Source organism: Cydia pomonella, chromosome 3 (genome assembly GCF_033807575.1).
Source record: "Cydia pomonella isolate Wapato2018A chromosome 3, ilCydPomo1, whole genome shotgun sequence".
Classification (NCBI taxonomy): domain Eukaryota; kingdom Metazoa; phylum Arthropoda; class Insecta; order Lepidoptera; family Tortricidae; genus Cydia; species Cydia pomonella.
The window spans coordinates 19,309,251-19,426,114 of record NC_084705.1 but is presented as its reverse complement, the minus strand read 5'-3'; the positions used below and the strand labels follow the sequence as shown (position 1 = coordinate 19,426,114).

Genomic DNA, 116,864 nt, shown 5'->3' with positions numbered 1-116,864 from the left:
TGTAAAGTGGCCTCTCTTACCTTTTCTATAGTGACAGCTTTTATGGAAGTTTCAGCTAATGCCAGTACCAGCTTATCTTCTTCATCTTCTGTACTTGGTAGTGGAAACTTGCTGTTGGTGTTAATCAGTCTTGAAGGTGCATCTGCAATATTGCTCTTCCCAGGCTTATATATGACTTTGAATGTAAATGGTTGAAGTCTTAACACCCAACGCTGTATACGGGCACTTGGCTTTGAATTTGCAGAATAAATTATCTCCAAAGGCTTATGATCTGATAAAATTTTGAAGTCTTTACCTATCAGATACATGTATAAGCTTTCACAAGCCCATACGATGGCGAGGGCTTCCTTTTCGGTTTGTGAATATCTTTGTTCAGTTGGAGATAGAGCTTTGCTTATATATTTTATTATAATTGGTTGTTTCTCAGTTTCTATTCTCTGATTTTGAATTAGTACTGCAGCAATGCCTATTGGACTAGCATCGGTCACCAAAATTGTTTCTGCATCTTTGTCATAAAAACCCAGCACAGGAGCCGATGATATAAGTGTTTTCATGTTCTATGTTCCAAGTAAAGTCGGAGTCCTTTTTGGTAAGTTCTCGTAATGGTCCAGTAATTGTGCTAAAGTTGGGAATAAATCTAGCAGAGAAGTTGACAAGCCCCAAAAAGCTCCTTACTTCTGCTTTATTTTGCGGTTCTCTGAAATCCTGTACAACTTGTTGATTGGTCACAGTAGGTCTTACTCCTTCAGCAGAAATGTGATGTCCTAAGAAGTTGATTTCGGTGACACCAAATGAGCATTTTTTTTTATTCAAAGTTAAACCACTGTCACTAAGCCGTCTAAGTACATGATGGAGTCGGGCATCATGTTCTTCTCTTGTTCGCCCACCTACACGAATATCATCTTGGCTATTGGCAACACCCTCTATATCCTGTAAGAGATGTGCAATTACTCTTTGAAACATTTCGGATGCACATCTAATTCCAAAAAATAGACGCTTGTATCTAAACAGGCCAAGACTGCAGCTAAAGACTGTTATCTTTTTAGAGTCCTCATCAAGCTCCAGCTGATGGTATCCTGATTTGAGGTCAAGTGTTGAAAAGTACTTACATCCATTTAAATCTGCTAATAGTTCTTCAAATGTTGGTAATGGAACACGTTCCCTCATTACTGCTTCATTAGCCTTTCTCATATCAATAACAAGTCTATATTGACCTGCTTCTTTTTTCTTTACTATGTGTGAAGGGGAAACGTAGGGGGTAGGTCCAGTTACTGGTTCTATAATGTCATTTTCTACTAACTCTCTAATCAAGTCTTTCTCTATGTCCCTTATGTGAAAAGGTTGTCTTCTAATAGTTTGAGCTACTAATTTAACATTATGATCAATAGGAATTGACAATTTGAAATCTTTAAGCTTCCCTATGCCCCTGAAAATATTAGGATATTGATTCAAAACACCATCCCCTTTTAGAATATTATTAATGCAATTTACTTCGGGTCCTACTCTCAACAATCCTAGTTGGGTTGAGGTTGTTTTACTCAACAGAGAAGGCCCACATCCATGAAAAACAAGAATTTCTGCATCTACTTTAATTTTACTGTCAGGAGAGTACAATACTGTTTTAAAAAATCCTAGTCTTCGGACCTCTTGGCCGCCATATGCATAATATTTTTCAGCTGTTTTATTAAAAAGTTGGCAATCCAACCCTGATCTCAGGAACTTCTTGAACATATGTTTATCTATAATATTTATTGGCGCACCTGAGTCTACAATAAAAGGGGAACTTACATGACCGCCAACTACAATCTCGAACTTATTGTCCTTAGAACTTATCACTGTAAACACTGAATTTACACTTTTTGTTACAGTTTTATTATCACTTTCATCGTCTGATTCGTCTGAATCCTCTGAACATGATTCTATTACATATTTAACCATCTTCTTCTTTTTCTTTATATCTTTCTTTATTTTTGTTTTGCAGCACTTGGCAAAATGGCCTTTTAATCCGCATTTGTTGCATATCTCATTTGCTGCATTGCACTCCGCACTTTTAGCAAAATGCCCTCTCCGGCCACACCGGTAGCACTCCACATTGCTGATCCTGTTAACACTATCTTGTTCTTTATCTTTTTCTTCTTTCTTTAAATTTTGGTTACTAACCATCTTTTCCATTTCATAGAGTCTTGATATTTCCATGATTTTATTGAGCGTCAGCTCCTTTCCTTTCTTTAAAAACTTGAGCTTTAGGTTTATATCACTACATTTCTCAATAACTTGATCTTTTATTGCGTCCTCTTTTTCCGGAAAATCGCAAAATGTGGCTTGTTTTCTTAATTTCACTATAAATTGCTCCATTGTTTCTTCTTCTTCCTTTTGAATATTACGAAACTTCTGTCGTTCATAATTAATATTTACGTCTGGTTCAAAATATGAGTCTAGTCTTTTTATACATTTTTCGTAGTCTGTACTGCCGTCGACCTGCTCATCTTTTATGCTTTCATATATTTCTTGGACCTCTGTCCCTGCTTGATGCAGTAACCTCGCTACTTTCTGTTTGTCGTTTAATCCGACCTGGCTCTCAATGTAATACTGAAAATTCCTCTTCCACAAACGCCATCTTTCTGGAAGTGTGCTGGCTTCTTCATACGGGTCAAATTTCGGTCCCGAGGACCCTGCAGCATAATCTTGAAACATATTTTTTTTTATCGCGTGTCTTCGAAATGCGTGCGATGATTTCGTATCCACTTTAATCACCGACACGTTGCAACATCCTTGTCGCCAAAATAGCTGTACGGATTCTCAATCAAAACACTTATTGTTTAAAACTACAATTGTCTTTATTAATCCCCTTTTTGCATACATTCAGATTTAACTAGCTGTTTAACATTGTTTCCATTTTCGATGCATATCAATATCTATCTGTCAAAAGTGACAGCTCTCAATCAGTGACGTTCCATCACTGATGGACTCTACAATATCCACTTGGCTAAACCAGAATCTTTTAACCCTTAACGCTTACAAATCAAAATTTATCGGATTTCATAAAACAGCAGCATCATGTCCATTTCTTGTCTTAAAATCCACAGTCACACACAGTGTTATGCAAACACCGCCTACCTCTCAAACCTCTTCGTGCACCTGTGACGGTATAAATAGAACCAGTTCACTCAGATACTTAGGTGTTATAGTCGACGAGAACCTTAACTTTATAAAACATATTTCAGCGACGTCTGGTAGGGTTTGCAAACTTATATACACTATGAAACTTTTACGGGAGGTTGCGGATACTCACCTGCTTAGAGTTGTATATTTGGCTCTGTGTCAATCTATTTTGAGTTATTGTATACTCGCTTGGGGTGGTTCTGCTAAATCAACTTTAATTACTTTAGAGCGAGCACAAAGAGCAATTCTGAAGGTCTGCCTGGGACTCCCCCGACGGTATTCTACTTCTGAACTTTTCATTAAAGCACACGTCTTAAGTGTTCGTAGATTGTTTTTACTGCATGCTTCCCTTCACGTACACAATATGGTTTGTCGTCAGCCTACTCTACAAGACATGATACTAAAAAGAGTCTACAAAATTCCTAAGCCCCTTGTTAAAACTGCTTTTGCTATGAGATTCTCGGTTTATCTCTTTCCGCATTTATACAATAAATTAGTAAAAATCTGCAACATAAGGCACTGTAACTTAACTGAAGCAAAAAGGCTTATCAAACCCCTACTACTTTCTTGGAACTATGATGAGTCAGAGGATATTTTGAAATGACTGTAGTAGACGACAATATTCAATTGCGTCTGCTCCCGAAAGATGAATAACTTGTACAGCTACATTTCATTTCTTTTGTTTTCTCTCACATTCCGTAGTTATTCACACGCACATATTCATAAATTCATACTCACATACATACACACAGAAACACTTTCACTTACAGACAACTTACTGAGACCTTTTTAACTGTCTTTGTGCTTAGTTTGATAGTTAGTCATATAATAAAAAAATCTTATATTAATTTAGCTTTAACAATAATGTATTCTGTTATAATAAGAACCGCACCATTTCGATACTTCTCTGAGATTCCCACGTTACAGGCTGAGACTAGTGTGGGGATCAATGTACTGCTGCTCTTGTAATGCCAAATTCTTGAAATAAATATATCATTCTATTCTATTCTACATCGATAAAATGGGGAGGGTTGAAACTCCTGTGTATGAATAAATTTTGTACTTGAAATCAGGTTAGGATCGAGTCCACATTTAAGTTGTATGTTATATAGTGGATGTGGAACCTATGAGTGGACTAATATGTGGTCGGGCTTAATGTGAACCCGAATTTTTTTACAAAACCTTGTTGGAAAGGGGCGTTTTCTTCCCCACTAGGAAGGATCAAAGTAGCAATTTTCTTCCCTACTAGGAGGGAACAAAGTGACACTTGTCTGTTCTAGAACATGATTTTTTTTCTCTTTTTGCATACTTTTTAGGTTAAATTAAATTTGTACCATAATAATTTCCTCATAGGTGATGTGAAAAGCAGTATGTAAATTTATCACGTGGTAGCAAAAATATTTCCACCTTAGGGTGGTATTCCACCTATTCAATTTCTTTGTCTAATGTCATTGCGTCTCACTCTCTCATTAAGAAAAATGTGAGACGCAATACACATTTTGGACAAAGAAATTGGATAGGTGGAATACCACCCTTAGGCGTTAACACTTGAATCCCTTACTACGCTAGGATTCTATTTAAGAATATCTCGTTACACTTAGAATGTAATTATAAAATTCTTCACTATTTTTTTTTCTTAATTTTTTATTTTATTAAAATTATTCATAATGATCTGCACATACATGTTTCAATAAATGTTACTTTTCTATGGGAAGATGTATCAGGTCTTCGTTCCCAACAAATTTGACCCACTGCCAGCATCTGAAAACATACAGCCTTGGACAAACATGACTTTATCTACAGTTTAAATTCCAAGTGTTTGCTAATGAGATGATCAACTGATTATTTAGCGCTAATATGCATCTATAAATCATGTTTTTTTTGTTATAATAAAAACACGTTACTTCACTTGTATGTTTATTTTTATATAGACATATTTGTTTATAAAAACAAACATGGTTACTATCCATAATAATGTAAATAGTATAGTCAACGTATTGTGAATCCTACCTATTTCCAACATTTTTGGCATCAAATTATCAACAACCCTTTATCAATGCTCTAAGTTTTTATGTATTTATATGTATGTTAATTATGAGAACCAGCCTGGCCTAGGGAGCAGTAACCCTGCCTATGAAGCGGATGGTCCCAGGTTCAAATCCTGGTACGTGCCCATATTTATTTGTATGATGAGCATGAATATTTGTTTTTGAGTCATGGGTGTTTTCTATGTATTTATATGTTGTATTAGTTTAGTACCCACAACACATGCCTTATTGAGCTTATTATGAGATGTATAAGTCAATTTGTGTAATAATGTCGTATAATATTTTTTATTTATCATAAAAAGAGAGATTTATATACTTACATTTCAGGTTAATATATTGAATAATTACTAGATTTAAAAAAGTTAAATAATGACCATTAATGCATAGATGAAAGATAATTTTCCACTGAAAATCTTCGACGAATTAATTTTGTGTCATATTGCATGCAAGTTCTCAGGAAATTTCACAAATTTTCTTTAATTATTTACACTGATATACAAAAAAACATACAGTTATCGATAGTTTAGTACATCCCTAGTTCACAACTAAAAAGAATATAAAGTATCAAATTTTTTAAGTGTTTAAAGCCTGCTGCACCAAAATAAGGTCAAAAGTATCTAAAGCAATACCTACCGGTCTTTATCCAATAAATAAATTTCGACATAAAATCCCTTTTTTCGTGATTTTCTCGAATGGCTCGCTTGCCACATATTTCACACTTAGTAAACCGTTTTCTCAGTGGCATTGTAACAAACTCGCTCTTTACTCTGATTACGGTTCACTGTTTTCGATTTTTTTTCTAAATAAAAAAGAAATTGCACGAAATACCCGAACAAAACATTGACGCCTTCATAACAAACAAAACAATTAGGCTGTCAGTTGACTTGATGTAAACTTGACAGAATAAATAGCACTGACGTTTTCTTTTTCTTTGTTGGCGAAGATTTGCGAAACAAACTCCATATAAAACTTTTTTTGTTCCTATAGTTGCGTCAGCCTGGCGTCTGTCTACAAATTCATAACAAATCGAATGCTAATTCTTCACGTATGATTTAATAACTATTATGTGAAATATAAAGCGTCTATACAAATATTAAGTAACTTTTATGGGTTACATGAAATGTTTATTTAAGTGCACACAAAGTGATATTTTCCGAACATAACCTATAACGAGTCTACAGCAAAAATGTTTTCTATTTGCCGACAAACGCATCCTGCCACGGGCATAGAACATGCCGTCAGCTGTTGTTTCTTCAACAATGACGAGACCTGTTTGGTTACGGCGGGCGCTAACATTATCAAAGTGTTCAGGTTGCTACCAGAAGGACCTAGCAGGGAGGTTAACGCCGGTAAGAGTTTTTACTTTTCGTGGAAAACAAAAATTGCTACTATTGTATTTTGTGCTTGATACAAAATAAGGTATCATCATTACTTAGGTCTGCTAGCGTTAATTTCAAGCAAAAGGCTGTTTTTTTGCTAGAGATCGGCAATTTATTAGAAAAGCATACTCTATACAGTTATACCATCTAAGGATTTTTTTTTATTAAAAAAAATGATTGTTTTCGTACCTACATTGACTAGAATACACAATGGTACATAGAAATTGGTTTAATAAATTGGATACTTCTTTAATTGCAAACTTGTACAGAAGTTATTGTTACATCCAGAACATCTTCATTTTAAAACCATAATTTAATTAAACAACAGTTGACTTTCAGTTGGAGTTGTTACACTTATCTCAGATTATATGTAGATGTGTATGACATAGGTTTGAATTGTCCCATTCCAGTCTTCGGAACATTTTTTGTACCAGGCACAGGATATTTCATTAATGGTTCTTTAACTCTTCAAGTGGTATACATAGTTTTTGAGTTATTGGAATTTTATTTCAATTAATCTTTGAAATTTAAATGAAATAATCGGTCGAGAGTCACTCCAAGGGCTAAGACCTGATACCGCAATGAAGATGTTAATATTATTATAACTAGGGAACTATTAAAAGAAAGTCCAGCCTACATAAGACAACATTTTATACCATTTTTACAGCTGGCCAGCCAATACCCCCAAAAATGAAGCTAGAATGTCTTGCAACATATACACTGTGGGGAAATGTGATGTCATTGGCTTCAGTGAAAAGCCCCAGCTCTGGACGGGACTTACTGCTTGTATCTTTCAGGGAGGCTAAGCTCTCAGTTTTGCAGTATGATCCTCAGACTAATAACTTGATTACCCTGAGCATGCACTATTTTGAGGAAGAAGATATGAAGGTAGGTCATGTTTGCTGACATACCTATGTAAAGATTGACACATTTCTTTTAGAATAAATAAGTATATTAAATCCCTAAGGGTCTTACAAATTAATATTTAGACTGTATTGTAAAAATGCAGAATGGTTGGACAACTCACCCTCACATCCCCTGGATCCGGGTAGATCCAGAGGGCCGATGCGCTGTCATGCTGCTTTATGGCAAAAAGCTAGCTGTACTGCCATTTCGGAAGGATGTCACTTCAGAGGAAGGAGACCCTTTGGAAGCCAAGCCACTTGCTGACTTGAAGAAGAATGTAAGTCTGTCTACCAATCTGTACTATAGGTAGGGCAGCTTAATACTTTTCTGCTTTTATTCTATTTTATCAACTGCCCACAAACACAAAAAAATGGAAAATACTTAATAAGCTTTTTCTGTTTTATCTTTTCATGGCTAAACTCGAATGACTAAATTTGAAGTTTACACTTCTATGAAAATAGGATATAGGCTAATTAATTATTTTAACACCATACTCTGAGGGGAGGAACTGAAAGTGAACAAATCAAATGCCATGCAGAAAACGTTGTCATGTCGTGTCAAACCAAATGTTTTCATGTCACAGGCACCAACAACTCCAGTAGTCCGGGCACCAACACTGGCGTCTTACGTAATAGTCCTCAAAGACTTGGACGAGAAGATAGACAACATACTGGACATACAGTTCCTACATGGTTACTATGAACCTACACTACTGTTGTTGTATGAACCTGTGAGGACTTTTGCTGGGTAAGTATAGTTTTTTATGAGATTTCGTAGATCGTGCAGAACAGTAATTATGGTTTTCATATGATGTTCAAAAAGTAATTGTAGGTATAATAAAGCTAACGAAAGCAAATATGCTTGCAATGTACGCTCTTTATTAGGCATATTTCGTCCAGTATTAACTGTAGTTCATTACTAAAGCTCGATATATAAATATGTGAACTCCCGAACTTTCATGGCGACCCTGCCAAGGGGTTACTTTCAAACAAAGAGTGCCGTGATTAATATGATTTGTCTTAATCGTCAAGCGTCTACTGTTAATATGTATAAAATGTGACGTTTTCTCATGACTTCCTGGTAAGATTATGTAAATGGACAAAGTAGCTTTAAACAATACTTATTTCAATGTTATTTTTGAATGTTAAAAAGTTGTAGTTAACACCCTGTATGAACATCCACAGTCGTACAGCAGTGCGTAATGACACCTGCGCCATGGCGGGGGTGAGTTTGAACATGAGCGCGCGCGTGCACCCCGTGATTTGGGCGACGTCCGGGCTGCCCTTTGACTGTCTGCGCGCCGTGCCCATCCAGCGCCCACTGGGTAAGTCTATTCAAACCCTGGTTATAACGGCCTTTGTGTAAAGCTTTTCAGTACGCACGACTCTTCACACATCTCTTGATAGACTCGGTTTTCGGGTACGGGTATCGCTTGTATGGAAATCCGGCAACATTTTTGTAGAAGGCGATTTAGTACGCAAGGGTTTTGGTGTCATGGTGACTTTTTTCCTATCGATTGAGTCCCTAAATATAAGATGATGATGATTACGAAAAAACAATTTTCTATATTAATTGTATGAAGTGCGAGAACGCAGAAATAGGTTCATGTCGAGTCGTGTATAGTCATTATAACGTCTGTCAGTGCCCTTTTATACCTCTCTGTAAGTCTTATTTCCATCCGTATTTTACTTATTATGTGTTATTATAATCATCATTAATTCCCTTGACCTCATTACTTTTTGTGGAATAATTAATTTCGAATTTCAGGTGGTTGTCTGATAATGGCTGTGAACTCTCTGATCTATCTTAATCAATCAGTGCCGCCGTACGGCGTGTCTCTCAACAGTGTCGCCACGCACACAACCAACTTTCCTCTCAGTAAGTAACAAAGAAGAAAAAATAGTACGAAAAATATACGGAATCAGTGCAGTTCGCAAATAGATTTCGTACAGTAATACCCCGCTTTACGCGACCCCGGATAACGCGGATTCGCTATAACGCGGTTTTTAGATTTTCGCGCTAAATTGCCCCGCTTTACGCGAGTGCACTATTGGTCACTGAATTGATAGTATCTGATTGGTTATTTACTTGGCCGTGCCACATCGCGCCACCTCGGATGGTAATCTACCTTCTAACTATAAATATTATTACGTTATTGGTAGATGCACGAATAAGAGCACTCTACCAGTATTTTGGCGATCAAATCGAAAGGCGTGGGTGACCAGAGAAGTTTTCACAGACTGGTTGAATCATCAGTCATGTTTCTGACTAGAAGTCAAAGATTACTGCGTCTGAAATGGACTTCCACGGAAAGTGCTGTTGCTCCTGGATAACGCTCCACGCTGGTGGATGTCAAACCAACTTTGGATTATCCGCGAGATTTAGAAGTTCAATTGATGTACCTGCCACCAAATACTACATCACTCTTGCAGCCCATGGATCAACGTCGAACATCCAGATCTGTCATAAAGTGTTATCCAGGAAGCGTTGTCAAAAATATATTCCGGTTTGAACATGTTAGAAAGTATCACATGTTATAATTAATTTCCTGAGTGACATATAAACAATTTTCTAATAAAAGCGGTTTGATTCTAAATTTGGTACTTTATTAAAAGACCCCGGTATACGCGAAATTCGCTTTACGCGATTTTCCCTGGAACGCATCTCTCGCGTAAAGCGGGGTATTACTCTACTTAGCGTATAGATAACTACTCTAGGTGGCTAAAAGCTCAGTGGTTGTTTCCACAAAAACGTGAGTTTACCACAAACTTTGACAGATTTTCTAGTAAGCTTAGAATAAATTTAAAAGTGGAAAAATTACTGTCTTGGGTGAGACTCCAATCCAATCTGTCACCTAAATATATCACCTAAGCGTTTTTACCTGGGGGAATACTACTGGGACGTAAATGATGAAGAATCTTTTAATCTAAATAACAATTTATTTAATTTACTCTAATAAAATACAGTATTTCATTTAAGTTTAAAGTAAAGTTCAATGTAGGGTACGTAAGAAAGTTATAAGAATTAAGCTTAGATTCCGTCGACGTCTAAGAAGTGTAACGTTCTTACGGTAGATCTCGCTAGGGTCCCGTGCACCCATATGGCGGAAAAATTTGCTGCCTATTGATGAGGTCTTGGTGGCTCAGATGGCGCTGGAGTATCGATCCAGAGGCCGTGAGTTCAAGTCTCACCCAACACAGTAATTTTTCCTCTTTTAAATTTATTCTAAGCTTAATAGCATCGTTCGCAGACGTTTCTGCTTGTTAAAAAAAAATAGATTTTCTAGTGGTAGATATTTTCAGATGATATGATCAGAATCTACGTACATTATTTAGCAACTAAACAATTTTTTTTCCTTTATTTTATTGCATTGCAGGTTTTTTATGTGATGTTACGATAAAATTTATTCTAGGAATTTCTAGATTTTTGGACAATAATGTGTCATTGTAATACCTTAGATGTTGGGCACTGTTTTGTACTTCGACTATATGAATGTATATGTTTTATAGGAATTCAAGAAGGCGTGTGTATCACGCTAGACGGGGCCTGCGTGGCCCCGCTGGGAGAGGGCCGGTTGGCGCTGTCGTTGAAGGGTGGCCAACTGTACGTGCTCACATTACTAGCGGACTCCGTGCGCAGCGTGCGTAGCGCGCATCTCGACCGTGCCGCGGCGTCCGTGCTTACTACCACTGTGCGTATATGAGTTTCTACATAAAAAAGAAACCGACTGTTGTTTGTTACTTAATTTCGTATTTGACCTTTTTGAAGTTACTATTGGATAGCCGGGTCCACACAGAGCGAGCACACGCGCGAGCCAGGCGGCTAACTCGGGTAAGGAAAACGCGCGAGCCGCCTCAGCCGAGGCACGTCTACACTGGCCGTATTGTGCGTGACGAAATTGCCTCGCGCGTATGCTCGCTCTGTGTGGACCCGACTGATAGAGTAGGACCAAGCTAACTCTGCACATATTTTGTAGTTAAAAAATGTGTTATAAATCACATAAACGTCAAATTACTATGAGAACATGACGTTTATAATGGTATATTTATTTCTTTTTCTTTATCACGTTAAGAGCCCTTAATCCTTGGAGCGTTCTCCGATTTCACGAAATAACGCTCGATAGATGGCGTTGGCGCTCGGTACGCGAGCGCCGGCAACGCGACGCGCGTTTCAATGCAGACTAGAATAATCTTGATAGTTTTCAATATAATTTCAAGCAACATTAATTTTAGTGTCATATGATATCATATGGGCACTCTTTATTTTATTGTATATGCACAGTAGTTTTTTTTTTTTATGTACACTACTACTAAGTGTACAGACTACAGAGTGTACTATAACCCTTGCTCTTTATTCTGTCTCTTTCACACCAATGGAAAATGAAGAAGTTACTAAATGACTGCAGGTATAAATAAAGTATATTAGTGCGATAGAGAGACAGATAGTGTTTCGTTGTCGTATCGTAAACGATTGGCATGTTGGCCACACACTTGCTTAGTGCCTAGCCAAAATACCAATCGTTTGCGTATATTAGTGCGATAGAGAGAGAGTAGTGTTTCGTTGTCGTATCGTAAACGATTGGCATGTTGGCTACGCACCCATGATACCTAGCCAAGAAGCCAATCAATCGCGCATATTAGTGCGATAGAGAGACAGATAGTGTTTCCTTGTCGTAGCGTAAACGTTTGGCATGTTGGCTATGCACCCATGCTGCCCAGCCAAGATGCCAATCGTTTGTGCATATTAGTACGAGAGAGAGACAGATAGTGTTTCGTTGTCGTATCGATTGGCATGGTGGCTACGCACCCATGCTGCGTAGTCAAGATGCCAATCGTTTGCGCACATTAGTGCTATAGAGTTTCAGTGTTATTTGAAATCACGTTAGGGTTTGTATTATTATTTTTGACCCGAATGAAGTCCATCCAGGTTCTTATGATGGAGTCAGGAGTTGGTCACCAGAACTCCTAATCTACTCATTATAATTCCATCGTGCTTGGGCTCAAAAGATTTGCCCTGACGAACACCATCGATCTAGATGAGGTCCAGGGTCTCATGACGGAGTCAGGAGTTGGTCACCAGAACTCCCCAGAACTCCTAATCTACTCATCATAACTCCATCGAGTTTGGGCTCAATAGATTTACCCTGATGAGCACCATCAATCTAGATGAAGTCCAGGGTCTCATGATGGAGTCAGGAGTTGGTCACCATAATTCCTAATCTACTCATCATAACTCCATCGTGTTTGGGCTCAATAGATTTGCCCTCACGAGCACCATCAATCTAGATGATGTTCAGGGTCTCATGATGGAGTCAGGAGTTGGTCACTAGAACTCCTACTCTACTCATCATAACTCCATCGTGTTTGGGCTCAATAGATTTGCCCTGATGAGCACCATCGATCTAGATGAGGCCCAGGGTCTCATGATGGAGTCAGGAGTTGGTCACCAGAACTCCTAATCTACTCATCATAACCTCATCGTGTTCGGGCTCAATAGATTTGCCCTGACGAGCATCATCAATCTAGATAAAGTCCAGGGTCTCATGATGGAGTCAGGAGTTGGTCACTAGAACTCCTAATCTACTCATTATAATTCCAACGTGTTTGGGCTCAAAAGATTTGCCCTGACGAGCACCATCGATCTAGATGAGGTCCAGGGTCTCATGATGGAGTCAGGAGTTGGTCACCAGAACTCCTAATCTACTCATTATAATTCCATCGTGTTTGGGCTCAAAAGATTTGCCCTGACGAGTACCATCGATCTAGATGAAGTCCAGGGTCTCATGATGGAGTCAGGAGTTGGTCACCAGAACTCCTAATCTACTCATTATAATTCCATCGTGTTTGGGCTCAAAAGATTTGCCCTGACGAGTACCATCGATCTAGATGAAGTCCAGGGTCTCATGATGGAGTCAGGAGTTGGTCACCATAATTCCTAATCTACTCATCATAACTCCATCGTGTTTGGGCTCAATAGATTTGCCCTCACGAGCACCATCAATCTAGATGATGTTCAGGGTCTCATGATGGAGTCAGGACCTGGTCACTAGAACTCATAATCTACTCATTATAATTCCATCGTGTTTGGGCTCAAAAGATTTGCCCTGACGAGTACCATCGATCTAGATGAAGTCCAGGGTCTCATGATGGAGTCAGGAGTTGGTCACCAGAACTCGTAATCTATTTATCATAACTCCATCGTGTTTGGGCTCAATAGATTTACTCCGACAAGCACCATCAAATTACCATTATGATGAATAGATTAGGAGTTCTGGTGACCAACTACTGAGTTCATCATGAGACCCTCGACTTAATCTAGATCGATGGTACTCGTCAGGGCAAATCTTTTGAGCCCAAACACGATGGAGTTATGATGAATAGACTAGGAGTTCTGGTGATCAACTCCTGACTCCATCATGAGACCCTGGACCTCATCTAGATCGATGGTGCTCGTCAGGGCAAATCTTTTGAGCCCAAACACGTTGGAATTATAATGAGTAGATTAGGAGTTCTAGTGACCAACTCCTGACTCTATCATGAGACCCTGGACTTTATCTAGATTGATGATGCTCGTCAGGGCAAATCTATTGAGCCCGAACACGATGAGGTTATGATGAGTAGATTAGGAGTTCTGGTGACCAACTCCTGACTCCATCATGAGACCCTGGGCCTCATCTAGATCGATGGTGTTCATCAGGGCAAATCTATTGAGCCCAAACACGATGGAGTTATGATGAGTAGATTAGGAGTTCTGGTAACCAGCTCCTGACTCCATCATGAGACCCTGGACCTCATCTAGATTGATGGTGCTCGTCAGGGCAACTCTATTGAACCCAAAGACGATGGAGTTATGATGAGTAGATTAGGAGTTCTGGTGACCAGCTCCTGACTCCATCATGGGACCCTGGACCTCATCTAGATTGAAGGTGCTCGTCAGGGCAACTCTATTGAGCCCAAACACGATGGAGTTATGATGAGTAGAGTAGGAGTTCTGGTGACCAACTCCTGACTCCATCATGAGACCCTGGACCTCATCTAGATCGATGGTGCTCATCAGGGCAAATCTTTTGAGCCCAAACACGTTGGAATTATAATGAGTAGATTAGGAGTTCTAGTGACCAACTCCTGACTCCATCATGAGACCCTGGACTTTATCTAGATTGATGATGCTCGTCAGGGCAAATCTATTGAGCCCGAACACGATGAGGTTATGATGAGTAGTTTAGGAGTTCTGGTGACCAACTCCTGACTCCATCATGAGACCCTGGGCCTCATCTAGGTCGATGGTGTTCATCAGGGCAAATCTATTGAGCCCAAACACGATGGAGTTATGATGAGTAGATTAGGAGTTCTGGTGACCAGCTCCTGACTCCATCATGAGACCCTGGACCTCATCTAGATTGATGGTGCTCGTCAGGGCAACTCGATTGAACCCAAACACGATGGAGTTATGATGAGTAGATTAGGAGTTCTGGTGACCAGCTCCTGACTCCATCATGAGACCCTGGACCTCATCTAGATTGAAGGTGCTCATCAGGGCAACTCTGTTGAGCCCAAACACGATGGAATTATAATGAGTAGATTAGGAGTTCTAGTGACCAACTCCTGACTCCATCATGAGACCCTGGACCTCATCTAGATCGATGGTGTTCGTCAGGGCAAATCTTTTGAGCCCAAACACGATGGGATTATAATTAGTAGATTAGGAGTTCTGGTGACCAACTCCTGACTCCATCATGAGAACTTGGACTTCATCCGGGTCAAAAATAATAATGCAAACCCTAACGTAATTTCAAGTGAAAATGCGTTTTTCAGAAAATCGCAGCCAAATAACACTAGACCTTACTCATAGTGTTGTGTTCCTGCCGGTGAGTAAGGTTGCCAGAGCTCAACGAGGGGCGGGAGGGGGTTAGGGTCGGCAACGCGCATGTAACTCCTCTGGAGTTGCAGGCGTACATATGCGGGCCGTATGCTTGTTTGCCACCGACTTAGTATTAAAAAAAAAGTAACACTGAAAATCCATCAATAAGCGAGTCTGTTAGGCATACTGTAAAAAATGAACTTTTATTAAGATTTTCTAATCGCAGTATATAGCACTTCTCGGAACTCCGTAGCTGATTACGATCGCAACGAATGCCTGACAATCGAGCACAGGTCCGTCCTCTAAGCGCGCTCCGCGCGGACTGAGAGCGGGGCGTCGCTGCTGCGTGATTTATACTTGTTTTAAAAAAATATAAATTTACGGTAATGTAGGTCCCATAGTTACGATTTTTTTTTTATAGGTTAACATAAAGTTACAGTTTGCTATAATATTATTTTTAAAGCAAAATATGCGTACAATTTGCGGAAATAAAATATAATAAAACCCTGTTTTCGCCAAAAAAATGAAGAAAACTCGGAAGGTATTTTATCAGTTTTTTCAAATGAATCTTCGATTGTTAATCATTCCAGCCCCTCGTACGAGATATGTTAAATCAAATTGTAGTCATTCATGTACCAAATGATTCTTGTTTATAGCAAAATTGAGAACCGAAACGCCACATCTCACTGCAAAATTTGGAAAAGACTCCCAAAAAACCTCATTAAAAAAGAGGTTTAAAAGAGAAAATGAAAATTTGAACTGTTGGAGCCGCTAGTTTAGGAAACGATTATTTAAGTACGTTACCAGTTTTTGAATAAATACTTATAGTTACGTCGTAATCTTGAATGAAAAAGGAAGCATTTTACAAAATACGCTCGTCTGTAGGAATAAGGACTCTTAAAGTGTTTTTCTAGGCATAACTGTTCACCGATTTGCAAGACCGAAATAAGTGCTTCACTTATGGGATCACTTTGGTCTTGCAAATCGGTTGAATACGTTTTGTTCGGAGATCGTTTGACGTAGAGAGATTTGGAGCAATTATAGCAAAACTGCAACCACTAACACTAAAACGGAATATTTCGTATTTTAGGTGGGAATTACTACCCACTACTACCCATATAGTACCCACAGTACAAGCTTTGCTTAGTTTGGGGCTAAGTTGTCATGTGTAAAATTGTCCTGAGATATGTATTTAATTTATTTAGGGGGTTGATAGTATCAGCATATCGCCCCTATATGCTGAAAACAGTAACGTGTAATGTATTGATTTCAGATGTGTGTGATAGAGGAAGACTTCCTGTTTCTTGGCTCACGTCTCGGAAATTCACTGTTATTGAGAGTGACGGAAAGAGAGAATCGAATGTTGTTCTCTGTGGACAAGCCTTTGGAGGCCACGGTCGATTTGACTGTTGAGAATGGTATGTGAATCATCTGTATTGCAAACGCAATGTTACTTCTGTAGGAAATTACAACCCAGATAATTGCCTTCGAAATTATCAGGTTTCGCATTTTATTTATTCAGATGTCGAAATTGTATGTAAGGTATATGTAAATGTATTTTTTTATTATATTACAGAGCAAGAATACGCAAATCAAACCCAACAAAAAGACAAGGATAAAGACTCTGACCCCGCAGCGAAAAAACGTCGCCTGGATTCTCTGTCTGACTGTATTGCCACGAATGTTATCGAGATTAGCGACAAAGATGAGTTGGAAGTGTACGGAAGCGATATTAGGACGTCTACTCAGCTGACCAGCTATGTGTTTGAGGTACGTGGACGTGGATGACTATAGGGCTCATAGAAGAAAGGTACGTAACATCGTATTTTCACGGGAACTTACGATCGTGTCTTGCTATTTCATTCGGTCTCGGTACAAAAATAACTGACATTGAAATACGAACGTTTCCGAGAAAATACAAAGGAAAACAATTATGCACTATATCTCTACGTTGTTTTTTTTTTAAATGTGACTAGACAGTTTGGTCGACATAGTGATAGAGAAATGAGGAAAGGAGAAAGTAAGAATAGAGAAAAGAAGTTAATGTGGAGCAAAACAATGACGCTATTTACAGATTGTATTTTTGAGTAGCTACTAATAAATAGTAGTCAACACCTGCAGGGTCTATTCCTTTCTCAGTGGGGGCGGCGGGAGATCTGTACGTTGGTATGTACGTTGAGTAGCTTTAATCTTTTGAACGCCAAGAAAACCTAAAGTCTTGACTAAGTCTTGACTAGTCGTGCCCACAGCGCCAAGGACAACTATAGGTGTTATGGCGGACGCTGTCAAAGTATTCTTCACACTTTTGAGTAAGGTTTACATTAGCTCCCTTGCGCTTGGGATTTTGGCGTTTGAATGATGTATGTGTTTATGCCATAAAGTGTTTATGACATAAAGTGTTTAAAAGGGTTAAGGTGAAAACATTATAGCACGTTCCCGTACTACATTCCGGGTTTTGATTATTCGCCGAGCGATTTTGCGATACATTAAAAGCCGAATTGAAATCTACTTACATGTACGAAATATTGTAATTTAATTTTTATAGATTTTTGATGAATGGAAAATTCTAAGATAATCGGAGGTGCTTTCTTAAAAACTTGTGTCAATTAATGAGATTAAGTTTCCGAGCAAATCTAAAGCTTCCTTAGAGAATGGTTTGCTACGACTTCCTTATTTTTTCTAGTAGTTTTATTACCTATTGGCGCCCCTAGCTTTATGATTGTAAGGATAAATGTATAATTTCCAGGTATGCGACTCCCTGCTCAACATCTGCCCAATCGGCGACGTGTCCATGGGCGAGCCGCAGCTGCTGTCCGAGGAGTACGGGCGGGCGGCGGAGATGCCGGCCGTGGAGCTGGTGGCCTGCAGCGGCCGCGGCAAGAACGGCGCGCTCACCGTCTTGCAGCGCAGCGTGCGGCCGCAGCTCATCACTGCCTTTAACTTACCGGGTAATCTATTTACAAACGGTTAAACTTAAACTAATTTTAACTTACAATGCAGCAGTTATGTTCCATATTTGATTAACTGAGCGCCAAATTGCGCGCCCGTGACTGCTCGTGACCATTGGCGCTTTATAGAATGTAACTACTATATAAGGTAAATACTTTATCCACAACCAATAATAACATATACTAATCTATGTCCACAACACAACTACTCATTTTCACTGACGTTGACGCCTTAGAATTTTGTTCGAAAAAATTCCATGATGGCTTTTTCTTAAGAGTCCTTATTCCTACAGACGAGCGTATTTTGTAAAATGCTTCCTTTTTCATTCAAGATTACGACGTAACTATAAGTATTTATTCAAAAACTGGTAACGTACTTAAATAATCGTTTCCTAAACTAGCGGCTCCAACAGTTCAAATTTTCATTTTCTCTTTTAAACCTCTTTTTTAATGAGGTTTTTTGGGAGTCTTTTCCAAATTTTGCAGTGAGATGTGGCGTTTCGGTTCTCAATTTTGCTATAAACAAGAATCATTTGGTACATGAATGACTACAATTTGATTTAACATATCTCGTACGAGGGGCTGGAATGATTAACAATCGAAGATTCATTTGAAAAAACTGATAAAATACCTTCCGAGTTTTCTTCATTTTTTTGGCGAAAACAGGGTTTTATTATATTTTATTTCCGCAAATTGTACGCATATTTTGCTTTAAAAATAATATTATAGCAAACTGTAACTTTATGTTAACCTATAAAAAAAAAATCGTAACTATGGGACCTACATTACCGTAAATTTATATTTTTTTAAAACAAGTATAAATCACGCAGCAGCGACGCCCCGCTCTCAGTCCGCGCGGAGCGCGCTTAGAGGACGGACCTGTGCTCGATTGTCAGGCATTCGTTGCGATCGTAATCAGCTACGGAGTTCCGAGAAGTGCTATATACTGCGATTAGAAAATCTTAATAAAAGTTCATTTTTTACAGTATGCCTAACAGACTCGCTTATTGATGGATTTTCAGTGTTACTTTTTTTTTAATACTAAGTCGGTGGCAAACAAGCATACGGCCCGCATATGTACGCCTGCAACTCCAGAGGAGTTACATGCGCGTTGCCGACCCTAACCCCCTCCCGCCCCTCGTTGAGCTCTGGCAACCTTACTCACCGGCAGGAACACAACACTATGAGTAAGGTCTAGTGTTATTTGGCTGCGATTTTCTGAAAAACGCATTTTCACTTGAAATTACGTTAGGGTTTGCATTATTATTTTTGACCCGGATGAAGTCCAAGTTCTCATGATGGAGTCAGGAGTTGGTCACCAGAACTCCTAATCTACTAATTATAATCCCATCGTGTTTGGGCTCAAAAGATTTGCCCTGACGAACACCATCGATCTAGATGAGGTCCAGGGTCTCATGATGGAGTCAGGAGTTGGTCACTAGAACTCCTAATCTACTCATTATAATTCCATCGTGTTTGGGCTCAACAGAGTTGCCCTGATGAGCACCTTCAATCTAGATGAGGTCCAGGGTCTCATGATGGAGTCAGGAGCTGGTCACCAGAACTCCTAATCTACTCATCATAACTCCATCGTGTTTGGGTTCAATCGAGTTGCCCTGACGAGCACCATCAATCTAGATGAGGTCCAGGGTCTCATGATGGAGTCAGGAGCTGGTCACCAGAACTCCTAATCTACTCATCATAACTCCATCGTGTTTGGGCTCAATAGATTTGCCCTGATGAACACCATCGACCTAGATGAGGCCCAGGGTCTCATGATGGAGTCAGGAGTTGGTCACCAGAACTCCTAAACTACTCATCATAACCTCATCGTGTTCGGGCTCAATAGATTTGCCCTGACGAGCATCATCAATCTAGATAAAGTCCAGGGTCTCATGATGGAGTCAGGAGTTGGTCACTAGAACTCCTAATCTACTCATTATAATTCCAACGTGTTTGGGCTCAAAAGATTTGCCCTGATGAGCACCATCGATCTAGATGAGGTCCAGGGTCTCATGATGGAGTCAGGAGTTGGTCACCAGAACTCCTACTCTACTCATCATAACTCCATCGTGTTTGGGCTCAATAGAGTTGCCCTGACGAGCACCTTCAATCTAGATGAGGTCCAGGGTCCCATGATGGAGTCAGGAGCTGGTCACCAGAACTCCTAATCTACTCATCATAACTCCATCGTCTTTGGGTTCAATAGAGTTGCCCTGACGAGCACCATCAATCTAGATGAGGTCCAGGGTCTCATGATGGAGTCAGGAGCTGGTTACCAGAACTCCTAATCTACTCATCATAACTCCATCGTGTTTGGGCTCAATAGATTTGCCCTGATGAACACCATCGATCTAGATGAGGCCCAGGGTCTCATGATGGAGTCAGGAGTTGGTCACCAGAACTCCTAATCTACTCATCATAACCTCATCGTGTTCGGGCTCAATAGATTTGCCCTGACGAGCATCATCAATCTAGATAAAGTCCAGGGTCTCATGATAGAGTCAGGAGTTGGTCACTAGAACTCCTAATCTACTCATTATAATTCCAACGTGTTTGGGCTCAAAAGATTTGCCCTGACGAGCACCATCGATCTAGATGAGGTCCAGGGTCTCATGATGGAGTCAGGAGTTGATCACCAGAACTCCTAGTCTATTCATCATAACTCCATCGTGTTTGGGCTCAAAAGATTTGCCCTGACGAGTACCATCGATCTAGATTAAGTCGAGGGTCTCATGATGAACTCAGTAGTTGGTCACCAGAACTCCTAATCTATTCATCATAATGGTAATTTGATGGTGCTTGTCGGAGTAAATCTATTGAGCCCAAACACGATGGAGTTATGATAAATAGATTACGAGTTCTGGTGACCAACTCCTGACTCCATCATGAGACCCTGGACTTCATCTAGATCGATGGTACTCGTCAGGGCAAATCTTTTGAGCCCAAACACGATGGAATTATAATGAGTAGATTATGAGTTCTAGTGACCAGGTCCTGACTCCATCATGAGACCCTGAACATCATCTAGATTGATGGTGCTCGTGAGGGCAAATCTATTGAGCCCAAACACGATGGAGTTATGATGAGTAGATTAGGAATTATGGTGACCAACTCCTGACTCCATCATGAGACCCTGGACTTCATCTAGATCGATGGTACTCGTCAGGGCAAATCTTTTGAGCCCAAACACGATGGAATTATAATGAGTAGATTAGGAGTTCTGGTGACCAACTCCTGACTCCATCATGAGACCCTGGACTTCATCTAGATCGATGGTACTCGTCAGGGCAAATCTTTTGAGCCCAAACACGATGGAATTATAATGAGTAGATTAGGAGTTCTGGTGACCAACTCCTGACTCCATCATGAGACCCTGGACCTCATCTAGATCGATGGTGCTCGTCAGGGCAAATCTTTTGAGCCCAAACACGTTGGAATTATAATGAGTAGATTAGGAGTTCTAGTGACCAACTCCTGACTCCATCATGAGACCCTGGACTTTATCTAGATTGATGATGCTCGTCAGGGCAAATCTATTGAGCCCGAACACGATGAGGTTATGATGAGTAGATTAGGAGTTCTGGTGACCAACTCCTGACTCCATCATGAGACCCTGGGCCTCATCTAGATCGATGGTGCTCATCAGGGCAAATCTATTGAGCCCAAACACGATGGAGTTATGATGAGTAGAGTAGGAGTTCTAGTGACCAACTCCTGACTCCATCATGAGACCCTGAACATCATCTAGATTGATGGTGCTCGTGAGGGCAAATCTATTGAGCCCAAACACGATGGAGTTATGATGAGTAGATTAGGAATTATGGTGACCAACTCCTGACTCCATCATGAGACCCTGGACTTCATCTAGATTGATGGTGCTCATCAGGGTAAATCTATTGAGCCCAAACTCGATGGAGTTATGATGAGTAGATTAGGAGTTCTGGGGAGTTCTGGTGACCAACTCCTGACTCCGTCATGAGACCCTGGACCTCATCTAGATCGATGGTGTTCGTCAGGGCAAATCTTTTGAGCCCAAGCACGATGGAATTATAATGAGTAGATTAGGAGTTCTGGTGACCAACTCCTGACTCCATCATAAGAACCTGGATGGACTTCATTCGGGTCAAAAATAATAATACAAACCCTAACGTGATTTCAAATAACACTGAAACTCTATAGCACTAATGTGCGCAAACGATTGGCATCTTGACTACGCAGCATGGGTGCGTAGCCACCATGCCAATCGATACGACAACGAAACACTATCTGTCTCTCTCTCGTACTAATATGCACAAACGATTGGCATCTTGGCTGGGCAGCATGGGTGCATAGCCAACATGCCAAACGTTTACGCTACGACAAGGAAACACTATCTGTCTCTCTATCGCACTAATATGCGCGATTGATTGGCTTCTTGGCTAGGTATCATGGGTGCGTAGCCAACATGCCAATCGTTTACGATACGACAACGAAACACTACTCTCTCTCTATCGCACTAATATACGCAAACGATTGGTATTTTGGCTAGGCACTAAGCAAGTGTGTGGCCAACATGCCAATCGTTTACGATACGACAACGAAACACTATCTGTCTCTCTATCGCACTAATATACTTTATTTATACCTGCAGTCATTTAGTAACTTCTTCATTTTCCATTGGTGTGAAAGAGACAGAATAAAGAGCAAGGGTTATAGTACACTCTGTAGTCTGTACACTTAGTAGTAGTGTACATAAAAAAAAAAAACTACTGTGCATATACAATAAAATAAAGAGTGCCCATATGATATCATATGACACTAAAATTAATGTTGCTTGAAATTATATTGAAAACTATCAAGATTATTCTAGTCTGCATTGAAACGCGCGTCGCGTTGCCGGCGCTCGCGTACCGAGCGCCAACGCCATCTATCGAGCGTTATTTCGTGAAATCGGAGAACGCTCCAAGGATTAAGGGCTCTTAATAAGTTTACATAACTTTTTTTAATGTTTTTAAAAGGGTTATAATTTCGGCATCGGCTTGAACGGCGCTACGTACATTGCTTTGGATTGTATTATAAATGAAGTTTTTATAAAGTTACCATGCTATTTTGCGGCTGGGTGTACGTGCTTGGGATCAGGTAAACCGCACGCTTATAATTAATAATCCACCATTATAGCTTCAGACTTATTCTAAACCAAACGGTTCCAGGCTGCATAGACATGTGGACGGTGATGGGAGAGCCGGCCGAGGCGAGCCGCGACGCTCATCGGGATATGGAGGGCTCGCACGCTTACATGATACTCACACAAGAGGACTCTAGCATGGTGAGATACCATAAAATGGAACATTTTTCATTTTGGATACTTTTATGAGCAAAATTTTGCCAATATTATTTACATTTCACGTTACTTTTTGACCAAGCGAAGTCTTCGTTTGAGCTGGAAAAAATGCGGTCGCATTTTTCAACCAATTCTCGTGAAATTTTGTGAGCAAACTTGAAAAGTATACACATTTTTTGATGTGGATCCACTTTTTGGAAATTTACAAAATGGCGGGGCCTTGGGGGTTCGAAACGTCTACAGTGCACAGAGCTAGTGACTCTGTTTCTAATGACCTGAAACGATGTGTTCGCGTTTTATCCCAGAACTTTTACAGCGATTTTCTAGCTCCACAGTGACATCATTTTTGCATTGTGATTTTCATCTTTAAGCAATCACTGAGAATTTTGTCGAAAATTACAAATTTGATTATAGATAGAAATACAAATAATTCATAGTTAAACGGGCTTTAGGCAGGAAGAGACGAGGGAATGTACATTTTGAATATACAGACCACTTTGATTTGTATGCACACACAGTCACTTTTATGGATATCACCAGCGTGGATTCAATCGTTCTTTCTTATTTTAGCAAATGAAAATGCTAATTTAGCATGAGTTTATAACCACGACACACATTCTCACAAATGAATATCACATAGATTGGAATTGACCTTTTTTCCAGGCTGTACCAATACTATAAGGTTTTCCCCAACAAAGCAAATATAATCCAAGTAATCTAGCAGACAATGATTCGTTTGAAGACTAGTCTCATTTCCCGAAAGTCAAATCTAATTTGAACCTTAAATCGGATTGCTAAGGTTGAAATTCTATTGGCGAGTATGTGGTCAATAAATCGTACTATGCCTGGAAAAGGGTTAACAAATTAAAACATGAAAATAATATGAATACGCTTCTTCAGATCCTGCAAACCGGCCAGGAGATCAACGAGGTGGACAACAGCGGGTTCATGACGGGCGCGCCGACCGTGTTCGCCGGCAACCTCGGCAACAATAAGTTCATGGTGCAGGTCACCACCACGGCCATCCGGCTCATCAAGAGTGAGTACATGGTACCTTCAGCCCCAGCCCACGTACACTTATCACCAGGCTTATTACATGTTTATCACATGGGCATTTTCAGCTGGGCTCAAAGTAAGCTTTACTACCTAATATACGTATTTGTTATTTTTTATATATAATATTTGACTAAATACGACTGTGGCTGTTTGTCGAATAGGTATTTGTTTTTTTTTTTTTAAATGTTGAATTGGTTTATTGGTGGTGTGTATCGTTAACAATTTAGATCATATCTCTCATATAACAGTTTCTCGCGTGACAATAGTGCGAACTGAGATCTGCAAGTTTTCGTTATTTGTCACATGTCAGTTGCGTCGCTTTCGTTCAAGGCAAGAGCTACGCAGATACAGAGGCGTAGCGAGGGGGGGGCTAGGGGGGCCATAGCCCCGGGCGGCACATGAGAGGGGGCGGCAAAATACGGTATATAAAAAACATAAAATTAAGAAATACATATTTTCAAATCGTGCCACGAAACGAACCAATGCACCGCGGGAGCGCACGGCGGTCAATCGCTGCCGGAGTGCTTACACCGCCGAGCATACACGATTGTTCGCTGGGCTACAACCGCGAAAATCGAAGTTCGTCAATTGCGGGCATTTTTCTCTGTACTCTAATTACGTCTTAGTGAGAGTAAAAGAGAATGATACCCGCAATTTGCGAATTTCGGTTTTTGCGGTAGGCCCCCTGTATAACCGATAACCCTATATGACATCACACCAAATTGAACACGGTGCCCTCTGCGCGCAATCTGGGCGCCTTCGGCGCCATCATTCGCAAAAATAGTCGGGCGTAGCCCAATGAACGTGGTGCGATGCGCGCGATTAAATGCCGGTGGCTTCGGTGCCCTCATATTAAAAGAGTCGGGCTTAGCCTGACGTATGTTGTCACGCTGCGGGCGATGGAATAACGGGCGCCTTTTGCGCTCTCATGTAAAAGCATTGGGCGCTTCGCGTGCGCTGCTGTGCTGAAGGGACCATGGCACAAAAATAATGTAAAATGATTTTAAATAATCGATTATGAAATTATAACCCCAGAATTAATTAAATAAAAAACTTTCAAATATAAAAGCAGACTACTGAAAATTGCGCTCTAAAACGTATGAAACAAGAAAACATTCTCATCTGAAATAATAATTTACCTTAAAAATTATCAGTAAATAATAAAAAAAAACTTTTCACCACACCAACGGGTAAAGGCTCTCTTGATTGTTCAAAAACGAAGGAGAAAGTTGAATTTTATCCACATGCATGTGAGGCAAAGTAATCAGATGCAAATTGTAAGTTGTTACCTAGTGTTGTTTACTTTTAAATTATCATTTCCAATGATAAATGTATTATTACGTTCATTTGAATTTGATTTGGTTTGATTTTATTGGTATTTAATTTCATAGTTAGTATTTTCCTCGCTTTGGTGTGGTGAAAAATGTTGTGTTTACTCGGAGGCAAAGTCTGTTTAACCCTGAAACCCTCGCAACGGTCACGATTCCACCGCTCGAACTTCAATTTTTGAATCTTTCGCTTGCTCGGGTATCAATATTAGTACGAGTGGTTAACAACAACGTTGCCCCCTTGTAAAGCAAATAACAATTACATTCGCTGTAATGTTTTTTTTTTACCAAGATGTAAAAATAAATAACGTGTCGTGTGCAAATACACACACATTTTTGTCGAATTTGATCAAAACGTATGACGTCAGCAATACGTGGTTAAAGTCTGTCGGGTTACTCGTTCCCACAGTGTATTCAAAAATTAGTAAATTATGTTAAATTGTATTTCTTTATTTAAAAGATGTAAATATGCAATATTTTCTCCGTGATTACTTCAGATGAGATTTTTTTCTTTTTTCATGCTTTTATGAGCCAGATTTTCAGTAGTCGAGTTTTGGTTTTTGAACATATTTTTGTATTTTACCACTTTTACCCAACTTTGTCTAGTCAGGTCATATGTTATGTCACAAAGGTTTTGACTGATAATATGTAATACAAAGTTTTTGATAATAAAAGTTAGCCATGATTTGAAAGCTTGTTTTATATGATCAAAACGTATTATAATTGTTTTAAAATTTAGATCGCGACTTTATTTACTACTTGTTTACTTTGGGATTGTCGTTAGACGCGAATACGCGGCTGGATTGTGAAAAAATATACTTCACAAAAGGGACTAAAAATCAGTGTCACATAAATAAAATAGGTACAATTGTTTATTTATATGAACCTACTTTATTATAACGCTATTTTATCACCAGCATTTAGTTCTTCGACAAGTTTATACTTCAGCTAATACCTTCATACTTAGGGTACTTTTCAGTAACATGCTTATTTTTGACTGCCATTCAACGAGTAGGTTTGGTAAAACATGTATAGTTGCAATTTTGCCAGTCCAATACACATGATTTAAGTATCTAAGGAAAGATTAAAGACCCAACATTTGTTTTATGTACGATTCAACCATGTAAAACAGAAAAATTTATAAATAGGGATCAAAATCGCTACGCGGGAGCGGTGGCAGGCGAACGCACGCGCTTATCTATAACCTGTTATTTATTTATCGCGTTTCGAATTTTTCTCAAGCATCTAAATTTCACGACTAATATGACTACCACTTGTGCAACGTGTGATGAAGTGATAACAGACGGTGTTAAGTGTCCAAATTGCCAAGGATTATTCCATTTTGGATGCGTCGGGGTTCGTGAGGCCGTACACAGGAAATGGGATGCCGAAAAGAAAAAGTCATGGCGGTGTTCTAACTGTATTGCCTCTTCGTCTCCCTCAGTTATCCAGGAGGTATCTCTCGGCACAATACTTCACGAGCTACGAGAAACTCGGAGTGACCTCAAGAACGAAATATCGGCGGTGAAAAACGATGTGCGAGACGTCCATAATACGTTGGCTACTTTCGACCAGCGTTTACTAAACCTAGAATCGCTAAAAGTAGAACATGAGGGTCTCAGTAAACAGGTAAAAGAGATGATGTCTACGATCTCAGAGCTTCGTTGTCAAATTTCACAGAAGGAACAGCATGATCGAATTAACAATATCGAAATTTCCGGAATTCCGTTAAAAAAAAATGAAAATCTAAATAATTTATTACACGCCATATGTACAAAAGTAGGTTTCTCATTATTGTCCGGAGATGTTGATACCATTCATCGAGTACGTCGGTTCAAGGACTCCAACCCTGGACCCAGCCAGAGCCAAATTACAAAAAGTGACGGTGGCGCGGATACCTCACAACATGTACCTCACACAAATATACCAAACATCATCGTGCGATTTACACAGCGCAGGCGAAAAAACGAGCTGATGTCGGCTGTACGGGCCCGGCGGGGCCTCACTACAGCTGATCTGGACTTCGATGGGCCTGCCAGGACTGTGTACATAAGCGAGCATCTGTCGCCAGAGAATAAACTTTTACTCCGTAAAGTAAGAGCCATCAGCAAGGAACGCGGCTACAAACATGTTTTCGTGAGGGAATGTAAAATCCTAGTTATCAAAAAAGATGACCAAAAGCCGGTTCTAATCTCCAAAGAAAGTGACCTTTCGAAAATATCTAGATGACTTATACCTCTACTAATAACTTTTTTAGTTTTGGGTACTCATGTTTCGATTTTTATTGTTACTAAGACGAATTTGTTTCACTATAATTTTAACCTTATGTTACTTATCCACAAATACGATAATCTATTTGAGACAAAAGTTGTTTATCACGGGCGGTCGGAAGGAGCGATATTACTTGTTGCTATGTTATGTAGGTACTTATACGTGCCAGTGCATCTGCTTAAATTAACTAAGATATTTTCCTGTTATAGGCGCAGCTGACTTGAATATATCGATTTACTACCAAAATGTGAGGGGATTGAGAACAAAATCAAATGAGTTTTTTAGTAACGTACTTAGTAGTTCCTATGACATTATATGTTTAACTGAAACCTGGCTTAATGAATCTTTTTACAGCTCAGAATATTTCGACCCCAGTTTTATAGTTTTTCGGAAGGACCGTGACCCATTAGTGAGTGGCCTGTCCCGTGGAGGAGGGGTAGCGGTGGCGGTCCGGGGCGTGATGCGACCCGAGCTGCGGCCTGAGCTAGCGGCGCCGCCGCCGGCCGACGAGCTGTGGGTGAGCATACCTACCGGACCGGCGCACGCGCCCGCCTCCGCGTCTCGTCCTACTCATTCATCTCGCGGTACTTATTTTCACATTATTTGCACTTATATTCCGCATGGACATAACCATGTCAATTTATTAACTAGCTTATTAAATAGAATATATGAAGAATGTGACAAGCATCCAAATGATACTTTTCTAATTGTTGGCGATTTTAATGTTACAAATGCTTCGTGGTTTCGAGACCCAAATTCCATAGGTATAGGTATTATTACGAATGACGATTATCCTGCGACGATGGTTGCTGATTTTATGAGCTTATCACAACTTTATCAATTTAATTTTGTGCAAAATAGAAATAATCGAATTCTCGACTTGATTTTTTGTAACAAATTATGTGAGGTTTCTTCATGCGCTCGACCGCTTACTCCGGAGGATGGTCACCACCCCGCTCTCAACGTAAATACAATCATATCGTATATTGAGCCCTTACCTCCTAATACGAACGCTTTTAAAAAGTTGTTCCATTTGTCTAATTTCGAAGCAATGAAATCTGAGTTGGAGGACGTAAATTGGTGTGAGGAATTTTCGAAACTCAGTGGTTTAGAGGCACAAGTAGATTACTTCTATGAAATTATTAACAGACTTATTGCTCTTTACGTTCCATCTAAAAAACTATGTTCGCCCAATCGTTATCCACCCTGGTTTTCTCGTCCATTAATTAAACTATTGTCCGAAAAAAGAAGATATCATAAAAAATGGAAGCAATATGGCCAGCAGTCTGATTATGATTATTTTTCCTCTCTCAGAAGCCGCTCTAAACATTTAGAGAAAGTATGTTATGAAACTTACATTCAAGACGTGGAAAATAAAATAAAATTGAACCCCAAATATTTTTGGACTTACGTAAAGTCAAAACAGGGCTCTTCAGATTATCCACATAAGTTTGTCTACGGAGACCGAGATGTTACCGATAGTTTAGAAATTTGTAACCTATTTAATAAATACTTTAACTCCGTCTTTGTAAACACTAGTAATTCCGATACCATACTTACTAATGATAATCCTAACTCACCCTTAAATATTAATTCAGTAAAAATCAATTCTGATATTGTGTTTCAGCAGCTTAAATCAATTGATGTAAATAAAGGGGCGGGGGCGGATGGAATACATCCTCTTTTTATTAATAAATGCGCAAAGGAACTGACAATACCAGTGACGTATATTTTTACAAAATCATTAACATCTGGTATTTTTCCTGACCGCTGGAAACAAGCTCTGATAACCCCTATACCCAAAAATAATAAAAAAGATGATGTATCCCAATACCGACCAATCTCAAAGCTATGTATATTTGGCAAAATATTAGAAAAAATTGTAGTTAATGATCTATCTTTTGCCGTTCGCAACTTTTTGTCTCCAAATCAACACGGTTTTTTCAAAGGTCGTTGTGTTGAGTCCAATTTAGTCTCCTTTACTGATTATTTACTAACCGCACTAAATAACAAATGCCAAGTCGATGTCGTGTATACGGACTTCTCCAAGGCTTTTGATAAAATTAGTCACAGAACCTTATTGGAGAAGCTCTGGAGTGCCGGAATACATGGCGACTTGTTCCGATGGATTAAGTCATACATCACAAACCGCTCACAAGCTGTTTCGATCAAAGGTTTCATGTCAGATTTTCTTTACATTCCTTCAGGTGTCCCTCAAGGGTCACATCTTGGTCCATTGCTATTCACACTTTATATAAATGATATTGGTGATGTAGTTAGCCGCAGTCATCACCTGTTATATGCCGATGATGCTAAAATTTTTAAGATTATTGACACAGTCAATGATTGTTGCGAGCTTCAAGCCGATATTAATTCTCTATCTGAATATTGTGAGATTAATCAACTATTTCTTAATCCTGATAAGTGCAATATTATCACATTTACACGTAACAAAAATCCAATAACACATAATTATAAATTATATAATCACCATATAAACAGGGTTGACAAGGTCCGTGACCTCGGGGTTATAATAGATAATAAACTTACTTTTAATAATCACATAGATATCATTGTTCAAAGGGCTTACAAACAACTTGGTTTTATATTAAGGGTTTGTAAGCCTTTCCAACATGAAATTACATACATGATATTATACTACAGTTTAGTCAGATCAATCTTAGATTTCTCGTGTATCATTTGGAACCCTTTCTTTAGGTGTCATATCAATAGAATAGAACGTGTACAAAGGAAATTTCTCAAATCTATCGACTTCCGTATGGGACGGAGTCGAAATTCATATAAAAATAGTCTTTCTCACTATGGATTGCTGACACTTGAAGATCGCCGAGCACAGTTTGATATAATGTTTCTTTACAAAATCATTAACAACTTTATTGACTCCCCCTCACTTCTTGGTAGGTTATTATTTAAAATACCTCAACGCACTGCACGCCACAAGAAATTATTTGCTATCCCTTTCGCTCGTACAAAATATTGCTCAAATTCTTACTTCAACCGTTGTCTCAATTATTACAATATAAATGTATCCCACATTGATCTTTTTTCGTATAAAACCTGTGAAAGTTTTAAAAAACAAATTATTACTCACTTAAGATCGAAATTATAAACATTAACAAACTGTTTCTTTAAGTAGGTAACATTAATAAAAGTAGTTATACTTACACCTTTGTAATAACCTCTGCATATTAGTACTTATAACATTGTAACATTGTAGGTATTAACTTATGTATATAATATTCTTGTGTACCCCGTGTGGATGTATGTACGAGTATCAACGAACCTGCCCGTGCATACATATACATGGATGAATGAATACAGATTCACTCAAGTTACTGCTAACTTTATTGTTACTAACTGATAACTTTGTTTTCCGCTTACTGCTCCTAGACTAGCTACTTATTATTATTAAGGTAGGGCACTCAAGGTCTATTAACACATTACTTATGTTTACATTATTTTTTGTACAAGACTGTTTGTTGCCTAAATAAATTAAAAAAAAAAAAAAAAAAAAAAAAAAAAAAAATCACCTTAAAGAGGCCGCGTATTTTTTTCATGATTTTTTATACATTTGCGCTTACTTGTAAAGCATGCTGTGTACACTTGTTATGAATCTCGTGCTAATTTTTAAGCCATCATATGCAATTGTATGTTTTTCATGATATTGTACGATATCTGTTTAGTGTACCTAATAAAGTAAAATAATAAATTTAAACCATTTCCTTCGAAAATTAAATAGAATAAACTGTAAAAACTGTACCTATAACTTTTTTATCAGTAAAAATCTTTGTGACTGAACTTACGACTTGTCTAAGTGATGTTGGTCGTAAATTGGGGCGGAAAATTTCTGATCGGCCCCGGGCGGCAAACATATACTCTACGCCGCTGCGCAGATATGCGGTCATGTGTGCTGGCATTAAGTGTTCTCGCCGAATACTTCCAGACGGCGTCCAACTGCAGTCGTTCCAGTTGGAGTGGACGGCGCAGTACGCGGCCACGGCCGACCCCTACGTGTGCGTGGTGTCCACCTGCGGCCGCGCGCTCGTGCTCGCGCTCCGCGAGTTCCGCGCCAACCAGGCCATGGTAAAGTGCTATTGAGAATTGACAAAGACATTCTAACAACAATGATTTAAATAACAGGATCCAAAACTGCGTTATATGCGGTCTATAGCGCTTTGATGTCAGAGAAATAATTATACAATGCGAGGCCCGTGGGCGGTCCGGCGCCAGCGGCGCTAAGGTACATTTCGTAAGGCCTTTGAGAGGAAACCCACATACTGGTGGTACAAGTGACCTACAAAATCGTGATAGTGGTTAGTGGTGTTTGTGAGTGCTCAACGTGTGAGGGCCGTAACAATTTAACTTCCGAAAGTGAGCCCTTGGGTCAAGTCCACACAAGTACTTTACTGTGTGTGAGCTGATTTGCCCCAGGCCCAAGAAAGAGCGACATAGACGTAGCACTGTATCAAGAGCCTGTGCTCGCTTTATGCTTAAAGCTGTAAGTATGCAAAGACAGGATATATTTCACGTATTCACTCGATCCAAACCGAATGTTGAAAAATTAGTTTAAATCTTACCTCGGTTCACATTAAAGATCTGCTTCAATCAATGTTGTCTATTCTGTGCGTTCATGAAATCTTTACTCTTTACAGTCCGCCCGCCTGGCGCCGACCAGACAGCCGGTGCCACACAGGCCAGCGCTCGTCAAGGCGGTGCCGTACAGGGACCTCAGCGGGCTGTTCACGTCCGCGGACTTAGATAGCGTTCAGGTGAGATTGGATCAAATATCTCTACTAACATACTTTAAAAAACATATCCGTCATGTATGCATACCCCAGGGTTTTGGATACGGAATATAAAATAGTTAGTTACTACCTATTTTTAACTCGTAGTTTTTGATAACTATTTTATAATAAACAAAGTTATAAATAGCACGAAGTCAAGTTTTTAACGTGTTGTTTTACCATTTCGAGCGGCTAATGAACAATTGAAAATGAATTTTATGCATTTTGATAAAAGTAAAATTTAAATGCGTTGTCTATTATTTAATATAAATACGATAAATGCTTATAAAATTATATAAATAATATACGAAATTGTATACTTAGTAGCGCCTTTGTTATGAAGCGGATTTATACAGCAACTCGCCGCTTGCTAGCTCTACACTAGTTTACAGGTGTACCAAAAGATGGCACCGCAAGCAAAGCGTGCGATGTGTTTCTCAGTTTTTCTCAATTATCTTCAATAATATTGCAAATTGTGGCCAAAAATAATATTACGATTAATTAATTATGTTTATTCGTAAACTTAATTGCTTTCAGTTACTATAATTAAGTTTTATTATTATTATTTTATACAAAATTACACTTTAGTTCTACAACGCGCTTTAGAAGTTTTTTCGATGCCCGAGTATATATACAGTGGCGGTGCATTATCTGTCGGAGGTGTGTTCTTTAGTGTGATGCCACTACTGTCCGTATAGATCGCTACTAGTTAGAGGATCTACAACAGCTCGTGACGTCACGCGCTCGTTGCCTGGCTTCGCTCCTTGTAACGTGCGCTGCGGACGGTCGCCCGCGCGGCTGCGACGTCTTAGCGGCGCATGTTCCTCGGGCGGCCTTAAGACTTACGCGGTATTAGTTACACGTTAGCTTAGCTCCGGTTAAATTTCGAGCACTTCCATAACCATGGCGGCGAGGATACTCGATTGCCAGCTTTTTGCCAAATTTAATCAGTATATCACGTTTATGTATTTTTGTATGAGCATGTATACAGGATGATTCAGGAGACGTGAGCAGGATCAAGCCTGCATATTCGGTAAATTATCAGCAACTGTTTCGTACCAGTATTTGTGAGATTAACGTTAATTTAATTTTTACTGTTAAAAAAAAGAGTTTTATTTTATTTACGATATTTATGGTCACCCTCTTTGTTTTATCCATAATAAGTGACAAATTGAATGTCATCGGAGTCTGGTTACTTTTATAAAATCGTATCTCACTCAAGTGTGACATTTTATTTTCTTCATAATCAAAGTGCTGTCATAATGGTTAAAGAGGTTTTATCTTTGTTAATTAAGTGTTGTAGGGTGTCCATGATTGTAGATAATTAAATTTGTCCTTAAGAAAAAGTTAAATAACAGATAAAAAGCGTGATTGTTTCATTTAAATATGATGGTGAACGATTCATTAACATTTACTGATTGTGTAGGCTTAGTCCAGCTCACGTCTCATGAATCACCCTGTAGAGTAAACAATATTGGTTAGTTTGTAGATTGCATATTTTACTAGTTCATACAAATATATGATGTTGATGAATACTGGAATGAAATACTGTCAATTACAAAAGGAGACTCGGCATATTACTAAACAAGCTGTTATTAACTGTAACACATTTTATTATTTTAAATAGTAAAAGTCCCATAATCTTTTTTAATAAAGTTGCTCAAAAAGTGCTACTTTGCGTAGCTGTTTAGCGGTTGCAAACTCGTTTTTTTGCGAACAAGTCCTTTTTACTTTTCTAACTTTTTTAAAATTATTTTTGACCGTAATCCATACGTCCACACCAAAGAGTTTGGATTTCCAATCTTTATTTATTTCGCCATTACACGTTTATTACGTTCAAAAACTATTATTACCTAATTATATAAATAAAATGTTATATAATACGATATTTCACTAAAACACTTTTTTTATTATTGGCTGAATGAAACTATCATTGCCAGGTCGGCTGTCGTTAACAGAAAAAATTAAAAATGAAAAAGTAAAACTGGCGCTCGCTATTTTCACTTATAATTTATTTGCATCTAAATAATTTAACTTAAATTGCAACTGTGAGAGTGTTTTTGTATGAAATGAGTTGTTATGATTGAATATAAATCATTGCTGAACAATGTGTAGTGCTGAATTAACAATATCATTCAAGTTCAAGGGAAAATTCGTAACTGTAAGGTCTGTATTAAGTGTAACGTAAGCGTAACCAATCAATATTTGTGTTATTGTGAATTTTTCGCAAATGTATTAAAAAACGTCGTTCAATATACATGTGCAACTGTCATTATTTACTTGTCCCGTGTCTTTTATTCCCACACTAATGACACACTTGCATTGTAGTGTAGTATTATAATTCAATATCTGTGCTCACTTGGAATTTGGATTGTTACGTGGACGCTGACCGCGCCGAGGAGACAAGGGGAAATATACATAGTGCCTGCATTGTATTCAAAATTATCTCTATATCAGACTAATAGTTAAGCTACCGTTTTTGAGTTAAAAACTATTTACAAAAAGTTGACCTTTCATTGTTCGAAATTTAACGACTTCATTGCAAAAATATATATTTTGGATGTACCTATAATTTGATAAGTACCTGGACGACCGAGCTTTGCTCGGTTATAACTATTTATTGTAATATGGTGGTGTATAGGTGATAATCTTAACTACATTTTTTTACTAATTTAAACTTGTCTAAAACAATAAAAAAAAAAAAAATATATAAACTAGAACATAATAAAAAAAAAAGAGTTAATCACCGGGCGAGATTCGAACCCGTGACACTCGTTTCTAGCCGTCCGCGTCTTAACTCGCTGGACCAAACGGACAGTGGCCGGCAACACGAAATTAGCAACCATATTCTGCGTCGAAAGAAAAACGCATAAAAACTCGAAAACACGCGTTTTCCCAAACATAAGACTAATCTAGATGGATTGTATACCCCCAAAAACCCCCATATACCAAATTTCAGCGAAATCGTTAGAGCCGTTTCCGAGATCACAGAAATATATATATATATATATAAGAACTGCTCGTTTAAAGGTATAAGATAAGATATTTGTATTAAGCGTGCTGACACGTCCATCGGATTAAGAGTGTGAATGCGGGTATGGCTTGCGAATAGTCCATGATACGGGCTGTCACGGGAAACCACGGTCCATGGTGAGAAACTGAAGGCAAACTATAAAGGTTATAAAAGTAGGTGCTTTGCGGTGACCGGTCAAGCTTCCGACGGTTTAAGGTCGCAATCCAATTAGAGGGTCAACCACCGTTTACGCGGTTGAAAACCAGGCAGCCGCTCCCTGCGCGAGCTACGCTTGTAGTCGATTACATGTTTTTTCTGCTTTGTAGTGGAAAACACCTACGGATGGAGAACCTGCCGAGCGGGTCGCTGGTAGTGACTGTGTCAACATTTACATCATTATTTGCTTATCAAGCATTGTCGGTGTTAATTCATAGGCAAAGTATCGTTCCGTCTGAAACTTTTTCAATTTATGAAGTCCTGCGTGTATGAGGACTACCCAAAAAAAGATACCTATATGAAGGTAAGTACGGAACCCTAAGTCCGTCCGTCTGTCAAAGAACCGAGTCATCCTGAAATAATAAGTACTTTCTACCATGAACCAACGTTAGCGAGATGTAACTCGCTCACAGCGCCATCTACCGAGTTATTGGAACATCTATCTTTACCCCTACTGAATATTATAAATGCAAAAGTAACTAACTCCCTCTTAACGCTAAAACTGCTAAACCGTTTTAAATGAAATTTGGAATGGAGATAGTTTGAGGCCCAGGGAAGGATATAGACATCTGGAATAAAAAAAATATATAGTAAAAAAAGTCCAGATGTTTTTTGTTTAAATTAAAATACACAAAAGGGATAATAAATCAACTTCGCGTAATTAAATGCAAAAATCCAGTTTAAGGAATAATAATATTCAGTCTTCGATATAAAACCTGTCTACAAAAATTGAGATTTATACGAAAATGTATTCCAAGAACAAGTAACTTATCTACTCTTGATCGCCCTATACCCAACCAATCCAATCTGCCCAACTGCACTGTAATTTTAGTGCAAAGTGCAAGTGCAAAATCAAATACAAAAATAAAGTTTGACATATAGTTAAAGTCGATGTTTTCTTTATGCATTAAAGTATGTTCAAAACCTTGATTTGATCGCTTTTTTAAAACTAATTTTATAATGTCTGCGAGCGATACTAAAATTTTTTGGCGTGTGACCATAAAGAAAGAAATGAAAAGATTCGCACGCTTTTGGTAATCTTCCGTAGCTCAGTTGGTAGTAACGATTGGGCCTGTGTTCTAACAGGTCGCAAGTTCGATTTTTACCGGTGAAACTTTCTATCTTTCCTGTTCGGTGCAATGCACCTTAACACGTTTTATGCCTCATACGGCGCGTGCGTCTAATCAGAACGAAAGACACGTGCAATATATGATCGCTTTTGTTTTTCCAGGTGAAAGGCGAATTCACGGGCAAGATGAAAGGCAAGAAGAACGTGAAGGCCGAGGGCTTCCAGCCGGACACGGTGTACGAGCTGAACGACGAGGACGAGCTGCTGTATGGTGGCGACCAGACGCCCGCTTCCATGGCTAGTGTAAGTTTGCTTAACATTACTTGTTTACAAGCTTTTATTTTGTTTCAGCAGTCCATAGCTAAATTGGACCCACTTCATTAATGATACGTTTGAACTGAAACTTCACATACGCAAGTTGGGTAATAATGCAATATTATGATACCTTCAAGCTGATCTGATGACGGAGGTGGTCATATGAATTCTGTGAAAAAGCAACGCAACCTCATTGTGATGGGTTACAATTTTTTCCATGAGTATTTTAGTTCACTGTTGATAGAAAAGTACAGTCAGCGATAAAAGCTTGTATCAAAAATGAAATTTTTGTCAAAAAACTTATTTAATTTATTCTGTAATTACTAGTCTATTGTTTTTTAATACGACGACGGTAGCAAATAAGCATAAGGCCCGCCTGATGGTAAGCAGTCACCGTAGCTTATGGACGCCTGCAACTCCAGAGGTGTTACATGCGCGTTGCCGACCCTTTAAAAACCTGTACACTCCTTTTTTGAAGAACCCCATACTGTAGACCCTCGGAAAAACAATTTCTTATTTTCACAAATGTTTATTCCGTCAGCAACAACGCAAATAAATGGCATTATTAAAGATACAAATAATTTATTGTATGCAAGAGAGTGTTATGAATGATGGCTAATTTGCTGTTAATTCCGTATATACAGTATATTACAGAAAACCGCCCTATCGTATACCTGCCCGACTCACGGCCTGTGATAGATTGATTAGAAACGTTATCGCCGCTGGGCCCCTTGCGTTGCGCGTGTACTGTACTTGTCCCTGCCCGCGGGCGGTTGCAGATCATGCTGGCGGAGCAGTGCAGGAACCCCGGCGTGCCGCGGCGCGTGTCGCGCTGGTGGAAGCGCCACCTGGCGGAGCTCAAGCCCAGCTACTGGCTGTTCGTGGTGCGCTCCAACGGCAACCTGGAGCTCTACTCGCTGCCCGAGATGCGGCTCAGCTTCCTGGTGCGCGACGTGTGCGCCGGCGAGCGGGTGACTGCATCTACCTTACCATTTATTGTCTCCGCTTCTCTAGCCTACCTGTACTTCGGCCCGCTAAATTAATAACTAGAACCTTAGATATGTCTGTAGTCTATGAGTCTACTGTTTCAGGGTTTTTTTTAAACCCGTGAACTACGAATTTCTTAACTCTAGCTCTTTTTCTTTTCTCGACTGCAGCGCCAGTTTATCGGTAATAATTAAAAAAATAATGGGTGTGATTATCCCCAGATACTAGCCGACAGCCTCGAGTCCGTCCCGCAGCCTTCTCAAACCGAGGACGACGAGATGACCGTCCCCCAGAACACCGAAGTGGACAAGCTCAAGGAGATGCTGGTGGTCGGGGTTGGACACAAGGGCTCGCGCGTGCTGCTGCTCATGCGGTGCGACGGCGATACCCTCATGATATACCAGGTGAGTCTAAAGGTCAATCCGCGAAAGCTGGCGCGGATTTTATATGTGAATTTTGACAGTTCAGTATATATGTCGCGCCAGCTTTTATGAATTCATCCGAACCGAGGAGATGACCGACCCTCAGTTAAGTGAACAAGATCAAGGAGATGCTGGTGAACGTCGGACACAGGGGTTCCTGTGTATAGCAGGTGATTTATCTAAATATAACATTTGTATACTTTTAAAGTGCTTTTGGGGCTTTGGGCTAAAAGTATTTAGATGTGTCGGTAAGAGCATCTACTATATCCCGTATTGCAGCTACGCAAAAGTGTTGCTAGCTGAGCTTACGGAGCTTTCCTTAATATTTATACTATTAAAACACTATCAACATAATTAGACGTTGCGATTATAATTAGTTATTCTAATAGGAGTAAAAATTGATCTTTTACCGGCATATAATATTATAGTCCATAAGTGTATTTTTGTCACTTAATGTTGATCTCAAATAATCTTTTGCTCTTGAAATGATATGAAGCAAATGGCATTAGCGTTTTCCTCACTAACTGAATTGTAAATAGATGAAATATATAATTACAGGCTTATAAATACCCTCGTGGCAACCTCAAGCTCCGCTTCTCGCGTATCAATGTGTCGTTCCCGTTCGGGTACCAGAGCGCCACGGTCACATCCAGTGAAGACAGCTACGAGGCATCTATCCTACGGGAGAATGTTCGACAGTTGAGGTATTTTGGTATGTACACATGTTTTATTACTTATGCTACTGCAAAAGAGCTGATTAAATGTAAAACCCCTCCTAATAAGGTTGAACACGAAAACCGACTTTACAATAGTTTTTTATACAATCGTGATATAATGTAGAGCTTTTTAGTCGAGTACCGTGTTAAGGCCACGAAGCTTGCCGAGTCGCCTTAGTGGGTACGAGATTGAAAAGCTTTCTACGAGTCAATAGAAGAATATACTTTAAACTAGTAGAATCATACCTATAGGTAAACAAACCAAAAGTATACAACTAAGATACGCGAGCAACCTTCTCACGCGGCCGGGCGGCGACACCTTCTCGTAACGCATGAGGCCCTGGTACTTGCTCCTTGCTAAATTCAATTTTTGGACAGTTCTCGATTTTGGCCACAGTAGCCTATCAAGCAACGCTACGCGGGCTTCGTAGTCTGTGGATGTTGCTATATTAAGGGATAGATGTTGCTTACGACGCGAAGCGGAGTCCGACAAACAAGACGAACCCACGAATCGCTGTGCCTGCCTAGGCATATATGGTGCTTTTCTCCAAAAATGCGAGGAAATAGGGTAAAATAATCATATTTTAACTATTAACAAGAACCTTCACATCAAAAACGTCAAAATCAATTTCCCTCTTTAAAGTTAAAAAGGCACAACTTATTCTGCCATTGAATACCATTGAATGTAATTGTGCAAAATAAGCTATATGTGCACGCATGAGCACCTTAAAACAATATAAAAGTTATTTGCTATGTGCACGACTGTCACACAACCTAGCGTCCGCAAGTCTAGGGGAAAATGTCAATGCACTACATCTTATAAAACTACTGAACAGATTTTCATACGACTTTCATCTAGTAAAAGAGTGATTCTTCAGGAAGGTTTAGGTATATAACTTGTTAAGGTTTTGTGTAAACTGGTTGAAATATAACGATGTTGCCGAAAAAAATCACGCCGGCTATAAGCTTTAATCGAAAACACTGCCTAATCCGTTTGAGTTATAACAACACAATGTATGGTGGGGTTGTCTCTCTTTCATGGGTCTACAAAAAAGTCCGTAATGTTGAATCTTTTAAGGATAGCTTACTATACCCATTCTTAACTTCTAGAAAAATATTACATAGTATGTGGCATTTGCAAAGCTATTTACACGAATACAGCATTAATAATTATCAAATTAAATACGTTAGTTATATTAAGCTTTTCATACAGATTACAGTAGTCTCTTACACCATTTGAATGAATATTTCAGGAGTAATCGTAAATTAAAGTTTCACTTCGCTATTCGCAGTTAGCTCTAATGTTTACCACCTTATGCGCTGGGATCGCTTTACTTAGCCCCACCATGCACTTCGCACGGCCCCAATATACTCGTAGCCTTTGATTTTATTATGTAATATTCGCACGATCTTACACGACGGTCTTACACGACACGACTCTATCCTACAGCTTGAAATGATGCTGACCGGGTCATGTAGACGCAACACGCGGCTATTTGTATTAATTGGCTGTTTGCGTGTGTCTTAGTGGATACAGGTTTTTAAAAAGTAAAAAATAAAACAGAACTTCTCGTCCGCTAAAACACCACAATAATGGTTAGATTTTTTTAAATTTGAGTATGACCATAATGATGAACTTTCCGTACTATTTTTGCTAAAATAAAGTGAAGATTTCCGAGCATATTGGAGAAAAATAGTTTTAATTTTAACATGTCATAATTTTATGGTTTTCATAAAAATACCCAAATTATTATACAGGATGTTTATTTAGTCACCTGCAATAATTTACGGAGCCAATATACTCGTATAGATCATACTGAACAACATTTACTATGGGACCCGTAATAAAAAAAAATTGGCTGTTTCATACATGTTGGCTGTCTGACCATGACATTTGCTATGGAAGAGTAATTTTTTTCGAGATTTCGGAATTGGTCCCGTAGTAAAAGTTGCTCAATATGACTTATATATTGAGCTCTCGTAAATTATTGCAGGTGACCAAATAAACAGTAGTTGATTGAGCTTATATTTGAAGAGTTCCCTCGATTTTTAGCAGGATCCCACCATGTCTCAACGTGATGACAATGCAGATTGAAACTTTTTTCTTTATATATATTGGGTGGTATAGTCATTTTTTACTAATTAGGGAAAATAAATAAATATATAGATAAAATAATACTTCTTTCACTTCTCATGCTCGTAAAATTGACGTTGAAGTCGCGTGTAATCGGCATAAAATTGCTTATTATGTTCTAGAGCATAAAGTAAAATTATTTATTACGACCCTTATTAACTTAGCTCCTGACTGGCGCGACCCCGATCTGCCCGGGTAGCATTTTCTGTAGTCTTGAAAAAATACGGTAAAATAACCTTAAGTATTGGATATTTTTGTATAATTAGAAATAAATTTATTCAGGGACCATAATTTTATATCCGCAACGCAGGCTTCGTCAGGTGAACACAAACTCATAATCAGCTACAGGCGTCGTCACAATACAATACAATGGTCAAATCTGCAACAGGCTTCGTCAACTTACTCTAAAAGTATACATAAAAAAAACCTACAATTAAAAAGCACCCTCTAACTCGCCGCCAGCAGGCAGTGTGCCCAGCAGGCTGACCGCACTTCCCCGTTGAATTACGATGCTAATTCTTTGGGCATAAATGACCAGCCCCTTGGTCAACCGTGGCATCCACCAAATGCGACGCTAAACCCTTATAAAAACGCCTGGCGCTGGGCCCCCATGACCATAACGTTTCCACCCCAAAATGTTGTATAATTTCGTCGAAATCGAAGTGATAAGCAGTGTATATCTCAGACATAAATGTCCATTTTATCCTCGGCTATATAGGTCCTCCCTGCGCTCGGACCAATAAATTTCCTCGGATATGCCCTTGTTGTACAGTTTACTATTATTGGCACACCTCAGTAAAAATGCAACTTACGGAAAAACTATTGATTAAGATAAAGGCAGACAACGAGCAGTCTGATCGCTAAAGAGCGATCTCTTCCAGATAACCTTTACAGCACCGACTCAATTTCTTGACATAAATAAAGAAGTCAAAAAAAAATAGATCCCGACAAATCCAAAACGTCCTCCTTTTTGAAGTTAGTCGAAACGTGTTTTCCCAGGCAACGTGGGTGGCTACAACGGCGTGTTCGTGTGCGGGCGCACGCCGCACCTGGTGGTGCTGACGGCGCGCGGCGAGCTGCGCGCGCACCCGCTGTGCGTGGAGGAGGCGCCCGTCTCCACCTTCGCGCCCTTCAACAACACCAACTGCCCGCAGGGCCTGCTCTACTTCAACGCTAAGGTTGTACTCCTACAGCACGGGTAGCGCACGCCGCACCTGGTGGTGCTGACGGCGCGCGGCGAGCTGCGCGCGCACCCGCTGTGCGTGGAGGAGGCGCCCGTCTCCACCTTCGCGCCCTTCAACAACACCAACTGCCCGCAGGGCCTGCTCTACTTCAACGCTAAGGTTGTACTCCTACAGCACGGGTAGCGCACGCCGCACCTGGTGGTGCTGACGGCGCGCGGCGAGCTGCGCGCGCACCCGCTGTGCGTGGAGGAGGCGCCCGTCTCCACCTTCGCGCCCTTCAACAACACCAACTGCCCGCAGGGCCTGCTCTACTTCAACGCTAAGGTTGTACTCCTACAGCACGGGTAGCGCACGCCGCACCTGGTGGTGCTGACGGCGCGCGGCGAGCTGCGCGCGCACCCGCTGTGCGTGGAGGAGGCGCCCGTCTCCACCTTCGCGCCCTTCAACAACACCAACTGCCCGCAGGGCCTGCTCTACTTCAACGCTAAGGTTGTACTCCTACAGCACGGGTAGCGCACGCCGCACCTGGTGGTGCTGACGGCGCGCGGCGAGCTGCGCGCGCACCCGCTGTGCGTGGAGGAGGCGCCCGTCTCCACCTTCGCGCCCTTCAACAACACCAACTGCCCGCAGGGCCTGCTCTACTTCAACGCTAAGGTTGTACTCCTACAGCACGGGTAGCGCACGCCGCACCTGGTGGTGCTGACGGCGCGCGGCGAGCTGCGCGCGCACCCGCTGTGCGTGGAGGAGGCGCCCGTCTCCACCTTCGCGCCCTTCAACAACACCAACTGCCCGCAGGGCCTGCTCTACTTCAACGCTAAGGTTGTACTCCTACAGCACGGGTAGCGCACGCCGCACCTGGTGGTGCTGACGGCGCGCGGCGAGCTGCGCGCGCACCCGCTGTGCGTGGAGGAGGCGCCCGTCTCCACCTTCGCGCCCTTCAACAACACCAACTGCCCGCAGGGCCTGCTCTACTTCAACGCTAAGGTTGTACTCCTACAGCACGGGTAGCGCACGCCGCACCTGGTGGTGCTGACGGCGCGCGGCGAGCTGCGCGCGCACCCGCTGTGCGTGGAGGAGGCGCCCGTCTCCACCTTCGCGCCCTTCAACAACACCAACTGCCCGCAGGGCCTGCTCTACTTCAACGCTAAGGTTGTACTCCTACAGCACGGGTAGCGCACGCCCCGAACGATATCTCGAAACAAAAATGGATCGCATGGTTTTGCTCGACACTATGTGCGAGTTGGAATTCTATTGTAAATTAGACGCTATTTTCAGTATTTTCACTTAAGATTTAATTGTATTAAAATAATTCAACTTGAATTGCAACTGTGAGTGGGTTTTTGTATGAAATGAGTTGTTGTGAATATTTTTTGCAATGTGCATAATGCTGAATTATCAATATCAATCAAGTACAAGGGAACATTATATTTGTTTTATTGTAATTTTTTCTCAAATATTATTATTTATTTAAAACCGTCGTTCTATGTACGTGTGCAAATATTGAATATGTTAAAACGGGTCGCTTACGTATTTTAAGTCGAAAACGCTCGACATGTTTCACTCCGTACCGAGGAGTCTCGTCAGGAGCTTGCGTTGACGGACCGGCGCAGACTGCGGACCGCAGCCCTCCGCGCCCGACGGCTCGGCGCGGGCGCCCGTGGCGGCAGGGGAGGCGAGAAACTACCCTCGTTTACGGCATTATTGTCAAATAATGGGTTGCACACAACATTCACTACGTCGTTCGCTAATGGTTTGTCCACACTGTCCACCGACGTAGTACCCAACACAGTTTTCCAACTCGAAGGCAACCACAATCACGGTTAAAATTCAGATGACGACTAATTTCGATAGTCTCCCCATACTTTCCGCTGAACCAGAAATTTTTATTTAGCGTTTTAGACTTAAAATACGTGAGTGATCCGTTTTAACATATTTGACACATTAAATTCAACATTCAAAATCACGGAAGTTTTGTTATTACGTGTGAAAATGTCGTTATTTACGAGTTCCGGGATATCTTTTATGAGCCGAGGCACACTTCATTAAAATGTACTTATATCGCATTTGTACATGTAAGCGTTATTTGATGAAAAGAAATATGTTATATGTCGGTTTTAAGCTATATTAAAGGAAACAAACGTGAACCGATTTTGATATTGACTTAATTGAAAGATGCCACCAACGATTGGAGCCGTCAACTATTAAAAAAAAATCGAAACTGATTATGTTTTTTGTTCTGTTCAGTCCGAGCTCCGCATCTGCGCGTTACCGACTCACTTGTCATACGACGCGCCGTGGCCGGTGCGAAAAGTCCCGATCAGAATGTCGCCGCACTTCGTCACCTACCACATGGAGTCCAAGACCTACTGTCTGGTGGCTAGCACGGCTCAATCCACGCAAACGTATTACAAATTCAATGGGGAGGATAAGGAGCAATCTCAGGAGAATAAGGGAGACAGGTAATTATATTGACGTTCGGTTTGGCCTAGTGGGTAGTGACCCTGCCTACGAAGCTGATGGTCCCGGGTTCAAATCCTGGTAAGGGCATGTATTTGTGTGATGAGCATGGATATTTGTTCCTGAGTCATGGGTGTTTTCTATGTATTTAAGTATTTATAAATATTTATATATTATATATATCGTTGTCTAAGTACCCTCAACACAAGCCTTATTGAGCTTACTGTGGGACTTAGTCAATTTGTGTAATAATGTCCTATAATATTTATTTATATTATTCACGTATCTAATGCTAAATTGTTTATAACGTCTATCGATTCTCGTGTTTTAGATTTCACTTGCATTTTATGAAAAAAAATAAAAAAATTGTCGGTGTAGTTGATCTATTCGCCACAAGATGTCGCTAGTAGTCACTGTTAAGTAAATGTTTCAGGTTTCCGTATCCGATGTTGGAGCGTTTCAGCGTGTGTCTGTTCTCGCCGGTGTCGTGGGAGATCATCCCCAACACCAACATCGAGCTGGACGAGTGGGAGCATGTAACCTGTCTCAAGAATGTGGCGCTGTCTTACGAAGGAACCAGGTACACCGATCAATTATGAAAAAAGAAGCTATTTCTATGAAATAATGGATATTGAATTTATACGTCTCCGGTATAGTTCACCTATTCGCCACCGGATGGCGTTAGCTGTTCCTTAGTAGTTTCAATGCATTTCATTTTTCATCATGAATTATTGTTACAAAATTATACTACGTGGTGTTATACATTCGATCTTAGTAATATAGCAATAAATGTTTTATATTTATGCTGATTTTGTTGCAAGTGGAAAACTCAATTATTAGTGTAAATAATGTCAGCTGGCTGACTAGATGGCGCTTGTGGTGTCCTTCATTTAGTACCTTTACAAGGTGTTAATTGGTTGTCTATATAATTTTAGGTCGGGATTGCGCGGGTATATAGCAATAGGAACAAATTACAACTATAGCGAAGATATTACGTCACGAGGAAGGGTAAGTACATCTATTATACGATACAACATTTTATTCTTGTTTTTTTTTTTGAGTTAAGAACATGTTCAAGCCTTTATAGAATATATATTAATCTACATTTGAATCTTTGGCTTTTATCGTTACCGCCACGACGAGTATTCGTTAGACATGCAATCAAAGATTGCGAGAATTAAAATGTAGATGCGCAATCTTAGATCCCATATTTACATAGAGTTTAAGTACCTACATGGCTGATTGTTTCAGATAATAATCTACGATATTATCGACGTGGTGCCCGAGCCGGGGCAGCCCCTGACCAAGAACCGCTTCAAGGAGCTGTACGCCAAAGAACAGAAGGGTCCTGTGACAGCCCTCACACAAGTGCTGGGTTACCTCATATCTGCCGTTGGACAAAAGGTATTACTCTATAGTGATAATATTTGTTCTCGTTTCTTGAGCTCATAAATGAGCAGCCTAAAAATTGTCTCAGACTAAAATAGTAGTATCCATATTATAATCTAGATATTTGCCTAGAAGTTAGTATTTAAAAAATACACTTGCATAAATTGTATGAATATTCCTAACAACACTGCTGTTATGATCCTATAGATCAGCGCCCCCTCCCCCCTCCACGCTTCTTAATCAGACAGTCATTTGATGGACAAATAAAAGTGCAGGAGTAGAAAAAATACTGTTGTGTTCACAGATCTACATCTGGCAATTAAAGGACAACGACCTGGTGGGCGTGGCGTTCATCGACACGCAGATATACGTGCACCGCATGTTGGCCGTGAAGAACCTGGTGCTCGTGGCCGACGTGTACAAGTCCGTGTCGCTGCTGCGCTACCAGGCGCAGCATCGGACGCTTAGCTTGGTTTCCAGAGATCTCAGGACTGCTCAGGTACGTACAACACGTAAAACCGGCCAAATTTGACATTCTGTTATTCATAGCTCCAAACTGAACTTACAAAAAGACATAAATTATCGATTCTGCTTACAAAATTCATGAGAATCGGATGAGGCATGCGACTTGTAGAGGAGGTTAGCCCGACAGACTACGAAAGCAGTTGGTCAAGCTGAAACGTAGACGCTACGCACTCGCTCGGTAAATGATAGTATCACGGCAAAATAATTACCAGGCTTCAGGCGGGATAAGACTAAAGCGAAGTATGGCGTCGATATTTACATAAAAATTTAAGTCAGCTCACAGAGTTTTAATTTTGTGTAGTTTTGCCACTCATCGCTAGGTGGCGCGAGTAGGTGTGCAAACAGCTCTATGGTTTGTTCTGAATAAAAAAGTTAGAGGTCATAATCTTACTACGTCTTTTATGTCGCCATTAGTCTGTATAGTTACCGAATGTAAATACCCATCTTGTTTGGTTTTATATATTGACCGGTGTGGCCCTTAGCTGGGTCGGCCGGGTGTGTATATCCCAGCCCAGTAAGGACATTTATTTGTGTGATGAACACATATATTTGTTCCTGAGTCATGGGTGTTTTCTATGTGTATAATTATGTATTTATCTACTTATATAAGTATGTTTATATCATCGCCTAGTACTCATAGTACAAGCTTTGTTTAGTTTGGGGCTAGGTTGATCTGTGTAAGGTGTCCCCTAATATTTACATATTTTTATTTATTTATACAATGCATGTTTCAGATTTATGACATGGAGTTTATGGTGGACAACACGAATCTGGGCTTCCTCGTGTCCGAAGCGGAGGGCAACTTCGTCATCTTCATGTACCAGCCGCAAGCCCGCGAGAGCTATGGAGGTACTAAATAACTGAGTTATTAACTATAAGATAAAACATTTATCAATAAAAATAGAGAAAACATTTAAGGATAAAAGAAAGAGACATTCGAAAACAAACAGTATATTACTATCTTCCACATATAAATAGGGAAACAATACAAATCATACTGACTTGTTTTGTTTTTCATACTGACTAACGAAACGTTTTTGATATTTCGAAAATAAACCTATTTAGGTCATAACTTTGGGCAGCAAATTCGTTGATATAGAGATATAAGTCGCGAGAGAAAATAGTTGTACTGTATGTATCGGAAACCAAATAAAGTAGAAGCGAAAAATCGATTGCAAGATTTGAAGCACACATATATATATATGTAGATATATACAAAGAAGATACGGGGCAAGCTAAATAAAACCGTTTAAAAATGTGCTAGGGCAGATTGTATCAACAACAATTGGTGGCAAAAAACAATTATTATATTTTTACTTTAGAAACATATGATTACCTGGCATTCGCAGGCTATGTCGCTGTCGTAATCGTTATCGACCGCATCAATTTTATTGCAGTTATCCGAGTTTAACTCCTCATTTCGTTTTGGTGGATCTATTTTGTAACGTATTGTGACTAAGACAACCGAAACGAATAATGGTTCAACGGAATATACGAGTAATAACATTTACTTATCTACTATAAGTTAGCTATATAATATTAATTTTAATAACATTGAAATCGTTTTTCAACATTCAAAGGGTCTAGCCGCAATCCTATAGTGAAACTGCCCCTGGCTGAAATGTATACCTTTCTTAGAAGCGTTAATTGGTCTTATTATAAGATATCATTTTACAATATTTCAAGCCTGGAATCCCCTTGGTTTGGATAAAAAAACAAAAATATATAAAATCTTTTTTAATTTTTCTAAGCTAAACTAATGGTTAGATTTCTTTGAAATTCGGATTATACATGGCACTAATAGCAATACATTTAAAAAAAAAAAATCAAGGTTCTAACTTATTTACAAAGGCCTAAAAAATTTTTTTTTTTGTTTAAATTTTTTTTTTATTATTTACAAAAGGGCGACAACCTCAATTTTTAGGTATTTAATGCACAATACAATATTGTATGAAATATATTTTTTTCATAAAAATCCATTTGGGGCAACAAGGTCAAAATGTCTTACTAATGCAGGCCATTCGACTTAAGGCGTCTGTAGGTTACACATTGGGCCAACGTACTTGGCTCATTGTGTACTTCCGCCTTTACAACCATTTAGTAGGTATTAACGAGCAGCAGCTAGTCAAGCAGAAAAATTGTTTACACTAAGTATATATTTTTTAATGCAGTATTGCGTATTTCATAATAGGAATGTTTACGTAGTAGTTGTTTACGTACAGCAATGGTAGATTACAGTCATACCGAGGCCAATAAAATAAGAAATGTCTTAGAACACATCGGACTCGCCCATGAAGGGTTCCGTACCATTTATGACGTATTAAAAAAAACTACTTACTAGATCTCGTTCAACATTTTACCACTTTGGACACACATTTTACCACTTTGGAAGTGTCTCTCGCACAAACTATTCAGTTTAGAAAAAAATGATATTAGAAACCTCAATATCATTTTTGAAGACCTATCCATAGATACCCCACACGTATGGGTTTGATGGAAAAAAAAATATTTTTATTTTATGACGTATGAAAAAAACTACTTACTAGATCTCGTTCAAACCAATTTTCGGTGGAAGTTTGCATGGTAATGTATATCATATATTTTTTTTAGGTTTTTCATTCTGTTATTTTAGAAGTTACAGGGGGGGGGGGGGGGGGGGGGGGGGGACACATTTTACCACTTTGGAAGTGTCTCTCGCGCAAACTATTCATTTTAGAAAAAAAATATATTAGAAACCTCTATATCATGTTTGAAGACCTATCCATAGATACCCTACACTTATGGGTTTGATGAAAAAAGATTTTTTGAGTTTCAGTTCTAAGTATGGGGAACCCCCAAAATTTATTGTTTTATTTCTATTTTTGTGTGAAAATCTTAATGCGGTTTATAGAATACATCTACTTACCAAGTTTGAACAGTATAGCTCTTATAGTTTCGGAAAAAAGTGGCTGTGACATAATCGGACAGACAGACGGACATGACGAATCTATAAGGGTTCCGTTTTTTGCCATTTGGCTACGGAACCCTAAAAAAAAATCAAGGTTCTAACTTATTTACAAAGGCCGAAAAAAATATTTTTTTTTTGTTTAAATTTTTTTTTATTATTTACAAGAGGGCGACAACCTCAATTTTTAGCTATTTAATGCACAATACAATATTGTATGAAATATATTTTTTTCATAAAAATCCATCTGTGGCAACAAGATAAAAATGTCTTACTAATGCAGGCCATTTGTCTTACGACCATTAATCATAAAATATAGATACATTCTCGGCATATGTCTAAGAAGGTATATAGATGCTTCAAAAAGTATGATGGCGAAAAGAGGGGAGTAGAAGCAATCGATCAATATTGTTGTGAATGTGCGAATGGGTCAAGAACAGTAGGTTGTTTTTCACATGTAGCGGCAATTATATATTACTTGTCGTATTGCAGGTTTTTATCCAGAATTCCGCGGCTTAGCCATAAACTCTGTGCACTGTTCAAGACCGAAGGTATAAATGTTAGTATTAATACAGACAGTGATGAGGATGAGTAATTATGAGTTATGTTAAGGTGTAAATTGTAGAATTTTAATAAAATGTGCTTTACTTTTTTAGTTTCTTTTGATACGTAATATTTTTTTAAGGCAGTATTGCGTATGTCATAATAGACCTCAGCTTCGCTTCGGCCGATACTTACATGTGTTCTGAGACATTTCTTATTTTATTGGCCTCGGTATGTAATCTACCATTGCTGTACGTAAACAACTACTACGTAAACATTCCTATTATGAAATACGCAATACTGCATTAAAAAATATATACTTAGTGTAAACAATTTTTCTGCTCGACTAGCTGCTGCTCGTTAATACCTACTAAATGGTTGTAAAGGCGGACGTACACAATGAGCCAAGTACGTTGGCCCAATGTGTAACCTACAGACGCCTTAAGTCGAATGGCCTGCATTAGTAAGACATTTTGACCTTGTTGCCCCAAATGGATTTTTATGAAAAAAAATTATTTCATACAATATTGTATTGTGCATTAAATACCTAAAAATTGAGGTTGTCGCCCTTTTGTAAATAATAATAAAAAAAAATTAAACAAAAAAATATATTTTTTTAGGCCTTTGTAAATAAGTTAGAACCTTGATTTTTTTTTTGAAAATGTATTGCTATTAGTGTCATGTATAATCCGAATTTCAAAGAAATCTAACTATTAGTTTAGCTTAGAAAAATTAAAAAAGATTTTATATATTTTTGTTTTTTTATCCAAACCAAGGGGATTCCAGGCTTGAAATATTGTAAAATGATATCTTATAATAAGACCAATAAACGCTTCTAAGAAAGGTATACATTTCAGCCAGGGGCAGTTTCACTATAGGATTGCGGCTAGACCCTTTATAACATCCCCGAGAAAAAAAGGAATTCGATATGATGCCTATTCTAATATCAGTTCAGATGACGTTTTATTCGAAATTAAGTGTCAATTGCAAACAATTATGACAAATCTCGCATGTTCATTGGTATCGAACGATTTGGCAGTCGGGCCCCAACTCTACATGCGTGAAAAATGTTTTCAATTCAATTTTTTAGTTCAGGCTTGAAGCCCATATTATGTTAGTAATACAATTATAATAATAATTACCCATTCATGGTAATATCATTTACCGCCTTTCTACGTGCAGTTTATCTTATAATAAAATTATACTTTATATATATACAATTAGTTTTTGTTGTTTATAAACTAATTATAGGAAAACTAGAGTAGAATGAGTGGTAAAAATATTTTGGAGTCGCTACCGCTACCTATACGAGTTCTGCGAGAGAGCAATGATGCCCCAATGCCGGCCGTAACATGCGGTTAGTGAATACATCATAGAGAACTTTATGTGTGTAGATAAAGTAGTGTAAGTAACTAACTGTACATAATTAGGCATCAAAATTCGTTTCATAAACGAGCGCAGTGAGTACGAGTGTGGGTCATAATTTAATGCCATTCATTATGTAGCAGAAATTTGACGACCTGTCTGGCCTAGTGGGTAGTGATTCTACCTGTGAAGTCCCGGGTTTAAATTCTGGCAAGGACATTTATTTGTGTGATGAGCATGAATATTTGTTTCTGAGTCATGGGTGTTTTCTATGTATTTAAGTATCATATTTATCGTTGTCTAAGTACCCACAACACAAGCCTTATTGAGCTTACTGCGGGACTTAGTCAATTTGTTGAATAATGTTCTATAGTAACATCAACAAGATGAGGTGTAAATGTAAAGTTGAGCCCCCGAGATTGACCTCCGACCTAGATGGTGGTACATGGTGCCATGTTTTAGTAAAATTATTGGAAAGAACGTTTCGACCTTATACCTCTTCTTTATTTAATTTATTTATAAGATATCCGAAGTCCTGCTATGTTAGGACTGCCCAAAAAGTAAGTTTGTACGGAACGGAACGGAGGCATGTAGTTAAAACTAGTAGTACTTTTTGTAATAACAAACTCTTGCGGCATGTTATTTGTTCCCAGTGCCATCTACCGGGTTTTTGGAAAAACTGATCTAGAGCGGGACTTTGCGAGCCTGTCTCTTCTACTGGCGTGGACCCAGGAATCCATGTCCATACTATTTGTTTCCATTATGTATACACTTGTCCTCCGGCGTGCGAGAAAAAACATCTTTCATGTGACAACATCTTCAATTCTTCATACATATTATACGTATTTATTATGGAGGGTAAAGGTAAGGAGAACAATAGATTACAGCTGGAAGCTGTAAATAATAGTTCAAAATCTCACCGGTGGCGCTAGGGTAGCACAAGGACATGACATGAACTTAGACGTTATTGACGGAGTGAAGTTTTGACATTTTTCTAGGTAGTCTGGTATGGAAGGTAGAGCCAAGGAACAGAAACTCCTTAGGCAGAATTGTTGCAAAAGTGTCCAGCTGTCAGCTATAAATAATAGTTCCAAATCTCTACAGAGTAGCGCTAGAGTAGCCGAACCTAGGCGTTATTGACGGAGTGAAATGCGCTCAAGTATTGTAGCGCCACGTATTTATGGTTTTTTGGCGGACAATTTTTGGTATATGGAGATTTTGTTCCTTGCCTCTACCTTCCATATAGTCTAGTTTAAAAAATGCACTCTCCTTGATGCGAGTGGCAAATCATATTACTTTTTGGAAACCCGGTTTTTTTAACCTAATTTGACCCCACTGATTCCGAATTTGCCGGTTGCCCGATCGAGATCTTGACCGGAAGTGAGATATTCAAGATGGCGGTCATTATTACCCTACATTATGAGTTCCTTGTATGGAGACTCACATTTTTAGTGTTCCGTACAAAACTTTGTTCACGGAACACTTATGGAATCACTTTTGTTTTGCAAATCGGTTATATGCGATGGACCGTTTGACGGAGACAGCTAAAATTTGGAACAGTTATAGTAATTTCCGCCACTAATATTGTAAATAAGTCAAAACTGCTTATTTCTTATTTTGGGGGGAAATTTAGGGGTTGAGAGGGGTAAGCTGAATGTATTTTTTATTTGTAAGAATCGTGTGGGATACCATTAGAAAGCTTGCAAAAATTTGAGCCGATGGACTAATTTTGAGTTTGTTTTACGTGCAGTAGTTTCGATGAAAAATGCATTTCAAGTTGCAAGTTTTCATACAATAAATTTCTCCTCTGTCCTGATGATTTTCGCAAAAACTATAGCGAACAGGAAGCTAAGCAGACAATAACAAACTAAAACGAGCATGGAGACGGCGGGAAAATTATCAAGGTCTACCATACCATATCTATAATAGTTTTTTGACTGCAGCCTGATCTTAGGTTACTTAGGGAATCAATACTTAGTAAGTCTTTACAATGGTTGTCGTGTTACTTTTAAATACATAAGGTAGTAATAAGTTTCAAATTGGAACGGGATTTTGCACTAGTTTAAGTCATTTGGTAAATTGGTTATTGGCATTAATATGTGCATAGAGTTACTAAGAGTCGTAGACAGCTAGATTAATTTATTTAATATTGTTTTAATAGTGTTGATAATTTCAAATTTTGACTATGACTGACAATTCAGTTCAGTATCTGATTAGTCAAATTACTGTTGAGTTGAGCAAACCAGTTTTTAGTGAAAACGCGTTTTTCCTAGTTAAAAATTAATACCCTTAGAGTGGTAGGCCGTTGACTTCCGACCGATTATGTCATTTAAATTTCAAATTTGATTAATTGAAATAAAAACAAAATTCCAATAACTCAAAAACGACATATGCCACTTGACCCTTGGAGTGGTAGACTGGTAGGCCGTCGATTCCTGACCGATTATAAAAATCAAGATCGATTGACATTATGTACAAAAAAACTGTCATGTAGCCAATTTTAAAGTGCAGAGCAGAGCAGAGTAAAATCTTAACATTTTTAACAGTGTTCAAGGCAATGCCGGGAGTTTTAGATATTTTCGAAGGTAAGAAGAAAATACCACCCTTAGCGCTCATACAACAATGACAACAAGCGAAGATTATTTTACTTAATTTTGTTTACGACAAACATGTCCGATTACACTCTGCTAAGTTTTGTGCAATTTGATTCCGATAAGTAAGACAAGATAGAGTGCATCTATGGAGTTACGTGCGTAGACAAGACATACATCCTATGCCTGAAGAAGTCCTTACTTTACCTCCGGAATATCTTGAATTCGAGTCCAGTTGGATGTTAAGGTCAAAGAAGAAACGCTCAGTTGAGAACTAGGCAAGTCAGTTATGCGCACATGAAAGAGTTCTAGGTCAGACTGAGACACAAGTCACAGAAGACGAAGCTAATGCAGCTTTGTACACAAAGATCAACAAAGGTAAAAAGAAGAACAATTCCAAACAGAATCAGATTGTTTTGTTTAAGTGCATGATTCGATAATGTAAATTAGCGCTTCATTCGCCAACAAACTGGTTACAGTTTGGCGATATTATAAATTTTGTCTGTAAGCATGTACCGTTTGAGTAAAAAAAAAAGCTGCAAGTACTTACAACACCTAGTCTACTACTATCTTGTATACGAAATTGAAAGCATTAAACATATACTTGCTTTACTATAAAGTATGTCTTTTTACCATTATTTTAAAACGTTTGTTGTTACTTTGTTACTGAATTGAATTGTTACTGAAGAAGCTGCAGGGGCCCACAGCTTCTTCAGACAGTTGACCTAAATAATATCCGCGGCCTTCCGCGACTAGCTTTTTGACAGTTGTCTTGCGAAAGGTTTAAAATTTAAAATAAAAGTTAAATTAAAACCGGATCTGACCCGATGTTAAAACAAAACCTTTTTTAAACGAAAATATGTATACTAGGAGTCACAATCAATGGCGCTATTAACTTCCGGGAACACGTAGACTCAATTGTTAAGCGGACATCAAAGTTCTCGGAATTCGTGACGAGGCAAATTGAATCCTTTAAAGACCTAAAAGTTTTGATACCTGTTTACAATTGCTTAGTTAGAAGTATACTGGAATACTGCTCTTCTGTGTGGAATCCAGGATATAAGGTACATTCTGTACGCATTCAACAAATTCAGAAACGCTTTTTATATAACAAATGTAAAATCTTTAAATCCTACGACGCTAGACTTCAACACTATAAAATGCAATCACTGTTTTCCAGACGAAAAGCTAATGACATTTTATTCCTGTATAAAATCCTACACGGCTTAGTAAACAGTCCGGAACTGCTCAGATATATCAAGTTGATTGTACCTCGTGCGGGCTGACCGTGAGGAAAGAACCTGAACATACGGGGCCTAGAGTCGGTATAAACGCTTAGACATATATTTGTAGGTCAGCGCCTGATCAGGAAATGCGACTACCACCTCGGGCAGCAGGTCCACGCCATGTTCCGGATCAACGCGCGCTCCATCCCCAACAGCGTGCATCGGCGACACGTCACCATGTACAGTGAGTATTTCAACTAGAGTCGATCTAATACATTAAAGCACGCGGTTGTTTTATGCGATAAACGCAGCGTCAAACGCATTTGTCGCACACCCATTTTAAATCAGATAATCTAATGAAATGAGTCATGGGTGTTTTCTATGTATTTAAGTATTTATAAATATTTATATATTATATATATCGTTGTCTGAGTACCCTCAACACAAGCCTTATTGAGCTTACTGTGGGACTTAGTCAATTTGTGTAATAATGTCCTATAATATTTATTTATTTATTTTAATGAAATGACCGTACGTTTACCGTTACGTGATAAACGCAGCGGAAAGCGCGTTGTCATTTTCCTTACATTACATTCCATGCGTTCAACGCTGCGTGTATCGCATAAAACAACCGCGCGCTTAACTCCGCACCGATTTTGTTGTGACGAAAAGTGAATAAACATCATATTTTCATGGAAAAATTGCGATTATGATGACATTTTCGCACTTGGTCATAACAATCTGCGCAGACTTCGCTTTGTCCGACTATAGTTGTTTTGGTATATCAGGGGCAAGTAAATTACCATGAATATTAATCTCTGTACGGTGTCTCGTGCGTCATCATTTCTGTAGAAAGCGCCATATGAAAAAAAAGGAAAAAAAAAGAAAAATATTTATTGCATTAATAAATGTTACATAGTATGGTAGAAGGTTGGGAGTTTCTATTATAGTGAGATTTTTCTAACATCACATATTTGACACATGACAGCACCCATATAATGTAAATGTGTATGATCCATTCACATAATTAAAAACAAAACCACGCAATTATAATATGTCTTTCGTTACCACTTAAACTACACTCACTTTTTGAATGTAATTATGCTTATAGTTATTTTTTTCGCATCGTATATCTGAAGTATTTAACAATAATAAATCACTGCACAAACGTTTACGTCCTAAGGGTCTTTTTTTTTAAAACCAGTGTTGTGGTCAAATCATTTTTTTCGATTCGGGTAACATATTCGTAAGTTAAAGATAATCGATAAAATCGATATATTTATAACCTACAGAAAATACAAAAATAAGGTATTATAACTAAGAAAACATTAACTTAAACAAATACTTTTAAAAATCCATTATAATAATAGATCTTTACCGTACGATTTGCAAAAAATATGTCGATTTCTGAGCGGATCAAATTTGACGTCAAAATCATTCGTTTGTCAAATGTCAAATGCGCAGTCTGTCGAAGTTTCTCCGCCTTACTGTGCGCATATTCCGTTTCTTTTCGTATTTTTCACCTGGCTTTATTTTTGGATTCTTCTCTTTCACATCTGGTTACCTTGGCTCGTATTTTTGGACTTTGACTTTGCTTATATTTGAATTTAGTTGACTTTGGATCTAAAAATGCCTGATTTTGCTAATACTAAGTAGTCACTAGCAGTATAATTTGCATGTATGACTGCTGTGCAGGTTCCTAATATTGATTTTTTATATAGGTAATCGATTCGATCTCACAAATCGTAACTGTAATCGATCCGATTGCTGGATTTGACATATTATGTTGTCTTAGCCACATCACTTCAAACATCAAATGTCATGTGTCAAATATGTGATGTTAGAAAAATCTCACTATAAGTATATTATACCTGTATCAGGAAATATATGTATTATAATTGAGTTTTAGCTTTATGCGTATTAAAACTCCCTTCTTAATATTACCGCTTGAACTTGCCTTAGGGTGGTATTCCACCTGTCCAATTTCTTGGTCCAATGTGTATTGCGTCTCACTCTCTCACGAAATGAAAAATGTGATATGACCATGAAATTGGACAGGTGGAATATCACCCTTACCACTTTTACAGGCACGAAACTACAATGAAAAAACAATAAAGGCATTTTATAGGCTTTTGCCTCCGAGGTTTTGCGTTTCAAAGAAGATCTACAACTGGCATTTTGCTTATGTTTCTAAAAACCTGATCCCTAGTATTATTATTTATAATTTTTTACAGTTTATGATTTCCATCTTTATTTGTTTTCCCACAGCCACACTAGATGGCGGCGTCGGATATGTGCTGCCGCTGTCGGAGAAAATGTATAGACGGCTTCTCATGTTACAAAACGTTATGAACAACTACTGCTGCCATCTGGCGGGGCTCAACCCGCGCGCTTTCAGGTGAGCAACACGGGTTTTATGTATGATCGTAGCTATTAGCTATGTGCAAATATAAGCGACGCCAACGCGTAACATAATGAAAATATGAACTTTCGTGGGACGACATCTTCATACTATTTGGCACACTCCCTACGGCGGCGCCACAGTCATGCACGGAGCGAATAGTTTGGCACACAGAAAAAAAAAGTCTAGAAATGTGGCGTACGTGTGAAACGTGTGGCAATATTAGGATTAGCTGCATTCACTTTTACCACAGGATATTGTCAGTTGACTACGACGCTTAAGCGATGTCAATGTGAAAAAAAAACCATACCATCAGTAAGTCTTATTTCATTATTAATTTATATTTTACATATAATTGGATTTCTTTAACTGTAATTTTTACTGCCCAATACATAATCGACATCTATTCAACATAAAAACCGCAGAACGTTCTCGAATAAGTCAATTCTTTGTCAGTCAACGCTACTCATCGGGGCGACGAACATATTAAAAATGTGCAAGTGAAGAAAAAATAGAACATAGACGCTAGTTGCGACATCTGATGCCGAGTAGTCGAACTTTAGTGTGGCATAAACGGCTGTATCTTTTGATTGCGTTGGTAGAACTTTGATTTTTTCATAGCTCCAAGGGACAGTAGTAGACCTGAGTATTTGATAAAAATTCCAGCTTGATACCTCGATACGCGTTCCTGAGAAAAAGGATCTTGACAGACAGACAGACGGACGGACGGACAACAAAGTGATCCTATAAAGTTTCCGTTTTTTCCTTTCGAGGTACGGCCCTAAAAATGTCCATTATACAGGGTGTTTATTTAGTCACCTGCAATAATTTACAGGCTGAATATATAGGTCATATTGAGCAACTTTTACTATGGGACCAACCCCGAAATCGCGGAAAAGAAACACACTCTTCCATAGAAAATGTTAAGGTCAGACAGCCAAACTGTATGAAACAGACAATTTTTTTCTCGCGATTTCGGGTTTGGTCTCATAGTAAAAGTTGCTCAGTATGACTTCTAATATTCAGCCCATAAATTATCGCAGTTGACTAAATAAACAGCCTGTATAAGAAAGAAACTACGATATAAGATGAGGGCAGTTAATATGTCCAACCCTGTAAATGTATATTTTCTTTCTTTCTTTCAATATAGTTTTAAATACTCTTATGAGTATATGACATACATAATCTGTATGTAAACTGTTTTGTAACATAATCGCTTGGAAATGAAAATATCGCCAGACTAATAATGCGATACGATTTTTTGCCCCAAATCCAATCATCTGGGTGTGCTTCTCGTTGTCGTCGGTACTATTGAGTGTCATATACCAATGTACGTGTACGTGTCCACAGGACGTACAAGTCGGCGCGCAAGCCGGCGGGCGGCGGCGCGGCGCGCGGCGTGCTGGACGGCGACCTGGTGGCGCTGTACACCGGCCTGCCGCAGGCCGACAAGCACGACGTGAGTACCTTGCCTCCTCGCTTCGTGTTCCATCGTACATGTCTCTATACAGGACGTACAAGTCGGCGCGCAAGTCGGCGGGCAGCGGCGCGGCGCGCGGCGTGCTGGACGGCGACCTGGTGGCGCTGTACACCGGCCTGCCGCAGGCCGACAAGCACGACGTGAGTACCTTGCCTCCTCGCTTCGTGTTCCATCGTACATGTCTCTATACAGGACGTACAAGTCGGCGCGCAAGTCGGCGGGCAGCGGCGCGGCGCGCGGCGTGCTGGACGGCGACCTGGTGGCGCTGTACACCGGCCTGCCGCAGGCCGACAAGCACGACGTGAGTACCTTGCCTCCTCGCTTCGTGTTCCATCGTACATGTCTCTATACAGGACGTACAAGTCGGCGCGCAAGTCGGCGGGCAGCGGCGCGGCGCGCGGCGTGCTGGACGGCGACCTGGTGGCGCTGTACACCGGCCTGCCGCAGGCCGACAAGCACGACGTGAGTACCTTGCCTCCTCGCTTCGTGTTCCATCGTACATGTCTCTATACAGGACGTACAAGTCGGCGCGCAAGTCGGCGGGCAGCGGCGCGGCGCGCGGCGTGCTGGACGGCGACCTGGTGGCGCTGTACACCGGCCTGCCGCAGGCCGACAAGCACGACGTGAGTACCTTGCCTCCTCGCTTCGTGTTCCATCGTACATGTCTCTATACAAGACGTACGGATATGATGCTCGTCTTTGTCTATGTGACAACGTGATAAAGGCGGTGTCCATCTCTTTCAATCGAGTGGTGTTTAAATTAAATCACGTAAATAAATTCGACTACCGTATCCGTACTGCAGGTAGCGATTTGTCACTTTGATGTCGAACATAATAACTAGCAAGGATAAGCCTACGTTGTTAAAAAAAAAATGATATTTTCAATCGATTTAGTTTAACATTGACGATGCGCTAACGATGTCGGTGCGAAGTTGTAAAGATAGCTCATCGTTAGTTAACCGCGATAACATACATTGATATTGATTTATAATAGTTAATTACCATACAAGTGCGAAGAATAGGAACTCGTGTCGATTTGAAACCGATTACCTATTCGTACTATAATATGGCTTAGATATAGTGTCAATAATATTTAATTTGAACTTGTAGTTTATGATTTTATTGTTAATTATTTGTTCCAGATTGCGAAGAAAATTGGTACCAAAGTTGAAGAGATAATGTCCGACCTCTTCGAAATTGATAGACTGACGGCTCACTTTTAACTCCTACTGTACAAAGCTTTAGCAATAAACTAGTATTATTACTTATTTGTCGTTTTAATTTTCGAATAACCGAGGAGGTTACTTAAAGGCATGCCCATCTCGAAGGCGTTATAATTATTTTTAAATTGATATCATAGATGGCGCCAAATGTCACAATTAGCCATTATGAAATTGTTATCTTACAGATTAAGAGATATTTAGTGCCATAAATTAATAACATTATAAATGAAATATAAACATTAATAACAACACGAATTCAATGCATTATTTACAAAATTTGAAACCACAATTACATTGCGACTGACTACGTTATGGGCAACAGCGCACGACAGATATATCGAGCTGTCGAAGTAATAATGAATATTGTCACTAGAAGGAGCCACCACGATTATAGTACGTTTTACGCATGAATCGAGTATTTAAATTGATAAATCGATTATTTAAAGCTACAATAGATGTCGCAAGAGAGGTGTTTCGACGCAATTTTAATGCATGTTAGTTGTCAGAGTTTTATTAGCTCCGTGCGCCATCTAGTTCGTGACTGTAAACTAAAAAATAGTTGAAGGTACCTTTTTCAGATTTTTGCTCATATCTTGAATGTACAAATAGCATTATTATTATTATAATGACAAAAGTTTCAATTTAAAATTTCCTCCAAATTTGGTTATGTTTATTTTTACTCTACAATCAATACTTTAGGAGCTACCGGGTGTTGAGTTAACAAAGCGACAAAAAATAGACGATTTAATAAAACAGCGTTTTTTCGTAAATGTTCATCATATCATAACTCTATTTATTTAGTTTAGAATAAGCAAGATTAGTAACCTGCTTCCGTAGTTACCCGTCCGACAAAATAGACTTTTTGCAAATTAAAAAACGGCTCAGGTTAACTGCAGTTTTCCTTGAAAGTCTTTACTAAGCTTTACTTTTACGACTTTTTTTCCATATTTTTTGGACCCATAGTTCAGAAGCTAGGGGAAGTAGAAGGTGAAACTTTTTTTTTTCTTTCGGAGTGATTACTTCCGAAAATATTATGTTTACCAAAAAATTTTTACTAAAAGACCTATCCAACGACACCCCACATTACTTATTATAGGGTTGAACCGAAAAAAAAACATCCCCACTTTTGGTGTAGGGGAGCCACCCTAAAAATACTTTTTTCTTCTTGTTTTTATGTTACGACTTTGTTAGGGGAAAGTGATTTATATATTCGTGCTAAATTTCAGTTCCCAAGCACTAACGACCACGGAGAAAAGCCGCACATGGACAGACAGACAGACGGACATAGCGTGGCGAAACTATAAGGGTTCTTAGTTGACTACGGAACCCTAGAAACGCCGACTAAATCGTAAAATAAAAACTAGACTAAAAACATTTTTTTAAGGTTCCGTAGTTACCAGTTTGTCAAAATAGACTTTTTTGCAAAACCTCAAAAACAGCAAGACCGTTCAGGTTCGCCGAAAAAAATTCATCCCCACTTGTGGTTACCTCCTTCTCTCCCCTACACCAAGTAATATTTTTACCAACCTTTAGCACCTTGTACCGGACAAGTGGCCGTCGGGTCAATATAGTAAGTATGCAGACATTAAAAGTACATACTAACACTACATTACATACATTACATACATTTTATTCATGAGAAAATAAGTAAGGTATGGCGGCTCTGGGATCTTGGACTAATATAGGTACTTAGGCATTAAAACACTCGTGCGATGTTTTTTAATGTCTTTTCCTACTCCTCTACTGTTATCTGTCATTTATGCATTCATTAACACGAATATAAGAACATACATAAAAGATTTCAAGAAAAGTCTATATTGTCTATTCCTCATAAAAGCTCTTGTGCTTTTATAAGCTATAACGTTACTGCGATTAATGGCTACCAACCTAACAAAACCAAAACGAATAGTTTTAAACTAAGTGCATTGCTGCCAACTTACAAAATATTCATTTGGTTGCATAGTAAAAATACTTCATAAGTCAGAAACACGCATGTGACACCCGCAATATAGCAACACCCATAGACTACGAAGACCGCTTAGCGTTGCTTATTAGTCTCCGTAGGCTACGGTCCCCAAAATTGAGAAAAAACTGTCCAAAAAATTAATTTAGCAAGTAGCAAGTACCAGGGCCTCATGAGTTACGAGGAGGTGTCGCTGACCGGCCGGCCGCGGGCCGGGCGCGTAACAAGGTATGCTCGCGCGTCTTGGCTATATACTTTTGCCGTAATTTGTTTAAGTACCTAAATTAAGATTTATTTTTGTTGACTCGTAGGAAAAATATTGTATGCAACGTTGTATAAGTAGGTCAAAAAGTTCTCGTGGCGTATTCCTTTACAATGTTCGCCTACGCCTTCGGCTCCGGCTCACATTGTAACTCACGCCACTCGCCTTTTTTGACCCTTCTTATACAACTGTTGCATAAAATACTATTAATTTTGTGGCAGTTACATATGGCACATAATGAAACTCTCGGGCTGTAAGTCCGACTCCGACCTACTGGGGCGGTTTTTCATTTAATTTCCGCTTTGTATCGATAAGACTGCCTATTGTCTTCACACAATTAATTAGTTAGCACTACACTTAGGCTTCTATTAGACGGTAGTTCATTGAATGGATCGGGCCATGAATGCCTATAGATAAGGTAGGTATTGTGGATAGGGATCTGTCGGGGCGGGCACGGCCATATATAATCAACTATAATGAATACCTACCTCTATTCATAACTCTTGTTTATTGTATACGTATATATTGATATCGAATATTTATATAGTAAGAATGCCGGTAGGTTTGCGTGTAGGCGTCGGTTGTGGCAATGAAATAATTATTTACCTAGACATACTCCTCTAGGTAAATCATTTACTGATTTATTTTCCACATTATGTACATAAAGCTATTGTAAGCATTTTGCACGCGTCTCATACAATACATTATTGTTTTGGGCAAGGAGTAAAAAATGACTATCCTATCTGTCATCTTTGTTGTTAGAAATTTGTTTCGATCTAGCACGGGGATGCGAGGAACGGGGGTGTGGGGGTGTGAGCAAGTTAGGGTATCTTATATTCATCGAATCTAGTGAGCAAAACTGTACCTACATTAGGTTGCGTAACGTTTTTCTCGTTTAATTAATGGTTAAATCATTAGCAGGGCCTTTTTGAGCTTTAAACATAAGATTAATACTAATGTTAAGTTAAAATAGCACTTATTTAAAACAAAAAACGATTTTATATAAAAATATGAACCTTTATTAAAGACCTTTATCTAATAAAAATATGTATAGGTACAAAACTCTGACCTAAAAACTATAATTAGACAGGTGACATTATAATAACAAGATCATTTTGAATACGATTCTTGAATGCCATCAGTCCACTTAACGTCTACTAAGTAACGCTATTGCAAAATCTTACCATAAAGTTCCTGAAGAGAAGAGAAGCGTAGAGATAGGCGAATGCGCGAGTAACTTTTCACTCAAAAGCAATTCAACGTAACGCAATGCATTAAATTATACCGGATTTCAGAAGTCAAAGTGCTTCCCCGAAACACTATCATTCCACTTTCAGGATGTGATATATACAGTAGTTTACTAATATTGTATAATTACATAGTTTATATGATTTCGGCGTCAAGTAGAATTAAATTACTAGCTTGATATTTGAAATAAAAGTCCAGGCCGCGTGGCCAACGTGCCCATCGTTAACGCTCCGTAACGAACGAAACGCAACTGTCACTGTCACACCAATATGGAAGAGTGATAGAGAGAGATGATTACGCTACGCTATGGTGCGTTAACGATTGGCACGTTGGCTAAGCACCCAGTTAAGGTAATTGTACTCTACATAAACGTTGTTTACGTACAATCGAGAGCAATGAAAATAGATCATTTTGCATGGAAATTTAAATTGAAAGTGACCCGTATTTATTGCTCTTGATTATTACAAATATGTAATGTTCCAGTAAATTATAATTGCTGAATAACTTAAAACAAACAATCAAATGATAAACTAAAAGTCGTAGTTGTATTTTTTAGATATCGTTAATATTGATATAAACTAATAACTATTACTAGCTTTTAAGAGATATTATACGTCACTATTTACAAACTAACTAAAATCACAGGATAGACGAGTATATGCCTTAACAATACATTGAGCAAATCTAAATTGACCTTATACACATTTCCGTCACATAAAACAATAGTAAAGTAATACAAATATATTTAATAGGTATAAGAAGATATCTTCCATAAGGATGGTAGTGAGCTTAGTGAGGGACACAACGTACTTATTACTTTTCTTGAAAAGAGACACTAATTGCAAAATTGTTGGCAAGCTTACCAAGGAGCCACAAATATTTTAGCTACTAAGATATTTAAACATAATCGTCTATTGCATTTTGTACGTCATGGTACATTATGATACAAGTGTGCTACGTTGGTCATAAATCATAATAGCCCAGGCGATATTGTGCCCGCGAGCTGGAAGCGAGCGCGCAATAAGAATGCCGATGTGTTAGTGACCAAAACACACGTGTTTCTTACGTTTTTAACACACTTGCGAGGAAAAAACAAAACTTATTAATTAATCAAATTTAAATTGTTAAAACAGTAAAAGTACAATAAAAAAAAGTATATATTCCCGCATTAGTGCGATAATTATAGCATTACCGCACAAGACAGATAATTATAATGAAAAAATCACGCAGGTTTAACATCTGGAATTATGACATGAACCTAAAAGCGGTTTAATAAGTTCCACATTATACTCGTATTATAAGCAAGTGTGTTGAAAAAATAAATACGTGTATGTTCACGTTAATAATAAAACTCCTGAAAATAATTCGGTAATGTTCTTAAATCCTCTCTTTGTATCGTCACATCATTCGCCTATAGCAAAGAAAATTTGAAATAAAGATGGATTGTCAAAGAATCTCTGTCTATTAGATGGCGCCATTTTTTGATTTGACAAATTTAACACATATCAGTGAAAGAATGAGGATCAAAGTCCAATAGCGTTTTAAAAGTTTTAATCATGTGTCAAAAGATGGCAGTAAATTTATTGTGGCTACAAAATTTACTTTGACAATCCACCTCTATTTCAAATTCTCTTTGCCTATAGGTAAATGTCAAACTTGCCAATTCATTTAGAAAGTGCACATTATATAAATCAACTTTATGAGTAAAATAACGTTTATAATTTGTTGATTTATTAATGTTTCTCGTGATGCAATTGGAATATTATTACGTACCTTTTATTTCACCGAGATAAACTCTTAAAAACTTAATTTCACCCCGTTAAATCTACTCAGACTTAAATATGCGTGGACACAGTGGAGACGGACACAGTGGACTGTCCGGGTTTCACCTGGCCGGTGCCGTTGGCTTCTTGCTCCTTCCTGGGTCTCCTCTTGGGGCCCAGAAGGAACTTCTGCAAGGCGCAGGCGGGCGCCTCCACGAACAGGTACAGGGGAAGGGACCACAGGTACGTGGTGGTCACGATGCCGGCGAATAACATGATCTGATCACGTCACACGATTGTTACATTATGAAAGTTAAAGCTTGCAATTTTGCTGAAGTTAAAATAAAAGTGGGCCTACCTATTATTCGTATTAACGCGAGAAACAATTAAATTGATGGTAATCAGAATTTGGTTGAAATCAGGCTTTAATTTTGATTAGCGAGATATTATTAGACCGCAATGAAAACGGGATTGGGAAATACCGACAGCACAAGAGTACTAAATATTATCCATGATGTTTTCATTCATTAGTCACTTAGTCAGTCAAAGATATCTACATAATTATTTGAAGTGTTGATACTTTCGGCCCATTTTTATTTGCTTTTATATCTCGTTTTACTCATAATCATAAGCTATTTCTAATAGGAGAAAAAAAGTGTTCCAAGAGTTACGAAGGGGTTACGTGCAATAAAATAGATTTTCCGACGTCTTTTGTTTATTTGTTCTTTTCTTGTTAAAAAAACGTACTTATACCTCGAAAGCTATTTTCATTTATCTGCATACTGTACCATTGGCAATGTCATTTCATGTAATTATTCGTTATCGTTAAATGTATGTGCTAACTCCCATTTTAATCGCGGTCTGATAATAGGTACTCAGTCATGGAATGTTAATGGTAGTAGTTGGTAATAATTATGCTCTCGATATCATATTACTAATGTATGATTTCTATTTAAGATAAATTCGTGGCACTAAAGGGATATTTGTTCCCTCGGACAAGCTTTGAGTAATGGTAGGGGGATACAGGTATATTTTTGTTCCTTGGACACAATATGTATAAGTTTCGAGTAAGTAAACCATTACCAACAACAGATGAGAATGGGCCGCGTAGGATGGCCGGTGGGATACTTACGGCGGTATAGTCAGTAGCGTAGAAGGAGCGTCTCATCTGGCCGCCGTAGGTCCGCAGCACGGTGGCGTGCAGCAACATCGCGCAGTAGGACATGCGGCCGAGCGGCTGCAGCGGGGCCCATTCCACGGCACCCACGTACAGCTCTGCAAACAACCGCGCGTGTCAAGACAAGGGCATTTTGAAGTCCAAGATAAGAAGATCCATAAAAATCCAAAAACACGCGGGAGGTAATCTTAGGTAGTTAGGTACACTTGTGGAAACATTCAATAATGAAGATGCACAATGTACGTTGAAGTCCAGCCTCGCAGTGCGGCAAATAGAATCAACACAATACTCACTGTTACACTTGTAGAAGCAACCGATGATGAAAATACACAGGGCAAAAGCGAAGAAGTTCTGGTTTAACGCGTTGAAGACGGCGGCCTCGAAGGCAGAGGCCTCGCGGTGGTGCAGGTCCCAGCCCATGAGCACGGCGCCGCACGCCACCGGGATCGACACCAGCATCATCAGGCGCAGGAGCTGTAATCATTAAAAGTTTTAAGTTCTTATTTTTTATTTACTAATATGTTAAATAACGAATGGGAACTGGCAAGCTTAATTGGCAAGATCGCGATACTACCTACATACAGTACCTACAGAGAAAGTCTTAATAGTCTTAGTACTCACCCTGTCACATATATCAGTTTTAGGTACCTATGTACCTACAATTTATTTTTCTATTATGATACAAACTTTAAAACTCATCGCTCTAAAACAGTGTACCAGTTCAAAGGTTTGCGTCCAGTTCAGTGTTCTTTATACCTACTCCTGAAAAGTGAAAAACTGAACAGACTAATCCTTCTGTCCGAGCGCTTTTCTTATATTAACGTCTGAAATCCCGAATCTCGAGTAGGAATCTTGAGTATCTCGAAATGAGATCGTCAGGACAATAGGTCGACTTGAAATTGCAAATTGGTACAGTTTCTTTAATAAGACGGGGGCCGGGGCTATTAGAATTAAGCGAAAAATGTTGACTGCCTAAAGCTTGAGAAATTGGGGCTATTAAATGTATAGTCGTTTAATTATAAGTGAAACTCGTGATTCAATACTTCAATTAAATACTTACCCCATCATACAAATGTATAAGCCTTATTTAGTTAATTTAAGTTTTATCTCTTTTCTCTCTCTCTCTCTCTCTTTCAATCGTTTTGAAAGACCTATCCGATGACACCTCACACTATAGGGTTGAACCACCCTAAAAATATATTTTATGTACTTTTTATTATGACTTTGTCGACGTGACTGATTTATATATCCATGCCAAATTTCAGCTTTCTAGCACAAACGATCACGGAGCAAAGCCGCGGATGGTCATACGGATAAAGAGCCAGATGGACATGGCGCAGCTATAATGGTTCCTAGTTGACTACAGAACCCTAATTTACAGATTAAGATGAACGATTGATAGGTAATTGAGGCTTGTAGCGCAGTTATGACCAACCCCACTAACAAGTCTACAGCTACACCTATACAAGATATACAATGAAACTTGTTTTATATTAAAATCTAATGAAACAAAACAGACGCGACACTGATATGATATATATTTGATTAAAAGTATTATAACTCACAAGCTGCGGATATTTCTTAGCCATTGAGTTTTAGCAGAATGTGAAAATAGAGGTGGAAAATTTCCCGAGTGACACCCGTACCCAAAGGAGGGAATGTATTAGAAGTCACAGAGTATCGACCAATTGCGGTGCTTTCAGTATTTACTAAACTGTTTGAGACAATGATTGAAAGTCGCATTAGCCAGCAGATTGCAGTGCACCTGGTTGACTTCCAGCATGGGTTTCGGAAAGGCCGTTCCACCACTACTAACCTCATTGTGTATGCTGATTATATCTTGGCGCAAATGGATCTAGGACACAAGGTGGACTCGGCTTACTTTGACTTTAGGAAAGCCTTTGATCTGGTCAGTAATGATATCTTGCTACAAAAGTGTTCTATGTTAGGATTTACACCAAAACTCTTGAGCTTCCTCTCCAACTACTTGCGCAACCGTAGTCAGTTTGTCCAGATAGCTGGATGCCAAACAGTGCCTTACTACACACGCTCCGGAGTAAGCCAGGGTAGCACCTTGGGTCCTACATTATTTATCATCATGATAAACGATTTGCCTAATGTAGTATCCACCGCAGAGTGCCTGCTATTCGCGGATGACTTAAAGTTGTTTAGGAGCGTGCGAAGTTTGGCAGACCGCGAAGCACTACAGCGTGACATAGACAATGTTGCGGCCTGGAGTATTGCGAATCAGCTTCCCTTCAATGTTACCAAATGTAAGCTGATTACTTTTTCCAGAGCTCGAGAGGCTATTACCCCATCATATAACCTGCTCGGGTTACCACTGGAGAGAGTGGATGTAGTCCAAGATCTTGGGTTGACTTTAGACTCGCACTTGGATTTTCGTTTGCATATAACCGGGATCTGCGGACGTGCTAATAAAATGCTAGGTTTTATTATGCGACTATCGTCGCAGTTTTCTAATCCTAATGTTGCAGTAATTCTGTACAATGCGTATGTTCGCAGTAGGTTGGAATTTGGTGCCTCTATTTGGGATCCTCACGAGGCAAAGTACTCTCTCATGGTGGAAAGGCTACAGAGAAAGTTTTCTCGCTATATGTATAAAAGGATCTACGGATACTATCCACTTATTTTTCCCTTGATGTTTGTGTCGGGAATGGTGGGATTGGATACGCTAGAACTGCGACGAAAAATATTATTAGTGATCCATTACTATAACTTGTTACGAAACAGAATCGGTAATGTTAAGGTGCTTGAGCGGATAGGATTGCTCGCTCCAGCGCCGAGGACGTGCGTATTAGGCGCCAGTGAGGGCGGCGCTTTGCCTCCGCGACGCCGGAGAAGACTGTTCGCCGTGGGCGGGGTGCGTACGCATCAAACCAACAATGCTCCCACCAATCGGGCACTCTCACTCCTAAACGAACTATCAATCCAAAGACCTGATGTTGATGTCTTTTATGACTCACCAGGATCGTTCTCCACAGCTTTATATATGTTTTTGAGTGATTGTACCTAGTTTGTAATGTTTAACTATTTGTGGATATTGTAAATACATAATTCTAATTATTAATATTATTATTTAACATGTAAGCGCTTTGGTGCCTGAACTGTAAGCTTGTGTGTTGCATGAATAAACAATAAACAAAATAGGTCAAGTTCGATAGAAAATGAAAAGCAACTTAATTTAAATTGAGGCTAAGTTCGGAATATATAATGTTCAACCTGACTTATCTACTTAAACAAAATTGATTCTAGTGCTTCGCTATGAAGTAAGTACCTAAGAACGAATAACTTGGGTGTATGGTTATCATAACTGGAGTTTCTGTTTTAATAACTGACTTTGAAAACTTCGCTTGCTCAACTTCTTGCTTGTCTTATTTTAGTTACCATATTATAAGTTCAAAAATTATGGTAATTAGTTTTTGATAGTACCTACCTATACTTCCCATAAATAGTACATCCAAACTGAACGCCCCTCTAGTATCTATCTAATCGACTCCACTAGCCAACCTTCGGGTAAAGTAGCTAAGTTGTGACATTGCTATTAGGTAGGTATTAACTCATGACTAGAGGATAATCTGGAGTCTGGAGGTCTACATATTAGGACTTAAACTCTCATCTTAATTAATAAAAATGGTGGCAGTTCCATTAATTTCAGGTGAGTGTTTTCAATTACTTATAAAGTTGAAAACGAAAGTAATTAGCATTCTGTTTGATCAGGTACAAAATAACTATCGACCATTTATTCCTATCGTTTTAATTCACTAATTTTCAAATGATCATAATAGCACGAAATTTGCATAGCCTATCTGATATGCAATGCGTACATGCTTCCGTTCAATCATTCGCGGATTTAATTGAAAAACATAATTTTCACATTAAGTATGTACATATGATTGTAATGAATTATAATTGTGTAACTATCTAGTGCTCATTCGGGTTTTTGGTTTACTTATTAGCTAAAATGCGTGAAACAAGGTGCTATATTTTCCTTAACTTAAATGGACAAGCTACCTATGTGGTAAATTACAGTGCCTGGTTGGGGAAGTTAGATTGATTACAACCAACCTTTGCCGGGTGTATGTGGCTACTGATGTTTCATACTTAGCTCGACTTGCCGATTGTTAAGTAATTAATACGTCTCGAATGGCAGCAGGTGACTTGTATTCGAATATGCCTCGTACCTATCTGGGTATAAGGTTCAAAATCCTTTGCTTACCATAGATTCCCTAAGATTCCACTTCTCAGTCTGTGCGCGGTGGTAGAAGTAGGCGGTGATGACACCGAGGTGGTAGCCGGCCCAGTTTCCTTGCGCCGACACGTACGCGTGGTAGAAAGTGTCGTTGTACCCGAATATGTCTCTTATAGATCTAAAAATAAAGTTTAACATCAATTTAACAATGAAAGTCAGGATTTTTAATGATAATGTAATAGATATTTTTTTATTGGGCAGACAAGGAGGAACTATACTATAACATAACAACAATGGAGATGTATCGCAGCAGCACGACCAAGGTCACCAGAAAAATATGATACTCACTCAGGGAACAAGCTGACTCGGATAGGCATCAGTTTCATGAAGTAGCTCTGCAAGAAGGGTATGAGCAGCGACACGAACATGACGACGGAGAGCACGGGCACGCCGGAGCGCGGCCAGCGCCAGATTATCAGCATGACCACTAGCGTCACGAGGAAGAGCTGCGTGTCAGTACCCAGGTACCTGAAATGACGAATTGCTTAGAAAAACCGAAGAGACGATTATTTCTGTATGGTTTGAGGTGCCAGTGTGAGGTGCATTTTAAAGAATGAGGACAGTTATGGACGCCTAGCCGCTTCCCGCCTTATGCCTCGTTATCTTAGGTCTCGGCTGCTAACAGTTGTATGGATATATGATTGTACAGTCACCTGCAATTGTATGTGACTTCTAAGGCCGCAATAATACGTAATATGCTCTTATGGCTCTACAAATAAGATCGTGTCAGATATTTTTGCGGCCTTCATTGTGTAACATATATTATTATTGCAGGTGACTGTACTCAGCGTCGGGTGTCAACCGAAAATTAAGTTCCTGAGATCGTCTTGCCGCATAACATTTGTCAAACGCGGGCCTCTTGCGAATACGTAATACACCGGCTGATTTTATTTCAGCGAAGGATGTGACTAGCAGTTATTTCACAACGCGGCTACTACACCCTATTCTGATTATTTCTGATACGCTAGCCATCAGTTAATACGTTAGCCATTGTGGTTCTCTGACGGATTAGTCCATTTTGGAATTTTATTCTTAAAGATAATTCTAAGTCAATTTCTTTTTATAGTATAGTGGGCTGCGTTCATCATATAATGCAAAACAATTTTACGGAACACGTAATATGTTAACGGCACCAATCATGGAACATTTAAGAGAAAATTTGGAGTGTTTTTGATATTTCACCGACACCTGTAAAATTTCTACCGCTTTACGCTTTACAAGTTGAATGTCCAATTCGTCCTTTATGTTTTCTATGTATTTAATGAAAGCTACTGCAATTGGTTTCAATATTATTAACCAATTAAAGCTGGTTTTTTGCTCCAGTCATGGAATGTATGGCGCCATTCATTTTAAAAATAACAAATATCAATGAAAAATTAAACTTAAGCAGCTCTTTGGCTCTTGTTTATGGTAAAATGTTGCCAGCGATTAAAAACCGATGGTAAATACTTTTTTACAGGATTTTTCTATACCATTCCATTACTGGTGCCTGTTCCATTATAGGGGTGTTTACTATATATCCACAATTTCACATGCTACTCACCACGCCTGTGGCAGGCACAGATGCTCGAAGGGGAACAGATTGGGGCTTAGGATGACGAGCTGCCACCAGTTGGAGCGGCACATGTCTCGTTCGCGCTTGACCACGGCGTCCCACATGGGGCCGGAGCCCAGATGCGGGACCCAAGTCATTGCCAAACCCATTACTACGAGCACGGCCGGCATTAGTCTGAAAACGCATCATGTATATAATATTATATCACATAATATGGCAAATAATTCCGCAATAGGTTGCGAATGATATAATTCTAATCTGACTTGATTCACTAATTAAGACGAAAATGGATTACGGCACGTGACTGCTTCAACATTATATTTTTATAATACACATCAAAATATTTTTATATTTTGACATACTTAGATGTATATTTCTTCGTTTTAATTTTTAAGTTAGGAGCATTCAAAATATTGTATTGTATTTGTTTTTCGTTCCTAACGTTTATAATATTCAAATAAACGAAAAAAAGGCAATCTAGGCATAGGTATGGGGAATTTACATCAAATTGTGTCAAAATATTTTCCATAATGTCAACATCCAGAGAGAAAAAGGGGGACTACGTTTGTATGGAGAAGCGGTGGTCCTAGTGGAACCCTCAGTCTAGTCATTTCAACGGACAATAAAATTGTAAATAACTACTCCTCTTAGTTGGATTAAGTACGTAATTTTGAACCAAATAACAAATTATTTGGTTTGATTTGGATGGTTTGGTATATGGGCAAACCCATATTATGCACAATAAGTACCAGTTATTATGCGTAAAACTTTGTTGGATGATGAGCTTTTCCTTCGAGACCTATGAAATAAAATTCTCAATTGCTTCAAAATGAGGAAGCCGTTGGGAATCGATTATTATGAATATTCCGCCACACCTGATGAATATCGTTTATTTTTGTAATTAGTAGGTGCTCTAGGGGTTATGGCGTCAGCCGGGAATGCTGAAGACCCTCATTCGAATGGAGCCTCGGCACAGAATGAATCCTACTACCGTACAGCCAACCCTAATAATTCGCTCGGAACAATGCAGATCCGAACGGACCCGAGAATGCCCGAACGCTCTAGTGTCTCCCCACTGGCCTCGGGCACAGGTGGCATTATAAAAGTTACCTGAACCATCTGTTGACGAGAGCCATAGGGATAGTCCTAAGCGAGAAGGGATGCGTCTCCGCGTAGACCAGCATCTTGTACGCCATCAGGAACCCGCCCATCACGAAGAAGATCTGCACGATCACGCGCGCGTTGAATAGCAGAGCTTTGAAGAAGTCGTTGTAAGACTGAAAAAACAAACATTCATTAAAAGCTTACTTACATGATATTTACACTGTGTCAAATACATCGTCGGAACATCGTGGTAATTAAACCAAAATCCAGTAAGGACTTAAGAAAATTGGTACATAAATTACGACATATAAGTACTACATACTTAGGCAGAATATTTCAGATTTGGCGAACTTTAGCGCGCAAGTCGCGCAACTAACATTGACATCACGTAGGGTTGCCACCTTTCTTCCACCGAAAAATAGTATTTTTCTCAAAATATTGAAATAAATATTGTATTTACTGGGAAAATGAAAAATTGGACACCGATTTGAGGCGAATAGCGGCGTTTAAAAATCCAATCACGGAGTCAGACCAAACTAAGTTGGCAGCGATTTTGAAAACCCAGCCTGTAAGCTGTGAGTAAACGTCATAATTTCATAGATGTTTGACGTTTCAAATAACACTTGCGCTGTCTGCGATATCAAAATCGCTGCCAACTTATCTTGGTCTGACTCTACGATGCGATATCAGTTTGTACACCCCCCTTTTGTATAACCCCTTTCTTTAGTGACGAAAATAAATGCATCATTTTTGAAAAGAGTGCTGATTTATGGTTAGTGTGTATTATGTCGTACATGTATTTGGTTCTGATTGCTCGAGTAGTAGATTTTTTTACGGGAAACAAATCCGGATTATTTTTTACAAATATGCAGACTTCACATATGTAGAGTGATGGGAAAGTAAGTATCCTGTTATCGATAAAGTAAGGTCTACATGATTCCATTTGATTAATACCGTAAATGGAACGAATGCATTTTTTTGTAATCTGAAAATTCTGTCTTTATTACTGCTATAGTATGATACTATATATACATCACGTGACCCTTTATAAGGTTTATAATAATAATTAAGGTAATTTATTAACCGACTTCAGAAAAAGGAGGAGGTTATGAATTCGACCGGTTTTTTATTTTTGTTACCTTAGAACTCCGTCATTTCATTCAGCATTTGTATCAAGCATTTGCATTCAAAAAGTGCCATTTGATGAAGTGGAACGACTGATAAAGACAGAAAAGAACTCTGCATCGATGCGTATTTCACGTTTAAATCGCCAAACGTGTCTTCTGCCTTAAGTTTGATCCCATCAAAAACATTTTCATGTAAAAGGTTGCCAAGACGAAATCATAAGGCTCACACTGTCAAAAAGTTCTCAGATCTCTTGTAGAGGCAAGCTTCTAACTCTACAAAGGCCTAACTTTACGAACTGTATACCTTAGTCAAAAGTGTCAAAACATATGGCTTGGCCGTTTCGCTACCGTCACGTGGGCATAAGGTGAAAAATGTATTCACTTATCATTATTTTTTATTATACAATACTCCTAGTAATAAAGGCCAAGCCTCAGAGTCGGCATTGGGTTCGACTGTATGTTGACACTTGTAAGATTTGGCTTGGTATCGACTTCAAGCATCCGTTTCTAGAGCATATAAAAGAGAATATTTTATTCCTTTTATTCGAATTCGAACGCGACGAGCGACGGAAAAAAAAGGTTTGGTTGATATTGTAGCTTTACCAACTAAACCAATTATGTTAGTAATTTTATTTAGTATACTTAACTATATAAAAATATAGTTATTTAGCTATATATGTTACTCGTAAGTCTTTTTCACAATAAATGTTACGATCTGCTGGAAAAAGAGTATGGTTTCTGAAAGAGGCTTTTGGGAAAATTCAGCGAAGAACCAAATTGGAAGTTACAAGTATGAATGGCTTCTCTGCATTTTGTAGTTTTCCTTTTGTCTTGGGGCCCACGCAACATGAAGTCATGTAAGTACGCACGAGTTAGGTACAACTCTGTGATTTTAAATTGTCTTGATATATTAATGAAGGCTATAATATGTTACACTTGTTTCAGAATATGTAGTTTTTGGTCCCCGCGTCGTGAATAAATGTACCTAAATATTTTATCCCTCATTAAATTTAATATTATGTACACGCTGTTCGACCCGCACTATATTTAAACATAACTATGTTGCATATTAACTTTTTCCCGGTGCCCTATTGATTTTCCGACAAATAATACGCCTTATTTCGATTCGCCGACAACGATTCGCAGACGGGTTCTTTGGCCGAGTAACGATTGGCAGAATGTCATTTCGCATAATAGTCGTTTGCACGAGTAGTCGATACGCAGAACATTGATAAGCATATTTACTTTCCGTAGAATAATCATTTAGTAACTCTCACAATTACCCGAGAAAATATTGGTCGAAACACAATAGGTCGAATAATCATTTGGCATTAATATTGATTAACAAAACTTCGCTCTTATTTACAATATGGCTAGACTAGGACATGACTAACCTACACAACAACTTTTGAAACATTTAATTATATACTTATTTTCATTAACACAAATTACCATAAATTTTTATGCCTTGAAAGGAGCAATTCTTGTATATACAGGGTGATTCATGAGACGTGAGCAGGACTAAGCCTACACAATCAGTAAATGTTAATGAACCGTTCATCATCATATTTAAGTAAAACAATCTCGCTTTATTTCTGTTATTTATCTTTTTGGGAAGGACAAATTTGATAATCTACAATCATGGACACCCTACAACACTTAATTAAGAAAGATAAAACCTCTTTAACCGTTATGACAGCAGTTTGATTATGAAGAAAACAAAATGTCACACTTGAGTGAGATACGATTTTTCAAAAGTAAATTTCAATTTGTCACTTGTTATGGATAAAACAAAGAGGGTGACCATACATGGCGTAAATAAATTAAAACATTTTTTTTCGAACAGTAAAAAATAAAAGAACGTTAATCTCACAAATACTGGTACGAAACAGTTGCTTATAACTTACTGAATGCTCAAGCTTGATCCTGCTGACGTCTCCTGAATCACCCTGTGTATATATTTATACATTTTGGGAATCCCGGATCGGCTCTAACGATTTCGATGAAATTTGCTATATGGGGATTTTCGAGGGGCGAAAAATCGATCTAGCTAGGTCGTATCTCTGGGAAAACACGCATTTTTGAGTTTTATACATTTTGCGAGCAAGGCTCGGTTGTCCAGATATTAAAAACCTATTGCATAGGTACGATGGCCCACACTGTTAATTGTCAATCGGTGGACCTTATTACAAAAGGCATAAGGTCCACCGGTGGACAGTTAAAGAGTGTTACTGTTTGTACAATACCAATGCTTTTGTTCATATTTAAGTTAAAAATTGATTCAAACCTAAACTATGCTTAACGCATATACTTAAAAAAGGATAATATTTTATTTCATCCTTTCTGAAGTCAGTTTTTTTGTAAAAATACTTTATTGCGAAAATAATGATATTTAAAATGTGAAACGGTATTCGACTAAACATTCCTTAAACGTAACGATTACTCTGCCAAATGAAAATCGTCCAATAATAGTTCTGCTAATTTACACAGAAGCGAACTGAACTGTATGTGAACCAAGAGTCTGCGTAATGTTAGTCGACCAAACGTTACATCTACAAATAAATCATACTGCGAAACGATGTTCGGCGAATCGTTGTCTGCGAATCGATAATCTGCGAATTGATTGTCGGAGAATCATTAGGAACCCCCCTTTTTCATGTCCACACTATTTGACATTTCGGGACCTCGAGGGATTGCAGCCATCTTGGGAAATTGGTACCATCCTGGGGAAATTCGCATTTTACTCTAAATTTACGTTATCTAGGAAAATATGGTATAAGACAACATTAAAGCTTATTAAATCCTACACAAAAAAGTCCTAGATATCTTTGCGGAAAAATACATCTTGCTATAGAAAATACTTGCTGAATCTAGTTTTCCATCTTTATAGAAAACTCGGAGGAATATGAATTCCACTTTTATTTATGAATCTAGGTTTAGCGCTTATACATTTCCAGGGGACATTCTCTTAATAGGAAACTCGGAGGAATACGAGTTCTACTTTTGTCTATACATTTGTACGTGATCTATCCCAATAACAACATTTTATTCCACTGCGACTTCACCAGAAAGTAGGGTTATGGGTTTAAGTACTGATGATTCAGAACATCCTGTAGCTTAGGATATTGGCCGGACCCATATTTCTAAAAGAAAGCTTCGTTTTAGGGACATAGATCTTACAAAATACATCTAATATATAATTCTTGTGTGGAATATAATAAACTTCCGTTTCCCTATACACAACGTTTACATAAAACTCATACATTTCGAGAAAAAAAAAAAAACAAAAAAGGCGTATACTTCTCAAGATGGCACCTGGCCGCGTAGCCAACGTTACAATCGTTAACGCTCCGCTCTCTCTATCACTCTTCCATATTAGTGCGAATGTGAAAGTTGCGTTTCGTTCGCCACGGAGCGTGAACGATAGGCACGTTGGCTACGCGGGCAAATCCTCGTGGGCCCCAAAGCTCGAATTTTAAGGAACGTTAACATGAATCCCAGAGATTGTATGTGTCAAATTTTATTACTGTCACCATTGTTAGAACCCTAACATAAAATCTGTTTTTGCAATCACAATATTTAGCCCATAAATTTTTCTTCCGATATTTATAGTAATTTTGTATTGCATAGCACTCGTGTATGGATTTACCGATGTCTGTTTAATTGAAATCTGCTCAGTAATTTAGAAAAAAAATATGATTTAATATTCGGCGTCCTGTCAAGGCGGCTGTACTGGTTTTTTTTAAATAAAACAAGTGTAAACAGGTTGTGAAGGGCAAGAGGAATCTACCGATATGCCATTTTAATAAATCCGGCCCGTATCCTAAGCTACAGAGTGTACTGAATCATCAGTACTTACACCCATAACTTAACTTTCTGGTCGCAGTCAGTAGGAACCGGGTACGTCCTTAAACTACGTCCAAAAGAGAGGTATGGGCATTGTGAATGTCATCTCGCTTTGTGTGGTAGGGCACAGCCAGTGGATGCCATTCCAGATCTAGAGCAGAGCCCAACTGGGGAAGTACCTCCACCTTAACAGCAGCTAAATAACACTAGACCCTACTCATAGTGTTGTGTTCCTGCCGTTGTGTAAGGTTGCCAGAGCTCAACGAGGGGGGGGGTTTAGGGTCGGCAACGCGCATGTAACTCCTCTGGAGTTGCAGGCGTACATAGGCTACGGAGACTGCTTACCATCAGGCGGGCCGTATGCTTGTTTGCCACCGACGTAGTATAAAAAAAAAGTCAAGTATGTAAGTAGTCAAGATGAGATGTTGTAGATCATGTACAAATGTATAAATAAGAGTGGAATTCATATTCCTCCGAGTTTTCTATAAAGATAATGTCCCCTGGAAAAAGATACAGCATGTATTTTCTATAACAAGATGTATTTTTCCGCAAAGATATCTAGGACTTTTTTGTGTAGAATTTAATAAGTTTTAATGTTGTGTTACACCATATTTTCATAGAGAACGTATATTTTGAGCAAAACGCGAATTTCTCCAGGATGGTACACATTTTCAAGATAAATGCGATTCCTCGAGGTCCCCAAATGTCAACATGAAAAAAGGGGCCTTTAATTTACATACATATATACCAAATTTCAGGACTGTCCCAGAGATTTCGAGGTTTGTTCTATTCCGATTGTGCTAATACCGATGCGCTTATCAATGTTGTGCGTTTCTGCACCTAATAATATGCGTAGAGCCTAGTGTTTCTTAACTTCTTCTGAATATAATATGTTAGCTTCCAAAAGAATTTTACGCATATATTCCAACAATTATTGGAATATATGTGTAAAATTGAGTATATACGGTAATAAACTTCCACAGGCATAATTGTTTGAAATTGTTTTATCGTTAAAGCGTGTCCGCCGTGAGGAAATGTGCAACCATCGCGCCTCGGGTTGCCCAACACGGCTCGCCGCGGTAACTGATATTTTGTTCTATGTAGCGACTTTACCTACATACTCTGTACGGCAGACGTCTACGGAAACAATGTTCTGTCTTGCTTTTTAATTTAATTTAACCCTCTTATCAAAATAAGGTGAGCAAAAACCATTACAATGAAAACTTAAAAAATATTTTTTTTTAATTAACTTCCTTACTAACTATACTGTGTTGTTCTAAGATAGCCTAACTCCTATTTTTGGATAACGAGTAAGAGTACCTAAGTACTTTCAGATCACATACTTCACATATTTTCTAGGTACCTACCGTAAACGAAAAAGAACGGTCAAGTGCGAAATCATTTAACTCGCTCACCGAGGGTTCCGTACTAACTGTCAATAATCTCATGCAACAACAACAAAAATGAAAAGAAATGCCCAGTTAGACGTGTGAGTTTATTCATCTTGTAATATTTGGTAAACTTCTGAGTTAAGCGGGGAGGGATGTATTTCCCAACCCCATATTGGTAATGGCCAGCCGCACGCATTAAAAGAGTCTTTTAACTTTTTTTATTGTAAAAAAAAAACACTTGCAATGCGTGGGTAAGGGTTCCTTTCTAACTTTTAGGTATGAAACCCGATAAAGAAAAGTTACTAAACGACACAATTTGCCAACCTCGGATATCTGTTTTATTTAGGCATACTGTAAACCTAACGGTTTGGTTTCATATGCAAATGGTTAGAAATATTTTTTCTTAAGTTAACTTAGTCGTGAGAAAGACCTTCGCAGTCATGTGTTGCACAATATACCCATGTTTTGTCAGTGCATAAGTTTGACAACTGATTCTATCGACAGATGGTTGTTATTTGCTATTGACCTTAAAACCTGATGTGATGTTGGATAATGTTTTTAGAGGGTTCCGCTTATGATCAATGAATATAAAAACTTGTGTGGCTGTAATATGTATCTATCAATAAATAAATGATTTTAGTTTCCTGAGGAATAAAAAAGTAAGGACAAATAATCAGAGACAAAACAACAAAAAGTAAAAACAAATCTTCCCAAACTGATCGGTTTACCAATACACTATTGAAAATATTATCTATAACATTATTGTCGAGCTCCAATAGATGGATTCAGGTCCAGACCTAGAAACTTCGACAAAAATATAATAATTTGAAATATTGAACGATGAAATTATATAATTCCGTGGTAGAATCTGGGTTGCAGTTTTGCTGCAAATTATTTTGTTGCCGAAACCACAAGCGAAAGTATAATTATTCGCTAAAAGTTGTAAAAATTTACAACGGAGAGGTCGTCTGCGGTTGTTAGATTGATATTGCAAAATATTAAGCCGAACGAAACCCTTCTTTTTAATTTTAAAAATGATTTTACTAATATACTTTTAAGATTGAATTGATTTATGCATCTAATTTAAGTAAACTATTTTTATGAATTTCTATACTACACATGTGTAATTATAACATGTTAGTAAATATTAGATGCATTACCTATTATTTACTTTAACGGGACTTAATCGCGTATAAGTACTTGTAAGCTTTAAAATAATTACCGCCGACGTTTTGAGGACGGTGGTAATTGTCACCTCGGAGAAAGACTGGCAAAGGTGGACATCAAGTTTGAAACTACTTACTTGATCATGTTTATCACCTTGAACGATTTGCATAATAGGGATGTCATTCGGGATTAAGTCTCGTTACAGTAAATAATAATGTGTGACGAGAAACGTGAAAGTTGAAAACAGAAATTTTAGAAGAATTTAACAAACTTGAAATATTTTAAATTCATATTGGCCTAGCAACACGCTCTTATGAAAAGTTATAATGTAGCCTCTACCTATAAGTAATTATCAGAGTAATGTATTGATGTATTTCCATATCTAGGGACCATAGGGCCCCGGACCTTTGGAAGGCATGCTTGAGGCCGAAGCCAACAGCACAAAGGCCCTTTAAGACAAGTATTGCATTGTTATAGAGGTCAAATTTAATAAGTAAGTATAAGAAATTCACAAAAAGATAGCCAAACCTTAAAAAAATAAACATCGACCATTCTTATCTGAAATCCTTCATAATTTTCCAATAACCCTTAAATTTACTTTTTATCTATCAAGTAAGTGCAGTATGGTCTGCTGCACCTCAGAACCCTAAATTACCAGAGTCATCGGCCGCGCATTCCGGTCAAGGACGCCATTATTCTCAATAACGGGCTCCACTTGTTTCAACATCACGATTTTGTGTGCATGATTCGGTTTGGTAGTTGATATAGCCATAAAGACCACAAGTTGACCACGAGAGCGTGAACTTGTAAGCAATACCGTACAACATCATCGCGAAAGAAAAGAGTAACTAGTCGGCGAAATAAATTTGTCGAAATCATTATTGTTGAGGCTCGGAAGTAGCTACTTGCTGGCTGATGATTAATTTTAAACGGATGACCTTGGGAGTCCGTTTGATTGAATCCGAAGCCAGCAATTAGCTTTCCACCCGAGTCATAATATATATAGTGCTTTTCTCATAAATGGTACCTACACGAAAAAAACTGGTACAGTCAGCATCAAAAGTAGCGGATCAAATAACGTTTTATAAGTATCTACCATTCTGTAACGGCTTAACAAAAAGTTGTGTCTTTAATATAGAACAACTAAGACTGTAAAAGATATACTTTCGAGCGCGAATTTTAACAATTTATCTTTATTTGGAAAAGTTATCCGAAATATCAGATACTTTTGGCGCGTTGTTTCATCCGCTACTTTTGATGCTGACTGTACCTAGTCGACTATCAATTTTATTAAAAAAAAACACTTTCCAGAAATGTATTAAAAGTTTAATTGTCATGTTGTTTATTTTTTAAAATTATAAATTGAAGTGTATTTTTCTACCGAAAATACAGAAACCTATTACATTTGAGACAACTACCTAAATAGTCGCGGTACCAACATTATAATATTAAGTCGACTTTCCTGTCCATATTTGATAATATATCAAGCGACTGATCGTTGTTTGACCTTTAATGGCTTTTGTTCTAAGCTCTAAGTAGCGAAGGTTGTTTACCTTTAAATTTAATGTTAAAAACATTTATTCAGAACGAAGAGAAATAAGAAAGATCTACTTACATGGGTTCCATTAATATATATTAATGTAGTGTGTGGGTGTAGGCATTGAGGTATTGGGACCGTGCGAAGTGCATGGTGGGGGTAAGTAAAGCGATCCCAGCGCATAAGGTGGTAAAAATTTGAACTAACTGCGGATAGCGTCTTTAACATTTCGTACAATTATATGGCTCGAAATGAAACTTTGATTTACGATTACTACTGAAATATTCATTTAAATTGTATGCTGTAAGGGATTGTAATCTGTATGAAATGTTTAATATAACTAACGTATTTCCATTGTTAATAATGTATCCATATAAATAGCTTTGCAAATGCCACATATTACGTGATCTTTTTCTAGAAGTTAAGAATGGATATAGTAAGTTATCCTTAAAAGATACATCGCGGACTTTTTTGTAGACCTATGAATGAGAAACAACCCCACCATACATTGTGTTGTTATAGCTCAAACGGATTAGGCAGCGTTTTCGATTAAAGCTCCTAGACAGCGTGATTTTTTCCGACAACATCGTTATATTTCAAACAATTTACACAAAACCTTAACAAGTTATATACTTAAGCCTTCCTCAAGAATCACTCTATTGATAGATAAAAGTCGTATGAAAATCCGTTCAGTAGTTTTTAGTTTTGGAGTAGTTTTATAAGATGTAGTGAATTGACGTTTTCCCCTAGACTTGCGGACACTAGGTTGCGTGACAGTCGTGCACGCTCCCAATAGTACTAGAGTCGGCATCTCCAACAAAATGATTCTACACCTCATTGAAGTGCAGGCACTTCATTGCGTTTAGTACGTCACCGCCCCGACTACTGGCGAGATGCCACACATGTAATGAAAAAAAAAAAAAAATATTGAAAATGCCTTTATGCGTTATGAAAATGTCTTCTAATAATGTTCTAATAATATTTAGAAACATAATAAAAGCAATATAATAACAATACACTGCGAAAAATGTTTTGAATTAAGCTTATTTAGATTATTATATTTAGCTTATTGAAACGTCACTTTAAACACGCGCGGTGGTACGCCATTGTCTTTGGCGCATAGATTACATTTCGCAGATGTACTAATGATAATCTACCTTATTGTTTGTAGAATATATAAACAAAAGGGCCACGTGCGAGTCGGACTCGCCCATGAAGGGTTCCGTACCATTTATGACGTATTAAAAAAACTACTTACTGGATCTCGTTCAAATCAATTTGCGGTGGAAGTTTGCATGGTAATGTACATCAATTACATCATACATATTTTTTTAGTTTTATCATTCTGTTATTTTAGAAGTTACAGGGGGGAGGGGACACATATTTTACCACTTTGGAAGTGTCTCTCGCGCAAACTATTCAGCTTAGAAAAAATTATATTATAAACCTCAATATCATTTTTGAAGACCTATCCATAGATAGCCCATACGTATGGGTTAGATGAAAAAAAAAATTTTTGGGGTTCAGTTCTAAGTGTGGGGAACCTCCAAAATTGATTGTTTTTTTTTCTATTTTTGTGTGAAAATTTTAATGCGGTTCATAGAATACATCTAATAACCAAGTTTCAACAGTATAGTTCTTATAGTTTCGGAAAAGTGGCTGTGACATACGGACGGACAGACAGACAGACATGACGAATCCATAAGGGTTCCGTTTTTTGCCATTTTACATTAATTGTTATCTTGTAATTTTTTTAAGTGTTTTTCTTATATTTAAAGAATATAATATTATGTTATAAGCGCGATTTGATCAAAATTGCTACGAGTACGAGAGTCAAACAAAAGGTATTAAGACTATTTTTATAAATTTTAATATCGATAGTGTCACAAAAGAAACAAAAGTCATTACACTTTAATGGAAATAAATAAATTTTATCTAGATTCTTGACAGTACGTATTTAGGCAGAAAATGAACAGTTGTCATTACAGTTTCGCCTCTGACTAGCTATTATTCTTAAGCTTAGTGAAAGACGTCAAACGCCAAAAATGGCGGACACAATTTGTTCCCGATAGCGTGTTTAGTACGTAGTAAATTTATGTCAGTGTTCCCCCTACGTACAATAATGGATACTACAGGATAATTATATTACAAGTATTAATATAATTGTGTCAAAGTCAATGTCAGTCCCAAAGTTAAAAGGCCATTTAATCTAAAGTACTTTTATCAAGGGACAAATAGTTTTCCTTGTGGTTGTATTACTTTTAACCAGCTTTTAACAGAAAATATTTCTTGTTTTAGGTATTGCTTGTTAGTTATATTTCAAAATTGCCTTATTGAAATTGTAGAAGCAATAAAAATATAATATTAACAACAAAGTTTGGAGTAGGGAGTTTGCAGCGCGGGTACTGTAGACGAGCAATTTGCTCAACAGACCATTATCGGACTACCGCAATATTTTTTACAAACAGTACCTTAATGAGATCTATTTACGTATTTGACGACGGCCCTTAAAATCAGGGGTCTCCAAACTACAACTCGCGAGCCCAGCCAGCCGAGCGCGGGCGGAGCCCTTTCAATTTTCAATCCACACAGCGGAGGGATGGCAAGAGAGGCGAAGGCTTGGTTCGACAAAGGCTAAAACAGCCAAAGTAGGAATTGATTGAGTCTCAGGCCAAAACATTTGGAGACCCTTACATTAAATAACAAAACGCAAACGTACCTAAGTAATGAAAGAAGCATAGTTATGTATGATATTAAGATATACAGAGAGTTACTTAGATGTCTTTTTCATAGTTGGAATAGACAACCATGTAAATTAAAAATCGTTGTAAGAAATGTTGTTATTTAGAACCATCTTTTCACACCCTTTTTAGGGTTCCGTACCTCAAAAGGAAAAAAACGGAACACTTATAGGATTATTTTATCGCCCATCCGTCCGTCTGTCTATCAAGACTCTTTCCTTGGGAACGCGAGGAAGTATCCAGGTGAAATTAAAACCATATACTCAGGTCAGGTCTCCAGTTCCTTGAAGCTATGAAAAAATCAAACCCAGGTTAACGTAAAAAAAGATACGGCCGTTTATGCCGCTAAAAATGTATATTTTGACACTTTAAGGGAATCATAATTTATAGGGTACTTCCCGTTGACCTAGAACTATGAAATTTGGCAAGTAATATCGTAGAACACTACAAGTACTGGATAAAAATCGAAATCTATTTGTGAGAAATAAAAAAATAAGTCATATTTTTATGGAACCCTCGGTGGATGAGTCCGGCTTTAAAAAAAACTAATCTAGCGGCAATAATAAAAAACTGCTTATAATATTTATATTGTGTTATTTCCGTAGTTAAACTTCTTGTATACTCCAGTACTAAGTTAATTTAAAGTAACAGCATCTATAAAAGTACAATACATTGTATTTGTTCTCTCGGCTTTTACCGTTTTCTTTGTAGCTTAACTTAGATTGTTAATTTTTAGGGCAACAGATAAAAAAATTGTCGGCATTTTATTTATTGTAAGAAGCAGAAGCTTACTTGTTATATGAGATAGGTATGTATGTACCTTCATCGGTCGGAAAATAAGAGTTTGCTTGCCGTGTGCCAAATAGAAGGCCGAGCGTAAGCGAGCATGACTATTATTGGTGCAATAAACGATACGTATGAAGGTAGGTATTTTGATACTTGTGCAATAAAACAACCATTAAAAACATTACCTTACTACCAACCTAAAGTTAAGAATACATTGAGAAATCCAAACGAGGCAGTGAGGAAGAATTTGAAACCCTATTTAAGGTGTCACGAGCTAGGTGCTAAGGTGTATTCATAACGAGCATCAAGTTGATTTGAAGAATTTTATGAACTTGTTAGCATTTTTAAAAAGATGATCGGTTAAACGACGCTCGAAAGATCTCGGCTGATATGGTTCACTTTCCACCCTTGGTTAACAATCTATTAATTCATCATAAACGAAAATTCACAAGGAATGGAGCGGCAGAAAATCGCCAATGATTACGAAAATGCAATTATGTAAACGACATTTCGTTTCGTCCAGTGTCCACACCGATTGGCGCGTCGGGTCGGGCCACAACGACAGCGACTTATAGGTACTTTTATTGGCTAGGGCAAAGTGTGTGTTGGAAACACAAGCGAAGACAACGCACAACGTGGGAGAAATGTCAACTATCACAGGACGACATCATCACACTATTCGACAGCTGTCACCTGTCCCAAACTCGCCAGAGCAAATACTAATAATTTACAGATAAAGTCATAAGCGCTCGTAAATTACGATACTCTTCTACAGTGGGTTTGAATTTGTAGATGTGACCTAAGTGGTATATGAATATTGAAGTGGATGGTAAGTTCTTGAATTGAGTGTCTGGAAGTTATCTACTGAATGTTAAAGTGGACGGTATGACCAATGTCAATATTACCCGAGGCGATGATACAAAATAAGCGTAACATTTATTTAATACTTAGTGCGTCCCTGACAGGAACTTAAGAGTGAGCGGGTCGCATTGGTACGTCTTTCTCAACGACATAATTTTTTTCGTTTCTAAATTAATGAAGTAGGGCCGCGGAGAAGACCGCTCGCTGCGTGGCCGCAAGGGCAGTATGTCACTAACCGGTCCAGTTCTCGAGCGCCCACTGCGTTCTTACGCCATTTCACTTGCCTTTTCCTTCGACTTGCTGCGGCATTGCTCAGCGATTGTACCTCAATAACTACAGTTTTAAAAGCAGTTTGTAGACAATGTATATTTAGATAATTTGGGCACAAGTGAACAATATAGTTGCAACTGAACCATGTGATATGTCACTGTGAAATGGACGAGTCAAATAATTATTATATAATCGGATTTATCAGATAATGACCCTTTTGATATTTAATACTCAAATGTTAAAATTATGCCAGGAGCGTTATATTATATGTACATGTCTGCTGGTACATTTTACATTTTACTAATTAAATTAGGCTCGTCTCGTTGGTAAATTAATAAGACCATAATATCGGTATGACCCTTGTCATGTATCGCCAACTTTAACCTTTTAAGGTTTTGGCTAGAGTTCGCCCTCGCAAATATAGTCTAATTTATATGTGATTTTTCCTTGCATTTGCTCTTGATTAAAATAAGTAAAAATTCAATTAGAAACTACAATTTTGGCTAGCCCCCTCTTAAGGTGTCTGCTGTGATAAATAATGCACTTCTATTTTTTTACATGCCCGAATTCGATCAGGAAATGGATACTAAAATTAACATTTGCTTACAATACTTATTCATGTCAAGTAAGTATTTTAGAGATCAACTTGCAATTTAAAGTTTTGCTTATTTTTGTAGGCTTGAGATAGCTGCCGTTGTCTTATTAAAAGGGTGGCCAAAATTTGGTGTTTATCTAAGTTAATTGGTGCTAAAATATTAATACACAGCCAAATTATATTATTGCCTAAATGCTGCTGTTTAAAATTTTAGATGCCCGGAAAATAACAAGAAGCCTACATTAATTAATAAAACAGATATGCCACTGTGATTTCCATGTTCGTAGTTAGTAATATTATTATATATGAATTTCCTTTGATATCGTTTACTATTCACGGCACGCTTGCATGCGGTGAGCCTGCACGGTCGATCTCAAATTGCGGTCGGAGACGGAGGGCAAGCTAGGTACGACCCATTGACCACTTCAATAGGTATGCTTCGCACTGGGCCGGGCCGGCTTGTGCGTGACGCGGTGGCTGCGGGATGTTGCGAGAGCCAGCTACTTCGAACGGTTCATTCGTTGCCGCAGTACGGCACGGAATTATGGCAGCGTGCGCGCTGCCACAATGAGACTACAAAAAATAGTCGATAGTGCAGGTGGCCCAAGATACCTCGGCGATGCCTAATTTTAAAGAATTGGGTATTCTTACCTTCAGTCTTCAGAAAATTGGACTGGGAGGAGTATGGGCTTAACATATATTGCAGGAGACTAAACAACCTCAGATTCGCGGACGACCTAGTGGACCTACTGATGGAGGAAGATCCCAAAAAATTGGAGTTCATGGTCAAAAACTTCTGCGAGGAGAATAAACTTGTGGGTTTGGAAATGAATGCAAACAAAACAAAGATGATGACAAACGCAGATGACAGACATTTTATAATATAGTCAACTTAATATTTGTACTTACAAGTGATTCATATGTGGATTAAAGGCTTATTTAATTTAATTTAATTCACACCTTACCCTCAATACTAATATACGCTAACAATCTACGTAGAGGGACACAATAACTAATCCGAATATAAGACAAGCGCGGACTCCGGTCGCCCTTTAACGCAAGCAGACTGCTTCCGGTACAGAGAAGAATCGCACGGTCGAACAAGGTGAAACAGTCACCTCAGCTTCTTCATTGGTTACTTAATTTTGAGTCATAACTAAGAAGTTGGCTACTTGAGTTCACGTTGTATATTAAAAAAAATGCTATTTATTAAAGTATAAACCCATTACATACCAATTTAAAAATTATAGTTACAATTACAATTATTATTAATTAATATATATTACACTAAACTAAGCTAAGATTAAAAAGGTGTAAGTGAAACCTTACTCCTACAATAGCATGTTTGTTTATAGTTATCACGAATTTACAAATGCTTCGTTAATTAATAATTATTTTATTAGCCTATTTACAGTTAATTAATAAATTGTAACATAATATGACCTATTATATTAGAAGTATAATAAATAAATAAAAATGAATATCCTTTCTCTCAGTAGATATGCAGGAAAATCTAACTTCAAAATTAAATCAATGGCTCACCGCATGATGGACGCGCGCGTTATCAAATTCGTTGGGAGTGGACCGCGCACATATAACAAATCGGGAACATATTTTTCGAGGGTGTGGCGTATCTGTGTTTATAATCTGCAATACTGCTGACCGGCGTTAAAACAAAACAGCGCAGCAATTATCGTGTGAACACGCTGCATCGAGAGGAAGCTCCATGATTAATTGTTAGCAATTTCCAATCGTTTCCTGGATTTCCGGGAGCGTCGGGTAATTTATGGCTTTTTCAAGCGAACGTTTGTATTTTATTGTATTTTGTACTTTAGGAGTACACTTTGTAATAGACATCCGAAGCGTTATTATTCGCTGTTTTATTTTCAAACTGTATTATTATGCTTTTATTCTTTTCTGACTTCTAGTACACAAGTGATACGACTGTTATAAGTATGTTTCCATGTTGAGGTAAAATGTCAGAAGCTCATTTTGAGCCGGCTTTCAATTGCTCATTGTTAAGCAAACCTATGGCATGGAATGTAAACGTCACAACCACAACCTTTATTTGGAAACTATATGGTGTACTTTACTACATCAATAACAGTTACAGATGTAGTCAATAATCCTTTACATCATATGCATAATCCTTTAATATTTTCACGGAAACGCACTGTCGTGTTATGCCGTTTCAGTCAGTCTCAGTACAAAAAGTTCCGAGGTTGACTGAAGTAGCATGACAAATACGAACGTTTCCGAAATAATTTGTAAGAAAAATTAAACCGACTTCAATGAGGGAGACCGGTGAAAGAACGATTATTGTTGATTTTGGATTTCATACAATGAAATTAAAAAGACAGTGTCCTACACCTAATTATGTAGAAAAGGAGGTAACATGTTTTTTTTTGTCACTGCACCCACCTTAACACATTTCAGATTTGCCCTATGGTTGACTGGTAAGATACCCCGCAAAAGGGTATTCGACTGTATTTAAGATAAATTATTTCACACCCTGCATGAAATAAAGCACCAGATAATAATAAAAAAATAGGATACAAATATAAAAATGTGCCTTGAAAACCTAACTGCTTGACAAACATGCAAAGAGAACAAATTGCCAAACGTGAACTATGCATCGTTGAAGAGTTCCGTCGAAATGTCACTTCTACAAATGAAAATACTTGATTTGTTGATGAAAATATTAAGACCACTATATATGTGCCTTTAACATTTGAGGAGTTCCCTCGAGTCCTCATAGACCCCATCGTCAGAACTCGAACTTGTCAAAAATTTGTCTTGAAAATCTAATTTGCTTAACAAACGCAGCGAAGAGGACAAATCTCCAAACCTGTACTATGCGTCGTTGAAGAGTTCCATTTTGATCATCATCAGCAGTTCCACTTCATCAAATGTCACTTTTTTAAATGTAAATGCTTGTTTTGTTAAAGAAAATACATAAATCACTATATATATGCCTATAACATTTGAGGAGTTCCCTCGATTCATCATGGACCCCATCGTCAGAACTCGAATTTGACAAAAATTTGTCTTGAAAATTTAATTTGTTTAACAAACACAGCGAAGAGGACAAATCGCCAAACGTGTACAGTCAGCATCAAAAGTAGCGGATCAAATAACGTTTCATAAGTATCTACCGTTCTGTAACAGCTTAACTAAAAGTGATGTCTTTAATATGGAACAACTAAGACTGTAAAAGATATACTTTTGAGCGCGAATTTTACAAATTTATCAATATTTGGAAAAGTTATCCGAAATATCAGATACTTTTGGCGCGTTGTTTCATCCGCTACTTTTGATGCTGACTGTACTATGCGTCGTTGAAGAGTTCCATTCTGATCATCATCAGCAGTTCCACTTCATCAAATGTCACTTTTTTTAAATGTAAATGCTTCATTTGTTAAAGAAAATACAAAAATCACTATATGTATGCCTTTCACATTTGAAGAGTTCCCTCGATTTCTCATGGATACCATCATCAGAACTGAGTTTTGACAAAAACCGGACCAATATGTATATATATAAATTCAAACAAAAAATAATTTTTAAAATCGGTTCAGAAGTGACGGAGTTATGGAGTAACAAACATTAAAAAAAAACATACACACCGAATTGATAACCTCCTCTTTTTGAAATCTTGAAGTCGGTTAAAAATACGATGGCAAAGGATTGTTCACTACTCTGTACGTAGTCTGTGTAAGCCGCGATATACTTAGGTAGGTATGTATTTTTTTAAAGTCAGCATACACCGTGTATAAATCCAATACGATTATGTTTAGTTTTTTTTTAATTCTTTCGTTCTTAACACCTTTATTTAATTTATGTGTTCTGAAATAATACAAAACTCGTGACATTTAAGCTTAAATTCTTAAAAATCTAACTAACTCATACTTTAAACTAGAAAAATTAAAATAACTGCTTGGGCCGCTTTTAAGTAGTAATCACTGGAAAGGTAGAAATTGTATTCAATTTCGTACATACACACCAAGCAAAAATCATAATACAGATTATTCAAAATAGTAAAATACTTCGCTCATATTACAATGAACTTCCATACAAAGATAACTAGGTAATATATTATGTTTTCACTTATTGGCGGAAGCCCTAATAGGCTCTTTCGACAATTTCAATTTCCGAATAGAACTTGGGGTCCGTCAGGAACAACAAGGTTCCGTAAACAGAAATTAAGCAGTATCGAAATCGTTAAAATATCCAGTGGAAACTTACTTGTTCAATGAACTCCGGATTCGCGGTATAGCCGTACCCGATGAAGATCATGGAGTGTAGCCCCAAGATCATCACCATCGTGTAGAATCTGAGACAGACAAGATAGATTAATTTAATCCTACAATGCAATATCACATCACAGTTAATAAATATTTGAATATTACATCGTTTCACGGGCGCAATTATACTTTTTTTAATTAATTACTTGTTTGTTGTACAATATCAAGTATTAAATCCGGAAAAAAATGTGACGTTATCTATGAAAAGGGACCTTATTGTCGATGGCGCGTACGCCGCTCTGCGTAGCGTGGCGTTATTTATAATATGGGAGCATCGTTGATAATGGCGTAAGCGTCACCGACAATAAGGTCCCTTTTCATAGATAATGTCACAAATATGTCAGGACTTCATTAAAATTTATTTAATGTGCATAAAGCAACCGCGGTTTTTTTATAACAATGAAATATTTTCCACAGTAAATATGATCTTTTATGAATGTATTTATTCACTTACTTAAATACAATATAAATCACTCCTGCGTTATATCGATTAATTATGAAATGTGTTGGCGAAGAGAATTTCTGCAGTATATCACCAATAATGACTGTAGTATGTTACGCTTAATTACAAACCAAATACGCTAAATCAGTAACTAGTGAGAAGCGTTTGACTAGCTATTAACCTAATTAAAGCAAACTAGAGCTTTAATTCCAGTAAAATTATTATACTTAGGGTCGTATCTACAAATGTTAAGTCTCAGACTGATTGATACATATGTATAACTATTTTGTCTGTCACTTCCATAACTATTTAAAACGAAATTACTGATACCACTCAAGTTTAAATGTGTAACGCCATATACACATACCTACTGATAACATTACATTGACAATTTTTTTAAAACAAATAAAGTAAAATAAAAAAAGGAACAAGTTTTCTGGGTACCTAAGTTAATTTTCTTGGTTGAGTGAGAAGTGTTGGGAAAAAAGATTAATGTGCAAGAACGCCCGAGGGGTAGAATTCATGCAGTAAAACAGCATCACTTTAAAAAGAAATTCGCATTTATTATTTTATTTACTCTTCTGATTGGAGCCAGTTAGACTGCACCATTGTTCCAATGTTTTTAGGGTTCCGTACCCAAAGAGTCAAACGGGATCATATTACTGAGACTCCGCTGTCCGTTCGTCCGGCCTTCCGTCTGTCGCCGGGCTATATCTCATGAACCGTGATAGTTAGCCAGTTGAAATTTCTACAGATTATGTATTTCTGATGCCGCTATAAAAACAATTACTAAAAACAGAATAAAATAAATATTTAAGGGGGCTCCTATACAACAAAGTGATTTATAGATAATGGTACGGAACCCTTCGTGCGCGAGTTGACTCGCACTTGGCCGGTTTTTAAGAAAGTGACAATGTTGATATCACCGGCGATTCGAATTATCTCTTATGTACACGCTTTTTCTGGTTTTACTTCGTAAATCCAAATGTACGCTACCGTAAAATCAAAGTGAAAACATTTTTTCCCTGGTTAATCCTATCCTTATTTTCCGAAAGGCGTTGGTGGTAGTTAGGTATATGGTGCAATATCACAAATTGAACAAAACAATGTGGATTAGCATCGAAAACAATGCTTATGCAAACTCAGGAATACGGGTAAGTTAATCGGCCTGTAAGTTAATCGCGAAAGCTGACCATCGCGAATATACCTGACAGGCCGATATCGCCCGGCGAACTGATCAGTAGGCCCCTTAAGATACGTCAAATATTAAAACTTCAAACAAAAAACTCACTTTTGACACTCACATCTTCGATCCATATCGTATCCAGACCTAATATTTGACGTATCTTAAAGTTCAAATCGGACCGTAAGTTAACCAACTAATTCAATAATATTAGTTGGTAATTGTAAGATTCTTAATCTTTTATCTCTTTTAACAATACTTTTATTTTTATTCTAAGTCTTAATATGTAAATATGTGTAATATCGGCATATTTATGTTAACTGCATTCTAGGAACCCAAGTCACAGGCGTAACCTAGTTTGGACTTCACTTGTATTCATGTTTGGTTTGGGTAGGTATTACTGAATATGAGTACAGCTGCGTATAGTGTGTGCATGTCTTCACCGTTGTGCTATGGTTGTTTAATGCAATGTAACCAAAGTCCAAACCCACCTCATGGCCTGGAAGCACTTGAACACGCCGCCGTCGGCGTTGCCTCCTTTTTTCAGCGCTTTCCAGTTCTTCTGCACGCAGAATGCCATCACGAATTTGTTATCTAGTAAAAGAAATCTATAATTAGCTATATAGCCTCATGCATAATTTTTTTATTTTTTTTAACCATTATTTATATCGGTGGAACACCAGAAAAACTAAAAATACTTTTATAAATCCTCACATTATTTTATAAAAATATTTAAAATGTTGAAAAATTTTAAGCAGTTCAAACGTTCATAATTTTTGGCGCTAATTTTAAGAGCCGATGACGTCACACTTCGGAGACAACGGACGTTTGTTACTAATGTTGTTCGTGTATTTCAGCTATTCGACATTAATAATTAGTTTTCCATGGATCAACCTAAAAACCATTCTATAGGCATTATCTATTGCCAAAGCATACAAAAAAAATAAAACAGCCTACATAATTAGTAAATGTTAAAGAACCGTTCACCATCATATTAAGTAAAACAATCACGCTTCATTTCTGTTATTTAACTTTTTGGTAAGGAAAAAATTGTATATCTACAATCATGTACACCCAACAACACAAACATACAATACAACATAATTAACAAACCTCTTTAACCGTTATGACCACTGACATAAATATACTAGACAGGCTATCAAGAACAAATTGTGTCCGCCATTTTCGGCGTTTGACGTCTGTCACTAAGCTATAGAATAAGCATAGGTGTGTAGCGAAAGCCAGAGGCGAAACTGTTATGATAACTGTTCATTTTCTGCATACATACACACTGTGAAGAATCTAGATAAAATGTATTTATTTCCTTAAGTGTACGGAAATTATTTTACATATGTGACACGCACGACATTAAAATTTATAAAAATAGTCATGAAACTCTTCCCCAAATGACTTTCGTACTCGTAGCAATTTTGATCAAATGGCGCTTATAGCATAATATACTCTTTAAATATGAGAAAAACACTAAAAAAAATACGAGATAAAGAGTAATATATCATTATTATGTATATATTCTGCAAACAATAAGGTAGATAATCATTAGTACCTACGTGTCACATCTGCGAAATTTAATCTATGCGCCAAATAAAATGGCGTACCACCGCGAGTGTTTAAAGTGTCGTTTCAAAATAATCTAAATGAGCTTAAAACAAGAGTTTTTCGCAGTGGATTGTTAATATATTTCTTGATATTATTAGGATACATTTTCATAACGCACAATGGTATTTTTAATGTTTATTGTTTTTTTTTAATTTGTGATACATGCGTGGCATCTCGACAGTAGTCGGAGACGTACTAAAAGCAGTGAAGTGCCGGCACTTCATTGAGGTGTGGAAGCATTTTCTTCTAGTGGTCTTCTCTAGTACTACATAATGCTTCAATGGTTATGATAGCACTTTGATTATGAAGAAAACAAAATGTCACACTTGCATGAGATACGTTTTTCCAAAAGTAACCAGGCTTCGATGACGTTCAATTTGCACGTCACCATGATGCCACGTGTCCGTCTTACGAATTTCAATCTGACGGTCACGTGACCTGACGCGAGTTTAACATTTAAAGTGCACAGCGCCGCTAAAGAAGTTTTCACTTCAAAAACGAAACAAAAAAACCTGGGTGAAACGGAGATTGGGAGGAGAGGAAAATACTTGGATGATGTATTGTTTCGTAATTATATTTTTTAAGAATAAGTTAACTGAAGTTTTACTGGTGATAGACATCTAAAATAATACATGTGTCGACAAATCTACAATAATGCAAAAACATCCGTAATTTCGTGTTACTGCAAACTGGTGTGTAGCTAGCGATAAAACTTTTGATCGGCGTGTTGTAAGTACGTGCAAATTTAAATAATAACAGTATTAAAATTCAACCAAGTGTTTATCTAAAATTAGTCGACAATAACCGATGTTCGAGATATAATCATTTTTAATTGATAAATCGCGACTAAAATACATTTTTATACCGGATTTCTTTCAAAATCGGTACGACGTAGAACAAAACAACGAATCTGTCTTAACTGTGACGTCACGTTACGTTTCCACCAATGGTATTGCGTTTCGCTCATTAGCATTTTGCGCGCAATTTTTGTACTTTACCTATATTCATTATTTTAAGCAATTAAATGATAATTTTATAACGCAAATGCATTTGTAACATGCTATAACAGTAACAATCATCCGAATAAAAAATATTTGGTTCAAATTTAAACTTCATGCACGAGGCTAATTGTATGACTTTAAACTTTTACGCTTTTCCTCATGTTTGAGACTTTATTTTATAAAAATGTAAAATCAAAAAGATTACAATAAAAAACCTAGTAATTAATGTAGTATAAAAGTGAAAGTTAAATAACCTATAGACCATCAGGACACCATTATAAGCTTGTGATTTGTGAAACTACATTCAATTGACTTTTAACTTGTTTTACGAGAGGCAAAGTTGTTGTTTGACCCCTCGTGCTAATTTTGATACCCGCACAAGCTAAAGATTTCAAAATTGAACCACAAGGGTAAGCTGGTGGTTAGTTATGCGGAATCTTGAGTATTGCGAGGCTTTCAAGGTACTTTGTCAGAACGCAACCTCTGTTAACGAGAATCTCTATAATTGAGACTAACATTTTTTGAACCTGTATATTTGGTGCGACTTGCTTAAATGGAAAATTGACACAATATCGCGTATTGCAATTTTCTTAATACTCACTTTCGAGTTGTTCGCTAGGCCAAAGGAAGTACCACGCGGTGCAGGCCAGGTTGGTCAGGAGGACGACTAGCAGGATGGCGCCGACCACCCAGTCCAGCACGTCGATGGGCAAGCTGTCGGACTGCGTCTTACAGTAACGCACGGACAGGGTTTCCACCTGGGATTTAAAAGACGTATTCTTAGAAATTATCAAATATTTAACTTGTAAAGAAGGGTTGAGATAATAGTTAATGACAGGGAACCCTGCTTCAGGTTCTCTTTAGTAAGCAGTGCTTGTTAGCGCAGACCTACTTACAGGCTGTAGGCTCGGTGAAAGGAGGCGTTAAGACCATCCCTCAGTGCAAGTTTAGTGAACACTTCTCCTGGGGCATCGGTGAGGATGAGTCCAGAGTGTTGCATAGTGCAGACCTACCTGCAGGCCGTAGCCCCGGTGTATAGAGGCGTTAAGACAGTCAGTCAGAATTACTTCGGTGGGGTTTCCTCCCGCGGCGAGGGTGAGGCTAAGTCCACGGTGTTGGTTAGTGCAGACTTACCTGCAGGCCGTAGCCTCGGTGTATGGAGGCGTTAAGACAGTCCCTCAGGGCCATTTCAGTAGATTCTCCTCCCACGGCATGGGTGAGGTTGAGTCCGCAATGCTGGTTCGCACAGACTCCGCGGTGGAGCTTCGAGTGCTTGTAGTTCTTCGCAATGTTCATTGAGAAGTTCTGGGAAAATATTTTAGGATTATTTTCTTCCTTTTACGACAAAATCTGATGCGAATTGTTGTCTACACTTGAAAATCCAAAAATAAACTCTAATAATCATGTAATCAGTATATTAAGGCACTTCTCAATGCCACCTTTTTATTAGCAGCTTCGCAATAAAACACGTATATTGTAGGTACCTTGATGAATTGATAAAGCGGTGTGTCATCCTCCATCAGCTCCATGTCGACTATACAGTACACAGCCTCAGGGTTCCGTAGGCAGAGGTCAAAGTCGTCCAGCTCGGAGAGCACAGGCATGGAGTAGTAATCGAATTCGTGGGCGCCATCTGGTGAAGGCAACGTACGTTAATAGAAGTAATTACAGGTGATTGTAGTTACGCAGCGTTTAGTTGCCAGTTGCAGGAACTAGGCAGAACTGCAGAACTATTAGCCATCGGCAGTCTCAATTGTTTGGTGTAGGTTAAAACGCTATGGCGGAAAAACTTTGTGACGTGTTTAGGGTTCCGTACCCAAAGGGTAAAACGGGATCCTGTCACTAAGACTCCGCTGTCTGTCCGTCTGTCACCAGGCTGTATCTCATGAACCGTGATAGCTAGTGTTGACAGTTGACGCGTGATAGACACTTGAAATATTCACAGAAGATATGTTTCTGTTACCGCTATACCAACAAATGCTAAAAAGTACGGAACCCTCGATGGGCGAGTCCGACTCCGGTTTTTTATGTTTACTTCCATTGGATGTCAATATAATTATTTTCTATTTTTTACGTTGAAATATAGATTAATTGGCCGGATATGCCTGTTGAGGTAGCATGTGAGTCGCAAAATCAGCGAAAATGTAAACATTTGTTTCACATCGACTGTACCATTAAGTACAGTGGCGCAGCTAGCGTGTGTGTCAACCGATGCGGAAATTGTGGGTGTCACCCCAAAATTAATATTAAAAAAAAGTAATAGTAATTAATATTCCATAGCTCAGAATTACTACATCCATCTCTCAACAGTCCTTACACCCTAGCGGGAGCTGCCTCTGCGTGCGTTCTATAGATGGCATCCAAATCCGTATCAATGTAGGGCAGTCTCTTTAGTTACGAAACCGTAGGTATTTTATATAAGCGTAATCTTAATAACGTTGTTATTTAGTCTAAAGTATATAAGTTCACATATATTGCAAATAAGAAGAAATACAATCCCTGTTCATGCAATGTCACAATCAATCCTGTTCCAATCGGCACCCCTTATTTTATTTGCACACTTATTGAGTATGATATAAGCATAAACAAGTTAAAGTGAGCCTACTGCGTAAGGTATTTTTGCACTTTCAACAGCGTTGTAAGTAAACCTGCCATTCGAAACGCGTTTCAACACATCCTAAGTAAGCCTAATGCTTACCTAGTTGCTTCATACTCCTCATTAACATCAGATAGGGAAAATATACAATACATAATTACAGACAAATTCGTGTAAAGCTTGTAATATTTTAGTAATAATGAAAGCGTTTATCATTATGTTTGTGATTTATATATTCAGTATGTTGGGATTGAGATTTAAGTTATTCTTTTTGTTACTTTGATTTTGTGTAGGTTCATATAGAATGTTAATTACCAGAACTATTGTAAACTGTGTGAGGTGTGCAATAAAGAGTATACTGTATTGCATATAATATATATAAATATGATATAAAATGTTAATTCCCAAAACGAAGCTGTAACCAAATTATTTTAGGCGCTCATTGAATATAATCCAGTCTAACGAAATATCGACCAATCCCTATTAATGCCACCCGACCAAATATGCTTATTGAATGAAATACATTCTAGGAAAATATTGACAAATTAATACATACCACCCTGCTTAATTCATAACTTGAGTTTGGTATTCAGATTTTAAATCTCTTACGGTTCTGTTATGGGTTTGATAAAAAGAAATTAGGTAGGTATTTACTGTTTAAATAGGCCTCACGTGTATTTTATAAAACCGTTGCTATAATATCCCTTAATGTGAGTTCATGGAGGCACATTGGGAGTTCATGGAGGGTAACTTAGGTAATTAATATGTAGTAAGGTTATTTTTAAAACGTTTATACATTGTTGCATTACGCGAATTCTAACAAAATACTGTGAAAACTACTTTCATCTATGGAAAGCGTTTAACCTAGTCACATCTAGGTTTTACGGTGACATATGTACGTATTTTCCAAATATCAATAACAATAAAAGAAACAACACCTAGTTTTCAATACAAAAGTTTAAGACAGTTCATTCACTTGTCTTGCACAAGGTTTTGTTACCGGAACCACATCATTGTTTCAACTACCTGTAAGTATACAGTTTGCAACGAGGGTATACGGTTGTGTAGAAGGTATTTATTAAATATTTAATTTAATGATTTAAGGAATATAAAAAAAAATCGATATTGAAGCCACACAAATGTGGCTAAAATGTGAAAGATCAAAATTACAATACGTACGAAATATTAGTACGAATAAACATATGGCTGAAACAATCGGCATATAGTCGGTGAGCAGATGTCTCATAAAAACTGCAGTTGGGACGTAGTTTTTAGGGTTCCGTAGCCATTATTTTTCTATACTTATCTTTTGAGTCACCACTTGAACTCATGCCAACCGTAAAATAAAGAGACAAATTTTGACGTATAACATGAAGACAATTTACTAAATCCTTTTTTTATAAGTTTCATGGTTGGAAGACACCGTTGTTATTAAAGTATAATTGATAATAGTTATAATTTGTAGCATTAATAAATGAATGGGAATGCGGTGTTGCAAGTCGCGTCGGTCCGCGACGGCGCTTTCGCAAGGACCACTATCTGGCATTTACGCAAGTGCAATTTTGCCGGCCTTGGCCGTGGTTCAAAATGTGATAATTTTGTAGGTGATAGTATCTTAGGTTATTTTTAACCTAAAACAAAGGTAATATTTTCATATTATTCTACCTATCACAAACGATGCACCTTATTTAATTACATATAGATCGTGTCATTCACGACGACGCGTGCCTTGATTCGTATTGTCAATTTGTCATGTTAGTAAAGGTTAATTTAACAGATATTACTAAAATTAACTTCCATAATGTAAACATAAATAATACTAAACTTAAAAAACTTATACATAAACTTAAAAATAATAATAAAAACTATAAATAAACTTAAAATAAAGGTCCTATAAATAAAACACGTCCTCCAAGTCACTGCCGATGGGCAGTGTGCCCAGAAGGCAGGCCGCATTGCCATTGCAAGGTTAGATTTGACAAATCTGCTGGATGACACGAACTATAACATTTAACGCATCAATATACGTTTTAGACAAATGTTCTGTCAGTACCCCTAGTGTAAATAAATTCGATTTCCAAACGTGACGTACGCGTTTGCGTTTAGTCTCATTTTGTATTGGATTTCGAAAGAGCGCGCCAAGCGGGACGTTTTGGAACCTCAAAATCCTATACAAAATGAGACTTAACGCAAACGCGTTCGTTATGTTATGATGTCGATCAAAGTTACACTAGGGGTACAGATGTCTAATCGGTGAAGGGTAAGTAAGTAAAGTTATGTTACTAAGTGTTGATGCCCGAGTGGATCTGGATGCTTAGCCAACATGCCGATCGTTAACGCTCCGTATTGTAGCGTAAACATATATTATCTATGTTTCACTCTTCCATATTAGTGCGACAGTGACATTTGCGTTTCGTTCGTTACGGAGCGTCAACGATTGACGTGTTGGCTACGCACCCTGACGTCTGAGTTTCATTCAGGAGCGTTCAAAACGAACGCGTTTTTATACTTATGTACGGAATAAATATCATTTGATATTGACCAGTGATTAGTGGCTTTTCGGTAAAGGAAAACATCGTGAGGAAAATTCAGAAGAAATTTAAAAGTGTATGTGAAGATTGTGAAGTTCCCGGCCCGCATCGGGCCATAAGCATTCTTGTAATGGAATTATTTATATGCTTGAAGGTTTGTTTATAAGTAAAAAAACAATAGTTAGTTTAATTATGCATTCACTATTCTCCAGTCTAAGTCTCCAGTTAATACAAAGCCATATAATGGCAGTTACTCGTATAATATTCAACTCTATTGACAGCTTATTAAATTGAAGCAAATAATTAATAAAATAAAATTTTTATTTATTCGTTAGCATACATGCTTTTTACAATGCACTAGAGGGTTAAATTCCAAATTACCTATATAGGAATTGCACATGTCCAATAGTATTTTTAGGATTTCAAACTCGAAGGTTGACAATCGGAACCAAAGCTCTCCGTGTTCGTCCGACCGTCTGCCAGTCTGTCTGCAGACTTTATCTCAAATACCGCGTTATAGGTAGCTTGTTGAAACTTTATTGGAGAGTATTTTTCTGCTGTTATTGCTAAATTAAGGGATTTTTCCATAAAGGTTGAATATAGAAAACAAATCTATGTATTATGATGAAGAAAACCAATAGTAGATTGTTAACCAAGGGATAAAAGGCACTCATTCCTGTGGAGGTAGTTTGGCGCTCGAACGCAGCAGTGGGAGCACCAAGTCTGAGGCTGAAATGATGCCTTTCGTCCGAGTTACACACTCTACTGTTTATTTGAAATACACGAAAAGTAAAACACATGTGTTTATTTAAGTATAATTTTTAATAGCATTTCTTGAGGGTACTTTCAATGGATGGGGAGTTAAATATCAGAATGGTAATCCATTTATACCAAATTTCAATTGCTTATCGAAAAAAAAAAAATCGTACCTACTTGGAAAGTTAAATGCTCCAGTGAAGAAACGTATCACTTTCTGCACACTTTTATAAAAACAATGACCCGTTCAGAGCGTGAGAAATGATAAAAATAATAAAGCCTGGCTAAGCTTGTGTCAGCCTTAAGGAAAAAAAAAATTGCACAAAATACTATGAAGTTAATTTCTATTAATTACGTAAGTAATTAACTACTAAGTAAGACAATAATTAAATATTTGGAGAAAAAATACGAGTAGGTGGCTTAGTTGTCACCAATGACCCCAACATGATGGTAAAAATATTACTCATTTCCTGCTCGTATTATGGCTTTATTTGAACAGGCTCGGTAATTACTCATATAATCTTTTTTCCTCAGGATTCCCGGAATCAAATAACGAGAAGCTTCACCTTGTTTGTTTATCTCGTATAATTATATTTTATAAGTGCGGTGAATGTAGCACGCTCAACGTCGAGGACGCGTCGGCCAAGCTCCGACAAGGTTATGATTTTTGGAACATTCGTCAATATTGAATGTCGTTACGAAACCCATACATGCAAATTGTAAATTTCTAGAATTTCCGATGGGGTAATCCAGCGGGAAAAGTAGACGATAAAAGGGATTTCGCTTAACTTAAGGAGCACTGTGGAACACGCCTAAATTGACAATTTCATAAGGCAGGTCTAACTCTCGTAGGAATTAAATTTCATCCTAATATTTTAATACTTATTTATAAAATTTAATGTAGAGGACTTTGTATTAGACCTACACTGTATGCAATTGTACATTTTGATGATCACTTTAAGTATTTCCCGAGGTACTGTATTATTGATGATATGAAAATAGCATTCAATTTATTGTCAGCATATATTACTTTATTATCATAGGTCACATTATGAATCTTGAAGAATGACATTATATTACGCGGCAAATGAATCATTCGTACGTGATTGGTTATTAATTACTGACCTCTGTTCACCTAAGCACTAAGCACGCCGTGAAGTGTAGAACTCATTGGAGTACTTACTGACAGATGACGATGATCTATTGAACAGTTACAGCAAACGTAGCTGAGGAATATTATAATTATACTCGTAGGTAGGTAATAACAATGCTTGATAGAATCGTTTAGTGATATCCTGGTGACAAATGGTATTCGATTTCTTTAATGCTAATAGTAATGGGCACTGTTGTGATAGTGATGTCACAAGAGAGCTGTTAAATTTAAACTACCCTGTTCGAGGTGTAACAATAAGAACACGTCACCGAATAAGCCCTTAAACGGATCACCACTATTTTTTTACACCCTGTATACATGGTGATTTTTAATTCGTGAACAGTAACCACATTTTCCGATAAAGCTCCCCTAAATTAACGCGAAACGCTAATTCAAATGTCAATTAATTAGCTCCTTAATTAATTCCCATTAAAAATATCCCTACTTATCAACATTCATGGTCGCCCTACTGGTCACGTGACTTAAATGCAATGTAAACAACGTAAAGTTATGATTTATGCCAATTATATTGATTATTACTTTTTTTTAACGTTTCCAGCCAGCAAATAAGGTTGAATTCAAGTGGTTGAATTGAATAATTTGATTAATATGCTATGAGTTCGTGGTAGTTCTACCATGTTCTAAGTAACAACTAGGAGTGAAGTAGGGTAACCATTAGACTCGGTAAATTTGAGTTAAAAAATGAATTACTTATAAGAAAATACGTTAACAGATTTTAGAATATTCTTACGTACAAGTGTGTATACTAAACGTACGAACGGAGAACGCCATCTTGTGGCCTGAATCGGAAACATTAACTTCACACTTCGCGCCAAAACAAGTTATGTTTTCTACAGTTCACGTACGTTTTCTTATGCACTGTAGATTCTGCCATATCTTGCGGGCTACATCATTCGAAGCTTAAACTTGACATTTACACTTCGCGCCAAGGGGCTCCTGTGCTGCCGCCTACAGTTCATGGACGTTTCCTATAGCTTATTGGATGTTAAAATAATATAAACAAATAAACCACGTTTGATATTCGGTTAGTTAGAGGTTCAACATTTTGTATCTATTTATGGAATTATATCATTGGTCGAGCGTCGAATGACCGAGTCACAACATTTGTTTGATGGAAGATTTATTAAAACCATAAACACGCTTAAATAATAACAAACTTGGAATTAAATGTAATCTAAAATTAGAACTACCTACAAAACTAAAATTAATACCAAACAAAAACATAACATGGGTGACCTAGCCCATTTGTTTGTTTACATTGTTTTCAAGCCCGAATGGAAACTTTCAAGTTGTTTGAATTCCGTGGTTTGGCCGCCATGTCAATATTTTTATGATTTTTTGTGCCGTCTAAATATAATTATGGATTTGTGCCGTTTTATTTTATAATTTGATTGGTAGCCACAGCCAGACGTTTAATTGTGTTAACCCTTACAGTAGCAGGATGCCGGGAAACGATTGATTGACTCAATCAATTGTGATGGAAATTGGCAGATACAGCGGCGGCAACGACGACGCTACAACAGCAATGCAGCTACAGTTGACATTTGAACATCACCTTTAAATCGATGAAACTACGAGTAACACGATTTTCACTTAGGATTCCTCGCCAACCTGCCTGCGCCTAAGAACGTAATGTCATGTTCGAAACATCAGGCCATAAAAAAAAATAGGACAAGTGCGAGTCGGAGTCGCCCACTGAGGGTTCCGTACTTTTTAATACCTATATTTGTTGTTATAGCGGCAACAGAAATACATCATCTGTGAAAATTTCAACTGTCTATCACGGTTCATCGGATACAGCCTGGTGACAGACGGACGGATAGCGGTGTCTTAGAAATAGGGTTCCGTTTTACCCTTGGGTGCGGAACCCTAATAAGTGCGCGCGATTATGTCTGAAAATTTCGATACGTCATGACATTTATGACAGTGAACATACTATGTATCGAGGTTGTCATGTATCATCAGCCGTAAAAGTGCATGGCGACTTTATCATGAATTCATTCGTAATTTCTCCATGCAATTTCGCAGCCCACTGTACAAAGTATGGTAAGTTGCCTGTATTAAAACAACATTTAACGTACCTACAGCGATTACAATAATCATAGTCGGTTCATCTTCATAGTAAATAGATGACGGCTTTTATAAAAGAAGCAAATAACCAATACGAGTAAAACATTTTAAAGTTTTTTTGTGATCTTTTTGACAACAACATGTCCAATTGGTCTTGTTGATTGCATTTTACTTGCCCTTTTAACTTTATTATGACGTCAATACGGTCATTTATTTTTTTAATAACACTATCAACATTTATTCGCGAGCGTATTAAGTATATTATTGTGAATGGTATCAAGGATATGTTGTAATTTTCCATTCAATAGTCGAGCATTTAATTTAGGTTCTTTGATGTCAGTAAAAATCATAATTATAATATATCTCAGCTCCCATCTTTTTCAGTTCGCGGCGCACTTGCTAGTTTAAAATTTAATCTCTGCTGCGCCCTAACCTAGCTAGGCTATTCGAAATAGATAGCATGGTGAGGAGGATTGCCCTTTGCTCTGTACTGTCTACGGCGCACAGTTTGGGAGCCCCTGAACTAGACTGTGCTGTTGACCTAGCGAAGCTGCGTAGATAATTAATAGCTAAAGGATATTTAGTATCAAAGTAAGGTTAATTTAAAATAGACTTGACGATCGCGTTAGTGATTGGCGCGCATCTCAGACACGGCTTTCACTTATTTTCGCATACATCAATCAGCGTGAGCGATCTACAAGGTCGTATCAAAACCAGTCCAAACAAATTGTTAAATCTGAATCGGAGTCCTGGTCAATACTGCGTAGGGAGCGCCTCTAGCACATATTGAGGGCCTACCGCGAAATACGAAAATCGAAGTTATCTGCCTCTCTATCACTCTTGCATATTCGAGCGATAAAGGGACATATAAGGAAATTTCGACTTTCGCGTTTGGCGGTAGGCCTCTGTAAACAACGGCCTTGACGCATCAATGACATAGTGAAAACTCAAATAACTGTTTAAGGCAAAGTATGTATAGTTAAGAATATATGATAGTGCTGCTAGAGAGCAGCACTATCATATAATGTTCTGCCGCCAGAGGGCGGCAGAACATTATAGTAATATTCAGTGTGTGTTTTATTAGTGTGGATAATTCGATATTCAAAATATTTTCATATAGACAGGAAAGTATTGCCTCTATGTATTCGGTTTTGGGTAGGTTACAATTGGGTAGGTTAGGATAGTTTAACAGGAACATAATTTAACATTTTTTTTCTGTCAGGCCGCTAGTTGTGAACTTCGATTTGAGAAAAAACTGTCATCTTGACCTAATTTTGACATCACTGACACGTGCACCCTATCGAATATTGTTGCGAGCGACATGCTCTGCGGTTGTCTTGTAACATTGTATATAATTAGTATAATTACATAAATCAATACTTAAAAGCTTATAAAATTGCGAATGCCGCTTCTGGATCATTTTACCCTTCACGATTGCGAGATTGCCGCGCAAAGCGCTGATGCAAAATTATTACGCGGATGTAACATTTTTCCTTTATTTGCTTTGCTTGTTTTTAAAATAATAGTATATTTTTTATTAACTTTGTAATAATATTTTGACATGTAGTACTATAGTAAAAACGCGCGATGCCTTCATTTGGAAACATCATTTGCAGATTCTGTTGAACGTCTTTTGTGAATAAAATGTACTTTTTATTGATTTTTTTGTATTTGATTAACAGGAGACTATTGACTATTGTCGTTATCAAGAACGGAAAAACTGAAGTGAAAAGATATTTCCTTCGAAAAAACTTGAAAGTCGAAAAGTAAAATCAATATCCAAAATTTAGATTTTTTTTGTCCTTATTGTAAGTACTCGTATTTGCCATGATTGCTGATTTGATTTTAATGTGGGTAAGACGCGAGCTAGATAAAAAGACATCGGTTAGCATCCCGATCACGTTAACGGGGAATCCATCTCGAGGTTGAGCCATGGAAATATTCTCATTAAATAAAGTGATGCGATAAATAGGTTAGAACGAGACGGATGCTGTTATCTCCATGATAAACGTGACCCCCGTCATACGTAATGTGACTATAAGTGTAACGGATCTTCTTAAGGCAGGGGGTCGGTAGTTTGAGACATAATGTACGATTAGGGGTGCTATCCGTCCGGACCCCGGCATTCACAAAGCTAATCGATCAGTTTGTTTCTGGTAGACCAGCACAACCTGATCTCTGATTGCTAGTAGTTGTTGGGAATTTTGGGATCAAGTTATAGGAGGACCTCAGAGTTGAGATATATTTTGTTAACAGGTAGACAGATTTGTCCTCGTTTACCAGAGCCGGGTATGTACGGGTGTTAAATAAGAAATAAATACAAAAGTACACGAAATCCTGGTAAGAAACTAATGAGAATGATTAATGACTAAATTAGAACACAATTTCGTAGACAGATAATAGAGAGGCATGGGCTTTAATTTGTGTCGGTCTCAATTACATGGTATTTCTTAGATTGAACTGTATTTACATTTTTTTCATTTCATTTCATTTATTGACCATAAAGTAATATATGCATTACAATCATGGTATGTCGTTACAAATTATTCGTTGTCGTTGTATTACAAATCTACCTTATTGATTATGTTTATATAGGAAACTCCCACTAAATACCCCATCGAGAGTGCAATTTCAATTCAATTCAATTTCAATTTATTCATTCATAACATAAGTTACATGTCAATTAACGTTAATTATTTACATCTTATGTCTATTTTTATCTATCAACAACAATAAATAATAATAAGTATCGCATTTTAATAATCACGTAAATTATTCTGATTAATATATTCCTCTACTGAGTAAAATGCCTTATCTACTAAATATTGCTTAAGCTTACTTATAAATATATTATCTGATAGTTCAGCTGACTTCAAATTATTTGGCAAACGATTATAGATTCTAGGACCTATGTACCACACACATTACATACATGCATGCATACTGTACATTGTTCAGACTTTTTTAGTCTGTGCATGTTAGGGAGGAGATTATTTCCATTTCGGCAGTTAGGACCACGCATTCTAAATTCATTTAGATGTTTACGAACTACTTTTGCCACTTCAAATATGTACAGACCTGGAACAGTCATGATCCTTAACGTCCGAAATAGGTTGCGGGCGGGTGTGTCCCAGGGCACCCCAGCCATGATCCTAATTACCCTTTTTTGCATAATAAACACCCTTTGTCTCTCCGCTGCTTGTCCCCACATATCAATTCCATACGTTACAATTGACTGAAAGTAAGCATTTCTGACACATTGCTCGTCAAGCATTTTCGTTAATCTAGAAATTGCAAAGCACGCTTTGCCTAACCTCTTACAAAGCTCATCTATATGGGTATCCCACTTTAATGAAGAGTCCAATGTAAAGCCTAGATATTTTGCCTTGTTTACTAAAGGTACTTCGATATTATCAAGCACAATATTCAATGTTTGGGGTGGCAAACCCCTAAGGCTGATCTGGATTACATTGGTTTTTTCAAGATTAAGTTTCATACCATTGATAGTGAACCAGTGCTTTACATCCCGTAGCAAGTAATTTACTTTAGATTGCAGTTCTGTGAAACCAGTGCCCCAAACTACAAAAGTACTATCATCCGCATATGCGATCAGTTGACCATGCGACGTACACGTTGACAAGTCATTAACTAATGTAATAAATAAATAATTACCTATTACTGAACCTTGAGGAACAGAAATGGAATCAAGCGATTGATAATTAGATCTTCCCTTATAGCCATTTACATCTACTTCACATAATTTATATCATTATTAATTTACGTTCTCCTATTGTAACCGATGTAATGAGATGCCATGAAACATGGGTCGCTTGGGTCATTATCAAGCTATAGAATATTAAGAAAAAATATATTAGTTATGCATATAATATTTCAGTAAAACAAGCGCTATTAACTGGTAAATCCTAATTCAGTGATTGGGAAGCTAAATCGCTACTTTCAATTGCTTTATTGACCGGTTTAACTCGCAGCAAAGTCAGCAAATGACGTGCAAACAACGCTTGAACAAATGGAAAATTCAATAAAAGCACTTGAAAGCTCGTTTAAATGAGCTAGGAATTTATTTTATTCCACATTCAGTATCAAACTTTACATTAAACCTAAGAAATGACAGAAAACTTCTAATTGATGTATTGGCCAGATAATCGTTTAGTTACTTAAAAATAAGGCTTACCCTCATTAGTACTATTCTGGCCAGCGACGAGATTCACTAAACAAAACACTGCTATGTACCACCGCATTTTGGCAAACTATCGACTGCCCGCGCTCGAAGCGACTGGCTGGCCGCGCGGCCTAGAGTCAGCCAGCGAAACGTTAGTAGGGTGGTGGAAACTCCATTTCCGAAACTTTACAAGGTCAAAATTCAATCTTTCATATGGACTGTAAACAATCAGGTGTATTAACTCGGAATAATCGCGCATAACATGATGTGATACCTACACTTTTTGATACCACGCGTTATGTAGTCCTCTCTGTTGCATGCCCTCTTTTAGTGATGATATTAGGTAATTGACAGTGAAATGAAATAATATGTTAGGAATATCGGAATGGAATGAAGGAATGAAAACATTATTCATATGGCAGTTTCTGGTTAGCATAGTAAGAGACGAGCGTTATCATGTCAAGTCGTACGCGAAAAGAGCGACTCTATCTGTAATAGTACGCTGTGGGCGTATGGTGGACGCGCTTAATGAATATGGCAACAAAAGAAAGCAGGTTTACGTTTATGACCAACTACGCTGAAAAAACATTCAAAAACCTAAAACTGTAATTCTAATTCATTTAAAATAAATGTTGAAGAAAATTTTAATAAATGTTGAAGAGATCGTAAAGTTAATTGTGAAATGGCTATAAGATATAGGCACTTAATTTAATTATGAAGTTGTTTTCATGTTTGAAAGTTTAGTTATTGTCAGCTTCTATTGCTTCTAAGTAAACTCAAACAATTAAGAATTCTTTGAACAGTAATTATAAAACCTTTTGCGGCTTTGGGCTTTCGAACCGTTTGACTTTCAATAACAATAATAACAACATTGGTATTAAAGCAAGGCACTATGCGATCTTAATAGGGTTATATTATTTGAATAAGATTTATTAGTATTTCGTTTTAATTAATTATTTTGAAATTTAGTTTGTATTCTTATTAATTATCTTCTTGGATTTTGTTTCTAAACCTTCATACTTACAGTTTAAATTTATTTGTTTTTAACAATCCGTAGTCAACTGGGGAGCCCTTATAGTTTATCCGCGTCTTTTTACCTGTCTGTCCGTGGTTTAGCTCAGTATTTGTTGGTATGTACCTGCAATTTAATAGTAACCTGCAATTGGCATCTATGTCAAATACTCCCACTAAGTGGTAATAAACTTAAAAAGCGGCCAAGTGCGAGTCGGACTCACCCATGAAGGGTTCCGTACTATTTATGACGTATTAAAAAAACTACTTACTAGATCTCGTTCAAACCAATTTTCGGTGGAAGTTTGCATGGTAATGTATATCATATATTTGTTTTAGATTTTTCATTCTGTTATTTTAGAAGTTACAGGGGGGGGGGGGGGGGGGGGACACACATTTTACCACTTCGGAAGTGTCTCTCGCGCAAACTATTCAGTTTAGAAAAAAATGATATTAGAAACCCCAATATCATTTTTAAAGACCTATCCATAGATACTCCACACGTATGGGTTTGAAGAAAAAAGATTTTTTGAGTTTCAGTTCTAAGTATGGGGAACCCCCAAAATGTATTGTTTTTTTTTTTCTATTTTTGTGTAAAAATCTTAATGCGGTTCATAGAATACATCTACTTACCAAGTTTGAACAGTATAGCTCTTATAGTTTCGGGAAAAAGTGGCTGTGACATAAACGGACAGACAGACGGGCATGACGAATCTATAAGGGTTCCGTTTTTTGCCATTTGGCTACGGAACCCTAAAAACGCATTTGCAAGATCAAAGTGATTCCATAAGAGTTCCGTCGACAAAGTTTTGTACGGAGCTCTAAAAAGACAGCGGGGACATTTTTAGAGTATCGTTGTACTGTGACTTTACTATTTATTAGTCATTAACCGAAGCGTTAGCGAAGGTCTCCGTTTTAACTCGGGCAAACTGTATGGCTACCACCAGTTCGGCACTGATAACATACTATAAATGCGAGCGAGATGTATAGAAAGTAAATTACGTTCTCGATAGCGTATATGTCAGTTTTGATACTTTCAGTGATTCATGGTACGGGTATTGCTTTCGTAAGTCCGGATGTTCTCCTCCACAAGTGACAATGTAGAGATTGTAGAGCATCATCAACCCTAAGAAGACGCCTAGTGTTGTAGAATGTTCGTTTTTAGAGCAAAAGCCTTTAAATGAAGGAGCATAAATATTGTAAAGAAAAAAAACAGGACAAGTGCGAGTCGGACTCGCCCACCGAGGGTTCCGTATTTTTTAGTGTTTGTTGTTATAGCGGCAACAGAAATACATTATCTGTGAAAATTTCAACTGTTAGCTATCACGGTTCATGAGGTACAGCCTGGTGACAGACGGACGGAGGGACGGACGGACGGACAGCGGAGTCTTAGTAATAGGGTTCCGTTTTACCCTTTAGGTACGGAACCCTAAAAAAGTGTTATGTGATAATGTGACTATTAATAACCTTGTTTTCTTGGGTGGCAAAAATAGAAACTATAAGGTTGTTTTGAATTTCTTGTAAAAAAAAATTGTCATGTTTTGTTTGATTGCAATAATAAATGCTCTACTTAATGAGAGAATTAAGATTATTTTCCGTGATTTTATTTTAATTTACTAACACTCAATACCAAAAATACAAGATGAGCGAGTTACAAAAAAGTACCCAAGATAGAGGTAAATGTTTTTTTATTGTACAATTTGGCGCACTAGGGCTATGTATTGAGAGCATTGTTAAGGTCGTTGAAATTACTACTCGCCTTAAGTAGGTTCAGGTTCAAGTGACATTACAGCGCTTGGCATAGTGGATGCGATTCGCACGTCGTTTAGATGTGCGAGCAGGATGTCGCTATAATACACGCATAGCATTTTCTTGATCAAACATCGGAGCGACGTGCGAATCGGATCCAATGTGATAAGCGGCTAGCTCAAAATTACGGCTCATCCCATTGCCTTCAACTAAGTTAATAAACCGAAGTAAAAGTTGCGCAATGCCACGCAGCCCGCACCTCGTTTTTAGCAAGCTTATTAGTGACACAGTTTTAAAGAAAACATCTGTCTGACCTTGGCCGTACTAAGCAGCTGGTTTTTTCGCAATATTTGAACTTTTAGTCTACTTTATTCACATAACAGTAAATGTTACATAATAGATATGTATACCTATCGTGAATATTTTAATTGTTCGTTGTTAAAAAAAGTATTAAGTCCCGGCCTATATTAAATACTAAAGAAACCCCTAAGACTAAAGAGGGATAAAATGTAAAAAAACATGATTTATTGTCATTTTTTACGATATGTCGGTCAGCTCAACTTAATTTATAAAACGTGTGTATTTCAGTTGTCGCTATAATAAAACTGAAATGAAAAAGTAAGAGGCCCACAATTCGTGAAGAATAATTGAATTTGTAAAGACTTTTCTTATTTTTGTTGTATAACGGTTAAATACATAAACCTCAAACTGTATCTGGTAATTAAAAGAAATATGTAGGTATAACAACGAATCATAATAAGCGGTCAAGCGTGAGTCTTGATGGTGATGAATTTGCTTGATTGTATATAGGTGCAGAACACTTGGAACGCTAGTCCGACTCGCGTTCATTTAGATTTATTATGCCGGTTATTTTAGATAAAGCGTATTTTCAAAATATAAATAAATCAATATTATGGACATTCTTACACAAATTGACTAAGTCTCACGGTAAGCTCCAGAAGGCTTGTGTTGTGGGTACTCAGACAACGATATACATAATATACAAATACTTGTATAAAACATTGTAATAAGACAAAACATTAAAATATAACCGGCCAAGAGCATGTCGGGCCACGCTCAGTGTAGGGTTCCGTAGTTACTCTCCCGTCACAATAAGCTAAACTGGAGCTTAAAGTGTAGTAAATGGTACCTTTCACCCGAGTTAAACAAATAGGCAAATTTGCATAATCAGTACCTAATTAAAGCAAGTCTTTTTACTATGAAGGGAAAACTTATTGCGATAACTCAAAAACAGCTAAACTGATCATGTCCGCTATAGTTTTCATTTAATGTTTTTCTTAAGCTCTACTTCTACGATTTTTTTCATATTTTTTGGACCTATGGTTCAAAAGTTAGAGGGGGGGGGACACATTTTTTTTTCTTTCGGAGCGATTATCTCCGAATATATTCACTTTATCAAAAAATGTTTCTTAAAACCCCTATTAGTTTTGAAAGACCTTTCCAACGATACCCCACACTCTAGGGTTGAAGCGAAAAAAAAAATTCACCCCCACTTTACGTGTAGGGGAGGTACCCTAAAAAAAATATTTTTTTAGATTTTATTGTACGACTTTGTCGGCTTTATTCAAAATTCAAAAAATTCAAAATTCAAAAATTTATTCTGCAAGTAGGCCTCAAGGGCTCTTTTACAAGTCAATACAACATTTATAGTAACATCATATAGTGACATGAAAAATACATAACAACATTTATAAATACAACAGCCAATACCTGGGTAAACATTACATTATAATAATCTTAAAATAAATAATTAATACAATACAATAGAGATGTATAGTCTCTATGGTTAAAAACACATTAAATCTGGAGATGTAAAAGGTCCCCAATGTCAGAGTACTAATACTAATAAAATTTGGAGGTGTAAAGTCTCTCCAAGTGTCAAAATAAAATTTATACTAAATAAATAAACCGCGTCTGGACTGTTAAACTAGCAGTCTCATAAACTAATGCTACATTCTGTACATAACTAGTATGTACCAAGTCAAGTATATTATACAATATGACAGAGACGTATAGTCTCCACGGTTAATACATTAAGTTTGGAGATGTATAAGGTCCCTACGGCCTGAGAAAAATAATAATACACAATAATAAGATTTGGAGGTGTAAAGGTTCTCCAAATGTCAAAGAATAAAAAAAATAATAAATTGTATGAAATACATATTTCACGTCAAGAGACTGTTAAGCTAACAATCTTAAAACTAGTTCTACAAAATACATAACTACTATGTATTTAATATGTCAATGACATCATCAAAATAACTAAAACATAACAAACATTAATACATAAGGTTGAACAGCTAGAAACAACAGCGCCATATGCCTCTCCGGGACACTGCACGCAAAACTATTACAGCTTTTGAGACTGGATACTTGGCCATGATTCCGTGTCTCCCAAGTAGTCATCTATTTTATAGTATCCCTTTTTGAGAAGTGCATTTTTGACGTATTGCTTGAATGAAGTATAGGGCAGGTTCCATGCCTCTAAGGGTACTTTGTTATAAAATGTTACACAGTTTCCCATGAACGATTTTTTAACTTTCTGTAGACGAAACTTGGAGACTACTAACTTATGTTTATTTCGCGTATTATAACTATGGATATCGGACAGTTTCTTAAAGGACTTTATATTCTTATGCGTATACATTATCACATCTAGTATGTATTGTGAAGCTACTGTGGGAATATCTATTTCCTTGAATCGTTCTCTCAGTGAGTCACGAGAAGCCATGTTATAAATAGATCCGATTGCCCTCTTCTGAAGAACGAAGATGGTTTCTATGTCAGCTGCTTTGCCCCACGCCAGTATGCCATAAGACATAATACTGTGAAAGTAACTGAAGTAAACTAGGCGAGCTGTCTCCACGTCAGTAAACTGCCTGATTCTTCTTACTGCATACGCGGCAGAGCTCAACCTTTTCGCCAGGGCAGATATGTGAGGGGCCCATTGCAGTTTACTATCTAAAGTAAGGCCCAGAAAAACCGTATTCTCGACAAGGTCCAGCGTTTCGCCATTTAATGTGATGATAGTTTCAGATTTTCTTACATTCGGCAGCGAAAATTTGACACATTTCGTCTTTTTCGCATTAAGAAGTAAGTTATTTGCTGTGAACCATTCTAGTACCTTTTCCAAAGTTTCATTGACTTGGCTATAATCGCTCAGTTTCCTGTCAACTTTGAAAATTAGTGAGGTGTCATCAGCAAATAAGACTATCTCACATTTATGTTTTACAAGGTTCGGCAGATCATTTATATATACAAGGAAGAGAAAAGGACCCAA

General features: G+C 38.0%; 2 protein-coding genes across 2 annotated transcripts; one reads left to right on the top strand and one right to left on the bottom strand.

The window, feature by feature from the left end:
- The first annotated feature begins 6,178 nt into the window (after positions 1 to 6,178).
- Positions 6,179 to 61,331, top strand: LOC133516224 (cleavage and polyadenylation specificity factor subunit 1). Its single transcript, XM_061849037.1, has 29 exons — positions 6,179 to 6,559; positions 7,257 to 7,477; positions 7,599 to 7,772; positions 8,079 to 8,242; positions 8,680 to 8,819; positions 9,263 to 9,373; positions 11,005 to 11,186; positions 16,629 to 16,773; positions 16,932 to 17,125; positions 18,102 to 18,303; positions 23,496 to 23,611; positions 24,527 to 24,665; positions 32,246 to 32,385; positions 32,955 to 33,071; positions 37,547 to 37,687; positions 38,479 to 38,670; positions 38,908 to 39,090; positions 39,667 to 39,820; positions 42,958 to 43,136; positions 45,387 to 45,601; positions 46,033 to 46,179; positions 46,535 to 46,607; positions 46,851 to 47,003; positions 47,293 to 47,487; positions 48,248 to 48,362; positions 56,310 to 56,426; positions 58,451 to 58,580; positions 59,934 to 60,042; positions 61,206 to 61,331. The coding sequence occupies exons 1-29, from the start codon at positions 6,397 to 6,399 to the stop codon at positions 61,284 to 61,286; spliced, it is 4,392 nt and encodes a 1,463-aa protein (XP_061705021.1). The 5' UTR covers positions 6,179 to 6,396; the 3' UTR covers positions 61,287 to 61,331.
- A 3,191-nt stretch (positions 61,332 to 64,522) lies between these two features.
- On the bottom strand, positions 64,523 to 112,074 carry LOC133516222 (O-acyltransferase like protein-like). The gene is made up of 13 exons (XM_061849034.1): positions 110,816 to 112,074; positions 98,981 to 99,129; positions 98,631 to 98,801; positions 98,098 to 98,254; positions 95,370 to 95,472; positions 93,195 to 93,282; positions 74,635 to 74,801; positions 73,513 to 73,698; positions 72,258 to 72,437; positions 71,937 to 72,087; positions 67,993 to 68,173; positions 67,655 to 67,797; positions 64,523 to 66,801 (listed from the first exon to the last, which is right to left on the bottom strand). The coding sequence occupies exons 1-13, from the start codon at positions 110,880 to 110,882 to the stop codon at positions 66,595 to 66,597; spliced, it is 1,950 nt and encodes a 649-aa protein (XP_061705018.1). The 5' UTR covers positions 110,883 to 112,074; the 3' UTR covers positions 64,523 to 66,594.
- Positions 112,075 to 116,864: the final 4,790 nt, after the last annotated feature.

Excerpts from the sequence above, each read along its gene's own strand:
- LOC133516224 (XM_061849037.1), top strand. The coding sequence starts at position 6,397 with ATGTTTTCTATTTGCCGACAAACGCATCCTGCCACGGGCATAGAACAT. Across the intron at positions 7,478-7,598 it reads TTGAGGAAGAAGATATGAAG|AATGGTTGGACAACTCACCC; the intron begins GTAGGTCATGTT and ends GTAAAAATGCAG. Across the intron at positions 8,820-9,262 it reads GCCCATCCAGCGCCCACTGG|GTGGTTGTCTGATAATGGCT; the intron begins GTAAGTCTATTC and ends TTCGAATTTCAG.
- LOC133516222 (XM_061849034.1), bottom strand. The coding sequence starts at position 110,882 with ATGCGGTGGTACATAGCAGTGTTTTGTTTAGTGAATCTCGTCGCTGGC. Across the intron at positions 93,283-95,369 it reads AAGTGCTTCCAGGCCATGAG|ATTCTACACGATGGTGATGA; the intron begins GTGGGTTTGGAC and ends TGTCTGTCTCAG. Across the intron at positions 73,699-74,634 it reads CTCGTCAACAGATGGTTCAG|ACTAATGCCGGCCGTGCTCG; the intron begins GTAACTTTTATA and ends ATGCGTTTTCAG.